The sequence below is a fragment of the Symphalangus syndactylus genome, chromosome 19 (assembly GCF_028878055.3).
Source record: "Symphalangus syndactylus isolate Jambi chromosome 19, NHGRI_mSymSyn1-v2.1_pri, whole genome shotgun sequence".
Classification (NCBI taxonomy): domain Eukaryota; kingdom Metazoa; phylum Chordata; class Mammalia; order Primates; family Hylobatidae; genus Symphalangus; species Symphalangus syndactylus.
In genome coordinates this window covers 9,701,626-9,845,493 of record NC_072434.2, presented here as the reverse complement: position 1 = coordinate 9,845,493, position 143,868 = coordinate 9,701,626, and the positions used below count along the sequence as shown (strand labels likewise).

The 143,868-nt window shown below is 44.9% G+C and overlaps 3 protein-coding genes across 19 annotated transcripts in view; 2 read left to right on the top strand and 1 right to left on the bottom strand.

Annotated features, from left to right (window-relative positions):
• The window catches only part of CDCP2 (CUB domain containing protein 2), a 56,352-nt gene extending 22,230 nt beyond the window's left edge, over window positions 1-34,122 (top strand). For 2 of the 10 annotated variants that reach the window (XM_063613138.1, XM_063613141.1), the window contains exons 2-9: window positions 12,243-12,319; window positions 12,415-12,500; window positions 12,616-12,752; window positions 21,781-22,128; window positions 25,469-25,804; window positions 26,790-27,143; window positions 30,064-30,242; window positions 33,510-34,122. In XM_063613138.1, the coding sequence (XP_063469208.1) occupies window positions 12,674-12,752; window positions 21,781-22,128; window positions 25,469-25,804; window positions 26,790-27,143; window positions 30,064-30,242; window positions 33,510-33,836 (1,623 nt within the window). In that variant the 5' untranslated portion in view covers window positions 12,243-12,319; window positions 12,415-12,500; window positions 12,616-12,673 and the 3' untranslated portion in view covers window positions 33,837-34,122. Of the gene's footprint in view, window positions 939-11,232; window positions 11,419-12,242; window positions 12,320-12,414; window positions 12,501-12,579; window positions 12,753-21,780; window positions 22,129-25,468; window positions 25,805-26,789; window positions 28,180-30,063; window positions 30,243-30,505 lie in introns of those variants that run through there. The other 8 variants (XM_063613137.1, XM_063613140.1, XM_063613143.1 and 5 more) reach the window with 8 other exon arrangements.
• A 23,088-nt stretch (window positions 34,123-57,210) lies between these two features.
• On the bottom strand, window positions 57,211-113,303 carry TCEANC2 (transcription elongation factor A N-terminal and central domain containing 2). Of its 3 annotated transcripts, none has more exons than XM_063613210.1 (5): window positions 112,786-112,963; window positions 112,019-112,162; window positions 97,628-97,769; window positions 77,157-77,350; window positions 57,211-58,790 (listed from the first exon to the last, which is right to left on the bottom strand). In XM_063613210.1, exons 2-5 carry the CDS (start codon window positions 112,118-112,120, stop codon window positions 58,695-58,697), a joined length of 534 nt encoding a protein of 177 aa, XP_063469280.1. In that variant the 5' UTR covers window positions 112,121-112,162; window positions 112,786-112,963; the 3' UTR covers window positions 57,211-58,694. The 3 variants fall into 3 exon arrangements, with proteins under 3 accessions (XP_063469280.1, XP_063469281.1, XP_055091295.1); XM_063613211.1 differs by having other exon boundaries at window positions 57,229-57,753; XM_055235320.2 differs by lacking the exon at window positions 57,211-58,790 and adding an exon at window positions 68,646-69,653 and having other exon boundaries at window positions 112,786-113,303.
• On the top strand, window positions 113,118-134,853 carry TMEM59 (transmembrane protein 59). 6 transcript variants are annotated; one of them, XM_055235314.2, is made up of 9 exons: window positions 113,274-113,529; window positions 117,822-117,854; window positions 119,125-119,230; window positions 120,704-120,798; window positions 122,971-123,123; window positions 124,671-124,752; window positions 125,636-125,717; window positions 129,809-129,917; window positions 134,224-134,853. In XM_055235314.2, exons 1-9 carry the CDS (start codon window positions 113,341-113,343, stop codon window positions 134,377-134,379), a joined length of 1,005 nt encoding a protein of 334 aa, XP_055091289.1. In that variant the 5' UTR covers window positions 113,274-113,340; the 3' UTR covers window positions 134,380-134,853. The 6 variants fall into 6 exon arrangements, with proteins under 6 accessions (XP_055091292.1, XP_055091293.1, XP_055091289.1 ...); XM_055235313.2 differs by having other exon boundaries at window positions 113,341-113,529; window positions 125,633-125,717; XM_055235317.2 differs by lacking the exon at window positions 117,822-117,854 and having other exon boundaries at window positions 113,118-113,529.
• The last annotated feature ends 9,015 nt before the right edge of the window (window positions 134,854-143,868 follow it).

Below are 143,868 nucleotides of genomic sequence, written 5' to 3'. Positions count from 1 at the left end.
CTCATGGAGAACCTCTGCTAGGGCAGTGTGGAAGGGAAATGTGGGGTTGGAGCCCCCACCGAGTCCTTACTGGGGTACTGCCTAGTGGAAGTGTGAGAAGAGAAGAGCTACTGTCCTCCAGACCCAGAATGGTAGATCCACCGACGGCTTGCGTCGTGCACCTGGACAAGCCGCAGACACAACAACACACAACGCCAGCTCTTGAAAGCAGCCAGGAAGGAGTCTGTACCCTGCAAAGCCACAGGGGCAGAGCTGCCCCAGACCATGGGAACCCACCTCTTGCATTAGTGTGACCTGGATGTGAGACCTGGAGTCAAAGGAGATCATTTTGGAGCTTTAAAATGTGTCTGCCCTGCTGGATTTCAGACTTCCATGGGCCCTGTAATGCCCTTTTTTTTTTTTTTTTTTTTTGGCATTTTCTCCCATTTGGAACACCTGTATTTACCCAATGCCTGTACCCTTGTTGTATCTAGGAAGTAACTAGCTTGCTTTTGATTTTACAGGCTCATAGGCAGAAGGGACTTGCCTTGTCTTAGATGAGACTTTGGACTGTGGACTTTTGGGTTAATGCTGAAATGAGTTAAGACTTTGAGGGACTATTGGGAAGGCATGATTGGTTTTGAAACGTGAGGTTATGAGATTTGGAGGCCAGGGGCAGAATGATATGGTTTGGCTGTGTCCCATTCAAATTTCAACTTGAATTATATCTCCCAGAATTCTCACATGTTGTGGGAGGGACTCAGGGGGAGGTAATTGAATCATGGGGGCCATTCTTTCAAACCATGCTGTTCTCCTGAAGTGAATAAGTCTCACGAGATCTGATGGGTTTATTAGGAGTTTCCGCTTTTGCTTCTTCCTCATTTGTTTTGCCGCCACTGTGTAAGAAGTACCTTTTGCCTCCTGCCATGATTCTGAGGCTTCCCCAGCCATGTGGAACTGTAAGTCCAATTAAACCTCTTTTTTTGGCTGGATGCGTTGGCTCACGCCTGTAATCCCAGCACTTTGGGAGGCCAAGGTGGGTGGACCACCTGAGGTTAGGAGTTTGAGACCAGCCTGGCCAACATGGCAAAAACCCCTCTGTACTAAAAAAATACAAAAATTAGCCGGCTTTGTGTAATCCCAGCTACCCAGGAGGCTGAGGCAGGAGAATCACTGGAACCCGGGAGGCAGAGGCTGCAGTGAGCCAAGATCGTGCCACTGCACTCCAGCCTGGGCAACAGAGCAAGACTCAGTCTCATAAATAAATAAATAAATAAATAACACCTCTTTTTCTTCCCAGTCTTTGGTATGTCTTTATCAGCAGCATGAGAACAGACTAATACAGGGGAGCTGGGGTCTTTGGCAAGGAGCAAACCTTCCTGCCCAGTTCAGTGATCCCTGGCCCTCTGGATAAATGGATCTTTTCCTCCAGGGAATCTCCAGAATATCTCTACTGGCTCTGTCCAGCCAACTCTGAAGCCTGTCCAAGTTCCCCTATGGTAATGCCACAAAGCCCAGCACCAGCTTGCCTTACTCTGGGTTCCTCCAGGGAAGAATGCCTCGCCCCTGCCCCCTCACATTTCCCACCTCGCCTTGAAGAGCTGCTTACAACTTGCAGTGCCTGCTTCCTCCCCTCCCTTCATTCCTCAACTCACTGCAGCCTGGCGTCCACTCCCCATCTCTACCCCACGTGCTCCCGATAAGGTCCCTGCTTTCCAGAGCTCATTTCTCAGCAGCATTTGAGGCAATGGTCAATTCCTTCCTTTCTGGGCTGCAGTTTCCTCAATGGGATAGTAATTCCTACCTAGTTGATTGTTCTGGGGACTAAATAAGTCATTCATGCAGGTATTCAGCAAACACTCCCGAACACCTGCTTCTATGCAGGTTTTCTGCTGAGTTCCTGAGGACCCTGACTCGAGGTGTCCACTGTCTCTGGGGGGCTGCAGATGCTGTCAGAACAAATGTGAAAGGTCTGGTGCTCGGCCTGCTACCCAGTAGACACTCAGTGCGTGTGGGCTTCTGTCTTTTCTTTCTGTTCTCTCTGGGCCTCAGTTTCCACAGCCAGCAAAGGAGATAGGAAGAGGAGGTTGGACTTGCTCTCTAGAGTCCCCTCCAGCTTTGCTAGTCCAAAGCTTAGGCACACCCTTCTCTCTGAGCCCTTCCCTCTCATTCTGAGCTCCCTGGTGAGCCTGTGAACAGCAGGAGGCCCAGGGGCCTGGGTGTGGCAGCTTCTGTGTCTGGGCTTTCCAAGCTCCAGCTTGGCTGGCCCTCTTTCCTGATGGAGGACCTGCTGAGGGAGCCCTGCTCCCCTGACCGGGATGACCAGCAGCCTGAGGGGAAACACAGGTGGACAGGTTGAAGGCGGGAGAAACCCAGGGCTCTTAAAGAAGGAGCCTCTATGGGGGTCTTGCCCCCAGCTGCCTGCCTCTTCAGACAGCTACAGCCCACGGCCCTCATCTGCACCCCAGCTCAGACCTCTTCCTCTCCACCAATGAGGTTCCCATGTGTGCAATTAGCACTGTGGTAAGAACACAGGCTTTGGAACTGGTCAGACATAGGTTCAAATCTCAGCTCTGCCATTGAGCCCCTGTGTGATTTTGGGTAAATCACTTAATTTCTGTGAACTGCAGTTTCTTTCTATTTTTTTTCTTGAGATGGAGTCTCTCTCTGTTCCCCACGCTGGAGTGCAGTGGTGCCATCTTGGTTCACTGCAACCTCCGTCTCCCAGGTTCAAGCAATTCTCCCTGCCTCAGCCTCCCAAGTAGCTGGGATTATAGGCGCCCACCACCATGCCCGGCTAATTTTTGTATTTTTAGTAGAGATGGGGTTTCACCATGTTAGCCAGGCTGGTCTTGAACTCCTGACCTCAAGTGAACTGCCCGCCTCAGCCTCCCAAAGTGCTGGGATTACAGGTGTGAGCCACTGTGCCTGGGGCCAGAACTGCAGTTTCCACATTTGTAAACTGTGGATGTTTTCATTCCTTCTCTCAACAGGTATCTGTTGAGCACTTAATCTGTGCCACATGCTGAAACACAGCAGTGAACAAAATGCAGTTCTCTGCCCTCCCAGTGTTTAAGCTGGTAGGGAAGTCAGTGAACCAGGGGTGTCAAGCAGGGTGATACTGCCCCTGGGGAGTGTTTGGAAATAGTGAGGGATGCTAACGCCTGCCCACACAGCTATGGGGATTAAATGGGATAATGTGCAAAAGTATCACGCATTGAGCCTGGCACATAGTAGGTACTCGATAGATGCTGCTTGAATAAATAAAATGAATAAAAGCCATTCTCTCTGAGCCCTCGTCACCAAATAGTGAAATGGAGCTGGTAATTCTTACCTTGCAAAGGTGTTATACGGATCTTAATTTAAATGAATGAATGTTTAAATAGAGCTTCCCACATGGCCGTGTGCTCTTCTTCCAAACCCTACACTTTTACCTCATTGTTCCCATTTACAGATGAGGAAACTGAGATATAGAGGGGAGGTTAAGAAACTTGCCCAAGGTCACCTAGTTTGGATATGGCTGGATATGAGTGTGCCTGGCAAACAGTAGGAGTTCAATATTTGCTTTATTGTGGAGCAGGGAGGTGTTAGGCTTGGTATCCAGGGCAAGGCAGGGCACTGTGGAAGGCTCCTGTGCTGAGCTGTTCTTAGTCCCTAGAGCTGGTTGTGAATGAGTAGCCGAGGGGAGTTAGGGAGGGGTGGAGTGTGGTGGGAAGGATGAGAAGGGGTGAGGATGGGAAGGCCCACAGGGGAAAAGGCAGCAGCAAAACATTCCAGCCAACGCCCTGGAGGTTGGGGTCCTGGGACAGCCATTCCAGCAGGGAAGGGCACAGGGCAGCTCTCTTCTGTAACCGTGAACTTCCTCCACGTACCTTGGCTTGCTGAAGGCCCTAAGTTGGCCAAAGACGCAAGACTAATTGGTGGTCAAAGGAGTGGGAGGAGAGAATGGACCAGCAGGAGGCTTCCTGTGTGTATCTCCCCACCCTGCTGCCTCCTGGCCCTGCCGATCCTCTTTCAGGACCCTCTTCCATCAGACTCCCCTGGCAGCCCCACCTGGTGGCTCAGAGGACCAGCATTGCAGCTGGACAGTCCTGGATTTGAATCCTGGTTCTGCCACTTAGAGGATGTGAGGTCCTGGGCAGTTACTTCACCCCAGCGTCTTCATCTGTGCAATGGGCAGTGGTGGTCTCTATTCAGAGAGCCGTGATGAGGATTAAATGCCCTCTGCAAAGTGCTTAGTGAATCCCCCAGCCCCATCCACGGCCCCTCTGGTCATTGCTCAGGTTGCTGTGGTGGCACTCATCCACTTGTGAACACGCGGACACCTAGTGGAGCACAGTGCTTTACAGCTCACAAAGCCCTTTTGCCTTCTGGATCTTGCATCAGTCCTCATGGCAGCCCAGCGAGGTACTTTACACATGGGAAACTGAGGCCCACAAGGGTAAGTGAGTGAGTTGCCCCAGGTTGTGCAGCAAGTCAGGTGTGGAACTAGAATCCAAACCCTTGCTGCTTCCACAAAACCACGGGCAGGAACAGTGGCCAGTGCTGCCAGGAACGCTCACATCTCACAGTGCTATGAGGGGCAGGCGGATCCCACGAGGGGCCGTTCTTTGCCTGACTCCCAGCACTCACCCTGCCCCAGCTTTGGAAGCAGCCCCTTCACATCGCTGGGCCTCAGGTCCCTCATCTGTGATGTGGGGACAGTACTCTCTCCTGCGGGTTTGGGAGGCTCAGCGAGACAGGGTGTGGGAGGGCCCGGAGCTAGGGATGGGGGTCAAAATGGCAGCAATTCTGGCCCTCTCCTTACTTTCTTCCCGCTGGCCCAGGAGCTGGAGGCTGTTAAGGTCACGTCCTTGTCTGAGGGCTCTTGGGAAATCTTGTCTTTGGCCCATCTGGACTTCCAGGACGTCATTCCTGGCATGTGATTGTCACATTCCAGCCTTTGGAAACAGGAACTGAGCAGAGAGACTGAGAGAGAAATTGAGAGACTCAGAGAGAGGGGAAGGCGGGGGACACAGCATCCTCATCCTCCTCTTGGCACAGTCGCATCCCTAGGGCAGGGTGTGAGGAGCCAGCATGACCCCATGGGCTGCATCCACCAGCAGCCTTGGCTCGGTCGGGGTCGCTGCCCACCTCCCTTGCTGTCAGCTTTCCACCTTTCTGTGTGATCCTTCACCCCTCTCTCTCCTGTATTCCTGCCCTGTTTCTCCTTCCCCTCCTCCATCATGTAGGGACCCCCACCCCACTCATACACACACCCACTTCTACTGTGCTGACTCCATGGCTGTCTACCAGGCTCTGACAGAGGCGGTCTGGAGGTAACAGGCACCTCAGGAGCAGAGAGTGAGGACTGTTTCCGGAGGGCCCTGCCTCCTGGCCTCTGCATAGGGCCCCTACTCATCGAAAACTGCCCCCAAGTCCCCAGGGCCCTTGTTAAGGGAGAGATGTGGCTCCTGGGGCCCAGCCAGGAATCCCCAGGGGTGGAGTAGCCTTCCTGCTCCTGCCCTCTGCCACACCCCCAGATCAGCCCAGACCTCTGTGGACAAGGAGGTGTTAGGCAGCACCTTGCTATCCCCTGGGCACCACCCCTGGACCCAGGAACCAGTGACAGGATACAGATATGAAGACAAAACATGCTTAGAGAGAGCCCCAGCTATGGAGGTGCACCCTTGGAGACCTCCACAGACATGCACAGAGGTATGCAGATGTGTACCCCAGAGCTGTGTGACCATCTATACTCACAGCTCCACACACTCGGGTACAGATCTATACACCAGCAGAAGCTGTGTACCCATGGAATAGATGTGCACTTATACAGATAGACATGTCCATATGAAGAGACACACACATAGTTCTTGTGATACTCACACACACAGCTGTGACATTTGCATTTAGACATGGACATTCACTCAGAAATCTTTGTATATATCCAGAGGGAGAAATAGACACATGTATGTCTGGGTACATGCAGATCTAGTTATATATCCCTAGATGTATAGAGAGACGTGTATATACTGAGACAGTACTGTGTGATCCAGGCGTGTGCACAGAGATGGATATGTGTACAAGGAAGCAGGTGTGAATGCAATGATGGGTGCACTGGCGCAAAGCATATTCTTTTTTTTTTTTTTTTTTTTTGAGATGGAGTCTCACTCTGTCACCCAGGCTGGAGTGCAATGGCACGATGATCTTGGGTCACTGCAACCTCCACCACCTGGGTTCAAGCGATTTTCCTGCCTCAGCCTCCCAAGTAGCTAGGATTACAGGTGCTCACCACCATGCCCAGCTAATTTTTGTATTTTTAATAGAGACAGGGTTTTGCCATGTTGGCCAGGCTGGTCTCGAACTCCTGACCTCAGGTGATCTGTCCGCCTCGGCCTCCCAAAGTGCTGGGATTACAGGCGTGAGCCACCACACCCGGCCACACAAGGCGTATTCGCAAGCAGAGGACAGTCACCCACAGAAAGACTACTATACTTAGTGCCCAATGCATAGATACTAAGATGGGATCACGTACCCAAGGAAACAGCAAGACCAGATGATGAACATTTATTTCTTCATTCCACTGTTAAGGTCATTTGGGGAGTTCCAGTTATTCGCGCTTTTGGGAAAAAACCTTTTAGTTAATTTTTAAGTCATCAGGAGGGAAACACCAAACACCTAAACATAATGTCGTCTACACAAATGTTTCCTATTTATAGAGGCATCAGAGTAAACTAAAATAAAACTTCCCTTCCGCACATGGCTTTTGCTTTGGTTTGTTTTGGACTCTTTCAGTTCTGCATTTTTTGCTCCTTCCCTCCTGGCCCTCTAAGTGGCATGAGGTCAAGTCCTGGTTCTCAAAGTGTGGTCTAAGGAACCTTGGGGGTCCCTGAAACATGAATTTTCTGGCATACACCCAGAGATGGGTGCACATATGTGCACAGTGCCAGAAATGGGCACACACAGCATCAGCCCCCTGCCCCTGGACAGCATCCATCCCAGGACCACACTCACAACCTCCTGGAGGGCCCTGGGCCTACTAGCTTCAGGGTGCTGCAGAGCCAGCCATAGAGAGAAGGGGTCATCATATGCCAAGAGACCCCCTGGAAGTTTGAGGGTGGGTCCTCAGTGCTCAGCCATGGGAGTCAGCACAGCAGGGCACTGGCAGGCACCCAGGCACCCATATTGACTCATCTTGTGGGTGGCTCAGGCACTCCCTAATGCCCCTGGCAGGCAGGCAGCCTTTGTTCCCTCTCTACCACCTCCCCTGGGGACCAGGAGAGAAGTCACAGCCAGGCTGCTGATTGGAGGGAGGGGCAGCCAGGCAGCAGGAAGCCCCACCCAGAGGTGACTTCAAGGAGAGATGGGTTCAAAAGAAAAAATACAAGACCTGAGGTCTTCAATGAGGTCAGTGCATTCTGAACTTATTATACGATGTGCTGGCACAGGTCTCCACCTTCCCCATGTGCTGGCCCCTTCAATCCTTATCATGCCTTGCAGGTAGACACCACTCTCCTCATTTCACCGACGACGAATCAGGGGCCTAGAGAGACCAAGTAACTTTACTTGTCCAAGGCCACACAGCTAGTAACTGCCAGAGTTGTGATTTGTACTGACGTGGTCTGGGTTCTGGGTGCTCGTGCTGAACTGCTCTACCAGGCCACTCGGCCACTCCATCCAGCAGGTGCTATAGTCTGAATGGCTGCCCCAAAACTCATGAAATCCCAAACCCCATGGCTGTGGTATTAGGCAGCAGGGCCTTTGGGGAGGTGATGGGATTAGCAACCTTATAAAATAGGCCCACGGGAGCTTGTTCACCCCTTCCACCATGTGAGGACATGGCAAGAAGCCATCTGTGAGCCGGGAAATTGACCCTCACCAGACAGAATCTGCTGGCACCTTGATCTTGGATTTCCCAGCCTCCAGAACTGGGAGAAGTAAATGTCTGTTGATGATAAGCCACCTGGTCTATAGCATTTTGTTATGGCAGCCCACATGGACTCAGCAGGGTTAAAAGCAGATTTTGAACACATATGAACATGGGTTCACATTGACAAAGACACTTCCTAGCGGTGCATCCTTGAGTAGTTCAATCCACGGATGGCTGCTGAGCACTTAGGATGTGCTAGCGAGGCAGTGGAGACGGACGTAAGGGAGAGGATGCGCTCTGGACCAAGCTCTGTGCAGAGCACTGGAATGAAAGCCCAGAAGGCCGAGGATATCCTCGGAAAAACCATCCAGCTGGGGTGCAGGTGTCCCCTCTGTGCTAGAGGTGCACCCAGCGAAGAGGAACTCTCCCAGCTTGGGGTGGCGTCAAGATAACCCCTTGGAGGAGGTGACAACTGTTTTAAAGGTTCAGAGTCCACCAAGGGCCAGTGGGGCAGAAAGCAGGGCAATGCAGGCTCAGGGCACAGCACATGCAGAGAAGTGAGAGAGATGTCGGGGGCTGGGGTGTGGAGCTCGAGAGGTGGAGAAAGTCTGAGACGTGTTGGGGAGGTGACCTGAAGGGGTATGAATGCCAAAAAGAAGACTTTGGATTTTAGCCTAAGCCAAAGAATGACATGATCAGATTAGCATTTTATTTTATTTTATTTTATTTATTTTATTTATTTTTTTGAGACAGAGTCTCACTCTGTTTCTCAGGCTGGAGTGCAGTGGCGTGATCTTGGCTCACTGCAACCTCTGACTCCCAGGTTCAAGTGATTCTCCTGCCTCAGCCTCCCGAGTAGCTGGGATTACAGGTGCCCGCCATCATGCCCAACTAATTTTTGTATTTTTAGTAGAGACAGGGTTTCACCATGTTGGCCAGGCTGGTCTTGAACTCCTGACCTCAAGTGATCCACCCTCCTCAGCCTCCCAAAGTGCTGGGATTACAGGTGTGAGCCACCATGCCTGGCTCAGATCTTTCTTTTAGAAAGATCATAGGATGGGACAGGGCAGCAAGTAGTAGAATGTGGTTTTAGGGTGGGCAGGGAGCAGGCAGAAGCAGAGACACCCAGGCCAGTGAGGAGGCTGCTGAAATCATGCAGGAGAGATGGCGAACTGGGGTAGTTATGGCTTCAGATGCCATTTCAGAGGCAGAAGTGGTGACTAAGCTCAAGTGTGACCAATGGGTGTGGGAGTGAGGGGAAAGGAAGTTGGGGCAGGCTCCTACACTGCTGGCTTTATGGGTTGGTTGCACCATTATCTAAAATATGAACCATCAGAGGAGAAGCACATTTGGTGTTGGCCACAGTGACTAGTTTAGTTTGGGTGGGAGCTGTTGATTTTGAGGGACCCAGGGGCCACTATGGCAGTTACCATGGTTGCGGTGTCATTGAAAAGTCTGCTGAGGGTGCCCAGAACAGAAATGGTTGTTTCAGGGAGTGGGACAAATATTTCAGAGGTGGGATGATTCTGGAGGTGATATGGTTTGGCTCTGTGTTCCCACCCAAATCTTCTATAGAATTGTAACCCCCACGTGTTGAAGGAGGGGCCTGGTGGCAGGTGATTGGATTATTGGGATGGATTTCTCCGTGTTGTTCTCGTGATAGTGAGTGAGTTCTCATGAGATCGAATGGTTTAAAAGTGTGTGGTGCCTCCCCCCTTGCTCTCTCTTTCCTGCTCCATCATGGTAAGACATACTTGCTTCCCCTTCCCCTTCCGCCATGATTGTAGGTTTCCTGGGGCCTCCCAGTCATGCTTCCTGTTAAGCCTGTGGAACTGTGAGTCCATGAAACCTTTTTTCTTCATAACCCCAGTCTCAGAGAGTTCTTTGTAGCAGTGTGAGAACAGACTAATATAGGAGTCTATCAAGTGCAGGGTGAGGTCACTGGAATGATGATACTCTCTTTTTCTTTTTTTTCTTTTTCTTTTTTTTTTTTTTTTGAGATGGAGTCTCACTCTGTTGCCAAGCTAGAGTCTAGTGGCTTGATCTCGGCTCACTGCAACCTCCGCCTCCTGGGTTCAAAGTGGGAGTTATTTAATTTAATTTAATTTTATTTTATTTTGTTATTTTATTTTGTTTTGTTTTGTTTTTTGAGACAGAGTCTTGCTCTGTCGCCCAGGCTGGAGTACAATGGCGTGATCTCAGCTCACTGCAACCTCTGCCTCCTGGGTTTAAGCGATTCTCCTGCCTCGGCCTCCCGAGTAGCTGGGACTAGAGGCACGCGCCACCACGCCCGGCTAATTTTTGTATTTTTTGTAGAGACAGGGTTTCACCATGTTGGCCAGGATGGTCTTGATCTCTTGACCTTGTGATCCGCCCGCCTTGGCCTCCCAAAGTGCTGGGATTACAGGCGTGAGCCACCACGCCCAGCCGACAGTCTCTCATTATGGATGGCTCAGTAGGTGCTGTCATGGCCCTGCCCCATCCTGTGGCATTCGCTGTTCCCATCATGCAGACAGCTTCTGCCTGTAGCCCCCTGTACTCTCTGCCTCAGGGATTTGGGGCCATGCACAGCAGGTTGGAAATATCTGGGAGATAAGATCCTCAGAGCAGCTTCCAACTAAGGACACGGGGAGTTGGTGATCAACATTCTACTTCCTCCTCCGGTGAAACAGCGAGAGGCACAGTCTACACTGTGTCCTTAGCCCTGGTTGCCCACAGTGGCAACTTGCTCACTGACATTCTTTGAACTAGTTTTTTCCTCTCCTTGTCCGACTTCCTTACCTGTGCTTCCTGGGATCACCTCCTAAATCCACTACTTGTCCCAGGGTCTTCGTGTGAAGGAACTCAACCCAAAACAGTAGCTCCAGCCCTTTGAGCTTCAGTTTCCTCCCCATCCTTTGGGATTATACCGAATGCTGTGAAAGCTGGGAGGCTGCACCCATGTGTGAGGCACCCAGCGCCGGACCCTGCACCCAGCAGGTACTGGGTTGGCGCCTCTCCCTGCCTTCCTCTCTCATACACACAATAGGTGTTTAAGAAACTCCCATCTGGCCAGGCACGGTGGTTCTTGCCTGTAATCCCAGCACTTCGGGAGGCCTAGGCGAGCAGATCACAAGGTCAGGAGTTCAAGACCAGCCTGGGCAACATGGTGAAACCTCATCTCTACTAAAAATACAAAAATTTGCTGGGTGTGGTGGCAGGTGCCTATAATCCCAGCTACTTGGGAGGCCGAGGCAGGAGAATCGCTTAAACCCAGGAGGCAGAGGTTGCAGTGAGCTGAGATCACGCCATTGTACTCCTTCCTAGGCGACAGAGCAAGACTCTGTCTCAAAAAACAAAACAAAACAAAATAAAATAATAAAATAAAATAAAATAAAATAAAATAACTCCCACTTTCTCAGACTGCCTGGAAAAGCTGAACACTTCTTTCCTGCCAATCAACCTCCACAGGTAAGCCAATACCTCAGGCCTGACCAGTCCTGAGGCTGCCCTGAACACCTTCCACGAGTCTTCCTATGCCTGCAGCAAAGGGCTCCCTGGGGACTTCCTGACAAAAGGATGGGCCAGAGGCACATGCTGTCTGGCAGGTGAGGCTGTCTGGGTTCCTCTGGGATAAATAGACATCTTGAGTGTGTCTATGCACTGAGCCAGGCACTGGCTAAGACTTCTCATTCACTATCATGTTTAATCCTCTCAGCAAACTGCAGGCTACTAATTCTTGCTCCAGTTTCGCAATCCAAGAACCTGGCCTCAGAGTTACAGAGTTGGGTTACTGTCCCGGGCTACCACAGCCAGGAAGAGTGGAGCCAGGATTCAGACCTTAGTCTGCCAGAAGGAGCCCAGGATCCTCACTGGGAGAGCAGGAATGCGCCATGTTCCCTGCTGTCCCCATGCCTGGCACAGGCGCTGCACAGAGAAGGAGCTTAGAAATGCGTGTTGGGCTGAACTGAACCAAATCAGAAGACTCCAGATGAGAAGAAAGAGCCCACTTCCTGTTGGACACAAAGTCCCCGGGGCATTTCTGCAGTGCCAGCTCCTTGTGCAGGGCCTGGCACACAACCATGTTCAAGCAAGGCTTGGGATCAATAAAGGAGCGAGCATTTCATATTCTCGGCCAGAAGTTACATTGGGTCCCAGACCTATTACTGCATTAAGAGTTGCACAATACGATTTTCTAATTCTGTTATTCCTGCTGCATTCTTGCGTGAAAAAGACTTTTCCTTCATCAACTGTCCACAGCAACCTCCTTCCCTCCTCTAAGCTAAATCCGCATGTCTGAAGGAAGTTGTCCTGCGTGTCCCACTAAATATAGGTTCCTTTCAGCTCCCTCAGGGGTGGGGATGGGAAGAACCTGTAGCAAGCACCTACTCTATGCTTTAGCAAGTGCGATCTCCTTTCATTTTCATAACAGCCCCTGGATTGGAGCTGAACAGCCCCACTGGATGGATGAGAAGACCCAGACCAGGGGAGTTAAATGACTTGTCTAAGGTAACCTGGCAAGTTACAGGCTGAACTGGGATTGATCCCAGATCTACCTGGCCCCAAAAGTTATGCCCTTTCTCCACCACCCACTTTCCTTCCAGGCCTGAGTTGCTTCCCTTCCTGATGGTGTGGTCGGTGCAGATCTCAGAACGTGTAAACCTGGTGACACCAGATCCGTCACTTTACAGTGAGTGAAGGAAGTACCTGGGGATCGGCTTACTAATTCTAGGGGCCAGTGAATTATTCATGCCACCATTAACTTGGAGGCCCTTTCCGCCTCACCTCTCTTTCCCTTGCTCCAGACCCTCAGATCCTGGCCTACCTGAGCTCGGCAGACCTGTGGGGGTCCCTGGTGAGGAGATGCTGGCAGAGCGGGGGGCTTGCCTGCTGCTGGCAGTGGCACTGCTGGGCCCAGGGCCCCGGGCCCAAGCCATGGAAGGTAGGCACTCTTGGGACAGACATGAACTGGGAGGGGAAGGAGGTGGGCGGGCAACAGCCAGGGGCTCAAGAAGTTTCTACATGGGAAGCCAGAAAGCAGGAGGTCCTTTTAGGGGACGTGGCTGAGTTGAGAATGTGTTTGTTCCTGAGATGGGGGGAGACAATATTTATTGAGTGCCTGCCGTGTGTTGTATATTTCACATGTAGTTTGCATTTAATCTGCACAACAAACTTCAAGGTGGATGTTAGTCCCCCATTTTCCAGATGAAGAAACTGAGGACTAGAGATATTAAGTAACCTGTCCAAGGCTACATGGTCACCAAGGTTGAAGGGAATGGCTCCAAAAACTGTTAAAGGTTTATTGCTAAAGAGTCTTTTTTTTTTTTTGAGACAGAGTCTTGCTCTGTCGCCCAGGCTGGAGTGCAGTGGCCCTATCTCAGCTCACTGTGACTTCCACCTCCCGGGTTCAAACAATTCTCCTGTCTCAGCCTATCGAGTAGCTGGGATTACAGGCATGTGCCACCACGACCAGCTAATTTTTGTATTTTTAGTAGAGACGGGGTTTCACCATGTTGGTCACGCTGGTCTCGAACTCCTGACCTCAGATGATCCACCTGCCTCGGCCTCCCAAGGTGCTGGGATTACAGGCATGAGCCACCACACCCAGCCTATTGCTGAAGCATCTTTATTCTCCTCCTCAGACCCTGCTGTCCATCCCACTGCCAAGCAAGTGAAACCAAAGTTCCTTCTTACGGCATTCAGTGCCCTCTGAGTGTGGGCTCCAACTTCCATATCGTATTGAGCCTCAGTTTCCTGCATCCCTTGGGCATCCCATGCTCTGGCAGGGGAATCACAACCCCTTCTGCTTCACCCTCAGGGATCTTAAGCCCTGCTGTCCCCTCTGTCTGGAAAGTCTTTTTTCCCTTTTTCCACCTGAGAACATCTGGCTCACCCTTCAAGCTCAGATCAAATACCACTCCCTCCATCGGCCTTCCACATCCTCTATCAACCTCACATGCGCCTTCACTGGGGCTCCTGGAACCCTCTGCCTGCACTGTGGTCCCCAGTGGCTTTGTGCTGCTCTGGCCTTCCAAGCGTTGTTTACCTGTCTGTGAAGCCGGGGTGATATCATTTCACCCTTCTGCAAGGCTCACGTGGGGCTCGGAGGAATTGTACCTTTCCAGTCACCCAGTCACTGGCAGAGATGGGATGGGCACCCAAGCGTCTCAACCCATGCCTGGGTGGTGGGAGGAGGTAGCTTTTCATATTTTCTGGCCACTGGGGCTTAAGGGGCCTTGGGGTAACCCTGGGCATCAGTGTGCCTGGCTGGGCCCTAGTGGACAAGGCCTCTGCTTATGCTGATGACTGGAGCCACCTGGGCTGTAGGAATTCCACTCTGATGCTCTGGTGCCTTTCCCTGCCCTGTGGGTAGGGCTGGGAGAAGGACAATAACAGGCATTGGGCAGAATATCTATTTGTCCTTTTGCCATAAAGGCATGAATTAGATGCCATTCCTGCCCTGTCCCACCCCAAGAGCCAGGCAGAGAGCCGATAATGTCCATCTGTGCGGCCCTCACACAGCCTTTGGCTCATCAGCGCTCACAGTCGCCCAGCAAGGGAGACACCACTATCCCCATTTCACGGCTCACAGAGGCTAAGTGCACGTGCGTCTGAGCCTTTGTCTACGCCATTCCCTCCCTGCAAATCTTCCCCAACTGATGAAACCTTCTCATTCTTCCTAGACAAACTCAAATATCACCCCCTGTGGGAATCTTGCCCCTTCTTGATACTGCTGGCCCCAGCAACATCAGCTTTCCTCTCCCCGGACCCCAGAGCCCCTTTGTGGCCACAGTGCAATCACGCTGTATGTTTTGTCTCATTTGCCTGACTCCCCCTGCCCCACTCCGTGGTGAGCTTCCCACGGAGGGGCCCATTTTGAATCATCACAGGTCTGGTACGGGGCACATGTTTAGCGAGTGTGTCTTCTCTTATACGGATTTAGTTAAGTGTATTCTTCAGGATGCTTTTGGTTGCAAGTAACAGAAACTCAACCTGGATGAGTTTAAGCAAAAACAAGAATACATTGGCTCTGTAACCAGGGAGGCAGGTGGTAGCCGAGCTGGGCTCTGGGATGCCACAACCAGAGCCTCTGGGCTCCAGGGCCACTTCCACTTTTCACGTGGCTCTTCCAGTTCACAGAGGGGATTTTTCCTTAAGCCCTGAGCATAAATAATGATAATTTTTTTTTTTTTGAAATGGAGTCTCACTCTGTCTCACCCAGGCTGGAGTGCAGTGGCGCAATCTCGGCTCAGTGCAGCCTCTGCCTCCTGGGTTCAAGCGATTCTCCTGCCTCAGCGTCCTGAGTAGCTGGTATTACAGACTCCCGCCAACATGCCTGGCCAATTTTTGTATTTTTAGTAGAGACGGGGTTTCACCATATTGGCTGGGCTGGTCTCAAACTCCTGACCTCTGGTGATCCACCCACCTTGGCCTCCCAAAGTGCTGGGATTACAAGCCTGAACCACCACGCCTGGCCATTAATAATTTTTTAAAAAATTTAAAAGAGTCAAATACCGACCAAATGCAATGTATGGACCTTGTTCCACCCCCACGGCTCCCCCTCCCAGTCAAGGGACCAGAAAGGAAAGAACCCCTATCCGGGCATTCTGAGCAGAACTCCAGCCTAGCCTGGCAAATCCAGAATGTGGGAAGTTCTATAAGATAAATGACGCTGGGGCTTCAACAACAAATGATAAAGGGGGGAAGGAGGCACAACTGTTGTATTAAAAGAGTCAAGGCCGGGTGCCATGGCTCACACCTGTAATCCCAGCACTTTGGGAGGCTGAGGCAGAAGGATCACTTGACGCCAGGAGTTTGAGACCAGCCTGAGCAACATGGTGAGACCCTGTCTCTAAAAAAAATAATAATTTTATAAAAAATATAAAAGTCAAATATCAAACAAATGCAATGTATGGACCTTGTTTGGATTCTGATTTGAACAAATGAATTGTAAATATATATATATATAATATTATATTTATTATATATAATATATAATATATTATATTTATTATATATAATATATAATATATTATATTTATCATATATAATATATTATATTTATTATATGATATATTATATATTTATTATATATAATAAATTTATATATTTATTATATATAATATTTATTATATATAATAAATATTATATATTTATTATATATAATATATATTATATATTTATATTTATTATATATAATATATAATATATATTATATTTATTATATATAATATGTATTATATATGATATATTATATTTTATATATAATATGTATTATATATAATATATTATATTTTATATATAATATATATTGTATATAATATATTGTATTTATTATATATAATATATATTATATATAATATATTATATATAATATATATTATATATAATATATTATATATAATATATATTATATATAATATATTATATTTATTATATATATATATTTGGTCAATATTTGGGGAAAACTGAACATGAATTGAGTTAGCACATAAATTAAGGAATGAAGCCGGGAGTGGTGGAGTGCTCCTGTGGTCCCAGCTTCTCAAGAGGCTAAGGCAGGAGGACCACTTGAGCCCAGGAGTTCCAGGCTGCAGTGAGCGATGACCACAGCCTGTACTCCAGCCTGGGTGACAGAGAGAGACCTTGTCTCTAAAAACATTTTTTTAAATTAAAGACTTATTATACCATGATAAAGGTATTGAGGTTATATACAGTTTTATGTGTTTCTCTGTTAGAGATATATTCTGACATATTTATGGGTGAAATAATATGGCATCTGAGATAGGCTTTAGATTTCTCCACACCTCCCAGAATGGGGCTGGGGTGGGATAGAAGAAACAAGAAAGGCAGAACATTGATAATTATTGAAGGTGATTGATGGGGACATAGGGATTCATTGTATGATTTTCTGTGCTTTGGGTGTGTTTGAAATTTTTCATAATTAAAAGTCAACAAAATAGCCAGCACATCCCTGGTCACCTTCTCAGCAAGGCCTTCCCTAACACCTGATTTACACCTGAAACCCTCTCCCCAGCCCATGCTCCTTCTCTCCCTTTAGTGCTGTATGCTTCTCCATAGAATTCGTCACAATCTAACATACTATTTATTTTACTTATTGATTTGGTTCAGTGTCCTGCTCTCTATGAGAGCAAGGATTTCTGTCCCTCTCCTTGCTGTATTGCAAGCACTTGGAGCAGTACCTGGCACAAAGCTGGTGCTCAGTGTATATTTGCTGAATGAATGAGTGAGTGAATGATCTTATATAATCCTCACAACAGCCCCATGAACTAGGCAGGGCAGGTGCTACTGACTCATTTTACAGATGAGAAAACTGAGCCCGGGAAAGAGAAGTTACTTGTTGTAGTGAACATCTATTGCTTTGGGTCTGCCCAATACCACTTCCTTCGCCTCTGGCAACAATAGCCCCCTTTTTAGACACTGCTCCCCTCGTTGCCTCCACGTGGTAACCCTCCCTCCTCTTCCTTGCCCCAGGGGTGGATGCCTGACTCCAGCTGGGGAGTCCTGGGGCTCCCACTACCACCACACTGACTGGCCGCAGGGGGGGCGTGTGCTCCAGGCTAGGCTGGAGTTCTGCTCAGAATGCCCGGATAGGGGTTCTTTCCTTTCTGGTCCCTTGACTGGGAGGGGGAGCCGTGGGGGTGGAACAAGGTCCATACATTGCATTTGGTCGGTATTTGACTCTTTTAAATTTTTTAAAAAATTATTAATGGCCAGGCGTGGTGGTTCAGGCTTGTAATCCCAGCACTTTGGGAGGCCAAGGTGGGTGGATCACCAGAGGTCAGGAGTTTGAGACCAGCCCAGCCAATATGGTGAAACCCCGTCTCTACTAAAAATACAAAAATTGGCCAGGCATGTTGGCGGGAGTCTGTAATACCAGCTACTCAGGACGCTGAGGCAGGAGAATCGCTTGAACCCAGGAGGCAGAGGCTGCACTGAGCCGAGATTGCGCCACTGCACTCCAGCCTGGGTGAGACAGAGTGAGACTCCATTTCAAAAAAAAAAAAAATTATTATTATTTATGCTCAGGGCTTAAGGAAAAATCCCCTCTGTGAACTGGAAGAGCCACGTGTCCTCATGGAATTACTTAAAATGTTCCTCTAGCTTCCGTATTTACTCTAACTGTAGACAGATCCAGAGACTTCCTGAGATTCATATTTCTTCATTTTTTTTTTCAAGAAGACATTTACTGGCCCGTGTTCCACTTGACACTTATCTACATCAGTGGGTTCAGGGTTTGTTAGCTTGGTCTATTTGTTACAAAGTTCTCCAAATTAACTTTTTCAGTTTTGTTTTTTTTTTTTTTCACTGTCAAATAGTCAGCTGAAGTGAATATTTGTTTTTTTTAGAGGTTGGAGTCTTGCTATGCCTAAGCTGGTCTTGAAATACTGGGTTCAAGTGATCCTCCTGCCTCAGCCTCCCAAAGTGCTGAGGACACCCGGCTATATATTTTTAATTATAAAAATTTTTATTTGCCTGGCTTATTTGACCAGTAAAAAAAAATTCAAACATTTAGCAAAGTTGAAAGAATTTTACAGGGAGCCTGTATACCCAGTCATCTGTTTTACTTCTCATCAACCTTTTACTCAATGATTAGAACAGAGTTTGATAATGTTGTCTGGAACCATTATTTCATTAAGGCTTGCAAAATATAATTTCCTTGTTGAAATTTTTTTTTTAATTTTGAGACAGAGTCTTTCTCTGTTACTCAGGCTGGAGTGCAGTTGTTCCACCATGGCTCACTGCAGCCTTGACCTCCCAGGCTCAAGTAATCCTCCTGCCTCAGCCTGCCAAGTAGCTGGGACCACCAACATGCACCACCATGCCTGGCTAATTTTTAAAATTTTTTTGTAGAGATGGGGGTCTTACTATGTTGCCTAGGCTGGTCTCAAACTCCTGGACTCAAGTGATCCTCCTGCCTTGCCCTCCCAAATTGCTGGAATTACAGGTTTAAGCCATCATGGCCAGCCAAAATTATGTTTTCCTAGTGTTGTTATTCTTTCTGAAGTCTTCTATAAATAAGTTTTCCTGGCCGGGTGCAGTGGCTCACGTGTGTAATCCCAGCACTTTGAGAGGCCCAGGCGGGTGGATCACCTGAGGTCAGGAATTCGAGACCAGCCTGGCCAATATAGTGAAACCCTGTCTCTACTAAAAATACAAAAATTAGCTGGGCATGGTGGCGGGCACCTGTAATCTAGCTACTCGGGAGGCTGAGGCAGGAGAATTGCTGGAACCCGGGAGATGGAGGTTGCAGTGAGCCGAGATTGCACCATTGCACTCCAGCCTGGGCCAATAACAGCGAGACTCAGTCTCAAAAAATAAATAAATAAAAATAAATAAGTTTTCCCTCACCATCTATTTAGTTGTCCAGAAATATAGTCCATATAGGAAAGGCCAAGTAGATGTTAAATTTCTATTATCAATTTCCTAAAAAAAATTGATACATGAGTTAGTGCCTAGCAACCTCTAAAATAAACCAATGAGTTTCATTTTAATTTCTTTTGAGTTGCATTGTGAATTCTTGTTTTTATATACGTGATATGTTTCAATCCACTGCAAGCATCACTCTCTTTTGATGCTCGAATTGTACCTTCTTTAGCCAGTGGAAGCCACTTCAAGTAGGTTTCTGTGTCTTTTCTTTTTTTTTTTTTGAAATGGAGTCTTGCTCTGTCACCCAGGCTGGAGTGCAGTGGCACAATCTCAGCTCACTACAACCTCTACCTGCCAGGTTCAAGGGATTCACATGTCTCAGCCTCTTGAGAAGCTGGGATTACAGGCATGTGCCACCACACCCAGCTAATTTTTGTATTTTTAGTAGAGACAGGTTTCTCCATGTTGCCCAGGCTGGTCTCGAACTGGTGAGCTCAAGCGATCTGATCCGCCCACCTCAACCTCCCAAAGTGCTGGGATTACAGGCATGAGCCACTGTGCCTGGCCAGGTTTCTGTGTCTTTTGACACAATCTCAGCAGTCTTTGATAGCTTCTTTGCTGTTTGGCATAGCAAGATAACCAAGTATATTTTGTGTATTTCCTGTATTAAACCTGGTACCAGACATTGCTCTAAATAGCGTTGTTCATCTTAGTTGAACATAGGAATCCTAATAGAAATCCTAGAGGTGTAAAATGCTACTGGATTCTAGGCCTTCTTGGTAAACAGAACTAGGAAATAAATTTTTAAAAAATAAAAATAAATCAAGTTCACACTGATACTTTCAATTCAAATTAAGGATCACAAGAGTTTTACTTATTATTTTAAATTTATATCTATCAGGCTGGGCACGGTGGCTCATGCCTTATAATCCCAGCACTTTGGGAGGCCAAGCAGGTGGATAACTTGAGGTCAGGAGTTCAAGACCAGCCTGCCCAACATGGTGAAACTCTGTCCCTACTAAAAATATAAAAATTAGCTGGGCATGGTGGCGGGCACCTGTGATGCCAGCTACTTGGGAGGCTGAGGCATGAGAATCGCTTGAACCTGGAAGGCAGAGGTTGCAGTGAGCTGAGCTCATGCCACTGCACTCCAGCCTGGGCTACAGAGCCAGACTCCATCTAAAAAAAAAAAAAAAAAAATTATACCTACCACTCTTACACTGAAAATATTGGTTTCTATTGACATTAACTTACTTATTTGCTCTATTCTAATATATAATCGTTGCAAAATGATATTTAATATTATTACTAATAGTAAGTTTACTGAATATAGTTTAAAATGTTGTTGTGGTTCATTTTGTCCTTGAGATATATCCCACTAGGACTGTGTGGTCAAAATACTGTCTTTCAACATCATTTGAAATCATTTTTCCCCATGTGACTATGCCTCCAAGTTGGTAAGATTCAGGTTATTTGTTTCAGTTTGGGATATTTAGGGGTTACTTAACTTTTGTTTTTTAATCTCTTAACATTATATAAAGTATTTTATGTGCTTACACAGTGAAAATTATGAAACAGGGCACATTTAAGGAGATCCAGCCATCATGCCTGCTTCCTCCCCTCTTTTTACTACTTCCCCTGACAGAGAATTATTCTTATTAGTTTCCTTCCATTGTTTTCTTTTGTTAAACACAAGCAAATCTGCACATATAAAAATGTACTTTTAACATTGTAGTAAACTGTGCACATTTTCACTTGAGGAGGTTATTATTAATTTCAAAATAATGTTTTAATAATTAACTTAAATTCCCTACTGCATAATGTTTTAACTAAAATTCTAGGGCCCTGCCTGACACTTCCTGTCTCCTTTCCTGGCTTGCTTTTTCTCCATAGTTCTCACTGTGTCATAAACTATATATATATTTCTTTTATTTTTTATTTTTTATTTTTTTGAGACAGAGTCTCACTCTGTCGCCCAGGCTGGAGTGCAGCAGCATGATCTCGGCTCACTGCAACCTCTGCCTCCCAGGTGCAAGTGATTCTCCTGCCTCAGCCTCCCGGGTAGCTGGGACTACAGGCATGCACCATCACACCTGGCTAATTTTTGTATTTTTAGTAGAGATGGGATTTCACTATATTGGCCAGGCTGGTCTCGAACTCCTGACCTTGTGATCTGCCTACCTTGGCCTCCCAAAGTGCTGGGATTACAGGCATGAGCCACTGCACCTGGCCCCATAAACTGTATATTTTACCTGCTATGTTTATTGTCTGTCTTCCCTGCCAGAATGTAGGTTCCATGAGGGTAGGGGTTTTGTCTGTTTTGTTTCTGCTGTAACCCCAGCACCTAGAACAATGCCTAGCACTCAAACAGTATTTGTGGAATGAATACCAGCATGCTTGATCAGCATCTGAAGAATAAGTAGATGCATGAGCAAATAAACACACGGCCTTGTGTTCCCTCATCCCATCCCATCCCATCCCATCCCAAGAACCCAGCTTTGTAGCTGGGCCCACTGCCCTTACCACATGTACCCAAGACCCCAGCATGTAGTCTCAGTCATCCTTCTCTCTTGCCCCAGGTGTCAAATGTGGGGGTGTGCTCTCAGCACCTTCTGGAAACTTCTCCAGCCCCAACTTCCCTAGACTGTACCCCTACAACACAGAGTGCAGCTGGCTGATTGTGGTGGCCGAGGGATCCTCGGTGCTGCTCACCTTCCATGCCTTTGACTTGGAGTACCACGACACCTGCAGCTTCGACTTCCTGGAAATCTACAATGGGGCCTCACCAGACAAGGGCAACCTGCTGGGGAGGTTCTGCGGCAAGGTGCCCCCGCCGCCCTTCACCTCCTCCTGGCATGTCATGTCTGTCATCTTCCACTCGGACAAGCATGTGGCCGGCCATGGCTTTTCTGCAGGCTACCAGAAAGGTCAACGGGGGGCCTTAGGGACCCGGTTCAGTGGCTCACACCTGTAATCCTGGTGCTTTGGCAGGCCAAAGTGGAGGATTACTTGAGCCCAGGAGTTCAAGGGGGGATTTGGCAGTGGAGGAGCTGGCCCTGGGGTGGAGGTGGGAAGATAGCAGCAGGGCTCAGGTGAGACCTACAGGGTCTCAGCATCTTGGCACATAGGCTGCTCTGTAACCTGCATGACCCAGCTCTCATGCATAGTTTATAAGGCAAAAGCAGCCTCCTCACCGTTCATGACCGTGCTTGTAATCCTGGTAGCTGGGGTTCCTACCTTCATGGCAATGCTCCCCATGCTGCCTTCCATTTCTCCCGGAGTCCTCAGAGGGTCGCACTGTGCTCAGGAATGAGGCTGTCACGCTCTACTACCCTTGCCATTCTTGTCCTGTGTCATGGCATAAGGCCACAGGAGGGGACACCACTGCTGTTGGGGCCTTCTGCGGCATCCCACCACTTCACAGCTTGGGAATCCTTGCCTGAGTTCCCACACGAGGGTCTGGGTGGAGCTAGTGACTGTTATATCATGTGTCCCTAACCCCTCTCTCCTTCAACCAGGCTTGACACCTGCCTCTCAGTCTAGTGAGGGGAGAGGAGGCCTTGTTCTTCTTGCCTTTCTCTTTGATTCACTCATCCTTGTCCCCAGGTTCTGTGCAAAGGCTCAAATGTCCTGCTTCCTCCCAATGTGAGAACCAAAGGCCTCGTTGATGTTAACTCAAACAGTAGACAGCCACAGAGGCTACTGGTTCCCAGGGTCCACCAACAGCAATCCTGGGGGACTCAGATGGGACCCCAGTCACTGCTGCATTTGGAAGGATAGAACTGTAGAATGCCACAACACAAGAACCATAGGCTGATCTAATCATAGTTTTGGAATTTTAGACCCTTAGATTTGTAGAAATGTTAGGATATCAAAGTCATAATACCATCAGCCACATTTCCTAACATTTTTAAAAACAGGAATACCTTTATGTCAAATGGAACCTTAATTTAATCCCCCATTTAAAAAAAAAAAGATAAAGGCAATAAAAAATAAAGGCAATGTTTTAGTGGTATGCATTTATTCTGTAAGTTCTTTTTGTTTGTTTGTTTGCTTTTTTGTTTTGAGATGGAGTTTTGCTCTGTCACCCAGGCTGAAGTGCAGTGGCACAATCTTGGCTCACTGCAACCTCTACCTCTCGGGTTCAAGCCATTCTCCTGCCTCAGCTTCCCGAGTAGCTAGGATTACAGGCATGCGCCACCCACCATGCTTGACTAATTTTTGTATTTTTAGTAGAGACGGGATTTCGCCATGTTGGCCAGGCTGGTCTCAAACTCCTGACCTCAAGTGATCCACCCGCCTTGGCTTCCCAAAGTGCTGGGATTACAGGCGTGAACCACCGTGCCCAGCCTGTAAATTCATATTTTAACTTTTTTTTTTTTTTTTTTTGAGACAGAGTCTTGCTCTGTTGCCCAGGCTGGAGTGCAGTGGCAGGATCTCAGCTCACTGCAACCTCCGCCTCCCAGGTTCACGCCATTCTCCTGCCTCAGCCTCTCCGAGTAGCTGGGACTACAGGTGCCCGCCACTACACCCGTCTAATTTTTTGTATTTTTACTAGAGACGGGGTTTCACCGTGGTCTCGATCTCCTGACCTCGTGATCCGCCCGCCTCGGCCTCCCAAAGTGCTGGGATTACAAGCGTGAGACACTGCGCCCGGCCTCATATTTTAACTTCTTATAAGCCAATCATTAAAAACACAAGTAAATATTGATGGCCTCCAATGAGTTAAATTTTTAAATGTAGAATATTTAAATTTTAATATCTTGTTAAAGATATTAAAGTCTGTGGGTGCTGTCTTTTCATTACATTAAAAGAGAGCTTGAAACACAGCATAAGAATGAAATTCATACCAGGTGCCAGCAGGTGCTCCAGGGGGCTGCTGGGGAGCCCCAGGGCACAGTTGGGAAGTCTCCGCAAAGGTTAATGTTGGAAGGGATCTCGCAGGCTATCTAACCCTGCCCTCTCATTTCACAAAATCTGAGTCCCTGAGAAGGCCTTCCTAAAGTCACATGGCTGGGCCAGCACTGGGAAAAGACGCCAAGTCCTTAGACGCCCCATCCAGAGCCCTGGTCACACAGCCGTGCCATAGGGCGAGATGCTAGAGTCTCAGGAAACACATCCCACATATGCCCTCCCTGCTGGTGACCTCCAGCAAGTCACGGCATTCACCCACACTTGCCTTGTGGTTATACTGGCCAAGCTGGCTTCCTGAGAGTTTCCGGCAGCATATTTTCAGACTCTGCTCAAATCTGAGCCCAGTGGATCAAGCTGGTTCAGTCTTATGATTTCTAATGTTCCAATGAGTCTCAGAGAGGCTGGGTTACTTCCCCAGAGTCACACAGCTAATAAAAGGCAGAGATGGGAGACTACTTGTCTGCAGATGTCAAAGCAAGCTCTACTTCAGCAGGTCCTCTCTCTAAGTCTTGGTGTCCTTATCTGTTAGGGAGGTTTGATCACATTTCTGAGCTCAGGCACCTCAGCCTCTGTGCCCCACTGGCCTTGTAGGAGTGGACAGTGAAGGTCACAAGGGTCAAATGCACAGGATCCATAGTTAGTCTTCCTGGGTTCAAATCCCACTTTCCCAGTTACCAGGTGGGTGACCTGCTCTCAGGGCCCTGACCACGTTCCCTGGGCCCTGCCACTTTAATGTGCTTCTGCCACCCTCCACAGTTCTTTGTTGGAGGGCTTTTTTCTGAAGTCTCGGTAGGTCACTCCCAGCCCACAGCAGCCCTCCGCCTGCACTCTGGGGAGTTGGCATATAAATGCCACAGCTCCCTCGCTCCTAGATTGACAGAACTCTGAAGTATGTGCTTTACCCCGTCCCCAGAGCTCCCCCCGAGGTCAGCAGCTGACTTGAACACACCTTCCCTTCTCTGTCCACTCCCTCCCTCCCCACTTGGGGGCCCCTGGATTTCCCAAGTAAACTCCTTGCACTCAAATCCTTATCTCAAGGTCTGCCCGGGTGAACTCAAACTCAAGTAAGCTACTGAACTTCTTTGCCTCCGTTTTCTTAATTATAAAGTCAGAGAAACTGCAGCACAGTCCTTGTGGGGCTACTCTGAGGATTTGAACAGGCAGCATAGGTGCCAAGTGCTAGGCCTGAGCACGTGCTACACTTGCTACTTGGGTAGCAGGTGCTTGGTGGATGGTAATGAGTCCCTCATGAGATACCTGTGGGGGCAGCATGTTGGAGTGTCTTGTTCCCGAGGGAGGAAATTGGGAGCCACAAGGAGAAAGGTAGGTCAGCTCAAGTGGGCTCCCTTGCAGATGTGTGTGGCGGTGTCCTGACTGGCCTGTCGGGGGTCCTCACCAGCCCTGAGTACCCCAACAACTACCCCAACAGCATGGAGTGCCACTGGGTGATCCGGGCCGCCGGCCCTGCCCGCGTCAAGCTGGTGTTCGTGGACTTCCAGGTGGAGGGCAATGAGGAATGCACCTATGACTATGTGGCTGTGCTTGGGGGGCCTGGCCCCACCCGTGGGCACCACTACTGTGGCAGCACAAGGCCCCCCACCCTCGTGTCTCTGGGCCATGAACTGCAGGTGGTCTTCAAGTCCGACTTCAACATCGGAGGCCGTGGCTTCAAGGCCTACTACTTCTCAGGTAGGAGGGGCTGGAGCTCCACCCTGAATCCTCCTGTGCCTACTGGCCTCCTGTCTCCCCATTACACTTGCAGGGGTCACACCTTTCTGCCCCCTAGCAGTCTTGGGCTTTCTGCACTCTCTCCGCTTGGAATGCTCTAGCATACCCTTGGCTGATGCCAAGACATAAGCATGTCACCTCTGCGAAGACTTCCTGTTTTACCAGAATTAATCCCTTTTTCAACTCCTAAGTTTTTTACACTATGATCTAACATTTGTCACTTCTGTGTGTGGTTTGCATGTCAATCTCCCCTGTCTGACTGAGTCCCTTATGGGCTTATTTTTGCACCTGGCACATAGTAGGTACTCAATATTTGTACAAATGAATGGATGAAGTCATGGAAACTTTACAGTCTAGTTAGAGAGATTATAAGGAAACAGACAGTGAAGCCATTATGATCTGTGCTATCCATCAGTAAGAATTGTGGATGACTTCGTGGAGGAGAGAATTGAGCAGTACCCTGAAGGAGTTAGATGGAAGCAGAAGGGAAGGGCGTTCCAAGCAGGAGGAACAGCATGTGCAAAGGCCTGGAGGGCAGAGTGTTTGGTATGCTCATAGTACATACCAAATGGGGCAGTGAGAAAAGGGGAAAGGCCAGGCATGAACCATATCATCTGTCAAGCCAGGGAGTTCGGAGGTAACTCTGAGGACAGGTATTGTGTATTATTATTGAATTCCTAACAGGGCCTACACCTGTCAAGGGGACTGTCAATTGGAATGCAAGTCCCAGCTTTCAGCTAGTTGCAGTTTAAAACAAGCTTTGGGATCAAGCATCCGAACTTTCAGGTAGTTGGGATCAGTTGTCTGGTTTGCTAGCCATGGTGCCCACAACCTGCCTGGTGGTTTTAGGACCACTGTGGCACCTGCTGCCTAAGCTGTAACTGCAGAGGGTGACTTCTCCTCTCCCCTCACTGTTGCTCCTCCCACCTCCCCATCCCCCACCCAGGAGAATGCCAGGAGGTATACATGGCCGTGCGGGGCAACTTCTCCAGCCCACAGTACCCCAGCTCCTACCCCAACAACATCCGCTGCCACTGGACCATCCGCCTGCCCCCGGGCTACCGGGTCAAGGTGTTCTTCCTGGACCTGGACCTGGAGGAGCCCAACAGCCTGACCAAGACCTGTGACTTTGACCATCTGGCGGCCTTCGATGGGGCCAGCGAGGAGGCACCCCTGCTGGGGAATTGGTGTGGACACCACCTGCCACCACCCGTCACCTCAAGCCACAACCAGCTTCTGCTTCTGCTGCACACAGACCGCAGCACCACCCGCAGAGGCTTCTCTGTGGCCTACATCGGAGGTCAGCTGGGCTGTGGGAGTGGGTCCACTGAGGGGGAAGGGGAGGCTTTGCAGCCTCGGTCTTTGCAGCCTCCTTCCTCCATCCCACCAGTTTGTCCTGCCTCCCCAATGAATGGTCTTCTCCAGCGCCTTCTCCGTTGGCTACACCCTTGCCCATTCTCGGGACCCCCGAGACTGGACGGCACGGCTCCCACCTGTTTCCACTATTGCAGAGCCTCCTTCCCCAGCTCCTAACTTCATGAGTCCTCACCCCTCCCCATCTGGTTCCTTCCCCCTGGGCCCCCGGCCCCCCTTGTGTTGTTATTGGTCCCCTGTATACAGGGGAAATAGACAAAATATGGTAATATTGTTGAAGGTAAAAAAAATTGGTCTAACAGTGGGGATGTCTACCAGCCCTGCTTGGATCATTCAGAACTACTCATTGAAAACATGGTGCTTGTTTTTCCTCACTCAACAAGAAGCCTGGAGCTAGGCAGCTGCTGTATTGGTCCAGGGGCTCAACACTGTTCCACGTGTTATCTCTGGGACTCTCTGAGCCTCACAGCTGCAAGATGGCTGCCATAGCTCCAGGCATCACATCCGTGTTCGAGGCTGGAGGGGACAGGGGAAGTGCCAGCTGCAAATGGCTCTTTATCAAGAAAGCAAAAGCATCTCTAGAACCTCTCACAGGACTTTTACAAAATGTCCCATCAGTTTGAACTCAGTCAGATGGCCATGCCTGGCTGCAGAGGAAGCTGGGAAGCTGGTATTTGGCTTTCTCAGCCTCCATATTATTGTTTAGATTTGTCAGCCAAGAGGGTCCACCATTGCTCCCCTCCTCCTACCCTTCCTTGTCTATGGGCCCAGAAATATCTGCACTCTGCACCTATTGTGCCCTCTTCCTGGCCAAGCAAAGCTCCTCGTTGTGCAGGTGCTGAGAGGGGAAAGACTTCATTGTGACCACATGGGCAGTCAGTGGCACAGCCAGGATTAGAACTTACTCTCCTGCCTTCTTCTTGCTTGTTTGAGAGGGGCACAAGGGAGGGGAGTCCAGAGCTAAGCTCAGAGAGACCAGGGTCACGTCCAAATGCTGCCATTTACTGATCACCCAAGAGGGCTTATCTGTAAAAGAGGTTGATGAAGGCCCTAGACAGGTGGTCATGAAGGCCAAATGAAGTAACAAGGTCACAATGCCTGGATCCAAGGACATCTTTCCTTCAGGAAGGTGTCTCAGGCCTGTTCAGCATTCAAAAGATCTTTCCTTACTCCATATGCAAGGGGAGTTGGGGCCAGGGATGGAGGAGATGGTGATCTGCAGCAAGCTTGCGGCAGAGCCGTGAACTTGGGCAGGCCAGCCCCTTCGGGCCTCAGTGGGCTCCACCTGCACGCTGGGGTGGGAGAGCTGTGGCTCTGACAGCACAGCCCTGGAGAGCCCAGCTCCACTGGCTCTGCCTCCGCTAGCTGGCATGGCCCCATGTCTCTGTGGGCCTCAGTTGCTCCACCTGTAAGATGAGGATATTGATGGAAAGATCTTTAAAGTTCCTTTTGCCTCTGATAGTCTTATTTCCAGAACTCTGCCAGGCCCTCTCCTAGCCCTGTGTGATTTAGGACAAGCCCCTTCTGCAGAGAAGGAGAGAAAGTTAGGGGGCTTCTCATCCCAGCTCCTGTTCCAGGGGCTTCAGGGCAGGAGGGCCCACCCCCACTCCACCCCACCTCCCTCCCCCTCAGATCCCTGTGGGGGCCCAGGGGCAGACAGGGGCACTCACACTGGGTGAGGCTCCAGATGTGGCCCAGGCTGCAGGAGGCCTCCCCACTAGGAGGGCAGCCACAGTGCCAGCTGGGGGTGACACACAGTTCATCACCACCGAGATCATCATGGGAGACGGCTGGCCCATAAATCCCCGACTGCCCAGACACCAGAGGCTGAAATATGTCTCAGGCATTGCCCAGAGAGGGGTTGAGAGTTCCAGGCCTCTGCCTGCCAGCTCTCTTGCCTTTTCCTCCCACCAGGCAGCTGCCTTCCTTTCCCCTATCCTCACCCCTGCCCCTGCATGCACGCGCACACACACACACACACACACACACACATGCTCACCCAAAGCAGATACTTTGAGTCATGTGTACACTGTCCTGGCCAGGAGGGCCGCAGGAGCCTGCTGAATAGGGCGAACAGACCATGAACTTTGAAATCCTGTCGACCCGGTTGGCCACTGCAAACAACTTCACCTCTCAGAGCGTCCATTTCCAAACCTGTAAAATGAGTTTAGTCACATCCATCTCCTGGGGTCATTGTAGGGAGGGAAAGTGAGGCTTCCCTCACTACCCTTTTTAAAACTGAAACTCTCCTTCCTCGCTCCTCCCCAATTCCGATTGGCTCTACTCTCCCGCTGTTTCTTCTTTGCTTGATTTTCCTTCAGGGCACTCTGACATGTGGGTGTATTTTACATTTATTGCCCCCTCCCCCATCTAGAATGTAAGCTCCACAAGGCAAGAATTTCAGCTGTGTTTTTTTCCTCCTTTTTGTATTTGTGGTGCTGAGAATAGGACCTGAACATAGTAGGCCATCAATATATTTGTTAAATAATTGAATGAATTGCCTGGCGCATGGCCAAGCGATTAGCAGATGAATTTTATGATTATTAAGAACATTCATTCATTCACTCAGCATTCACTGGGCCTGCCAAGCTCTGTGCTGGGCCCAGAGGACGCTGAGAGAATCAGACTTGCTGCCTTCCCTGAGGAGCTCACAGTCTGATGGAGTTGAACGGAGTAACCCGTCTAAGATATCCCGCACTTGCCCTGTAGGATTCCGTAGGAGCTTTTCTTACTCTGGGCCTCAGTTTCCCCATCCACCACCCTTTGTGGGAGGGTAGGGGGTGTTGGGGAGGTGAGGGTCGGACTGCCTGACCCTAAGGCTTCCAGCTCCTCCCTCCGGTTCCCAGTGGTGCCCATGAACGTGAGCTGCTCCCGCACGGACTTCCAGATCCTGATCTCCACGCAGGCCCTGGCCCCACTGGAGCGGACCAAGGTCTACCTGGGCAGCCGGGGCTGTGCCGCCCAGGAGGTCGGCGGCAACTTCAGGATCCAGGCGCGCTTTGATACCTGCGGCACTGAGTCTCAGGTAGGGGCTGGGGGAGGGGGCAGGCACAAGGGAGGGACTCTGACCCTGCTGAAAGGCACCTCACATTCCTGAAAATTCAGCTTCTCCCGGCTCTGGGGGCCACACAGGCCTGGATGCAGAGCTAAGCCCTTCTTGGCTTCACTTAACCAATTTGCTCAGGGTAAAGGTAGAAAGAACTCCAGTAGGAGAGACAGAGGAGAGGGGGTCCCTCTGGTTCCAAGCTCTCTTCCTCTTCTCTTCCCAAATATCTTTCCTAACCCCAGCTGCTGCTGCCTAACCCCACAGCAACCTGAAGACGCTACCGGTCACTCCTGCTACACGGGCCCTGCTGGCTGAGCTGCCAGCAGTTCTTCTTTGCTGTTCCTCCCCTTTCCTTTCAGTGCTCCCCAAGAACCCTGAAGACCTCACCCCTTTAATATGCAGATCTGTGTGGGAGCCCTGCTTCTCCTACCCATCCCCCACCTGGTGATCCAAATCCATCCCTGGGCTCCACAGCACAAAAGGCCCTTTCGAGGCACAGGATCCCCTCCCTCAAAAGGCTATGAGGCTCACAAGTCCATTTTCCCTACTACCCTTGTATTTTGGAGGCCGTGAACCCAGACTTAGGGCCCTCAGAGAGTCACTGGACAGTGGCTCAAGCACCCTGGATATTTGTATGCTTAGGGACAGGTCAGGAAGTGGGGTATGCAGAAAAGGAACAGTGGCCTCTGTTGGAAGACTCTCCAGCCTTGAAATCCAGGGGCTTTGCAGCAAACCCTCCCCCGCCTCCCAACATTAGCCACATGTATGCCTCTGGCCCCTCCAGGCCACCCTCTGCCTGCCCCAGCCTCCTGGCAGCCACCATCCTTTCGACCTAAGAAGAGGAGGACGGTAGGGGGCCAGTCCTGGCTGCCGAGGTATTCTGCCCTCCCCCTATTCCATGCCCTAAGTCTCCCAGGGGTTTTGTTTGGGACAGAACCACATTCCATAAAGTCATGGAATGATGGAGACAAAGAATCCAAGAAGCAGGGACTCAGGAAATCCTAGAACCAAGCACTCATAGACACTCACTGTCTCATAGTCACAGAACCACCACCAGAACTCAGAACCACAGGACCATGAAATCTTGGGGTCAGTATCTTGGAAACATAAAATCAGAAAACCTTAGATTCATGGATTCTTAGTGTAACCCTTATAAATCCTAAACCCTCAAGGATCAGTCTTTGCATAGAGTTGCTTTAGAAGATACGCAGCTCAAACAGCTGACAGCAATAAAAAGTAATGCCAATCTTCACGTGCATCTCTTTAAAAACATTAGAGACTTGACTCCCTCCACGGCCATCAACACCCCATGTTGTGTGGCTTTTCTTTCTTTGTCAAGTCTGTCACTCATCAAAACCCCCTAAAGCTTCCCCCCACCCCCATTCTCTGATTTTTCCCTCCCTTCCTTATTATATAGATTTACTTTGGCCTTTCACTGGGTCCTCTTCCACTCTCAGGAGTCTTTCTTTCCCCAGTGTCCTAATTCTATATCCCAAAAATCCTGGGCACAAGTTCTCAGATGGGAACAGGAGCTCCTTTGGGGACATGGAATCAGAGCCTTTTGGAAGCCCAAAGTTGGAAGAGACACATAAAGTCACCTAGTCCATAAAACTGATTTGTGACCAGCCTGGTCAACATGATGAAACCTCGTCTCTACTAAAAATACAACAATTAGCTGGGTGTGGTGGTGAACTCCTGTAATCTCAGCTACTCAGGAGGCTGAGGCATGAGAATCGCTTGAACCCAGGAGGCAGAGGTTGCAGTGAGCCAAGATCGTGCCACTACACTCCAGCCTGGGCAACAAGCAAGACTCTGTCTCAAAAAAAAAAAAAAAAGAACTCTCCTGATTTGTGATACCTGTTCAACCCTTCCCCAAAAGGGTCACCCAGTCTCTGGTGCTGGGGACTTCCTACTATTCACGGCTGCTGTGACTCTGCTAGGCAGCTTTGATTTTTAGAAGCGTCCTCTCAGAAGTGCTACTTGCTAGTTGGGGCCAGTTAGGAAACCCTGAAGAAGGCAGTGGCTGCTGCAGATTGGGCGTGGTTGGGAGAGGAGTTCTGCATCACTGCTGACCACGCCAGACCGCGCACCACAACGCTGCCCTCCAGCCTGGGCCTGCAGGCCCATCGTCTCAGGGCCACTCGACTCCTTCATCTGCGGTGGGGAGGGCAGCAGGGTGCCAGGCCTCCACATCTCGTTCCTCGATGGCTCTTCCCGACACTAGGCTGCTGTTCCTGGGGTGGCCAGGGACTCAACACAGGATACCTACTGCAGATATCATCGGGAGAAAAGGCTGCAGGGGGAAACCATACAGCACTGGGGACAAAGCTCCTAAGGTGGAGGCAGGAGACTTGGCTTCTGACCTAGCTCTGGGCAAGTCATTGCCCTTCCAGGCCTCAGTAGTCACATCTGTAAATTTGCCAAGGATGAGGGATTGGAGTCGATGCTTTGAAAAGCCCCCTGTGGTTCTATATTCTTTTGTTTGAGTAAGATGTGATGGCCAAGAGCACAGTTAGGAGTTGGGCAGATCTGAGTGAGAATATGGGCTCTGTCACTTGTATGCTGTGTGACCTCAGGGAAGGGATTTAACCTCGGAGCCTTAGTTTCCTCCTCTGTGACATGGGTTTTTTTTTTTTTTTTTTTTTGAGACGGAGTCTTGCTCTGTCTCCCAGGCTGGAGTGCAGTGGCGCAATCTCGGCTCACTGCAAGCTCCGCCTCCCGGGTTCACGCCATTCTTCTGCCTCAGCCTCCCGAGTAGCTGAGACTACAGGCGCCCACCACCACGCCCAGCTAATTTTTTGTATTTTTAGTAAAGATGGGGTTTCACTGTGTTAGTCAGGATGGTCTCGATCTCCTGACCTCATGATCCACCCGCCTTGGCCTCCCAAAGTGCTGGGATTACAGGCGTGAGCCACCACGCCTGGCCACATGGGGGTTTTAATGGTACCGATAAGAGAACGTTGTTGTGAGAATTAAATAAGATACTTAAAATATAGAGCTTGGACCATGGTAAATGGCCCCAGCACATTAGCCAGAGAAACACTGGCATCAAATCTGATATCGTCCTTCCAGACAGCTTACCCTCACGGTACCCCTTTTACAGATGGGATCACTGAGGCTCAGAGTTAGGACTAGAACACAGGCTCCTCGGGCTCTGCCCCCCCGGTACTGAGACCCCCACATATATAGGGAAACAAGGTCAGCCCAAGCTCCTTCAGGTGTGACGAGTACCCTGTGACCCCACAGAGAAGAAACAACACTTCAGTGATTGTCAGCGTGCTGTACATCGACTTCTCGGCCGCGGGGCGGGAGGACATCCATGAGTACGAGGTCCGCTGTGAGCCGCGGCGCAAGGAGGCTTCTGTCCACCTGCTGTCTGGCTCTCACTGGCTGGGGCCCTATGCTGCCACTGCGGAGCACCTTCAGGAAGCACCACCCAGGGATGAGGCCGAGGCACTGGAGGGCCCAGTGAGCATGGTGGCCCAGGATACCAGTGACATCATCTTCCTGGGCCTTTGCATCCTGGCTGGAATCCTCATGGTTATTGCCATCGTGGTCTTGATGCTGCTTTGAATAGACAGTATAGGGACCTGGCATCTGACATGCCTGGGAGGCAGCTTAGGGACCCATAACAGGGGTGGGATGGGGATTTGCTGACTTGGTGACCATGGGCAGGTCATGTCCCTCTCTGAGCTTCCATTTCCTAGGGACAATCATTCTGCCCTGCTATCTCACAGGACTGGCATGAGGCTCAGAGGCAGGCAGAGATGGCTAAGAGCTTTGTAATCTGTAGCATGCTGTGTATATGTATATTCAATTGCTGTTATTAATTTTAAAGATATTCTGCTGTAGAAAAGAACTCTCCCACGTGTGTTACTTGTCAGTTTGGATAGTTGTGGTCACTGGTGGCAGAGTGTAGATAAAACTGACTCATTCTATAACTTATATGGGTGCTTTACCAACTCAGGGTACAAACAAAGGCACCACTAATTTTCCTTCCTCCCTCCCTCCCTCCTTCCTTTCTTCCTTCCTGCCTTTCTCTCTTTCTTCTCTTTTTTCTTTTCTTTTCTCTTTTATTTTCCTTCGAGACAGAGTCCTGCTCTATTGCCCAGGCTGGAGTGCAATGGCACAATGTTGGCTCACTGCAATCTCTGCCTCCCGGGTTCAAACAATTCTCCTACCTCAGCCTCCCGAGCAGCTGGGATTACAGGCGCCCGCCACCACACCCGGCTAATTTTTGTAGTTTTAGTAGAGATGTGGTTTCACCATGTTGGCCAGGCTGGTCTCGAATTCCTGACCTCAGGTAATCCGCCCGCCTTGACCTCCCAAAGTGCTGGGATTACAGGTGTGAGCCACTGCATCCGGCCTTATTTTTCCAATTAATTGCTCATCTGAGACCTTCATTAGCAGGAAGCTAATGAAGTATCCATTCAGGGGCCTTCACCATCCTGAATTGACCCAGGAACCCTGGGAACTTTGTCTAAAGCAAGCTGGCTCTGCCTCCAAACTCCAGGAATAGAGAAAGGGAGCCGAAATCCCATCCAGTCCCCTCACTTCAGCCCCTGCCACATGGTGTCAGTGTCAAAGGCTGGACCTGCACATCTTGGCAGATGCTTGTCCGTGGAGGTGGCGAAGCCCTGCTGGGTCACAGCCCCATATAAACCGGGGCAGGCCACACACTGTGCTCAGTCATGAGACTGGAGCTGAAGGCTGGTGTCTCCCTTTCATGTTGGAGTTTTTCCTTAAATGTCTGTGATCCTTGACAAAAGCTGATTGAAGTCCCACACTTCTCTGTCCTTGCCCCTGATGCCAAGCTCAGATCACCAGCCCATCTTTGCTCCCCAGAGGAGTTCTCTTTGGAGCCCTCTGTACCCTCTCCTGCCTTTGGACTTCAGTCAGGGCTACTCCAGTCTACTCAGAGCTACTCCAGTCCACTCACATTTTCTAAGTTCATATCACAGGGAGCTGGGGTTGGGTTTCGCACCCTTCCTCATGAGAAGACCTCTGGGATTATTATGCAAATTGATCCATCCTTCTCAGAGCTCTCCTTGACACCAAGAAGTGAAGCAATCTTGTTAATGAAAAATAAACAAAAAGTGCATTTATAATACACCATTTCCCCCCTGCTCATCTTTGTATTTGCATAATGATCACTCCAGAGAGTCCTTTCACAATAGCAGAAATCTCCAGATTGACCATGCTGCCCACTGGCATCAAGTTAAAAAAAACTATGGCCCAATTATGATTCACTCAACAACCCAACAAGCATCCACTGGATTCCAGAGTTTGTGTCTGTTGCTGTGGCAGAGGCTCCAGGCACACAGCAGCACACACGCCAGTTGAGATTCCTGCGTGCGAGGCGTGTGGTGTGGGAGAGCAGAACTGCGGAGGGAGAGGGACAGATGCGTTGGTAACTTGGAAAAAAAATGAGGAAGAGCCGACAAAGTAAGAAATGAATTAAGCAAGGGATGAAGTTGCCTGGACATTAGGAATTAAAATGGGTTCAAGTCCAACTAGAAGAGTTAGAAATGGGTTTAAGCTCTTCTAGTGAATTAGGGACTTTTGTCAGGGTAGGTGTGCCGGCAGGAGAGTCTTGAATCTGCCCTAGGGTGTTGGGAGTAGAGCCCCCTTCTTCTTTCTCTCCTACCCACCTTCTCACTGTCAGTCTTGAGCCAGGTACCTTCAAGCAGTTACCTTCACCAGCCAGGTGCCTTCATCTTCATGAGCCCATTTCCTTCTGTGGCTCAGTTTTCTTTTTTTCTTTTCTTTCCTCCTTTCTTTCCTCCTTTCTTTTCTTTCTTTTTTTCTTTCTTTCTTTCTTTCTTTCTTTCTTTCTTTCTTTCTTTCTTTCTTTCTTTCTTTCTTTCTCCCTCCCTCCCTCCCTCCTTTCCTTCCTTCCCTCCCTCCCTCCCTCCTTTCTTCTTTCTTTATTTCTTTCTTTCTTTCTTTCTTTCTTTCTTTCTTTCTTTCTTTGATGGAGTCTCACTTTATTGCCAGGCTGGAGTACAGTGGCACAATCCCGACTCACTATTACAACCTCTGCCTCCCGGGTTCAAGCGATTCTCCTGTCTCAGCCTCCCGAGTAGCTGGGATTACAGGCGTACATCCGGCTAATTTTTGTATTTTTGGTAGAGATGAGGTTTCGCCATGTTGGCCAGCCTGATCTCGAACTCCTGACCTCAAGTGATTCGCCTGCCTTGGCCTCCCAAAGTGCTGGGATTACAGGCGTGAGTCACCATGCCTGTCCTTGGCCTCAGTTTTCTTATTGGCAAAATGTGACAAACATCATACCTTCAGCACCATCACTGTCCTAGCTACCACCTCCTAAGCACCAACTACGTGGCAGGTGTTCAACATGGCTCCCCCAAGGTCACACAGCAAATCAATGGCAAGGCTGGGCCTAGAACTTGGGTTTCTAAGTCAGAGCTTTTAAGTGGACTCACAGGTCCATGGTAATAATCTCATTTCAGACACTTTGCAAGTTAGCCCTAATTGCCCCCATTTTACAGACGGGGAAAGTGAGGCTCCAGAAGGGTAAGTGCTGTGCCCAAGGTCATATGGCTATGGAATGTTGGAACTTAGTTCTCCCCTGAATTGGGGGCATCGTGCAGCAGGCTGGAGCCTCTTGGGATCTCAGGCCAATGCCCTCAAATGCAAGAGCTGTGTCTGGTTGGGCAAGGATTGAAATAGTAGAGAATGAGAGGATGGTTTTATCTTCACAGATGTGCCCAAATACTGCCATTCCCAGCCCTCCAGGCAGCCAGCATGTTGATTATCTGTGTGAGCTGTGGAAAATGACAGTCTTTATGACAGCACAGTGTCTATTAGAAATGAAAGGGCTGAAATGATACCCATTAGCCAACATGCCCTGGCCCTGGAAGAGTGTCGGGCACGGCGGGCACGGCACAGCTTGCTTGCTCACCTACCAATTTTCTCTTTTCAGAGTGAGGGGCTGTGGAAAGAGCCAGCTTGAACCCCAGCTCCCTCCCCATAGGCTGTGTGACCATGGGACATGCCAACCCTTGAATGGGAGCTTTGAATCCTGCTACCGGCCTGTCCCAGCAAGGCTGATGTCACTGAAGAAAGGTCCCTGGCAAATGGATGCATTGGTCTTGGGAAAACACTCTCTGGGCTGCAGGTCAGGCAGACTTGGGTTCATTTCCAGTTCTTTCCCTGACTCTGTGTGACCTTGGGTAGGTTGCTTAACCTCTCTGAGTCTCGGTTTCCTCATGTGTAGGATGGGGGTAGAAACACCCTCCTCACCAGATTATCATGAGGATTAAGTGAGAGAACATGGAGAGAGCACCCTGTGTGGGGCTTCCCCTGGATGGATCAGGAAGTGGTTGGCTGGTGGGCTCTGGCCTGGGTAAGGGCTTCCCCGAGGAGTCCTCAGATCCCAGAGTTGGGAGAGGTCTAACAAGAAAGCAAGTCCCCACCCCACCCCCCATCCCACCTCCCAAGTCCCCACCCCACCCCCCATCCCACCTCCCAAGCCCCCACCCCACCCCCCATCCCACCTCCCAAGTCCCCACCCCACCCCCATCCCACCTCCCAAGTCCCCACCCCACCCCCATCCCACCTCCCAAGTCCCCACCCCATCCCCTATCCCACCTCCCAAGTCCCCACCCCATCCCCTATCCCACCTCCCAAGTCCCCACCCCACCCCCTATCCCACCTCCCAGCTTCCCTGCTGTTTTCCAACAGACCAAGGCTGTTTCCACCCACAGTCCTCCACATGGAATGTTCTTCCACCACAGCGTCTCCTGACTCGGCCCCTTCGTGTCCCTTTCTACTCACATGACCCCTCGACCACTTACCTAAAATAGCGTCCCCAGCCCGTCCCTGGTACCCCTTTGCTTTGCTTCATTTCCTTCCTAGCAGGTATCACCATCTGAAATGCCATTAGCTATCTGCTTCTGCTTGTCTATGCTTGATTCCCCTCACTGCAAAGCCAGCTTCATGAGGCTATCTTCATCTTGTTCACCCCTGCCACCCAATGAGTATCTGTGGTTGAATGAGCGAATGAATGGATGAATTCAACTTCATTCAAGTCATTCAGTCCTGTGTGTGGGATGACTGTATTGTGGTGCAATCTAAGTCAAGGGCATTTCTCAGGTGCCTTCTCCGTGTCCTCCCGCACAGAGATGCAGACTGGCTCAGGCATGGCCTGCCCCCAGGCCTCAGGAGCTCACTGTCTAATGGGGAGAGATATGCATGAATGCAGCTGTAAGGCACACAGTGCTCGAAGAATCTGTCCATCTATCAGTCAGGGTGGTGGGAACAGGAGATAGTCCACTGAAATTGGGAATTTGAAGAGCATTTAATAAAGATATAACTGACAAAGGTGTGAGCAGGGGGCAGAGAAGCCGCTGGGCATGGTGGCTCACACCTGTAATCCCCGCACTTTGAGAGGCCGAGGCAGGCAGATCACTTGAGGCCAGGAGTTTGAGACCAGCCTGGCCAACATAGCAAAACCCCGTCTCTACCAAAAATACAAAAATTAGCTGGATGTAGTGGCGCACACCTGTAGTCTCAGCTGCTCCAGAGGCTGAAGCAGGGGAATTGCTTGAACCCCGGAGGCAGAGGTTGCAGTGAGCTGAGATCGCGCCACTGCCCTCCAGTCTGGTTGACAAGAGCAAGACTGTCTCAAAAAAAAAAAAAAAAAAAAAAAGAGAGTAGCCACAAGGGAGAGTGGAGAACCTGGGGTGAGTGACAGTGAGGAGCCCTTACCATCCTCAGGTCTGAAGGGTGAGGGGAGGAGACATGTGCTTCCATGGAGGGGCACAGCCAGCCACAGGACCTGGAGACTCACAGAGAAATAAACAAAGTGCTTTTGTGTCAAAGACTTTTGAGAACAAGACAGGGTTAAGATGAATGACTCAATTTGTATAAGTGCTGGAGGAGCACCAAGGGAGGACTCACATCACCAGGAGACTCATCCATCAGGCACAGGGAGGAGGGTGAATGGCATCCCAGGCATAGGGAACAGCATGTGCAAATGCAAAGAGGCATGAAAGAGCCTGTCATGCCTGGGAGCCAGGAAGACGGCTGTAGGGGGGTGCTGGGAGGTGTGTTGGGGGCAACGCTGGAAAGACAGGCTGGGAAGTTACTATTTAAGGCACCAAGATGGCACCGGCTGCTTCTCTTGGAACCACTGTGGAAGCGGTCCCCTGTGTCCTTGGCTTCAGAACAAGGGCACCCACTGGACCAGGAGGGGCAAGTGAATATTCTTTTCTGTTATTGACTCTTCTTCTGGGACACAGCCCACCATGTAGAAAGGCTCTTGATCTGTTGGAACCAGACACACTGTCGGAAAATGTCAGCTTGACACAGTGAGCTGAGCTCTGGATTCCAGTCTGTCTCTGCCACCTTCCACCTGAGTAACTTTGGTCTATCGGCCGAGCAATTCCCCGTGCCTCCTTTGGGACACCCTTCCCCAGTACCCATCACGAGCCAGGACCCAGGCTGGGGTGTTCAGATCCAGGGAGGAATGAGGTACATGGTTTCAGGAGACAGGGTTGGAGTTGTTCCTATCTTGGCCCTGCCACTCAGTGTCTGGAAGCTCAGTCATATTCCAAAACCTCTCTAAGCCTCAGTTTCCTCATCTGTAAATTGAGACTAATAGTAGGAACATTTATTGAGATTTACTCTATACCAGGCATTTTTCTAGATTTGTTTGCATTTATTTTCTCATTTAATTCTCTAAACAGTAACTATTATTATTCCTTCTAAGAAATGGTAGAGGTTCATGACCAGCCTGGTCAACATGGTGAAACCCCATCTCTACTAAAAATACAAAAATTAGCTGGGCATGGTGGCATACAACTGTAGTCCCAGCTACTTGGTAGGCTGAGGCAGGATAATTGCTTGAACCTGGGAGGTGGAAGTTGCAGTGAGCTGAGACTGTGCCGTTGCACTCAACCTTGGGCAACAAAACGAGACTCCGTCTCAAAAAAAAAAAGAAAAGAAAAAAAGAATTGATAGAGGCAAGATAGAAACCCAGAAACCCAGGCAGTATGTTGGCCCATAGAGCTCAAACCTCAACCATTACAGTAGAGCATGTGAGGGAGGTCATGAGAAAACAGGTCACAACCAAACTCACATTTGCAGCTGTAACAAAATACATGTCAAGTATTCACACAGCACACAGAGCACTGTGCGCCTGATGTTCTAAGAATCTATGCGCTTTGCATAAGTTAGTTCACGTAGCCTTTGTAATAACATCGTGAGGTGGGTACTGTTAGGAGCCCCATTTCACAGATGAGGAAACTGAGGCACAGAGAATTTGGATAACTTGCTTAAGGTCACAGCTCATAGCTCCCATTAGGTGAAGGCTAATACCGGGAGCCAAGAATTGTTCTAGACACTTCATATGTGTTAATTGCCCAGGTCTCAGTGCTGGTGGGAGTGAGGCGTGGAGAGTGACCCACAGTAACCATAGCCAGGCCTCAAACTGGTGGTTCCATTTCAGAGTCCCCGCTTCTGCACGTGAACTCTGACTCCTTTTCTGGGTACAGTGACCAGTGCGGAGTACAGGCTCCCTAAGTATTGACCATTAAGATACAGTCCCCCTTGGAGGCTGTAAAATGGGTTCTGGCTCCTGAGGCCCTAGAGAAGCCCCAACAAACTGCTGCCCCACGGCAGGTGCCTTGTCAGAGCTCAGAGCTGCTCCCAGTCAAGTCTTCCAGGAACTCACGGCTGACGGGCCTGCCTGTTGTGCTCATGCAGGCACCAGAAACACAGTGAGCAAGCCAGGCCCTGCTGACCTGGACACTGAGCCTCAGTTCCTCCCAGGGCCACCTGATGGTCCCCTTCAAAGTCCAGGCCTCCTTCCTGGAAAATCAGCAGGGCTCACTGCCCTCTGCTGGCTTCTTCCAAGCCCGTCCAGCCATGGGAGTTGGGCACCTTTGGGAAGGCAGCTCTGGCTTTCTGGCCCCAACTGGGCCTAGACCTCACGGCTACTCAGAGCCTCCCTGGCTGCTGCTCCGCAGAGCGCATTGCAGAGAGCCAAGGACGCCATCTCCTTTGGACTTGCTGGAAGCAATGGAGACACAGTAGCAGTGGGTTCTGGTCACTGAGCCCCCCCGGGCATGCACCCACTGTAACCCTCACAATTCCCCCACTTCACAGGTGAGAAAGCTGGGGCTCAGCAAGCTTAGGGGCTTAGGGAAGACTCTGCCTGCTGTCTTGTGAGGGCGTAAGTGATGGAGCGGAGACCTGAGCTCACTTCCTCCTGGAGGCTCTTCCTGTGAAACCACATGCACTTCCCAGATGGCCCCACCAACCGAAGGACACTCCAGGGGTATTTATTCATGCCTTTGGGTGCCGGGCCCTGAACCCAGGAGCTGTAGGGTAGACAGTGGCAAATATAAGTGGTTTGGGGAGACCTGCCCATAAACCAACAGTGACTCAAAGCAAATGAGTACTGTGGCCAGAACAGAAGCCCCAACACGGCCTGGAAGAGGTGATGCCTGGGCAGGGTCCTGAGAGGTGACACCGAACAGGAGAAAGAGCAGGAAGGGCACTTCAGACCAGGGGCTGGGGGAGGCAGGAGATTAGAGATTTGGGGAGCCTGAGGGGACTCTGAGTTCACCGGGTGGCTGGAGCACAGAGTGGAAAGGAGAGAGCGGAGGCAACGAAGCCAGAGAGGCAGGTGGGGACAGGGCCTGTCTGGGGAGGGACTTCCCACGCAGCAGGGTCAAGGCCTGGGAGATCTTGGGTGGTCACACCAGCTCCTGGTCTCCACTTGATTCCCCCAGGCCTCCCAGGGTAAAAGAGGCTTCCCAAATTATAAATCCTATGGACTCACTTTATAGCTGAAGCCCCCGAGAGAAGGTGATTGGCCTAAGATTCCCCGGAAGAGCCAGACTTGCACCCAGGTCACCTGACTCCAAAGGACATCCTGTCCCTGCAGTGCAATCTCACTGCCCTTTCTCCTTCCAGGGCGTGAGTTTCTGCCTGATCACCGTGGGGGGTGATCAGGGCCCCCAGCCCTCGGGATTCCCCTGGCAACTGTGCTGACCAGGCTCCGCCCACATCACCTGCACGAGGGAGTTTCCCTGCCTTTGAACTCAAACACAAACAAACCCTAAACAGAAACAGCCCCACACCTGAGCTCCAGGTAAACACAGCCGGAACCGGTGGGGTATACACGCTTTTTGGCTCCCATCCAAGAGAGGAAAGGAAGCTGTTCAAATAACAGCTCCCCTGTCCAGGTGCCCAGAGATTTACAGTTTGCGAAGTGCTTTCCCCAGACATTCCGCCCTTTGATCCTCTTATCTGTCCTGAGAAAGAGGTGTTGCCCATTTCGTAGAGGGGAAACTGAGGCCTAAGAGGTAAATTCAAATGCTGAAGGTGACCCAGTAAGTTGATGATGGATCTAGGGTTGGAAACAAGTAGCTCCCAGAGACTGTAGGTGTGGGTCATCTCTGATCCGTGTGGTGGTCAAAGCCAAGAGCCATTTAGTCTGAGTGGGAGGGAGGAAGTACTGTTGAGGCTGAATCTTTTAAAGATGTACGGCAGTGACCAGGCAGAATGCAAGGGAAGGCATTCTGGGCAGAGGACAGAGCACAAGCAAAGGCCTGGAGGTAGGAAGGCAGGTGGTCAGTTCAGGAACAATGAAGGCTCCAGCGGAACTGGTGCCACAGCGAGCGTGGGGATCCGAGAGGTGGCGCGCCTCCTTTTCCAGGGGCCTCTTCCCTGTTCCTGCCTCCTGGCTCCTCTTTCATCATCTGCTCTGCTTCACCATCAGTGTTCAGATCTGTCTCCCCTGTCATCCTGGATGCTCCTGGAGGTCAAGGACCCTGTCCGATTCATTTCTGTGTCCTCTGTCTCCAACACAGGACCAGCCAGGCACAGAGAGGGACTCATCGAATGAATGAAAATGAATGAAGGAATATGTAGTGCAGCTGCATACACAAAATAGTTATTAACACTTTTTTGAACACCAACCGTGTGCCACCAGGCACTCAGCTAACTGCTTTTACTTGTGTCATTGCTTTCATCCCTGTGAGATCTGTTTTTATTCAGTTATTATTATCATCATCATCTCCATCTTTTTTTTTAATTAAGATGAAATCCTACTCTGTTGCCCAGGCTGGAGTGCAGTGGCTCAATCTCAGCTCACTGCAACCTCCGCCTCCCAGATTCAAGCGATTCTCCTGCCTCAGCCTCCCAAGTAGCTGGGATTATAGGTGCCCATCACCATGCCCAGCTAATTTTTGTACTTTATTAGAGATAGGGTTTCACCATGTTGGCCAGGCTGGTCTTGAACTCCTGACCTCAAGTGATCCACCTGCCTTGGCCTCCCAAAGTGCTGGGATTACAGGCATGAGTCACTGCGCCCGGCCATCATCTATCTCCATTTTATAAATGGGGAAATAGAGGCACATTGAGGTAAAGAGCTTGGACAAAGTCACAAGGCCCACAAATGTCACTGGGATTTTTCAACCCAAACCACCAGGCTCCCCTGGTGTACACTCTCGGCCACGTGGAGAGATACCCTCCTGCACATGCTTCCACACAGACCCAGATATGCACGGAAGCAGGAATGCCCAGGCCACAGCCCATGCTCCTGGATACCCACTCCTCCTCTGATTCGGCCACACCTTGGCAGAGTGAAGGAGCTCACAGGGCTGGGTGCCAGGCCAAAGGCTGGGTGGGGTTGGAAGGAGTCAGATGGGCTCTGAGACTGGCTCACCCCTTTCTTCTCTGTGGATGCAGATCTCATCATTTGATAATCCCAGCTCTATCAGGGCTGTGGAAATCCTTTCTTTTCCCCAGGTTCCCCCTGCATACACTACCCTGCCACAAAATAATAATTCCCTGTGTCCTAGAGGAAGCAAAGAGCTCCCATCTGCCGCTGGCATACCGGGGCCTTCATCAGGTTCCTTAGAGACAGAATTCTCTCAGCGAGGTTCATCCTGGTGCCCAAGGTCACCCAGAAGGTCTGCAGAGGAGAGGGATTTCTGACTTAGGTGTGCCGGACCCTCCAGCCCAGTGCATCCCTCACTGCCCAAGTCTCTCGCCAGGATCCCCCAAGCCCTCTTTAAGGTCTGATAGAAGAAACTTCAGCCCCAGGGAGCAGGGGAGGAATCAGAGAGGAGGGGACCTTGACTGTGGTCCCACAGCCAGGATAGAGGGAGCTGGAACCAGGGCCGGGGGTGCCAGTGAGGTGCAAGAGCATATTCCCAGCCAGAACTGAACTTGGGGAAATCCTGCCCGGGCTCTGGCCCCCCTCCCCAGTTCAGTTTCAAGGCAGAAGGAGATGCTGGGAGTGGGGACCCCGCTGGTGTCAGATGTCCAGACCGGACCTGCAGCTCCGAGCAGCCAGAGCTCAAGTGTGTGAGCCGCGTGTCCTCCCCTCTCTGGCAGAGCCCGGGGCTGGCGTTGGACACAGCACCATCTTGTGGGACCGCGAGGAGGGCTCCGTGGCGCCACCGGGAGCTGCCAGCCACCTGGAGAGAAAGAGCGACGAGGAAGGGGGCCTGGGAGACCCGGGAGGCCAAACCACCCACACACCCACAGACGTGACAGCCGAGTGGCGCCGGTTTCCAGGCCGGGAAAAGATCCAAGGTGCTTCCTGGGGCTTTCCTCCTCCATCCCAGAGCAGCCCCTAGTCCCTCCTGTGACCGTTGACTAGGGGAGACAGACAGCAAACAAACCTTAGGGCTGAGGTAAGCGAGGCGTTATCCATTGTTCCGGTTTACCCCAGCTTGCCTGGGACTCGGGGATTCCCGGGGCGTGGGACTCTCAGTTTTCAATGAGAAAAGTCCTGGGCGAACACGGGCTGGTCAGTCCTCCTAGACGAGCAAGTGTGGCAAAGTGGGGACAACGGGAACCTTGCCTGGTCTGGGGTCAGAGAGGGCCCGGTCCCTCATCCCAGCAGGGGTCTTGCTGCTGCAGACTCCCCGCACAGTCCCTGCCTCCCTGTGACCTTTGGTACCATCTCCATGGCATTTGGTGACTCCTGATCTGGTTCTACACCGACATTTCCCACGCTGCAGTCCCCGCACCCACCCGCAGCCACGCCCTGTGCCTCACACGGAATCACTGGCGCTTCCTGAGCCTCTCCCGTAATCCTGTCTTCTAGATGAGCGGTCTCTCCATTCCCAGACTTCTGGGCTGGCCTTGGATTCCTCCCTCTCCCAGGTCTCTCATCCAGCTCTGTCAGCCCACGTACCACCATCTCTCCAGTCCATTCCTTTCTCTCTCGCCCCACTGCCACCACCAGCCCACCCAGCTCCTGCCTCCAGCGATGCCCCAATTTCGTGCAGACCACGGCCAAGCCATGGAGTGTGCTGCACTAAGGGTGAGGGAGGATGTCAGCTTGCGCGTGGTTCCAGGTTCTAGGTCCAAGAATTCTTGCTCTGGCACCTGAGCACACCCTCTCCACCTACCCCGCGTTGCAGGGACTGCGAGGGTGCCATCTGCCTCCCGCAGGGGCTTTTTCTGGACAGGTTGGCCATGGCCACTCCCGCCTCTCTACTCCATTCCCACACCCCAGCAGAGGGACCTTTCTGCTCACGCCGGCCACGGCCCCCCATTGCCTGCAGGGTGAAGCCTCCAGCCTGGCTCACAGGCCCTGCGCGGCCTGGCCCCTTCACTCTTGCAGTGACGCCTCCAGCCACTGCTCTGCCTGCACCCGCCCTGCTGCTGTGCTCTGTGGAGAATGATGATGATGTGTGGTGGTGTATGATGATGGTGTGTTTGTGTGATTGTTATGATGATGCGTGTGGTGACTGTGGGTGGTGGTTGTGATGATGGTGATGGTGTGTGTGGTGATTGTGTGTGTGGTGGCTGTGATTGTGTGTGTGGTGGTTGTGATGGTGTATGTGTGTGGTGGCTGTGACGGTGTGTGTTTTTGAAGCTCATCAGCATTGTAGCATGTATCAGGACTTCATTCCTCTTTCTGGATGAATAATATTCCGTTGTGTGGGTGAGCACTACGAATTGTCCACCCATTCCTCCAACTGATGGACATTTGGGCTGTTCGGGCTTACCTTTGACCTCTCTAGCTATGTCCATGCAATGGCTTGGAGGGCACAAGACTGGATGTGGAAGACGGGCTGGAGAGTGTTTCAGTGATGTGAGCCTAGGTCAGTGGCCGTGGCAAGGACAATGCCGCTGATTTAGAAGGAAGGTGGGCTGGGTGCAATGTCTTGAGCCTGTATTCTCAGCGACTCAGGAGGCTGAGGCAGGAGGATAGCTTGAGGCCAAGAGTTCAAGGCTGCAATGAGCCATGATCGTGCCACTGCACACCAGCCTGGGTGACAGAGCAAGACAGGGTCTCTAAAAATAAAATAAAACTTAAAAGAGAAAGCAGATGGTTGGAATGTGGGGCTGGAGGGAGGAGTGAAAAATGTCTCCCAAGTTTATGGCTTGTGAGTTGTATGAATGGTGGCTCCGCCCTTGAATAGGGGAAGGGGGGAAATTTAAGGAGCAGAACTCCAGTTTGGTTTGGACCTTGCAAGTCTGAGTTGCCTGTGGGCCATGCAGGTGGAATTGTCCCCCAAGTAGTTAGAGGTGTGGATGTGGAGCTTGGGGGAAAGTCGGGGCAGAAGCTAGGCTCTGACAGTCATCAGCATGTAGCTGAGATGATCAGGAGAGGGTGTGTGTTGTGGGGAGAGGAGGACCATTAGAGCGGGACCTCCGAAGATCCCCTTGTCCTTGCACTCTGGAGGGCAGATCCTGATCCTCTTGCTCATCAATGAGTCACTAGACTCAAGCCCAGTGACCGACACAGAAAAATAGCTACTTAAATAATAGCTGGATGAATGGAGAGGAGCCCGCAACAGCCTGAGACCTAGGAGGGTAGTGGCGATGTGGCAGCCGCCAGTCTGGGAAGGGACCCACAGCCTTGATTCATAATCGGGAATGAGGACAGCAATGTGACGCGGGCAAGTGAAGATGGGGCCGAGGAGGAGTTGAGGAGAGGAGTTAAGAGAGTGAGAGTCGTGGCTCCCTGGAGAAGTGTGGCCTTTCTCAAGCAGGAGAGAGGCGAGGAGGAGCTGGAGCACCGCTGATTTAGTGGATGGTGACCCTGGTTTCTGTCTGTTTGGTTTTGTTTGTTGAGGATGGAAAGGCTTTAAGTGCATTTAAATACTGATGGGAAAAGCTAAGGAAGGGGGCGAGAGGTGGACATTGAAGTAGAGCAAGGCCTGTCACAGAGTGGGAGGCAAGGGGCTGAGCACAAGGGGAGGGGCAGGCAGCGACAGGACAGCACAGCCTCTGAGAACACGACAGTGCAGCTCGTGTTCCTGCAGGAGGAGGGTGAGGGAGCTGCTATGAGATGCTTATATTGTTTGTGGCATGGGAGGCAAAGCCATCGGTGAGCATAGGAGGTGAGGGTGCAGTTGGAGGGTTAGGCAAGGGGAGAGCCCCTTAACTGCTCCTGAGGGGCCCAGGAATGAGTGAGCCAACCAGAGTCAGTGGAAGAAGTAAGTGCGGTTGGAGGCTAGGAGGGTGTGATGGTACCAACCCGCTGCCCAAGGAATATTTCTGCGGGTGTCTCAGTGATTCCCTGAGTCACCGGGGCTGACTCACATTTCTGCATCCCCAGTGCCCAGCCTAGACCTGGCACAGACCAAGAAGCATGATGCCAAGTGGGCATGGAGTCAGATTTGTAGAATGGTGCAAAGACATGGTAATCCCAAGAGCCCTTGCAGGAGAGCTTGGAGAGGAGAGAGTGAGCCAAAAGGCCTCCTCTGTGCAGCTGGGCCGTGGTCAGCAGGCCCAGATTTGGCTGAGTGACCTTGGCTAAGTCCTCTCCCCTCTCAGGCATTTCAACTGCCACTCTTGGAGGATCTGTAGGGACTCTACTGCACTCTTCACTAGCTGCATTCCACCCCTCCACCCCCCACCCCACCCCCAGACCTTACCCCAACCCTACTCAACCCTGCCCTTACTTGATGCTGTGACCACGGCTCTCTGCAGAAGAAAGAGCTTTGTTTGACCTTGGGAAACACTGCTAGACGCCCCCGTTTTTCAGTGGCCCTGGGAAGTAGGTGTATGCAGAAGGGATAACTAGAAGCTTCCAGCTGCTCTGCCAGAGTTTCTAGGACTTCAAAATTCGTTTTCTTTTCCTCTCCCCAAGCTGAAATTTGTAATAAGCCCCAGGCACATCAGATGGGAGTGGCGAAGGAAGGCATCTGGGAAGGGCTGAGAGACACTAGGAGCACTGAAGCCCAGGTTGGGCCCTGTGTGCAGATGGTTCAAAGGATGCCTGGGAGAAAGAAGACTTAGGTTCCAGCTCCAGCTTTGCCTTTAGCTCACTGTCTGACCTTGGCCTCAATCCTGAGCATGCCCAGGGTCGGAACTCCCTGGGGACTTTGCTAAAGGTGGGTTGTCGATTGCTGGTCCCAGCCCCAGTGTTTCTGATTTAATAGGTCTAAAGTGGGTCCCAAGAATTTTCATTTTCTAACAAGTGCCCAGCTGATGGAAGGCTGCAGGGAGAGGGAATCCACATTGAGAATCACTGGCCTAGTCACCTTCCTTCTGAGTCTGAAGGGAAGTTCCCCTCTCAACAGGGAGAATCACACTGGCTCTTCCTACCTCTCCCCAAGGGGTGCTGTGAGGCTCAAACTAAAAAGCCAGATGAATTCAGGAACTCCTGAGAGTTGGTTGGGACCTCAAGATCCATCTGCTTTGAACTCCCCATTTGACAGGAGAGGAAACTGAGGACCAGAGATGGCGCAGAATAAGGTCACAGTCCAATTAGAAGGTGGCAGCTGGAACTAGGCCCCAAGTAGCCTTCCTCCTGTGCTCCTCTAGCCTAAAAGAGATTTCAGTGTCTTGTCTTTCAGAGGAAGTGACCCTACATGGCATTTGTAGCAGATACTGAAAGTGTCCTGCCTGTGTTCCTTGATGCTCACCATTTCAGTGCACGCCGACCTGACAGCCTCTAAGGGGCCAGCCCTTGTGACTCTGCCTGAGGACTTTCTCTGGCCTCAGAGCCCACCAGGCCTGGCCTGCATGCATGCAGGAAAGTTGTCAGCAAGCTAATATCCGTTCTGCTGCAGCAAATCCCAGACAATTCCTGGTGGATAGATACCCCATCTCCCTTGCCCCTTGATAGGGATAACTGTAAGGCTTGTTGTACCCTATTATCCAGGAATCCTCAGTGGAATTGAGCCCTGGCTGGTTACAGCAAAAATCAGCTTGATAACACACCCTTTGTTGGCTTCTTTTCCTCCATCTCACCTTCCAACACCTCCTCTGACTCATGTCTCAAATAAACCACTTGTCTCAAATCAATGTTTTAAAGTCTATTTCTGGAGAAACTCAGCCTCAGACAGAATAATAATGGTAACAGCGGTTCATTCAGTGAACACCTACTATGTGCCAGGCGGTGTGTATCTATGACCTCATTCGATCTTCATGACGACTGTTCCAAATGGGTATTATCACCTGCGTGTTACTGTTGAGATTGTTCAGGTTCAGAGAGGAGAGGTGGCCTGACCAAGAACTCTCAACTGGTAAGTTGTAATGCACAAGCAGGGAGGCAGGTAAGTCAAACTCCACTCTGTACTTTGTAGGACTGGGAGTTAAGGAAGCTGGGTTCCCTCTTTGGGGGTTCAGGCCTAGCCCCTGCTGCCCCTGGGCAGTCACGACCAGAGAGAAGGCAGTGTGGGGCACCAGGGTGAGGCGTGGGGCACCAGGGTGAGGCGTGGGGCACCAGGGTGAGGCGTGGGGCACCAGGGTGAGGTGTGGGGCACCAGGGTGAGGCATCTTTGCCCCTGACACTGCCCTCGTTGCAGGCAACATTAACAGCCGGCAGCAGTGGGACTCCTTCCAAAGGCCTCGCTAACTGAGGATATTGATGAGGAAGGAGCCAGAGTTGGAGAGGAAGAACCGGCAAATATGGTGACCACAATTGACAGGCTAGCTTGTGGCTATTCTTGGGGACTCCCAGGAATAACTAGGGGAGATTCTGAGATGGATACGTTTCTGCTTATGTAGAAGTGGAGCTCGGGGTCATCGTCTCTTTTGGCAAAAATGGGACTCCATTTTGTAACCACCCGCCAGCGAAGCCAGGCAATGTTTAAGTTTCATCTAATACATTTCTAATGTGCTTGTGGGGACAGAATAGGGTCTTTGTTTATGGAAGTGCAATATTTTGCTTTTGGTTTAAGTTTCAAAGCATGTTTCCATAGTAAATATTTTTGTTACATAGAAAGAAAACTATTTGAATAATAATGAAGTCATATACTCACGTATGGTAAAATAAGCTCCCTTAATGGCACTCAGGGGCCCACGTTAGACTTCATGCTGGGCCTATTTTCACCGGTGGGAGCTTTGAATGTGTCTTCCTGTGTCTAGCCTCAGTTTCCTTGTGTGTGACAAGCGAGGCAGCTAAATGGTCCCCATGCCCTTGGAGGTCCCAGGTTTGACAGGGCCTGTGGCTCTCCCTCGGGGCCACTTGGCAAATCTAAGCAGGTTCCTGCCCCAGTCTAGCCTAGAAGCAGATCTGTAATTGAGGCTGCAGGGTCACTGTGACAGGCACAGCCCGTAAATCTCAGCTGAGGGAGTAGCCCAGGGAGATAAATTGTGCTGCAGCTGAGTCTTCCCTTGCACTCTGGGAATAGCCTGACTCTGGGGTTAACATGGAGAGAAGGGGAGCTCAGAAAACCATTCCCCATGGATGAGACACGCAGTGGGGTGGGGACACGAGGACCCAGTCCGTGTCTGGTGAGGAAGAAGTGGTTGCAGAATGGTGTTTGCTCTTTAGCGCTCATGAACACAGGTGCGGGATGATTTAAACAAAACAGTGGCTTGGTCAGAATGAACGCATTGTCATGGGATATTTACCTGCCTCTCTTCTCCCCTGGGGACTGAAGCCAGAGACTGCATCTGGGTCAGCTAGGCATGCCCAGCACAGGGACGGGTAGATGGTAGGCATCACCAAATACAAATAATAGAAAATAATAAGAGGTAGCATATATTGAGTGCTTATGCTGTGCCAGGCCCTGTGCTCACTGTTCTATATGTATTATTTATTCTTTGCAACAATCCCAGGGGGGACCTTCATGACACAACTGAGAAAACATGTCCATAGCACAGAGATGTTGATGAACTTATCCAGGATCACTCAGCTAATAAGTGGCTGAGCCAGGCCTTAAAGCCAAGCAGTTTTAGCTCCAAAGCCTAGGGTCTGATCCACTCTGCGAAATGATCAGTACAGTAATGATGGCAACAAGGAAAGTCAGGTCAGGTACCTGTCAAAGGAAGCATAGGAGGGATTAATCAAGGATGGGCAGGAGACCACAGGCAGCCTGGCAGAGGGAACATCAGGTGCAAAGACAAGGGGTTGAGAAGTCATTGCGCGTTTGGGGAATGATGACACAGTTGGAAAGGCAGAGGTGTAGAAAGGGCACTGAGAGATGAATCTGGGGAGGGAGGTGAGGGCCAGATCACTGCAAGCCTCAAGGGCCAAGCTCAGGGGTATGACTTCTAGCCAGAGGGCCAGGGCAGCCACTGCAGGTGTTAAGCAGGGCAGTGATACGGCCAGGTGTGAAGACCACACCACCTCTCACCAGCTCTGTGACCTTGGGCAAGTCACTTCTTTTGGAGCCTCAGTTTCCTGATCTGTCAACTGGGAGTGATTATCACCTGCACATCACTGTTGAGATTGCTCAGGTTCAGAGAGGAGAGGAGCAGGAGTCAAGGAACCTGGGTTCCCTCTTTGGGGGCCCAGCCTCAGCCCCTGCTGCCCCTGGGCAGTCATGACCAGAGAGAAGGCAGTGTGGGACATCAGGATAAGGCATCTTTGGAACCTCCTGCCTCACAGGGCTTGGACAAGGACTAATGAAACAGGATGAAAAGGATTTTGTAAACCGTAAACGATTTTGCAAATGCAGGTTAGTGGGTGGAATGGAAGGAAGTGAGCAGGTAGCAGGTGTGAGGTAAGCCAGCCTATTTCACATAGAGGCTACTAGGTTTATTCCAACTTTCCTTTATTGTTATTAAAAATTTACATTTGCAGCTGGGCACAGTGGCTCACACCTGTAATCCCAGCACTTTGGGAGACCGAGGTGGGTGGATCAGGAGGTCAGGAGTTCAAGACCAGCCTGGTCAAGATGGTGATACCCCGTCTCTACTAAAAATACAAAAATTAGCTGGGTGTGATGGCGGGTGCCTGTAATCCCAGCTACCTGGGGGGGCTGAGGCAGAGAACTGCTTGAACTCGGGAGGCGGAGGTTGCAGTGAGCCAAGATCACGCCACTGCACTCCAGCCTGGGTGACACAGCGAGACTCCGTCTCAAAAAAACAAAAATTACATTACATTTGCAGGGAGTTTTGCTAATTACCATCATTTGGGTTTCATTACCTCACTTGAGGATCTCTAAATCTTTTGATTAGATAGAATGATTCCCATTTCCCAAGTGAAGACATTGAGGCTTGGAGAGGGACAGGATTGCCCCAGCCATGCAGAGGGCAGAGCTGAGGCCTAGCCGGGGTGTTAGAGCTGCAGAGCTGTGCACTGCCTCCTCTGCTTCCCATGACCTTCTTTATACTGAGCAGCTTGTCTGAGCTGACACCTGCGAATGACCAGCCAAGGATGTAGAGGTGCAAGGAGGCAGGAAACAGCAAGAATGATGACTGGTAGGATTCAGGATTGTAATATTTGCAACTTTGACTCTTTGTCAATAATCTAGATGGTCTGTGACAGCTTATAATTTGCCAGTTTGCTGAGGCCCAAATTTGAATTCTTCAAGACCAATGTATGCGGCCAAAGCCTATTTGTGAGCGAGTCCAGCTGGCTGCCCAGCACACACTTCTCAGCTCAACTTTCTGGTTCTCTCCTCTTTGTGGGAGGCAGGGTGACCCTCAACACATGGGCTTCAGTCAGCCCATCTGGGGTGAACTCCCAGCTTTGCCCTGAAGTGGTGTGACCTTGGGAAAGTGACTTCCTGTCTCAGAACCTCAGTTTCCTAATATGTAACTCCAGAATAATAATACCTACCTCAAAGCACTGTCGAGGGTCATTCATGGACTCTCTCTGCAGGATAAAAGGAACTGGTCACAGTGTGGTCTGTGGAAAGGGGAAGAGGGACATGGGAGTGCAGAGGCGGCAGGGAGACTTACTTTTCTCTCTTTGCCTTTTTGTAATCTCTTATTTAAAAAAAATCACATATGCAGAATTCCTTTATTCACATACATTATTGAAATTTCAAACAATGAGATAATGTGTGAAAAACACTGAGCATAGTCTTGGCTCTTAATAAATACTCCATAAATGTTAGCTCTTATTGTTATTATGCACATTATTACACAGTGGTTGTGTTGTTGTTTGAGACAGGGTCTCTGTTGCCCAGGCTGGAGTGTAGTGGCACCATCCTAGCTCACTGCAGCCTCATCCTCCTGGCTCAAGTGACCCTCCCACTTCAGCCTCCCTAGTAGCTGGGACTACAGGTGCACGCCACCATGCCTCGCTATTTTTTTTTGAATTTTTTTGTAGAATTGGGGTTTTGCCATGTTGCCCGGGCTGGTCTTGAACTCTTAAGCTCAAGTGATCTGCCCATCTCGGCCTCCTGAAGTGCTGGGAATACAGGTGTGAGCCAGTGAGCCCGACCCACAGTGATTTTTAAGAACTGTTTCTTTGTGGAAAATGACTCCTTCCAAAAGTTAAATGCTCCTTCATGGAGCGGAAGAGAAAGTGAAGAGATTAAGGGTAGCGATACTTCTTAGCCAGAAAACATGAGTTTCCCTGACTTGATCTTTGACTTGGCTCCTCACTGATCCAGCCAAAGCTGAAGCCAGGGCACTGGGGGAGCATGACAGCCTTGCCAGAGAGGGAGGCCGGCCCACCCGGGAATGCCCATCCAATCGGTCCAGACTGGGATTTGGAGCCTGTCTGTGGCCTCCTGGTTCAGTCACCTTGGGCAAGTCATTTAACCTCTCTGAGCCATCAGCTTTTCATCTGCCAAAAGAGGATGGTGATACTGTCTGCCTTGCAGGGTTGTCGTGAGGGTTCCATGGGAGAGCTGTGTGATGGCTACCATCATCACATCTTCATCTTCATCATCATAAAGTGTTCAGGCTTCACGCGGGGGCAACGGGGCCACTAAAAAGCTTTCTGCCCGGTGTGGGAAGATTGGACTTAGGAGTTGGACAGGCCACTCCAGAGGTCAATGTGGAGAGGGGACTGGCCACTCCGGTTGACCTTCCTGAGTTGTACCCTTAGGCATGAATTGGACTGACGCAGCAGAAGTTTGGCCCAGGATTGTGGCCGAGAAACAAAACCTGAATGTAACTAACACAGCTTTACCTTATCCACTTGCCTGGGATGGTACTTATGCTAATCCTATTCCAAGCAAAAGCAACTCAAACTAATAAAAGCTGCGCCTCCGCTCTGGGGTCCACACCATCTGTCAGTCCACACGCTTGGGATTAGCTTTTCCCATGGAGCCCAGACTGTCCGCTCAGCTGCGTGGACTATCAGAGGCCAGCCTGGAGGCATGGGGAGGGGGGGTGCCATCCACTCATGAGCACATATGCATGGAGCCCCGCTCGGGGCCAAGCCTTGTGCCAAGCACTGGAGGTCCAGTGAAGGAGAGACGGACAAGGTCGCTGCTCCCAGGAAGAGTTCTGGTGAGAGAAGCAAAAAAATTAGCAAGGGAATAAAGAAGCGCATGTGATAACTTCTGATGGTTTTAAGTCCTATGAAGAAAAAAAGCACTGATGTGTCAGAGAGTGACTTGGGGGTGTGGGCCTAATTAGAGAGGGTGGCCAGGGTAGGCCTCTCTGAGGAGGTAAGAACTGAAGGACAAGAAGTCACCTCGGGGCAATCAGGGCATGCTGGGCAGAGGGAAGAGTGCATGCAGATGCCCCAAGGAAGGGGTATAGTCAGGGAGTTTGAGGGACAGAAGACCAGAGAGGCTGGAGCCTGGGGTAGGACACAGATGGAGATGGTGCCAGAGGCCACGACATGGAGGACCTTGTAGGCCACTGTAAGGACTTTTGTTGTATTCTTAGGGTGATCGGAGACATTGGAAGGTTGTGTTGTTTTTTTGTTTTGTTTTTTGTTTTGTTTTTTGAGACAAGATTATGCTCTGTTGCCCAGGCTGGAGTGCAGTGGTGCAATTACGGCTCATTGTAGCCTCAACTTTCCAGGCTCAGGCAATCCTCCCACTTCAGCCTCCCAAGTAGCTGGGACCACAGGTGCATGTCACCACATCTGGCTATTTTTTTTTTTCTTTTGTAAAGAGATAAAGAGATCTCACTATGTTGCCCAGGCTGGTCTCAAACTTCTGGGCTCAAGTGATCCTCCCACCTTGGCTTCCTAAAGTGCTGGGATAACAGGCATGAGCCACCACACCCAGACCCATTGAAGGGTTTTGAGCAGGGGAGTGACATGACCTGCGGTATATTCTAGACATTCACTCTGGCTGCTGAGTGTAGAATTGATTAGAGAAGGGACAAGCGGCTCCCAAGAAGACTGGGTAAGAGGGTCAGGCATAAGGGGATGGAGAGAAGATTAAGGGGTGGGGTCACATCTGGGAGACTAAGGCAAACAGCGCAGAGTACCCAGCACAGTCTCTAGCCTGTACAGGAGTTCACTACCTGGTGGTTGGGGCTTTGATGATTTTGATTCCCCGCTAACACACAGCCTCCCCTATTTGATCCGCTGAAGTCCTGGTCTGGAGGCCCCTGTGGCAATGCTGGATGCTTCTCCCTTGTGAGCTGGCCTCAAGTCATCTCCATGCCATGTGGGCTGCTTATCTCAGAGGTAAACCTGCCACAGGCTATGTGTTTTCTGGCTCTGAAGTAATCCAACCCTTAGTGCTTCTTTGGGAGCCTTGCTCTCTACATCAGGCAGGAGGGGATGGGGCTCTTGCACATATAGAGATTTGCTGACCCAGCACCAACTTCAGAACCATGAAGACCCCTGGCTGAGGGAGGGCTTGGCCTCCTGCCTGGGCTATTATTTACTCATTCAGTGCATGTGTATAGAGCCCCTGATCTGTACCAGACTCTGCTGGGGACACAGAAATAAATCAGACAGTCCCTTCCCTGGAGAAGTTCACATTCAGGTGGAGAGGGAAACAGAAAACAAACACCTGATGTGCTATAGGTGCTCCATATTTGCTGGTTAACAAATAGTTACCTACGTAGTAAGCCCCTGATACATGTAACCATAATTTTACTTAGGAGTTTCCTCACCTCAAAACCTTTAAAGTTCTCCAAGTGAAAATTCCCAGCCCAGCACTCAGGCCACCCACACACTGGCCTCTGCCTCCTTCTCCAGGCTCACTTCAGGCTATTCCTCCCCTGCTGCACTTTGGCTCCATCCACGTCACACTTACTCCTGTTCTTTGACATCCTTCTAGCTTCCACGTTTGCACATACCTTTCCTTGTACCTGGAATGCCATTCACTGTCTGGGAAACTCCTTTAAACCTCTCAAACCCAGCTCACGAGTCAGCATTTCTGCTAAACCTTTCCTGATACCCTCCGGGCCAGGCCCCTCTACAGGCATAGTTCAGTGGTCCCTCCACTGTGCTCCCACAGTCTCCCACTCAGCCCCTAGTATGTCAGATTGCAATAGATGGATGACTTGGCTCCTTATTGGACTGTGAGCCCCTGTCTGGTTCATCTCTGCAGCCTGGGACCTGTCACCGGGCCTGGCATAGAGGAGGGAGGTATTCAGGAAGCATTTTCTTTTTTTTTCTTTTCCTTTTTTCTTGGGGACAGAGTCTTGCTTTGTCACCCAGGCTGGAGTGCAGTGGTGCGATCTCGGCTCACTGCAAGCTCCGCCTCCTGGGTTCACGCCATTCTCCTGCCTCAGCCTCCCGAGTAGCTGGGACTACAGGCGCCCACCACCACGCCCAGCTAATTTTTTTTTGTATTTTTAGTAGAGATGGGGTTTCACTGTGTTAGCCAGGATGGTCTCAATCTCCTGACCTCATGATCCGCCCGCCTTGGCCTCTCAAAGTGCTGAGATTACAGGCGTGAGCCACCGCGCCCAGCTCAGGAAGCATTTTCATTCATGGTCGTGTGTATTAGCTTCTACTAGGGCTGCCATAACAAAGTACCACAGACTGGATGGCTTAAACAACAGATTTATTTTGTCACAGTTCTGGAGACTAGGTGTCCAAGATCAAGGTGTCAGTGGGTTTGGTTTCTTCTGAGGCCTCTCTCCTTGGCTTGTAGATGGCCACATTCTTGCTGTGTCCTCACATGGTCTGTGTGCTGTCTGCATCCTAATCTCTTCTTACAAGGACACCAGTCATACTGGATTAGGGCTCACCCATATGATCTCATGTTACCTTAATTACCTCTGTAAAGGCCCTATCTCCAAATACAGTCACATTCTGGGGTACTGGGGGTGAGGACTTCAACATACGAATTTGAGGATGATGCAGGGTGATAAATGAGGACATTCGTGTGGCTGTACATAGCTAGATGAGAGGCACAAGAATGAGGCCAAAGAAGTCAGCGGGACTGGGAATGCAAGGCCTCAGGTTAGCCTTCAGCCGCTGGAGAAAAAGCTGAGGAATAAAAGGAAAACGTAATCCCACTTAGAAGGGTGAAAGCGCAAGGAAGGCGAACCCTTTGGGGTTGTAATGGGGGATATAAATATTGATTATGTTTACAGGATGTTCTCAAGGGCTATTAGCTCTGAGTTCATTTTCCAACATAAATAAAAGAAGATAACCATTAAGGACTAAGGGTCTATTAATCGGCAACAAAATATGTGGAAACTTACAAACATACAAACACCATCCCCTTCTTCACCTGTGAGACCATTTCACAAACTATTCTCTTACTTAGATGGGGAAATGGAGGTCTGGAGAGTTGAAATAACATGTCTACGATTGAACAGCAATAAGCTAACAATTATCCTACTCAAAGGCAGACATGAAAAGCTGTGGAGGAAAAATCCTTGCCAATCATAAGAGCTTGTTTCTCATACAACGTGGTTTTTGTATGTTTTCTGCAATAAAAAATACATTATATGAATTTATGTTCACTATGAAAAAAATCCGATTACAGCCCAATGCATAAAATAAATATGAGTCTATATTGATATATTAATAAATAATCACAAAAATTAAGTGGCAGAGAAGGGACAAATCTTCCTGAAAGAAGACTTCCAAATTATATAGGTAGATACTCCACTCTCCAGGAGGTGGAGTTTAATCCACCCCCAGCCCCCTAACCTGTGAGTGAAGTTTAGATTTGGTGACTTGCCTCCAAAAAAAAAAATATGGAAAGGGAAAAATGACAACTTCATAGTGGGAAAATGTGGCAAATGCTAACGTAACCAAGAACTCAAGGCTAGCATCACCAGCCAATAGTCCTGTGGAAGCCATGTGCCCCCTGGTGTGAAGTGATGAGACGGGCGCTTCATCTCAGTGGTGTTCTTCCCCAAAACCCTGAAGGGACAGTCTACGAGATGCCTGGCCAGTACTGCTCAAGACTGTCAAGGTCATGGGAAACAAGGGAAGCCTGAGAAACTGTCACAGAACAGAGGAGACAGGATAGACAGGATGACTGAGTGCAGCCTGGGATCCCGGACTGAATCCTGAAACAGAAAGAGGACATCGGTGGGAAGATGAAGTCTGGAGTTTAGTAATAGTAGTATACCAACAGTGGACTTTTAATTTTGACAGATGTACCACACTACTGTAAGACGTTAACAATGGTGGAAACTGGGTGAGGGGCATACATGAACTCTCTGTATTTTTGCCACTTTTTGTGTATCTAAAATCACTCCAAAATAAAAACTTATTTTAAAAAATCAGGCAAGGGGAGTGAGTCCCTCCTGACCAAAAACCCCTCACCCCATCCAAAACGTCTCTCTAAATTGGGTATATATCTGTACACATCTTTTTTTTCTTTTTCTCAATATGTTTCTATGGAAATAGTTTTTTTCCCTTACATAAATAGTTCATAGTGTACATATGGTACTGCAACTTCCTTTTTTCACTTAACAATATGTCTCAGTGATGTTCCCATGTCAGTACTGATAAATTTGCGTGGTCCAACACAGTAGCCACATGAGGCTAGAAGCACTTGAAAACGTAATTAGCCCAAACTGAGATGCACTGTAAGAGTAAAATACACACCACATTTCAGAGGCTTAGTACAAAAAATGCAAAATGTCTCAGTAATTTTTACATTGATTACATGTCAAAGTAATAATATTTGGGGCATATTGGACTCAAAATATATTATTAAAATTAATCTGTTTCCTTTTATATTTTTTATGTGGCTACTGGAAAATTCAAAAATACGTATGTGGTTTGCGTTATATTTCTATTAGACAGTGCTGTTATACAAACCTAAACTCATTCTTTTTATCCACTGCACGGTATTCCAAAATCTGGATGTACAATTTAACCATTTTAGATGTACGATTTAACCATTCTTTTTTAAATGTGCATTTAGACCGTTTCTAAAATTTTGCTGTTACAAACCATGTTGCAATTAAAATCTTTGTACATGCCTCCTTTGCACGTATGTAAAAGTATTTCTCTAGAGCATGTTTTGGCATGCTAAGGCCCATGAACCAAATGCAGCCCACCACGTGTTTTTGTAAATAAAGTTTTATTGGAACACAGCCACATTCACTCATTCACATACTGTCCACAGCTGCTTTTGTATTACAATAGCAGAGCTGAATAGTTGTGACAGAGACCATATGGCTCACAAAGCCTAAAATATTTACTATTTGTTCCTTTAAAAAAGTTTGCTGGCTGGGTGCGGTGACTCATGTCTATAATCCCAGCACTTTGGGAGGCCGAGGAGGGCGGATCACGAGGTCAAGAGATCGAGAGCATCCTGGCCAATATGGTGAAACCCCATCTCTCTAAAAATACAAAAATTAGCTGGGTGTGGTGGCATGGTAGTCCCAGCTACTCGGGAGGCTGAGGCAGGAGAATCGCTTGAATCTGGGAGGCAGAGGTTGCAGTGAGCCAAGATTGCGCCACTGCACTCTAGCCTGGCGATGGAGTGAGACTCCGTCTCAAAAGAAAAAAAAAAGTTTGCTGACCCCTGTTCTAGAGTTGTTACCAAAAACTAGAAGAGCTATGTTACAGGCCCACTTCCTTGGAAAGTAGACTCTGAGATGGAGATTAGCATGCAGGAAGTTTATCAGGGATTGCTCTTGGGGAGGGGGCAGGAAAGGAAGCAGGATTGCGCAGAGAGATAAATTGGGCTCTGATGCTGTATGAAGACCTCAGCCAGTCCCATGGGAGGCTCTTGAAGCTGGGATGGCCCTTCCGAGTTGTCAAGTTGAGGCAGTGGGGCCAGGCCTTCATAACCTTGAACTGACCTGCCTGGGAAAGGGGTATGTCAGTGAGGTAACCCTTCCATTGAAGACAATTCCCAGGGGGCTGACAGCTGACGGCTGCTGGCTGAGGGCACTCCCAGTAGCTGTGGGAAGAGGCCCAGCAAGCATGGTGGTTGGGGGGTCTGGGCAGCACAGGATGGTGTCCACTACAGCCCACACTTGTGCTGCTCAGCTCTACTTTTTGGTTTAAGTTCTGGTGGGCCTCCTTTCCTGGGGGAAACTTAGGAAAGTAAGCTGGACAAACTACAACCTCCATCACTGACTGGTCTTGAGGCCACAACTGATACTCATCATCTCCCTCTTCTACTATCCATTCTAGATCCTCCTTACCCTCAGCCAGCACGTGTTCCAGTCTCCGTCACTTCCACGGAGGCATGATTTAGACCCTCAGCCCTGAGGGGGCTGAGCCTGAAGTCAGCATATCCTGCTCAGGTCACGGTCTGGGCACTTTAATTATTTTATAAATATTGGGCAAGGGGCCGGGCACAGTGGCTCATGCCTGTAATCCGAGCACTTTGGGAAGCTGAGGCAGGTGGACTGCTTGAGGCCAGAAGTTCAAAACTAGTCTGGCCAACATGGCGAAACTCCATCTCTACTAAAAATACAAAAATCAGCTGGGCATGGTGGCACACACCTGTAATCCCAGTTACTCGGGAGGCTGAGGCAGGAGAATAGCTTGAACCTAGGAGGCAGAGGTTGCGGTGAGCCGAGATGGTGCCACTGCACTCCAGCCTGGGTGACAGAGACTCCATCTCAAAAAAAGAAAAAGAAAAAAAAATTGGGCAAAGGAATACCGAGAAGTCTCCACGTGAATCAACTGAGTACCAAAGATGTACCTCCCTACCCTCCATTGCTTAACAGCAGCTGTACCTCCTCCTGATGATCAGGATTAATCATCCCTCAAAGAATGGTGACTCTTCTTCCCTAGTAGGTCTCTTGATATGAGGAGCTCAAGTGCCCAGGTGCAGTCACAGCTAATAGTTCATGGTAATCTCGATGTTTCTTTTAGTGGAAGTGTTCCTCCTTTGTAACTCAAAACCTCTAAACCTGCAGAGCCCAGAACTATGAGAACAGGAGGCACTCCAAGTGGGTCACTAGAAGTGATGGTAAGAGTGAGAGCACTCCTGCTTTCATTTCTTGGTTCCTGAACTCATGTATTCTACCTATTGGAGACAAAGCATCACGTAACGGTCTTTGATTTCAAACACGTGCTGCACCCTGGAGGATGGCAGCTCTTCTCTCAGGGTTTCTGAGCTGGTGCCCCAGCTGTGCCTTCGACACAGTTCCAAGCTGGCAGCTTCAGGATAGCGCAGTAGATGAAAGGACAAGTGGACCCTGTCACCATGTGCCCACTGCTGCACCTCCTTTGCTGCGGAATCATATGGGATCCGGTATGACTATCCCATAATCTATAGGTCCCACAATCTATCCCAGTAGATTAAACATTCTATAAGCCCTTTGAGAGTTATGCTGGATGAACCTCTACAAGCAGTGAAGACAAACTCATATCTGGAATATACATCTATTCCAGCAAAAACGAATCACAGCTCTTTCCAGGGTGGACAGGGTTTAATATAGTCAACTTCCCAAGTGGCTGCTGGTTGTTCTCAAGGGATGGAGCTATACCTTGGTGAGAGTTGGTCTCTGTTATTGGGAGGCCGAACACTCAGCAGCAGCAATAGCTAGATCAATCTTGGTGAGTGGGAGCCACGCCATACCATCTGATATGGTTTGGCTCTGTGTCTCCACGCAAATCTCAACTCGAATTATAGTCCCCACATGTTGAGGGAGGGACATGGTGGGAAGTGATTGGATCATGGAGCTGGTTTCCCCATGCTGTTGTCTTTATAGTGAGTGACTTCTCAAGAGATCCGATGGTTTAAAAGTGTTTGGCAGTTCCCCCTTTGCGCTCTCTCTCTCCCCTGCTGTCTTGTGAAGAAGATGCCTGCTTCCCCTTGCCTTCTGCCATGATTGTAAGTTTCCTGAGGCCTCCACAGCCATGTAGAAATGTGAGTCAATGAAACCTCTTTCCTTCTTAAATTACCCAGTCTCAGGTAGTATCTTTATAGCAGTGTGAAAATGGCTACACCACCATGGTTGCTGTTTATACACCCATTGTGTCAGCTCTGGGGTGGCCTCAGAGACTGGTTGATGTCAACTGTGTGTACATTGTTGTTTAGTGCTTCTCCATGGTATGTGCTCTCTGGTGGGTGTTTACATGGAATACAATGATCTTCACACTTGGTGCCCACTCCTATAGGTCCAACTACATGCCTCCACCACAGGTCTCTTTGTTTCCAATTTTCCAATCTTATTCCTTTCAGACCCCTTACCAACCAGCCAAGCCATTCACCACTGCCCATGAGATCCATGTATAGTCTAAGCTCAGGCTCCTTCTCCTTCCACATACAGTGGATGGCTAGGTGCATGATCCACAAGCTATGCCCACTAGAAGGACTCCCCACTCTGCTGTCTTTCAAGGATGCCAATGTGTGGGGTTGCAGTGCAGCCACGGTCTCTTTTTGTCTTGCTCACACACACTGAGCTGACCTATCTAAGGACAAGGCATGGCTTTTTTTCTCTTCCATCAGCTGGATATAAAGAGCTCCCCAGGCAGCCAAAGGTGTGAAATGAGGGACAGGCAGGTACTGGTGCAAAGGTAGTGGATGACATAGATGTCTCGGCCACCTGCTCACGTAACTATCTTCTGCCCTCTGGCCCTGCTATGCCCAACCCCAGTTGTACTATTTCTATCTTAGGAATTGCTGCTGGCTTTGACTGACCTTATGACTTGGTGGATATGGCAGAATCCAGCTCATGATGAACAGCTTTGGTCACATGGTCAACTTGATGATCCATGGTCTGATGATCTGTCTCTACCAGAACCCTGTAGCATCAAGAGTTGTTTCTTAAGAAGTATACAATTCTTGGCTACAGATGGCATGGCCCTGCTCCAGAACCCCAGGTGTCTACATTGTGATTTTCCTGTAGGGTCTTGTCATAAACTTCACAGGCATCTGTTCCCACCACAGATACCTCAGGTACTTTGGGCTCTGCCAGCTCATCTGTCCCACACCGCATGGCCATTTGTGTTGTAGCCTGGAGCTTCTGCTGAGCCCTTTCCTGCTCTGGGTCCCAATCAAAACTGACAACTTTCTGTGTCATCCAGTACATGGATGGAGCATATTCCTAGGTGTGGGATATGCTGTCTCCAAAACCTAAAGAGGGCTCCTAGGCATTGTGCTTCCTTCTTAATGGTTGGAGTGAGATGCAATAATCGTCTTTTACTTTCAAGAGAATGTCCTTGCCACATCCCAGACCACTGGCCCCTAAAAATCTCACTGCACCCTGCCCATTTGTGTTTTCACAAATGGTCTGGGCAAGGCACAGTGACTCATGCCTGTAATCCCAACACTTTGGGAGGCCAAGGCAGGAGGCTCACTTGAGGCCAGGAGTCCAAGACAAGCCTGGTCAACATGGTGACAACCTGGCTAATAAAAAATCAGCCAGGTATGGTGGCACACATCTATGGTCCCAGACACTTGGGAGGCCTGAGGTAGCAGGCTTGCTTGAACCTGGGAGGTCAAAGCTGCAGTGAGCTGTAATTGCACCACTGTACTGCACCCTGGGCAGAGTGAGACCCTGACCCCCTCCCAAAATAAAAATAAATAGTAAAAGTTGTCTGTTTATTGTCTTCTCCTTCACTAGACTGTAAGCTTCTTGAGGCCAAAGATTATGTCTTCTCTATCCCTGTTACCCTAATACTTGACACGTAAGAACTCAACAAATATGTATTGAAAGAATGATTTTATCAACATTAAAAAACAGCATTTGATTGGATGTCTTGATCTTCTTGGATCTTGAAACCAACCTCCCCAGGTTATGAGTAAGTCCATCCCTGACAGTAACTGTTATCATTTTGGTTGATTTAAAGAAAATACAATGTCATCCAATCAAACCATCTTTCCTTTGATACCAGGGTAGTGTCACCCAACTAACTGAAACTCCCAAAGCTTTGTTTTCTGGATGGACTCCCTTCCCTTGCAATAATGGGTAGTAACAAACTGAGCCTTTGCCCCATCTGGCTGTGATAAACACATTCAAAACACATTACCAGTCTCAGAGTAAGGTTCTGAGGCCTGAGGCTACAGCAAAAGAAAACCAAGGTTGACAGGCACAAGTTTAAGAACCTGATATTCTATAAATGAAAAAGGCCAGCTGCCTGTTCCTTCACCACAGAACACAGTAAATGCATTATCTGGGTCTCCTGCCATTTTTCAAACCTGGGATTCTCTAATAATATCTGTTTGGGCAACTTTAAACTTCATTTGTCAAAAAAAAAACCCCTCTAATTTACTGAATCTCAAGTGTTTCTTTCCTTTGCCTTAAATTGTTGGGTTTCTTTTGAATGTTTAAAATTTTCTTAAAATATCTGTTTTTGTTTTTGTTTTTTTAATCTTTCTAAAACACACATCTGATTAGGTCCCTCACCTCCTCAAAAACTTCTCACGGTATCCCATTATCTGAAGGCCAAAGTCCAAACTCGTTGATAAGGCCTCCAAGGCCTTGGTTACTTTTTTTGCCCAATTTCTCACCACCATTCCTAAGAACCTTATGCTTCAACCACCTCATATTATTTGCCTTTACTAAAACTAGCCATATACCTCACGCTTCTGTGCTTTCACATAGACTGAGCCCTCTGCTAAGAACTTCTGGCTTTGGTTCAAACATGAACTCCTCTGTGAAGATTCTTCCTCTCAGTGGTGTTATTCATTCCTTTCCCCATCTTCTCAATATTTTTATGTCTATAGTTATCACCCAATATGCTATACTCTATTTATTTAGTTATGTGTCTATCTGCCTCACCAGACTCAGAGGAAATTATCTCTCCTTTATTGCTGTGTCCCCAATGCCAGTCTAGTCCTTGGCACACAGAAGATGGGCAATATTTGTTTGTTGAATGAATGAATGAAAATACAGAGACTGAGTCCCTACACAAAGGACCAAGACCTCCAATTTTTATTTATTTATTTTCATTTTATTTTATCTTTGAGACTGAGTCTTGCTCTGTTGCCCAGGCTGGAGTGCAATGGCGCCATCTCAGCTCACTGCAACCTCCGCCTCCTGGGTTCAAGCAATTCTCCTGCCTCAGCTTATTGAGTGCTGGGATTACAGGTGCCTGCCACCACATCTGGCTAATTTTTGTATTTTTAGTACAGGCAAGGTTTCACCATGTTGGTCAGGTTGGTCTCAAACTCCTGACCTCGAGTGATCCACCTGCCTCAGCCTCCCAAAGTGCTGGGATTACAGGCATGAGCTACCACGCCCGACCAGGACCTCCAAATTAACCACTACAAGAAAAGCATCAATAAGCTATTAGAGCAGACACAAATGGTATTTACTTTCCCACATTTCCCCTAGCAACTGAACTTGCTTATAAGACATATTCACACCTTGACTTACAGGTAACTCAGAGGTCTCAGGAACTACTCTCACCCCATTTCGGGGGCAACTTTTTTCTTTTTTTTTTTTTTTTTTGAGACAGAGTCTCACTCTGTTGCCCAGGCTGGAGTGCAGTGGCACGATCTTGGCTTACTGCAGCCTCCGTCTCCCAGGTTCAAGCGATTCTCATGCCTCAGCCTTCCAAGTAGCTGGGAGTACAGGCGCCTGCCACCACATCTGGCTGATTTTTGTATTTTTAGTAGAGACAGGGTTTCACCATGTTGGCCAGGCTGGTTTCGAACTCCTGACCTCAGGTGATCTGCCTGCCTCGACCTCCCAAAGCACTGGGATTATAGGCATGTACCAATGCACCCAGCCTCAACCTTTTCATTTTTAACAGACTGTAGCTCCGAGTTACTTCTCAGTGTGTGGGCAAGATTGGGAGGGATGTCTGCAAGCTTCCTTCCCTTCAGCAAATGCTCAGAATAGCTCCATTAGCGTTCATGGAAATTCTGCACATGCATCAAGGAGAAAACAGCCACAAATAACACAGCCTGCTTTCCAAATCTCCAAAGCACATCTCTGCAATCATTCTACTTTCCAACTATCACCACTGAAGGCTTTCAGCCAGAGAGCAATTTGTTTTCAACTTACTCTGGGTTCCTAAGTTAGCAGAACTCTTTGGTTCTTTAAACATGAAGCTTGCTACTTCCAGTCTCCCTACCCCAGCTTCTCTTCCACATAGCCTATTAACACAAAAGTGATCAGTTCCTGCTTCGAATCAGTCTAACGCCTTCACCTGATGCTCAAGACCCTTCAAACCTGGTCCTGGTCCTTGCCTTCCTCTCCTGCCTCATCTCCAGCTACTCTCCTGCCAGTGTCCTCTACTCCAGCCATACCAATCACCTTCCAGATATCTCCACTTCTGGGTTTTTCCATACTCTGCTTGCTCTGCCAGGCATGCATCTCAACCATCCAATTAATTACTCCTGCCCTTTAATTTTGAAATTTTCATTATATTAACTAACATTCCCCTATCCAAACTCCTGCCCTTTAAGACTGAACACAGGTATCAGCTCCTCCAGGAAGCACTCCCTGATTGAATTAGATGCTTATCCTGTACATCCACAACCAGTCACTCAACTATCCAGTAAATAGTTATGGAGACCTAGCTTGTCCCAGGCTCTGTTCCAGATGCTGGAGATATAGCAGGGAACAGAACAAAGACTCTGCTTTCATGAAGCTTACATTCTGGGAGTGGGGAGATAGACAATAAAGAAATAACTATGTTAAAGAGTAATAAATATTCTAAAGAAAAATAAAGCTAGGTACAGCATTAAAGAACAGTTGGGAGGGAGTGCTATTGTATTTAGGGTAGTCAGCAAAGGCCTTTTTGATAAGGGAAAGAGAGACCTAAAGCAAGTGAGGACAAGAACATGCAGATGTCTGGGGAAAGAGCATTGCAACTGGAATAGCAAATGCAAAGAAGTAATACATTAGAAGTAATGGCAAAAACCACAATTACTTTTGCACCAACCTAATCAAACCACCAGGACTTGGTTGGCTGAGGGTGGGAGATGTGGGGTCTAGGCTGACCCCTTGAGTTCCTAGATGGAGTGTCTGGCTTGCTGGTACTGCCAATGGAGAGAAGACATGTCATATCTGAGATGTCTATGGGGCATCTAGGAAATATCATCTGAAAGTCAGGGGACAGGTCTGGGCTGAAGATACAAACTGGAATGTCATCAGCATGTAAACGATGCTTGAAAACATGAGAGTGGATGAAATCATCCAAGGGAACCATATACAGTCAAATAGACCCGGATTTTGAATCTTAGATCTGTCATTCACTATCTGCGTGACCTTGAGTAAGTTACTATACCTTTCTGAGCCTCACTTTTCTCATGTTTAACTGGGTATTTTCTTTTTGTAAAATGGTTACCACAGTGCTGGGCCCAGGGTAAATGCTCGATTATTATTATTCTAGCTCCAATAGTTACTAGCAGTGAGAAACTGAAGGTGATGTTTCTGCTCAGTGAGCCTCAGGCTCCCACTTGTAACTACTGCTCAGTATACACCTACCCCACAGAATGGATGCTCAGGAAATGGTTGCTAAATAAACAAATAAATCTAAAAAATGAAAACAACAATACCTACTTAATACAATGGGTGAGAGAAGTAAGCGATATTTTTACAAAACTATATAAAGATCCAGGTAAAGGTTAATAAACTGTCTTAGGAAAAGTGCCTAGCATTTAGAAGGTAGGCAATAATGTCAGTCCTGTCCCTTCTCCCCTTGTTTTTGATCCACGTAAATGTTAATAAACTGTCTTAGGAAAAGTGCCCAGCATTTAGAAGTTAGGCAATAACGTTAGTCTCGTCCCTTCTCCCCTTGTTTTTCAACTCATCTTCTTTTTTTTTGGATTTTAAGTCTCTCCCTTTCTACCAGCTCCTTCCTTTCAGATTACAAATGTGTTCCAGTCTCCCCTAATCTAATCCCCACTTCCTTGAGTCTTCTACATTCCTCAAATCCTTGTTCCATCATTTTTAAATTTCACCAACTGTACCCTTTCTCAACCCAAAACACTTTTCAGTGAACAAACTCCACCTTTTGTTTTAGAAAAAAAAATTCCCAGCATATTATTACTTTTAAAAAACAAGTATTATTTACATAATTGTTAAAACAGGCCGGTGTAGAGATATTTCATTTTAACATATATAGGTATGTACTTTTTTCTACTGCAGTAATTCATTTCAAGAGAAATTTCATTATGTATCTTCTACAGAGCCCTAAACTGAGAGCGCCAGCGTATTCAAATAAACCCTGAGGTGTAGGAGGCTTCGGGCCAGTTCCTCATTAGTAGCCTCAGCATGGGGGCTCTGGAGACCAACGCAGAAGGTCTTCCAGGGAGAGCTGAAACGTTCAGATAAGTGAGCTCTGGGAAGAAGGGGTAGTCGGCTGGCTCTGGCAGGCTCACCCCTGGGGTAGAGCAAAGAGAACAGACAGGGGAGTTCTGAGAGGCACCAGAGCTATCTAAACTCAGGGGGATGGAACCGAGTGAGCGGCAGCGGTAATTGAGTTTCAGTTACCTGCAGGGTGGTGAAATAAAGTAGTAACTTCATCTGCCTGACATGGGGGGAAGTTTAGAGGTGTCCTTGGCATACTCACAGTGAAATCCATCACCCTTTCACCACGTTGGGTGATAGCAACCGTATGGCGCTTCCTAGTGACAGCCAGTGTGCGTTCTGTTAGGCAGCACCAGCGCACTCCAGCTAATGAAGCACATTCCTGCAGGCCTGTCTCCTAGGGCTCTCCGAATCCTCTGTCTGCAAAGGAACGGCACCATGGGAAAATCTAGCACAGCCAGCATCAGCCATCACCCAAACTCAAAAGCGTCTTTGAACGGCAGAGACAGGCCCATTTTCCTCTCTGCCTGGCCCAGGGCTGGAACCGTCCTCAGGTCACTTTTTGTGGGTCTGTACAAACGTGCCGACTGGCAGCGAGCCGCTCTTCACCTGAGCCCGGATTTCAGCTCGGTGCTTTAATGTGAAGACCAGGGCTCTCACCGTCCGCCGGTACGGCCCATTAATGAGGCGGGAGCAGAGATGAAACGTTTCCCGCTCAATATTTTCAACCAGTAGGTGATCCATCTAAAAAACAGCAAAATTATCAAATTAGAGCCTTACATTGCATAAGGATTAAAAGCAACAGAGGCTGGAGCACTCTGCTCAGAGGCCTCCATTAATCAACTGAAATTCAAGGACATCTACTTCCTGTCACAAAAGAAACAGGAAGAGCAAATTAATTCCACCCTGGCAATTAAGGAACAAGGCCATGTGCTTTGTGACAGGGACCTCATTCACAACCCCTGCCGGGTGGTAATATTTGCCATTATAACAGGAAACTGGCCTGAACTAAGCAACGGGTACTGGGCCCTGTACCTTACCAACCAGGAAACGAAGACCAAGAATAATAAATCAGTGTAACGGCTCATATATTTTTTTGTTTTGTTTTTAGACTGCCTTTTAACTCCTTACGGCATTTTAGAGACATGGGGTCTAGATCCTAATATGTGTACAGAACAGTTCAAAAATCACTTTTCACATTTAATGCTCATAACTCCTATTATCACATTTTACAGATAAGGAAATAGGTTCAAAGGCAAAGGTTCAAGGTCTTACAATTACTAAGAGACAGAGCTGGGACTGTGACCTGGACCCCTCGACTCCAAAGTTCATGTTTCTTCCCTTTCACCACACTAGTGGCCCCTTCAACATTCCGAGAGAATGGTTGAGATTGGAGAGACGCCTGCAGTTTCCATTAAGCAGAGCAGGTCTAGGGGAGGGACCTGTAGCAATTCTGGGGTGGTCTGGCTCAGGCCCAAGCCATCTTGAGGTCCCAGATCTAATCAAAGCAGGAGAGATCTGGAACTTTGTCTACACGGTCTGAATCCAGGGTAGGTTGGGATGCTGCTCCGAGACCCCCCAGCCCTACCCTCCTTTCCAGGCCCATCTTCAGCTATTCCCCTCCCCAATCCTGACTACAGCCGGCCCTGAGCACTCCACTTTTGGCCGCCCTCACACACCTCTGTGCCTCTGCACCAGCACATGGTCCCTTAGCAAGGCACACGTTTCCCTACGGAAGATACTCCTCTTTGTATGTCAAAGCCGAGGCAAAAACAACCAAACAAAAAGACCCCAGTGCAAAGGACTGAAAGCTCTTCAGGCTGCCACCATGCCCTGAGCTTCCCTTAGTCACTATCATCATATATTATAAATGAAGTGTATACTTTGATTTTACAGATACTGTCTCACTCTGTCACCTGGGCTGGAGTGCAGTGGTGCGATCGAAGCTTACTGCAGGCTCAAACTCATGGGCTCAAGTGATCTTCTGGCCTCAGCCTCTCAAGAGCTAGGATTATTACAGGCATGCACCACCATGCCCAGCTAATTAAAATTAAAAAAAAATTTAGAGATGGGGTCTTGCGATGTTGCCCAGACTGGTCTTGAACTCCTGGCCTCCAGCAATCCTCCCACCTTGGCCTCGCAAAGTGCTGAGATTACAGGCATGAGCCACTGCACCCAGCCAATGATCTATATTTTAAGTTTGTCTCTCCTAGTAGAAAATTCCTTGAAAATAGGAGACAAATTTATCTCTCTCACTTCCTTTTTTACCTTTAACCTTTCTCTCCCTACCTTAGCCACTCATTCAAACATTTATTCAGCACTATGTGCCAGGCTCTGTGCTTGGGCTGAGCAATAAGCAGTGACTAAAGCAGGCTCAGCCCTTGGGCCCCTGGGCAGCTTAGTCCAGTAGGACAGACAGACTGTGAACAGGGGTTGTAAGGATCCTGTGCACCAGGAGAAAGGAGAGGAACCAGCGCTGTGGAGAACACAGCCATGGCAAAGCAACCCAACCCAAGAGGGCAGTACCTGGCTTCAAGAGGAAATGAAGTTTAATCTGAGACCTGGAGCATGAGTAGGATCTGGCTAGGTGAAATAGGTGTTTGCTTTGTGATAAATTCACTGAGCTGTACATGTATGTTTGTTCTTCTGTGCAAAAAGCCAAGTTCAAAAAAAAAAACACACCCCAAATAAAAAGGGGTCACCTGACATTTAATAAAATGTCCTAACATGAGAGACAGATGGACCAAAGTAAGTAGAAAAAACAGACTTGTCAGATATAAGGACCAAGCAAAGAGCAGAACAGGACCGAAAGAGAGAGAGAGAGTGAATATCCAGGCCCAGACATCTGCCTTAGTCTAGCCGACAAAAGGTGCTCACAAAAGTTTGTGGTCCTAATGACAGACAGATTATTTCCAAGGCTTGTGCTGGAGTGAGTGGACTTGGCGTCGTGGTTCTCTAGAACCCAGACTCCAAGTTTTTCCAGGCTTCCTGGGTGGGCACTGAACTAGCCCTCTGAGGCAGGCCTGGTACCAGACTACTTTAGGAAGCTGGAAAGGTGGCTCGCTGGCCATCCAGCATTTGTCCTGCAGCATTTGCCAGAAAGAAAGTTCCTTATCCCGGTGTGAGGCTGGTTAGTCTCCACTGATGGTTAGAGACACACTTAGCAAGAAAGTCTTTTTTTTTTTTTTTGAGGGGAGTGGTTATCAAAGAAGAAGGGTATATGTGTTTGTAAAACAAGTCATGGCCACTCCAGCAAATTATAGTACCTGTATTTTTTTTAAAAAAAAGTACTCTGAGAGTATCTTGGAATTCACATACTTCATTCAGCAAATAGTTAACTGAATTGCTACTCTGGGTCTAGCCTGCTCTTAGAGAGATAGAATAGAAAGGATGTGAACCCTGCCCATCACAAACTCACATCCTAGAAGTGGGTAGGAACCTGGGGGTAGGCAGCATGACAGGTGCTATGCCAGCAGTGTGGTGGTAATAGAAGGCAAGCATCTAACCATTCTCATGCATGCCTCTTGTTAAATGAAGACCAATCAGAATTAAGAAATGGAGAAAAATATGTGACATTAAAATCATAATAGAAACTGATTCATCATGTACCGTATGTATAACAAGTTTGTTGCAAAGTGAAGAATACCTGTCTTGTAAGTGCCTTTGGGTAATCCAAACCCACCCAAGTGGATGAGTCCTTTCCAGTGGGTCCTAATCTGGTGCTTTAGGTGAGCCCTTCTGGGTGGAAGGATGAGAGTTTCACCGAGTCCTTGAGAAAAGGGCTTTTGCTATGAGACAATTTGTATGAATGGGAATGAGGATAGGAACACTGGGAGAAACCTAGGGATTTATTTAGAAATTGATCATTTCTCTGTATCTTCTCTGTATCTCTCATGGGCTGCCTGGTCTCTTTCTCACATGTTTTTGCTCTTCTTCATGGGCCTTACTCACTACCAATTCTAACTGCCTTAGAGGAGAGATCCTCCTATGCTACACATCTTTTCTCTACTCACAACTCTGCTTCCTCACAACTCTTCCAATATCCTTTCTGTTCAACACTTGCACTGTTGTTTTCTTGGTATCTCCTAGTTCACATTTCCCAGAGACAGAGAGTCAGAATCCTTATTTGTTTGTGCCTGTGAGTTAAGTGTGTTATACAGCTGTCTAATTCTGGATGAACTAGCTGGAGGAAGATATAAAACATGACCACCTTGAGCTCCTTCATCAGTGGGAAGTGGTGCCATAACCAATTAGTGATGTCTGCTACATGCGTAAGCTCTCTCAGGGCATGGGAACAGGGTCTTCTTCATGCGTTTACCTTAAGTGCAGAACTTCCCACACTGTCTTCTATCTATTTGTCTATCTTCCTCAGAAGACTATAAGGACTGCTAGAGTCAAAACCATGTTGTATCCATTTCTAAACTGTGCATGCCTAGCTAGCATAGGTTAGTGGCACATAGTAAATGTTCAACCAATATTTGTTAAATGAATGCCCTTCCTTCCCATGTGTAACCCTTCTTTCTTGCTCTTCTAATAACATCATATATATAGCAGATAAAATATGTTTCTATTTTATGTGTATGTTCTAATTAGCAAAATCCTACGCCTCTTACAATGGCAGGCTCCACTGCCATCTCTTCTATGAAACATTTCCAGATTCCCCCATCAGATTTAACTGCTCTGTACTTTGTGTGTTGATACTTGCTAGTACCATTTTTCAGACTGCCTCATATTTTAATTAATCGTTTATAGGTTATCAGCCAGGAGATAGTAAAGCTTTCTTAGGATAGGGAATGAGACTCATTCATGTTTGTCTTCTCCCCCAGCACCGAGTAGATGCTTACTAAACATCTGTTGAATTGAATAGCCACTGGAAGAAAACTTTGTGTGGGTTTTCCAATAGCATGATTGAATTTGTACATATCTACCCACACTTCTTTTTGACCACTTGAATACATTCATGAGAGAGCTGGTCAAAGCCAGGGGTGCAGTCTGAGGCCATTAAACAAAGAAAAAACTAACAGTCCCATATGGGGACGTACCCCTGACCTGGATCTCATTAGCACCATCTGACAACCAACTGAGCCAACCAGCCAGTGTTTCATAACTCTTAATGATACAGGCTCACTTTGAGAATCAGGTTCATTTTTTTAAATGACATAATAGGAAAATGATCACAGGCCGTGAGGTAGGAAAGGAGAGTAGATAATGAGGAAGGGGAAGTAAGAGAATGACACCACAGGGGATGTTCATATGAGGAAAGATCTAAAAGATGGGGAAGAACAAAGAAGATCTGGAAGGGAGAAAGTAAAGGGGAATGGAGCCTGGGTTTCAACGATGGAGTTTTTATTCATCTATTTCACTATTCCAAGAACAAGGAAATAATCCATGAATCTAGAAAGCAAGATCTGTAGGGTAATAAAGAGATGCACCTTTAGGCTGTGCGTTATTATTCTTCATCTATGGCTTTCACTATTAAAGGACATGAGTGAAACAACATGGAAACTTTTTTTTTTCTACAAAAATGTAATGAGAAGATTTGGTATTTGCAATAACACATGCTAGGATCAAATTGTAGAGGCTTTTAAGTCACTGGGCCAATAACTTAAACCCAGTGCTTTACTGCTGCCTGATGAAGTACATTTATGGAGATCTGATGTCTGATTTGAATGCACTCAACATTGGTTACTGTCAAAGACCAGATACTGAATTAGATGGTTCATTGATTTACTCTAATATGGAAACATCTCAGATGACGATAGGTGCTAAGAATTAACCTTATATAAAATGCTTGTATTTATATTCTCTGACATAACAAATTGATAAACATGCTATCAAATGCTATTTATGCAAGGAAAGCAGAGTGATTTTTTTTTTTTTTTTTTTTGGCTAAGGAAGACAGTAAGATGCATACTTTTAATTTTTTAAATTTACTTTTTGGGAACAAAACCATTCAGCTATGCTTAATCGGATATTTTTTTCAATTATGTTGGAAAGCACTAACAAATGTATCACTTTTTTAACTTTGCTTTCTAACACTTGAGTGCTTACCACTTGATGTGCCATTTAAAGGATAATTAATGGATAAACTAAAAGGATAATTATCACGGAGTTTAATATAGTCGGCAAACTGCTCATTAATCCTTACAAGCATAGCTTTGTTATTATCATTTACTTAAAAAGATGCCACAGGGAACTGGTATTTGCCACCACATTAACTACATACTATATACCCACACGGTATGTTTCTGCAATAATTTTGACTTATTTCAAAACTAAACTTTATTTAAAATAAATCTTGTTGGCTAATCGATACTCTGGAAAATCAGACTTACAACTTTCATATTTTGTTGTCTCTTCCAAGAGTTTAATACTCGTATTAAAGCTTCCGTTAGGAAAAGTTAAGTGAACTTCCAGCACAGCAATTCACTGAACTATCAAATAGTCATTAAAAATTACAAACATGAAAAAATACAGATATATAGAAAAGGATATAAAAAATGACACTAACTAAAATTGATCAAGATTCAAGAGAACACAAACGTGAATAATTACGTCAATTTTCTGCAATATTACTTAAATAATCAATAAAAATATGTTATGGAACATTTGGCATATAATTCACTCTATATAAATCTCAGATAATCATAACTTGCCCAACATTTATTTAAAAACCCATAATAATTTACCAAAAAAGGAAATGTGCCAATGTGTTAACAAGATTATGTCTGGGTTACATTTTTTTCCCTTTTATACATTTTTCTCATTTTCTATTAGAAGTTTGTATTTAAAAACCCAAAACTTTATTTATTTTTTTAAGGTTTCAAATGTACTTTATTTCTTCAATAATGCCATATCTTAATGAGTACACAGTGCTTTAACTTGGCATCAATTATGAGCTGTTTTTTAAACAATTCATTATTACACCAGCTGGAATGATTACTGATCTCTCCATTCCTTTGGGGTGACTCTGCCAACAGGGGACAGGTTCCATTCTATTCTGATTTGTGTTGCTACACATGTCCATATAGCAATACAGAAAGTGGCTCCACTAGCTAATGCAGCACTACCATATTTATCACGAAAATCAGGTGTACGTTTCCGGTGGCTCTGCCTTGCCATTGTTTGCTGAATGCTTCAAACTTGGAGACGACTTGGTGCGTTTTTGACCAAGAGGAACGTGGTGAAGGTGAAGACAGAACTGCAGCAATGCAGCTGCTGCTTTGGTGCAAATTCACTTCAGGTCCAAAACTTTATTTTAAAAAAAGTAAGTACTATATCACAAGTCTTTCTTTTGTGGATAAATAATTGAGATAGAAAGGCTAAAATTTTTTTTAGAGACTGTAGTAACAGATCTAGCATTTAAATCAGACTTCTAAATTGTTTCTTTTATTAATATTAAATTGTTCTTTAAGGATACTTTAGCAGAGTTGCTCTGGGATATCCTGGGATACGGAAGAAACATGAATATTATATGTCCTATTTTCCAGAGTATTAATCGGCTTATAAGATTTGTTGTTTGATGACACTGAATATTATTATTAATGAGCAAAAATCCTTCTTCCAGCATGTATACTTCAAACCACTAACATCATCTGAATTGTAAGCCATGAACGTGATAGGGAACATGTCTATCCAATTGATTTTATGCCTTAAAGCTAAAGACATGGCTGTTGACAAAAAATGGGGGATCTGAGTCTTTTCAATAGACAGCTATTTATTTTACCATTGATATTCCATAACACAGTCCATCACAGAATTTTTACTTCAGCAAGAAGGGAAGGAATTTTAAATGGGAGGTAACCAACATTCATTAAATAACTTCTAATCAGCAGGCACTACTATTCTTTTGCATATATGGTTGATTTAACCTTTTTAATACCTTAAGTGGTAGGACTTACAATCCTCATTTTACAGATTAAGAAATCAAGTCTCAGAAAACGTTAAGGTATCTGCCTAAAGTGTCACAACTAGAATGTCAGGGTTTCAACCCAGATCTTGCTAGTTCAAAAGCCTGCCTCCTACAACACTGTCTCCCGGAATGCTTATAAATCCAGAATCCTTAAAGAATAACTGGTTAAAATAAAGCCACCGCATTAAGATTATGAAATCTTAATTAGGAAATTATGAGGTGTTTAACCAAGAGCACTTAGTAATCACATCCAACCAGGACATTACCTTTATTTTTCTTCTTTTAAAAATTAATTATTATGGGTACATAACAGTTGTATATATTTAGGGCATTACCTTTAATTCCAAGGCTTCTGAGAGTAATTTCTGAGCATTTTTCCTGAACGACTCGGTTTTGGGATCACTTCTAACTTCAATAGAAGGTCTATTTGAATGTCTTTCAATGAAAGTTTTCCACTCAGTGTAAACTTCTCTGGCAAGAGAAGCCACTTCTGAATCTGAGTGTTTACACATCTTGTTCACAGTGTGACCTGGAATAGGAAGAGAAAAAACAAAAGAACGGTTGTTACATCTTCTTCTGAAAAGCACAGGACTAGATGGACTGACATGTGGCACTGAGAAAGTCATTCACACACCCAAGGATGTAAAGACTCTTGTGCAAAAGAAACCTGCTTCACAAGGACTAAGATAACAAGGTAATCACCGGGGGAGAACCAGCAGCCTAGCCAATGAATTAAGTCATAAACTAGAAGCAAAATCAATAGATTCTTAAAAAGAACAACAAAGGTAACTTCTTTAACCAAAAATTACTATAAAAGAAAATGAATTAAGCATTCATCTAGTTTTTTGGGGGAAGGGGGTACATACTGTATTTCAAGACAACAAAATAGCCCTAGTTATTATGGGAATATTATTTAGCTAAATGTGAAAAGACTGACAGAATGAGAACATTTTTTTGTAGCCCTGATGAAATAATTCATTCAGAGACAATCATCAGTGGATGAACCCATTCAATGAGTCTGATGGGGAAATTTATCATGGAGGGATGAGCTGTCATCATCTAAACCCACTGTTCAATGTTAGCATCCCTAAGAGTGGGACTATCAGACAGAAGAAACAGAAGAAGTACTTCGCACCCTTAACCTATGAAGTAGTCTTATCCTCTTCCCCAAAAGAAAAAGAACCATAATCCAGTTAGTCATTCAAAGCTAACTTCCAATTCACAGGAAACAGGGGAGACGGAGGAATAAATTAAATTATAGCATGAAGAAACAAGACAAATTCTGAATGTGGGACATTCTGCAGGACAACAGACATGGTTTCTTCCACAGTGATTTTTCTCTTTGTTGTTGTTTTTTGTTTGTTTGTTTGTTTGTTTTTGAAAAGGGGCTAGGGTTAGGGACTGCTGTAGATTAAAAGAGTCTCTTGAGTACAAACTACCAAATGCGACGTGTGATTCAAATCCCAATTGGAACAAACCAACTGTTAAAAGATATTTTGAGATAAACAAGGAATATGAATATGCACTAGATACTAAATTATACCACGGAATAATTGTAAACTTCGTTAAGCACAATAACAATGGCACTGTGGTTACAAGAGAAAATATCCACAGTTTTTAGAGGTGCATACTGAAGTATGTAGAGTTGAAATGACAAAAGGTCTGAGATTCTACTTTAAAATACCTCAGCAACAAAACAAAAGCAAAAAGGGAAAGATGAAGTGGGACAAAATCTTAATAGTTATTGAATCTAGATGAAGGGCATATGGGAGATGGTTATAATATTCTCTTTATTTTTGTGTATGTTTGAGAATTTCATAATAAAAATGGAAAAAAAGGTGAAGGGTCAAAAATTTCAATATGCAAAGTACTTAGATAAAAATAAATACCTAGAAAGGCTAAAGAAGTCAACTGAACACTTAAAACTAAAAGTTTAAAAAATGGAATACAAGATACATATATATTTTTTAATTTTTTATTTTAATGAATTTTTTAATCCTGCTCCATGGGTTGAATATAAGATAGATATATTTTTAAAAACCAATAGCTTTCTTAAGTCAGTAATAGCCAGTCAGAACACAACAGGGGAACAAATCCTGTTTAAACTAGTAAAAACTATAAAGCACTTCGGAAAGCATGGACGAGCATGGGTGTGTGAGCACGCACACGTGCCGTCTGTTTGTGCCCACTTCCTTAATGCTCCGGGATTCCTCCTTCTCCTCCATCCCTAGCCCCACTGCCCTGCCTTAGGGCATGTTGCCTCCAGATGACTATGGAGGCACCCTGATTGACCTCTCCAGCTAAGTTTGGTACCCCTTAATGCCATCTTCCACACTGCAGCTAGGATAGCCTTTATTTATTTTTAGTGTTTTGTTTTTTAGGGACTTTTTTCCTAAAGCATAAATTTGACCATTTTACTCCTCCACTTAAATCCTTTGGTGCTATATCCACTCTTACCTTTTCATAAAAGTCCCTTCACAATCTGCTACCCTCCTACCTACTTTCTATCTTCATTTCCAGCTACTATCCACTGTCATCCAATACTCCAGCTACTTGTAGCTCCTAAAACATTTTATTTTTTATCTCTTTACTTTTGAGCATACATCCCAATGAACATTCTGTCTGCCTGAAATACTCTTACTTCTCTTTTTGTCTGGCCAACTTCCATTTGGTCTTTAAGACTCATTTAAGGGTCCCTTCCTCCAGGAATTATTCCTTAATATCTCTAGTCTTGGTCAGTACCCCTGCTCTCTGCTTCCTTAGCACCTTGTGCTTCTGTTTATCATGATAACTACTAGAGTTAGTTGTAATTATTTGATCAGTTATCTCTTTTGTTCACCAACTTGAGCTCCTTGCAGAAAGAGCTATGCAAGAAATCCCCTAACCTTAGGGGATGCTCATCTTTGTATCTCCAGCAGTGAGCATAGTGGCAGGAGATAGGAATCAGGAGAGCAGGTTGGTTGAATGAGAGACTCATATAAAGAATAACATACATTCCTACTAAAATACATAACAGAAGATTTGAATAAAGGGAAAATATACCTTACTATGAGATGGAAAAATCAGCACAAAAATGCCAATACAGAAAGTAGTTGGCTGGGTGCAGTGGCTCATGCCTATAATCTCAACACTTTGGGGTGCCAAGGTGGGAAGATCACTTGAGCCCAGGAGTTCAAGACCAGCCTGGGCAACATAATGAGACTCTGTCTCTACAAAAAATTAAAAAATTAGCCAGGTGAGGTGGCATATGCCTGTACTCTCGGCTACTTGGCAGGCTGAGATGGGAGGATGGCTTGAACCCAAAAGTTCAAGGCTATAGTGAGCTGTGATCATGCCACTGCACTCCAGCCTGGGCAACAGAGCAAGACCCTGCCTAAGAAAAGAAACAAAAAAGAAATTAGTTTATAAATTTTATGTAATCTCAACCAAAAATCTCAGTGGGCTATTTTTATTAGATTACAACCAAATACTTCTACACAAATATAACTGAGCAAGTGTATAAAATGCTATTTTGAAAAAGAGGAGTTATGACGCACAACTAGCCTCATATCTAAGATCTAAGATATTAGAACATATTATAAAGTAACAAAATTGAAAATGATATGGACCGACACCAAAAAAGAAAATGGATAGGGAATTTTAAAAAATGAAGGTCGGAAACAGACTATAGTACATAAGAATTTAATATATAATGAAAGAGGCATCACTGAACAAAGGGAAGCAGAAAAAAATTTTTATTTGAGAAAATGGTCAAAACATTTAGAAAATTTCTCCAATTATGCCAACCGCATAGCCCAATATTGTTTGATTCCTTTATTCTCCACACATTTATTGAAGGCCTGTTTGCTCTAGATACTATGCTAGGCACTAGGCATGTAGGGCTTAAACAAGAAATTGTCCCTGCTTTAAAGGTTCTATGAAGAGAATCCTGGAGTTGAAAAATAAAACTCTGAAGGGAAGACAGGGTAAAATAATATTGAGTCTTTAACTTCTCCCTCTAACCAATTCTTTATCAAGAATTTGTACCTAGCCTTTCTATGGACCTGGGAAAGGAGTACATCAATACCCATCACAAGGAGGAAGAGGAGGAGGAATGCAGAGCACTCATTAGAAATGTCTAAAGGTGCTTCCTAGCTAGCGATGCTTAGGAAAGTGCATTCCAATACACATCACTTGAAAGCACAAACCACCCCTGGATACTTTCCTTTTCTAGGTGGAGTTCTCCTTATCCCTGAGATTATTCATTCGGCAAGCAAGATTTTATGCTCTTGGTCACTGTAGTAGATGCTAAAAATAAAATGATAAATAAGATAGTACAGGATATCTGACCTAGATCCAGAGCATTTAAACACTTTTTTTTTAGATGGAGTTTTGCTCTGTCACCCAGGCTGGAGTGCAGTGGCCACCACGCCTGGCTAATTTTTGTATTTTTAATAGAGACGGGGTTTTGCCCTGTTGGCCAGGCTGGTCTCGAACTCCTGACCTCAGGTGGTCCACCCGCCTTGGCCTCCCAAAGTACTGGGATTACAGGTGTGAGCCACCGAGCCCGGCCCATTTAAACACTTTTACCGGGCATTTACCTTATGCCTGGTGCTGAGGATACAGAGACGAGGAGAACACAGCCCTGGGAATTTAGCCTACATTTTACCTGCCAAAGTATACAAAGAAGACACATGTACAGAAATAGTCATTCCAGTATTGTTTGTGATAGTGAAAAGCTAGGAACAACCTACAAGCTCATCATTAAGGGTCCTGTTTGTTAAATAAATTATAGTCCATTTAAACAATAACTACTTTGCAGCCATTAAAAAATAAAATAGGCTGGGTGCAGCAGCTCGCGTCTGTAACCCCAGCACTTTGGGAGGCTGAGGTGGGTGGAACCCTGGAGGCCAGGAGTTTGAGACCAGCCTGGCCAACATGGCGAAACCCTGTCTCTACTAAAAATACAAAAATTAGCTGGGCAAGGTGGTGAATGCCTATAATTCCAGCTACTCAGGAGGCTGAGGCATGAGAATCGCTTGAACCTCGGAGGCAGAGGTTGCAGTGAGCCAAGATCACAACACTGCACTCCAGCCTGGGTGACAGAGCACGACTGTCTCAAAAAAAAAAAACCCAACAAAACACTAAACTAAAATAGCTCTACATGTAGTAACTGGAAAAATGATCACTTTTCTTAGTTAAGTGAAAAAAGCAGGTCTCGGGGCACACATAGTGTGAGTCAATGTTTATTTTTAAAACTACGTATGTGTATACATATAAACAACATTTTTGTTTATATGCAAAGAAAAAAGCCTTAAAGATTTACAATAAAATTATTAATCGTGGTCTCTTCTGAGTAGTGGGACTGTGTGTATCCATGCAGTTCAGCTCACAATCTGGTGGGCTGGCTCAACATGTCAACAAACCTAACAGCCTGGGCTGTGTTATAGTAGGGCAATATTCAGGTTTCTTCAGAATAGAGATCCTTCCCTTCATAAGAGTCTCATCTTAACCTTTTCTCTCTCCAAGAAAGGCACTGCTGACCCAGCTTTATGTATGAGAAATAATGCAGAAGTCCCTCAAACAGAGAGTCCTTTGACTTGGTCGAATCCAGCAGTCCTTCTCCATCCTGACATTACTTGGCCTCTCTGTGGCATCTGACACTGGCTTTCTTCCTGAGATATTCTCTTGCGCTGCTTTTGGAGACACCACCTGTTACTCGGTCTCTTCTTCCTTCTCTATCTCCTCTGCTGGCTGCTAATGCTTTGCCCAATTTTTAATTATCTGTGAACCCTAGCTAGGGCATTGTCCTTGGACTCTTTTCTTTCTCCACTTGCCTTCCCTGAGTAATCTTGCCCACTCCTGTGGTCCAGCTACTTGCAGGCAGATGACTCCCAACTATGTGTCCCTAGCCAAAGGTTCCCACTGAGCACGAGACCAAATATCCAGTCCCCTACTGGACATCTCCACCTGGTTATTCTGCAAACACCTCTAACTCAACATTTTTTGTCACAGAATGGCACCACCACCCACCCACCATTTTAGGATCCACTGTCTCTTTCAACCTTATGTTCATTCAGCCACTCCAAGTCATATAGATCTACTTCCTTAATTCTCCCTCTATCTTTTACTCTTCCTCCTCACCTGTTCTCCACTCTTACTGCCCTGATTCAGGTTCTCATCACTTCTCCACAGGTCTACTGCATTACTTCACTAACCAATCTCTGTCTCCAGTCCGGCCCTCTCCAATTCATCCTGTCTACTGAAGGCAAAATGACCTTTTCAAACATAATTTGATCATATCATACCCTTAATAAAAATCCTCCGATGGCTCTCCATTGCTCTCAAATTAATTTCTAACATAGCATTAAAGCTCTGGATGACCTGGAATCTCTTTGGCCTCACCTGTCACCATGTTGCCCTCCTTCCTCCCTCCCCTCACTTTCACCCCTCCCACTCTTTTACCTCTGTGCACTACCTTCTAGCCAGAGAGCAGCTTGCATGTCCCTGTTTGGGGTCATGCTGGCTGGCCTGCTCCTACTTCTGTGCCTTAGCTCATACCATTCCCTCTGCCTAGAATATTTAAATGTCCATCTTATCCTCAAAACTGTAAACGTGTTGAGGGCAGAATCTGTACCTTACTCCAAGTTCTATTCCCAGCCCCCAGCATAGTGCCTAGCACAGAAGAGACAATCCATAAATGTTTGCTGAATTGAATCAGTTAAATAAAAAACATTTACATTTGACTTTCAAATTGGTTTTGTGCTGACATTTGAATATGGATAGAGGTGATTAGGAAAATCACACAACTGCAAACAAAATAATGAAACTATACTGTGAAGAAATGAATCCAAAGGTGCTGAGAAAATGAAAAGTTTCTAATTCTTATCCACTGCTGATTATTTTTCCTGCTTATCACTCTAGGCTTTGTATGAATTATCTCATTTAATTTTTATAACAACGACTTAAATATCGTTATTATATCTCTTTTTACAAATGAGAAACCCAAACTCAGTAAGGCACCTTGCCCAAGGTCTCACAGCTAATAAGTGTGGAAGCTAGGATTAGAACACAAGCAGCCTGACTCCACCTCCAGAGCCTGCACACTTAACTCCTAATACATTATACTTCTCTGTTATTAGGGACTGGCACACAGGAAGTATTCGATAAGGCTCCATTGAGATACTGTTATTCACATTCTTGGTATTCCAAAATCAGAAGAGCACAGGCCCTGAGAGGTGGCCAAAGGACAGAAAGCTTCAACTCACAGGTCCGGACAGTGGAGTCACTGCTTTTGGCCTGCAGGGGGCAGTACATCCCTCAGATACTCCCACAAGAGCCACGCCCAGACTGGTCAGGAGTCTTCTGCCAACACCTGCCAAACCAGCCCAGGAAGGGTAGGTAGGGCTGTAAAGGAGCCCAGTGGGGGATGTGACTTGTCAGCAAGAGGGAAGAATTTCCAAAGACGACTAACAGCAAAAAGGCAATTCAGTCTGGGGCAAGAAAGAGGAGTCTGGGAAACCCTCTACTAGACAAAAACAGAGCAGAATCATACATTTCAGATCACAAAGGGAATTTCATGATAACATTAATAATGACAGGCTGGGCATGGTGGCATGCCTGTAATCCCAGCACTTTGTGGGGGCCAAGGCAGGAGGATCGCTGGAGTGCAGAAGTTTGAGATCAGCCTGGGCAACATAGTGAGACCCTATCTCTAGAAAAAATTTAAAAAAATAAATAAAAGAATTGACTGGGTGTCGTGGCACATGCCTACAGTCCCAGCTACCTGGGAGGCTGAGGCAAGAGGACTGTGTGTGCCCAGGAGTTCGAGGCTGCAGTGAGCTATGATCACGCCATTGCACTCAGCCTGGGTGATAGAGTAAGACCCTGTCTCTAAAAAAATTATAAAACAATCATAATAACAGCTATTGTGCTAACCACTTTACATATATTAATTCATTAATCCTCAGAACAACCCTATGAAATAGGTGCTATAGTTCCCCATTTTACAGGTAAAGATACCTGAGGTACTGAGAGGTGAGGTAACTTGCGAAAAACAACAAGAAGCCAGACCAGGTTTCATATATAAGCAGTCTGGCTCCAGAGCCCACACTTTAACCCTCTACTATTCCCTCTGGTGATCAGATAGTCCTACATCCTCCTGATTCAGATGAAAAAGATGAGGCTCCATGACCTTTCCCCAAGGTCACAAGTTGGCCAGTAGCTACATCAAGGAAGTTAATGATCTGCAAAAAGTCATTATTTGCTCCATGAAGTTAATGTTTTAAAGTCAGCAGTGCCACTGGCTGGTCTTATGACCCAGGTCAAGTTCCCTGGGTTTAAGGTTAGGGGATTTCTGCATCCCAGCACACTGTTAAGACAAATTCTCTGTAGGAAGCAGTCTTTTGCTCATTTACCAAACATTACCAAATACTCAGAGGCATTGGGATAGAATGCTGAGCAAGACAAGACCCAGAAAATCCAGACTAATCTGTATTCAAGGAGCTCTAGGAAAGTCAGGGGACAACACCTAAACAAACATGCACACAAAAAGGTGTTATACGGGTCCTAAGATAGCATTGAAGGGGGAACCCTAAGGAGGGCCAAAAGGGCAGAGGAGTCAATTCAGCTGGTAAAGGGGTCAGGGAACACCATGAAAGAGGCAGTGCTTATCCTGGTCTTAATAATAACTCAGCCAGGCGCAGTGGCTCACGCCTGTAATCTCAGCACTTATTAGGAGGCTGAGGTGGGGAGATCACATGAGGCCAGGAGTTCGAGAACAGCCTGGTCAACATGGTGAAACCCCATCTCTATTAAAAATACAAAAATTAGGTGGGCATGGTGGTGCACGCCTGTAATCCCAGCTACTTGGGAGGCTGAGGCACAAAAATCGCCTGAACCCGGGAATCGGAGGTTTCAGTGTGCCAAGATCGCACCACCAGACTCCAGGCTGTCTGACAGAGTGAGACTGTCTCAAAAAAAAGAAAGAAAGAAAATTGGGCCGGGCGCGGTGGCTCAAGCCTGTAATCCCAGCACTTTGGGAGGCCGAGGTGGGCGGATCACGAGGTCAGGAGATCGAGACCATCCTGGCTAACACGGTGAAACCCCGTCTCTACTAAAAATACAAAAAATTAGCCGGGCGTGTTGGCGGGCGCCTGTAGTCCCAGCTACTTGGGAGGCTGAGGCAGGAGAATGGCATGAACCCGGGAGGCGGAGCTTGCAGTGAGCCGAGATCGCACCACAGCACTCCAGCCTGGGCGACAGAGCGAGACTCCGTCTCAAAAAAAAAAAAAAAGAAAAAAGACAATTGGAGACGGCTGGTAATGAGCATCTCTCCATAGTCCCTGCATCGCCTCACTCAGGGGCCTTCTTGCAGAGCCCTGAGAATGAAAAGCATCACACTCAGACAATGCTAATTTAGTTGGTGACTAAACTCCCAGTTCAAAGGCAACAAGGGCTGGATGCGCTGGCGCTTCTGTCAGATTTTTTGAAGGGCTTTTGCAAAACAACAATAATGATGATAATGATAACTCAAGGAGACAGGAATAACACAAGAAGTAGAGTGAACAAGAGCACAGAAGCCTGAAACGCAGAGCATAATGTGAGAGTATGGGAGACACAACAGTGGTCCCCAATAATGACTATGCCCTAATCCTCAGAACCTGTGACTATGTCACCTTACATGGCAAAAGAGACTATGGATGTGATTAAGGTTAAGTACCCTGGGATGAAGAAACTGGCCTGGCTTTTCCAAGTGGGCCCAATCTAGTCACATGAGTCCTTAAAAGTGAAGAAGAGGCAGAAAGATGGGTCAGAGATGAGATGTGAGAAGAATTCAACCTACCATTGCAAGTTCTGAAGATGGAGGAAGGAGATCACAAGCCAAGGAATGCAGATGACCTCTAGAAACTAGAAAAGGCAACTAGTCTAGGAAACGGATTGTCCCCTAGAGTCTCCAGAAAGGAATGCAGTCCTACCATCATTTTGATTTTAGCCTTTTATTCATTTTTAGGTTTCAGGAGATGGCATAACATGGTACAAGAACATTTTAGCTTTGTCATTTATTATTTGGTTGTCTAACCTGGGGCAAGTTACTTTAAACTCTCCAAGCCTCAGTTTTTCCATTTGTAAAATGGAAAAAAATTACACTTACTTTCCAGAGCTGTTATATAGCTCAAACAAGGTCATAGATGTGAAAGTACTTTGTAAGAAGAGGGGTTTTGTTGTTGTTGTTAAACAGTCATAAACAAAAACACAGCATCTCTGAAATCAGATATGATTGACAAAACTTTCCCCAGAATATTCATATATATAGTATTGCAAAAATGGAGCATGCCTGCTCACCAGGTTAAGAGTGCAAGGCCTAACTCCACTGCCTGATCAGCTATTTACTCAATACCCCATGCTCTTTGGTTTCCTTGATAATAAAGGTCTCCACTCATAGAGGCCTTATCACTGCCAGCTCCAAAGGCTTTTTGCTAGTTGGCCCTCAACTTCCCAGACCACTTGAGGACACTCATTTCCCCTGCCTCTAAGAAGAGTCTTTGGCCTGCATGTCCATGTACTGCCCTCGCTCTCTTCCTGTCTAACCACACTTCCTTAGTCTCTTTATCTGGCTCCTCTTCTTCCTCCCACTTCCCCAGCATAGATTTTCTCCCAGGTTCAGTCCTTCAGCCCCTTCATCTTTCCTTTTACTTAGAGAATTCATCTACTAAGGTGATTGCAAGCAAACACTTCCTGGCAGATGACTTCCAAATAAGTATTTCTAGGCTAAATTTTGCATCTGAGCTTGAATCCCGCATCTCCAACCTCCTGCTGGACATTTCCACTTAATAGGTTTATGTAAGAACAAAACTCTAGGGACATTGACTCAAATGGAAATACTGAGAGAAAACTCCCATTTGAAGTATACAAGAAAAGGCACTAAATTCTGATTTAAAAGAGTTAAATTCAAGCAGATGGTAGAACCCATAGAGACAGTCCAATAAAATAAAGGGACATATGGCTGGGGTCCAGGGCACAATGGCATCCTGCTAACCAGGAAGGAACACTGCCCCAGAGACCTGGGTTCTCATTACATCTCTGGTGCTAACTCACTAGGTGGCCCTGGATAAGTCACTTCATCTCTCTGGGTCTCAGTTTCCCTGTTTATAAACTGAAGTAGGTAAATGGATTTAAAAGGGTTATGACACTGACATTTACAGAGCTCATAGAAATATATAAGAAAAATTGTAAGATCTCAGCAGTAAATGTACAAAGAACATGAACAGACAGTTTACAAAAAAAAAAAGATAAAGTGTCAAAAAAAATGCATGGAAAACAATTCATTCTATGCAGCACATGAAAACAAGATGCTATTTTTACCTCTCAAATTTGTAAGATTTAAGAAAATGGTAGGAATGTAAATTGGAACAACCTTTCTAAAAATCTAAGATTCAAAAATGGATCAGGACACGAGATGCATATCCAAGAGGTATCTGAATTAAGGCCTCAGTTAAGCTGGAGACATGGACAAGCTCTCCGGCTAAATGCTCTAAAGAAGCAGCAAAAGACTAAGGGCTGAGCTTTGTGGAAAAGCACCCTGTTAGGGGAGAGAGGACGAGGACTGAAGAAACACAGAAAGGAAAGAAACAAGGACACAGAAGGCGAGGAGAGCCACAGAGAAAACGTGTTCAACTTTGTCATTTTCACTCATTTGAAGACTATGTTCCCGAGCTCCTGCTGTATGCCACTAATGCTTGAAATACACTGGTAAATAAAGTGTAACTTCTGCTGGCACAGAGTTACCGCCTAGCAAATAAAAAAAAAAAGAAGTAAATAATTAAATAGGTGATTACAAACTGAGATAAGGGCTATGATACAGAACTGGCAACCAGTTCAGTGTCATTTATGTCAACAGAAAGGGAGCATCAATGGTCTCAGATTCATAGTCTGGGAAGATGAGAACTGAGACAAGACCACTGGATTTGGATAGAATGAAATTACTTGTGTCCTGAGAGAATAGTGGTTGTGGGAGAAGCCAGCTTGGAATGCTTTTCCCAAAGGATTGGGCAGGCCAGAAATGGGAGTTTCGAGTAGCCAACATTTTTAAAGGAATCTGGCTATAAAAAGAAGAGAAATAAGGTGTTTGGAAAAGGTGGCAAAGACAATTAAAGGGGAAGATTTGTGCTTGTCTGAAAGCAGAAAGGGCGAGCCAGTGGAAAGGATAAGGGTGGCAACATAGTGAGAGGTATCATCGGGGCATCCCCATTTTCCCTCACCTCTATGGTCAATCCTTGCTAAATCCAGCCCGTTCTCCCTGATAAGGTTTCTCTAAGGAGCTATTTCATTTCTCCATTCTCTCAGTCCTCCAAGCCTTCATCATGTCTCACCTTAATATTTACAGCCATACCTCATCCTCATGGCTCACTTCCTCACCTCCTTCAAGTTTCTGCTCAAATGTCATCTGTCAATGAGGCCTACTCCAGCCCACACCATCCACATTCCCCAGCCCCCTTAACTTGCTTGACTTTTTCTCTTGCACAGTACTTATCATCTCCTAACATAACTACACAATTTGTTTATTGTGTTTCTTCTTTATTGCCTGTCTCCTCACTAGAATGTAAGCTTCACAAGGATAGGGATTTTTGTCTTGTTTTGATCACATGTATCCAGAACACTGCCTGGCACATGAATGAATATCTGAATGACCTCCTATCTGAGCTCCTGATTTCTACCTGTTCTTTCTCTATTAACACCCTTTTCCTATGCATTTTTCTCTTGGTCACCAGAAACGCTCATCATGTCATCCTACAGTTACCATTAAATGGTTCCAGTAACAGCTGTTTCTAAAGCTCATAGGTTGCTAATAAGATACCCACCTTCACTGAAGTGCTATTCACAATAGCAAAGACATGGATCAATTGAAATGCCCATCAATGACAGACTGGATAAAGAAAATGTGGCACAGATACACCATGGAATACTATGTAGGCATAAAAAAGCACAAGATCATGTCCTTTGTGGGAATATGGATGGAGTTGAAGGCCATTATCCTTAGCAAACTAACACAGGAACAGAAAACCAAATACTGCATGTTTCACTTATAAGTGGGAGCTAAATAATGAGAACTCATGAACACAAAAAAGGGAACAGACACTGAGGCGCTGAGGTCTACTTGAGGGTGGAGGGTGGGAGAAGGGTAATGAGCAGAAAACACAACTATTGGGTACTAGGTTTAATACCTGGGCAACAAAATAATATGTACAACAAGCCCCCATGACACAGGGAGTTTACCTATATAACCTTCACATGTACCCCCAAAACCTAAAATAAAAGTGAAAAATCAAACTAACGAAAAAATACTCATAAAATAAAACAAGTTTCTTCTTCTTTTTTTTTTGGAGACAAGTTCTTGCTCTGTTGCCCAAGCTGGAGTGCGGTGGCATGATCTCGGCTCATTGCAACCTCTGCCTCCTGGGTTCTCCTGCCTCAGCTTCCCAGGTTCTCCTGCCTCAGCCTCCCGAGTAGCTAGGACTACAGGCACACACCACCACACCCAGCTGATTTTTATATTTTTAGTAGAGACAAGGTTTCACCATGTTGGCCAGGCTGGTCCCAGACTCCTGACCTCAAGTGATTCACTTGCCTCCGCCTCCCAAAGTGCTGGGATTAGAGGCGTGAGGCACCGCGCCTGGCCAAACAGGCTTCTTTATTGTAGGATTTCATCTAGCCTATTAAAGGACAAAGTATACTGAAAACCTCTAAGGGAGAGGAAATAGTAATGTGAACCAAGCTTTATTTGAACCCAGGACACTTTCTTCAAATAACATCTCACTGGACCAGAGTTCTAAGAAATCCACACTTGAAAACAATGGCATCTGGGAAAAGTCCATACCCTAATGGCTAGCTTTTAAGTTTCTTTTTTTTTTTTTTTTAATTTTTTTTGCACACAAAAACAATAAACATTTTCTAAAAATACATACAAACAAAAAGATGCGTATCAAACATATTAGGAAGGTTGCACATGGGAAGACGGGGAATAGAAATGGGGAGTGGGAATTAAAATAAATGAGAGAGGGACTTTATATGGATCAGTGATAATAACTCAATCCTCTATTTGACGAAGAAGGAGAAGGAAGAGGAAGAAAAAGAAAGTGGGATAAAGGATCAGAAAGGGAGGAAAATAGAAAAAATTAGAGTAAGTTTCTTTATAATCAGGCCCAATCGCTATCCACCCTTGCCCATTCTAGCCATGTATATTACATTCTAGCATGTTGTTTTCAGGATTTTCAAGCCTCCATTCCTTTACTCACGTCTCTGCCTGCAATGAGCCAGATCTCATTTTGACCTAGCAAAATCCCACCTCTTCTATAAAAACCCTTCTTCACTTGCCTAAGCAGAAGTATTCACCGTCTCCCCTGTATTCCCACAGACCTTTGTACATCCCTTGATTTTAGCATTTTCACGTCAATCATTATTATACACCTGAATGCCTATTTCTCCAGAGAATGTGGGCGCCTTACAAACATGAACCATGCATTATTCTGTAGCACCCAGCATAAGGCATAGGACAAGGAAGGTGCTCAGTATGTGTTGAATGAATGAATGAATATAGATTCTATAAAACACAGATCAAATGATGATCCAAGGCTCTTGCTAATCCTCATCTTGGTAATCAATCTTAACAATTTAAGGGGCTCACTCTGTTATTATTCTCCTACACTAACTTCTCTCACTCTACAGAATCTTTGCCATTAGCATTCAACATGTTAGGATCCTTTTCCATCTTAAAAAACAGAACTTTCTTCAATCCCACATTCCCTTTCTGATATTGTCACCTCTCTTTTCTTTCAATACCAAACTTCTTGAAAGAGTTGTCTATTTTGTTTCATTTTCATACATCTTCTTCACTCCTCAAGCTTCTGCCCCTAACCTTACTTTTGAAATGGTCCTAAGCAAGATCATTAATGACTTCATTTTGCAAAATCCAATGTGCAATTTTTAGATGTAGCTTATTTGGCCCTTTGACAAGAATGGACAAAGCTAACCAATCTCCTCCTAGAAACACTCTTTCCTTTGCATTCCATGACAGCATTCTTTTGTTTTCTTTCTGCTTCTCTGGTCGTACCTTCTCAGTTTCCTCTATAAGTCCTTAAATACTGGTGTGCTTCTGGATTTTAGACTCAGCTCTTGGGTCTTCTTAACTTATATACTCATCCTAGGCAAGCTTATCTACTATTTTATTTTTTTTTTTTGAGACGGAGTTTCACTCTGTTGCCCAGGCTGGAGTGCAGGGGCATGATCTCGGCTCACTGCAAGCTCCGCCCCCCAGGTTCACGCCATTCTCCTGCCTCAGCCTCCTGAGTAGCTAGGACTACAGGCGTCCGCCACCACGCCCAGCTAATTTTTTGTAGTTTTAGTAGAGACGAGGTTTCACTGTGTTAGTCAGGATGGTCTTGATCTCCTGACCTCGTGATCCACCCGCCTCGGCCTCCCAAAGTGCTGGGATTACAGGCATGAGCCACTGCGCCCGGCAGCTTATCTACTATTATCACACCATTTCCCAGCTCTGTGCTGATAATGACTCCCCAGTATATAGTTACAATCTTTCCTTAGCTTCACTCTTGTATTTCTAGCATTCTGTTGGACACTTCTTTTGGGATGTTCCACAGAATAAGTCTAAAATGGAACTTATTATTCCCTCCACCTCCAAACCTGCTGTTCCCTATCTTAATGAGTGGTACTGCCAACCACCTACTTGCCCATATCAGAAACCTAGCCCTCAGCCTTCACTGCTTCATCTTCATTCCCAACATCCAATCAATCTACAAATCCTTTGGATTTATTACACATATGTCTCTTGATTCCAACTACAATTTCTTCATCCCCATGATTAACAGTCCATCCAGGCCACTCTCATTTCTTATGCAGATGTTTTAGTAGCTTCCTAACTGAGCTTCCAGCCTCTAGGTTTGTTTTGTCCAACACTTTTCCCACATGGCAACCAGATAGATATTTCTAAACTGAATATGTCATTCCTCCATTCAAAACTCTTCAATAATAATCCTACGATCTTTAAGATAAAGAGCAAACTCTCAAGCTTTATGGTGGACTAAAGCTACTCTTTCACTGCAGTATTACTAGATCCTGGATAAAAGCCACCTAACCCCAACAAAAAAGTTAGCAGAGGCTAGAAGGGTGCACTCAGGGAAGGGTGGGATTATCCTAAGGGCTGATATCAATAGCAATGCTGCTGAACTACTTAGCTTTGGGCCAGTAGCGAGGAGGGGAGCTGGGACTCTCATACTGAGGTAAGATCCTTAAGAGGTGTGCTAAAGTATTCCAGGTCAGAGATGGACTCTGATTATTGGCAGAAACAAGAGAAGTTAATCCCCTTTGGAGGGAAGCTTCTCAATTTAGCCCCACAGAATTCCTACAGATAGAAATACAGGCTGGGCACAGTAGCTCATGCCTCTCATATCAGCATTTTGGGAGGCCAAGGCAGGAGGATCACTTGGTTACAGGAGTTCAAGACCAGCCTGGGCAACACAGCGAGACCCCTTCTCTATAAAACATTAAAAAAATGATCCAGGCATGGTGGCATCTACCTGTAGTCCCAGCTACTCGGAAGGCTGAGGCAGGAGGATCCCTTGAACCCAGGAGTTCAAGGCTGCAGTGAGCTGTGATTGCGCCACTGCACTCCGGCTTGGGAGACAGAGTGAGAACCTGTCTCAAAAAAAAATAAATAAAGTTAAAAGAAAAATAGAAATACAATAATGAGTTTGCAATTAAAAATCAACAAGCACATGGGAAGGCAAGTACCATCAGTCAGCAGAAACAATAAATAACAGATTTAAATCCCCAAGAACCAAAAATATTAGAATAGTCAGATGAATACAGAAGAGCCAGATATTAAATGTTTAAGAAATAAAAGGCAAAATCACAAGAATGCACCAAAAAAAATTTATAAAAAACATTTTGGGGCTGGGCGCAGTGGCTCACACCTGTAATCCCAGCACTTTGGGAGGCCGAGGCCGATGGCTCACGCCTGTAATCCCAGCACTTTGGGAGCCTGAGGCAGGCAGATCACGAGGTCAAGAGATCAAGACCATCCTGACCAACATGGTGAAACCCTGTCTCTACTAAAAATACAAAAATTAGCTGGGTGTGGTGGCACATGCCTATAGTCCCAGCTACTCGGGAGGCTGAGGCAGGAGAATCGCTTGAACCCAGGAGGCAGAGGTTGCAGTGAGCTGAGATCGCGCCACTGCACTCCAGCCTGGGCGACAGAGCAAGACTCTGTCTCAAAAAGAAAAAAAAAATTTGGGGGGGGGGGATAAAGCAAATTTGTAAAAATGAAAAACAGTTTTTGAAATAAAGAACTTAACAAATGGGCTAAATAGCAGATTAGAGTCAGCTGAAGAGAGAATGAGTGACTTGGAAGATACGTATCTGAAGACATTACCCCACAATGCTGAGTCAGACAAGGAGATAAAAAATAGATAAACTAAAGGGTATGAAGAATAGAAGACCTAACATGCTTCCAATTATAGAATCTCAGAAGGAGGGAACAGAAATAATGAAAGAGAGTAAGTTTTGAAGAAATAATGGTTGTTGCCAGGCATAGTGGCTCACGCATGTAATCCCAGCACTTTGGGAGGCTGAGGTGAGAAGACTGCTTGAGCCCAGGAGTTTGAGACCACCCTGGGCAACTTAGCGAGACCCTATCTCTACAAAAAATACAAACATTAGCTGGATGTGGTGGTGCATACCTGCAGTCCTAGCTACTTGGGGGGCTAAGGCAGGGAGATCACTTGAGCCTGAGAGGTCAAGGCTGCGGTGAGCTGTGATTGTGCCACTGCACTCCAGCCTGGGTGACACAGAAAGACCCGGTCTCAAAAAAATTAAAAAAAAAAATAAAGATAATGGCTGTAAATTTTCAAAATGAACATGAATTTGCAGGTCCAGGAAGTATCATGTATCTAAGATAAATAAAAAGAAATACAGGCTATGGTAGCCAGTCTACAAGTTAGGCTTCAATGATTATCACCTCCTGGTATTCATACCCTTAAGTTGCCTTCCAAACTGTATCACGGTTGGTCTGTGTGACCAATAGCATATGACAAAACTGATGATATATCACTTCTGAGATTAGGTTATAAAAGACTGTGGCTTCCATCTTGGTTGTTCTCTTGTTTTCTTGTTCTTTCCTGGATCACTTGTTCTGGGGAAAGTCAGCTGCCATGTCATGAGCAGCTCCAAGGAGAGGCCCACATGATGAGAAACTGAGGCCTCCTGCCAGCAATCCTGTGAGTCATTTTGGAAGCAGATCCCTAAGCCCTGGTCAAGCCTTCAGATGACTGCAACCCTAGCCAGCAGCTTGACTGCAACCTCATAAGAGACCCTGTGCCAGAACCACCCAGATAAGCTGCTCCTGGATTCTCAACTTAAAAAAATTGTGTGAAAAAAATAAATATTGTCTTCAGTAGCTAAATTTTAGAGTAATTTTTACACAGTGATAGATAACTAATACATATGCCAAGACCAAACAGTTCTGAATGGCTTACAAAGAACCTTCTCCATCTGGTCCAGAATGTCTCTCCAGCCTCATTTCTTGCCACGCTCTCTCAAGCGCATTACATTTCTAACACGCCAAACTACTTTTAGTTTCTGGAATGCACCATGTTCTCTCCCACCTCCACCTTCTATACAGCTCACGTGATGTACCCCGGCCTGACACATTCTTCAATACCTTCTGCCCTACTCCTAACACATATAGTCATTTTGCTAACTTCTCCCCATCATCAGAGCACTCATCACATTGTATGATGAAGTCTTGTTAAACTGTGTTTCTATTAGACTTAAGGCTCCAAAAAGGCAGGACAATATCTGTCTCCTTCATTATTATGCCTATATAGTTCCCAACACAGGAAAGGTACTCAGTAAATATTTGTCCCTTATAACCCACAGGATAGGAAAAGGCAGGAAGACTAAAGGTTGAAGAAATGTAAACACTCTCAGGCAATGATCCTAATGAAATCTTCAGCATAGCAGCTGACGTAACTATAAAGAAACCAAGAAACTCCTATATTCCATACGACCTCAGATTTAGGGGAGGCTTGGGATAGAGTCAAAACTCAAAGTTAGATGGTTTCCAGTTCCTCCTAAGTCAAGCCCTGTTGTGGTTTCATTATAATCCTTGAATTGAAATCTCCAAACATCAGAAATACCCATTCTTGAAAGCATACTCACAATTATACTCAAACACCAAATAGAAATTATTTTTTAAATTATAATCTTATAATCTTAAAATCTTCAGATCCAGCCTATTATGTTGATATTTAAGTTATGATCATATATAGTATTTGTGGAATGTGCTTAACTATATACATATACATATGTACACATATACATGTCATAAACTAGTAATCACTAGTACCCTCTACTGGTGGAAATACTTTATCTGCTCATGTGAATGGTCTTATTGCCCCCTAGTGATTATAACCTATAAAGACAAAATCAAGCAGCAGATGGGAGAATCTCCTTGGCTACAATGATAGGGTTTTATATTCTTAAAGCATCTGATTTTCTCAGATTCTGGTTTATATTACAGGGGTACAACTCTAAGACTCTTGGGGGGCCCTCTGGGGATTTTGCACAGCTCTTCCCAGCTGTTAGTGCCAGTTCTGAAGCTGCTCTCTCTCCTGCTTCTCATGAACAAGAGGTCAAGGGGAGACAGACCAAGGCAATGGCTGCACTAGTGAGGGCAAGAACAGCAGCTGTGAATGACTGTCCTGGACTCCCTGGGGAGCTGGGAGCAGCTTGAGTAACACATGTTGGCCCTCCCTTACGTATTATTCACAGTTGTGTACTGTACTAAAATGGCAATTCAACATGGTCCCTGACTTACCTTTTAAATATCTCCAATGCTATAATATCAAGATGTAACTGAAATGTCACCTCTTCTATGAAGCCTTTTCTGAAGTCCCCAGTATATACCTTGTTTAGATTAGAATAGTACTCAGAACACTGTTTACACGTTTTTATTTATAACCTACAATATTTCACTGTTCCCATTTGTCTATATGCTCGTCTCCTCTACAAAACTAAGTTTCTTTCCTTTTTTTTTTTTTTCTGAGACAGAGTCCGAGTCACCCAGGCTGGAGTGAAGCGGCACGATCTTGGCTCACTGCAACCACTGCCTCCCAGGTTCAAGCAATTCTCATGCCTCAGCCTCCTGAGTAGCTAAGATTACAGGCACGGACCACCATGTCTGGCTAATTTTTGTATTTTTAGTAGAGACAGGGTTTTGCCATGTTGTCCAGGCTCCTGACAACTCCTCGAACTCCTGACCTCAAGTGATCTGCTCGCCTTGGCCTCCCCAAGTGTTGGGATTACAGGCATGAGCCACCACACCCAGCCGAAATCCTAAGTTTCTTGAGGTCACAAATCATGTCTTATCCATTTCTGCATACCCAGCACCTAACACACTCAAAATGTTATCCATGTGTTATTGCCAGTTTCTAGTCCATGAAGTAAGTACATAAATTAAATGTAAGCATTCAGAAACTTTCATAGTAATTTGACAAGAGTAATTCTACATCTGTTGAATCTAATTTTAAAAACTGGGGCTGTATTTTGTATATTTCATTTTTCTGATAATTTTTTTAATATATTACCAAGGTATTGGCCTGCAACCAACAGATAATTTTTTAAACAACAGTCCTTTACCAGAGAGCTGAAAGCATTGATAAGGCAGATAACTTCATGTTTGAAGGAGAGAGGAAGGAAAGAAGGGAGACAAAATAGAAGCTTTCTTAAAAAATAAAATTAAGAAGGAATATACCTATCCTTGTTGATTTTAACACTTCCCTGGAGGGTATTTTCTTCTTTAATTCTTGTAAGGCTTCAACAAGATTCTCTTTTGTTTGATCAGGAAGCTCCAGCATAGTTTTCCATCTTTTTATGTCTTCTACAACCACAACTCTCTGGGAAAAAGAAAAGTCATTTGGAAAATGGAACATTTTCATTAGAAAGACATCTGCCTTCACCTGAGCTAATGGGGCTCCTATTGACATATGAATTATTGATTATGACCTGAACCAAAGTACAGTGCATCTGATGGCCCCAAATGATGGGTAATTGCTTAAAAGCAGGTACGGCTTAGTGCAAATCAGGAAGAGAGGTGCATCTATTAGGAAAAGTGCAAGTTTTAATTTTACCATCTCAGACACCGCTGGGCACTTAGCAGTGAGAGGCAGTAAGGATGAGAAGAGAAAAACAATGCTGAGGTGAATCAACTCTATAGCTCACTTAAGAGTATCTTAATTCATAGGCAAGAACAGCGAGCAGGGAAGTCATAGACATGTTTATGTCAACAATCAAAAGCACACTTCAGTAGTTCCCCACTTCCTAGAGGATAAAACTCAAAACTCTCTCTTGTTCAAATAATTTTTTAAAACTTCAAACACATAGAAAGGTACAGAGAGTAACCCACTATTTATAATGGAAAAAATGAACACTTTGCCATTTCACATAAAATAATAAAACATTATAAAGTTTAAGTACCTTTGTACCCTGCATCAACTCATTCCTCTCCTTCCCTTCCTAGAAGAAACTATGTACCATCTTAAAGTTGATATGCATCTTTCCATTAAGTATAAAAAATTAACAGCTAAAGAATCTGGGTAAAGGAGATGGGAAAGTTCCTCATACTGTGTTGCAAACTTTTCTATAGTGTTGAAATTATTCCACTAATAATTTTTTAAAAAGTAAAGTGGGAGACTTTAATTTGCTTTTACAACTACATACAAAAAAATCTCATCTTGGATTATTATTATCTGAGGGAGGCGGGCACAGTGGGGAATTGAAGGGCATTCTGGGATTCTGGTAATATTGTTTTTTGATCTGGATGCTGGTGTGTTTATTGTGAAAATTCCTCATGTACACTTACAATTTGTGCAGTTTTCTATATGCATTTTCTGTAAGATAGTTTGATAAAAGCAACAAAAAAAAAGTCTTATCTCTCTCCCTTGGCTGGTGTCTGCTTCCAGCCTAGAAGCCTATGGTGGGAGAAGGGTGTTTGATTTCCCTCTCACTCCAACTTTGCTTCTCTTCCTCTCCAATCTGCTTGTTTGGTTTGGTTTCTGACCCTTTCAGGTTCAAAGCCAGGAAAAGGAAAAGAGGAAAGGGGAAGGAAAAGCCTTACTTTAACAGAGTGATACTATGCTAATCAGGCTTTAGTACTACCTGGACTTGGCAGATGTTGAAAGCTGACTTTCTTTTTCTCGTATAGGTTACTTTTGCAGTTCCTTGGAAAGCTCCCACTGTTGAGCTCTCACCCGCAGTTCCCATACTGTGGGCACTGTCTCCTTCTGCCAGTCATCCACAAGTCCTCCCGATTCCCCAGTTTTTGGCAACCCACCTCCCACAGGCTCTCCCTGTAGGGATCCCAGTGTCCTTCCAAGTATCTTTGTGGACCTATCAATTTTCATTCAACTCCAGGCCAGCCAGTATTTTCTCCCACACTTGCCCACAACTTTGTCCTAAAGAATTCGGCGGGTAACAGCCCTCCCAATGTACCCACTTCTCCTTTTGACATCAGTCAGCCACTCTCTGTCTTTAGACTTTCCCAGGCATAGGCTGATCTCTGTCCACCAACCCCAGGAACTAAACTCAAGTTCTCCAGGTGAAAAAATATCGTGGCACTCTTGCTTCATCCAAAGGAATTCTCTCCCCCCTCTTCCTTTAACTTCAACCTACTTTATGGCTTATGGTGGGTGATGGGTTCAGGATCCCAAAACTGGTCTTCAGGTATTGCCTTCTGTATAGATGGTCTAGAATCTCATTGGGAAATATCATTTGATACCTACTGCTTTGTTCTCGGTCTTTAGGGGCATTAGTAAAAACTGAGACAGTCTTTTTCTATGATCTGTTACAATATAAAATGGTATTAGTGTTAAACTGTATGAAAAATAAATCAATAAAGCTAAGGGGAAATTTTGAATAGCAAGAAAGTGCAAATATCATGCCTTTTTCACCAATGTATTTTATTGATTTATCCAAACTGAAACATGTAATCCCGGTTGGTTGATCCATGTTAATAGTACTGGATAGTATTCCATTATTTTTATACACAAATGTCTTAGAATTTTAAAACTATTCCCCTATTAGGTAGCTTCTTTCCCCATATTTTACATGTTACAATCATTGTTTCAATGAACTCCTGTCTACGACAGTTTTTTGTATATTGTCTTCATCTCTTTACTTTCAACTTCTCTGGGTCATTACACTTTACATAGCCTGTGGCTGCTTTATTTTGCTCCCTGCCTCCTATTCCAATCTGAGAATCTCTATATTTTAATAGGCATGTTTAATCCATTTATATTTATTATGATTACTGATATATTTGAACATATTTTCTCTTCTTTTTTCTTCTTTCGTATCTTCTTTTTAAGAGTTTTCTTTAATCTATTTTTTCCGTTTTCTTTTTTTGTTTTTTGTAGATGGGGTCTCACTCTGCTGCGCAGGCTGGGTGCAGTGGTAACAATCATAGCTCACTGTAGCCTTCGACTCCTGGGCTCAAGCAATCTTCCTGCCAGCTTCCTGAGTAGCTGGGAGTACAGGCACATGCCACCACGCCTGGCTAATTTTTGTTGTTGTTGTTGTTGTTGTTTTTGAGACAAAGTCTTGTTCTGTCACCCAGGCTGGAGTGCAATGGCACAATCTTGGCTCACTGCAACCTCTGCCGCCCCTCCCCCAACCTGTTCAAGCAATTCTTCTGCTTCAGCCTCCCGAGTAGCTGGGATTGCAGGCATGCATCAGCACACCTGGCTAATTTTTGTATTTTTTGTAGACATGGGGTCTCACTCTGTTGCCCAGTGCCCAGGCTGGTCTCAAACTCCTGGCGTCAACTGATCCCCTCACCTCAGCCTCTGAAAGCACAGGGATTACAAGTGTGAGCCACTGTGCCTAGCCCCTTTTTTTCCCTCTATGGTTTGGAAGTTATGTATTATATTTCTATCATTTGAGTGTTTACCCTTACAATTTTTTTTTTTTTTTTGAGACAGAGTCATGCTCTGTTGCCCAGGCTGGAGTGCAGTGGTGAGATCACACTGCAGCCTCGACCTCCTGGGCTCAAGTGGTCCTCCCACCTCAGTCTCCCAAGTAGCTGGGACCACAGGTGGGCCACCACACTCCACTGATTTTTAAATTTTTTTGTAGTTGTGGGGTCTCACTATGTTGCCCAGGCTGGTCTCGAACTCCTGGGCTCAAGTGATCCTTCTGCCTTGGCCTCCCCAAGTGCTGGGATTACAGGTGTGAGCCACCATGCTCAACCTACCCTTACAATGTTTAAGATGTATACTGACAGAAATTGATACCAGTATTCTCCTTACAAGCCTCTACTTCAGAAACCCCAATTCCATGGCTTCTCTGCCTATCCCTTATGTACTTTTTTCTTTCATATTTCTGTCTCTTCATTTCTGTATGATACATCCTAAGTGACTTCTTCAGAAATCCTAAGTATTTCTCTTTTTAGCTATGGCTTGCCTATGTTTAACCTGTTTGATGTGTTTCTGCTTCAATAATGATATTTTTTCATTGGACAAGTTCTGTTTTTCTTCTTCTCCAAACTTACCTGTTCTCTTTTCATACTATTCTGTTCTTATCTTATGGTTTCCATTCCTTTATCTCTGTGAACATGAGGTCTGGAGGCAGGGAACCTAAGGCTGATTCGCGCTGACTTCCTAGAACTAAATCAAAACAAAAACTCCAGCCAGGCACAGTGGCTCACACCTGTAATCCCAGCACTATGGGAGGCCAAAGCAGGCGGATCACTTGAGGTCAGGAGTTTGAGACCAGCCTGGCCGACATGGCAAAACCCCATCTCTACTAAAATTACCTGGGCATGGTGGCACATGTCTGTCATCCCAGCTACTTGGGAGGCTGAGGCACAAGAATCATTTGAACCTGGGAGGGTGCAGTGAGCCGAGATCGCACCACTGCAATCCAGCCTAGGTGACATAGCGAGACTCTGTCTCAAAAAAAAAAAAAAAAAAAAAAAAGGAAAAATGCACAACCAACCAAACTAGTCGCTTGCCTAGTCTTTATTTGCATAGGGGTGTAATTTTGTAACTTCATTTCAGCCTCTGATTGGTCCCCTCCTGGAACCAATCAGACATTTGCATAGGGTGTAACTTTGTAACTTCACTTCAGCCTCTGATTAGTCACCTTCCACAACCAATCATACTGGTTGCAGGCCACTATTTCATTTACTTAGGGTGTAAGCCAAGTAACCAACGGGAAGCCTCTAGAGGGTATTCAAACTATTCAAACCCCAGAAAATTCTGTAACCTGCACTCTTGAGCCTGCTTGAGCCAGCTCACATTCTATGGAGTGTACTTACTTCAATAAATCTATGCTTTCGTTTCTCCATTTGTTGCTTTATGCATTCTGTCCAATTCTTTGTTCAAAACGCCAAGAACCTGGACACCCTCCACCAATAACAAACATTTTAAACATATTTAAGGTCTCTTTGAGATTGTTTTCTTATCTCTACTTCTTGGGGTAGAAATTCTATTACTTACATCTGTCTGCTCATTCTCTCCCTTGGTAATTTATTTTCTTATAGACTTTGTAATCTCTGACCATTAGTTTATCCTTACAGGGGATTGTGTTCTATGAAAGTAGTCTGCATTCTAGGATATGAAGTGTCTTAATAGATAAATCTCACATTTGCCTTTGCCAAGATTTGAATTTTCTCAGTTCTAGGCCAGTTTTTATATTAATTTTTTTCAGTTTTGCAAATAGAGTGAATTTAACAACAGCTAGCCTTCTGGATTGGCAGGTTTCACATCTGTGGATTCAACCAACCATAGGTCAAAAGTATTTTTTAAAAAATACATGGCTGCATCTGTATTGAACGCATAGAGACTTTTTTCCTTGTCACTATTCCATGAACAATACAGTATAAAAACTACTCACAAAGCATTTACATTGTATTAGGTATTACAGATTGAGTATCCCTTATCCAAAACGCTTGGGGCCAGAAATGTTTGGGATTTGGGATTTTTCAATATCTGCATTATACATACTGGTTGAGCATCCCTAATCCAAAAATTCAAAGTCCAAAATGTTCTTATGAGCATTTCCTTTGGGCACCATGTTGGCACTCAAAAGTGTTGGATTTTGCGACATTCTGATTTCGGATTAGGATGCTCAACCTGTAGAGTAATCTAGAAATGATTTAGACTGTACAAGAGGATCTATATAGAGTATAGGCAAACAGCACACCATTCTATACAACAGCCATGAGCATTCGTGGATTTTGGCACCTGTGGGCGGGGGGAGGTCCTGGCACCAATCCCTTACAGATACTGAGAGATGACTGTACACATATTCATGCATGGTAATAAGAGTGTGGTTCTAATTTATTATTATTGTCAACTCTTTTTCCATCTAAGACCCTGAGAAGGTAACAATCTGCTTCCCTGGACCAGTGGATGGAATTTTTCTAGCTCATTTCTCACAAACATATGGTAGTCCTGTTTTGGCTTCCAGCTTCACATAGATCAATTCTAGCTCCCCACATCACATTAGCCCGAGGTCTTATCTCCCATCCATACTGGCCTTAAAATCCCAGCCCCTAAGCATTATATCTGGATTCAATGTTCCCTGGAACTATTTAGCTTCAGCTCCCATTTACAGCTCTGATTTTGCTTTCCTCTCTCTTCCTGGCACCTAAGGATTTCCCTTTTTTGCTTTCAAGCTCAGCTCTGTATTGGAGACTTTTAATCCAGCATTTCTGCATGGCTGGAATCAGGTTAAGCGTTCTGCATCAGATAATTTCAACATATGGAACTAAAGAAGTCCAAACTCTTTAGCATGGCATAAAAGGCCTTCCATGACTTGGCTCCTGACATTCTTTTCAGTCTCATCATTTGCTCCAGATACACCAAACTATTTACAGCTTCCTTTTGAATTTCATACTCTTTGCCTGGGATGTTCTTTCTTTGCCTCATTTACCTGATAAATACTTACTCATTTTTTAAGACTCTCTTCAAGCGTCACGTCTTCTATGAAGCCTTTCTTGCCTCTCCTCTACCACATTTTACCATACTCCACTTTGCGTCCCTCTGCAACTTGTATAGACTCCTATTATTGCATCTATGCTTTCTGCAAATACCATCAACACGGCTGTCTTTCCCTTAAGGGCTGGAACCATTTCTCATTTATCTCACTATCCCCAGTGCACAGTAGGTGTAACTGAACAAAACTATTTCTACCTTCAAGGACTAAATACAGTACAGTTTTCAGATATGAAATTTTAGGTCAGGAATAGGAAAAACATCAGTCTATTCAAGAGCAAAAGAATTCCATATATATCAAGAAATGTCTCAATCTCTAAGTATGGGCCAGAAAATAGATCGCTCAAATTATTTGGAGGAACAACAGAAATGGACACAAAATATCAATAAGGACACTACAATGAGGAGTAGAATAGTTATTGCCAGAAAGAAGATGTGCTTTCCAATATACCATCTGGTTTTACAGTTGTGGATTGCTGAAATGTCAGGTTTGACAAAACCAATTAGGGAAAATGATTCATTCATAAGCAGTTACGTGGGCACCATTCCACTGGTGGGGGCAGGAGGCAACATATTGGCTAGTTGATCCTACAAAGGAAGGAAAGGTTTATAGAACATTCTGAAGTGATGAACCTAAAAAAATGAGTATACTCTAGGACCTTTTAATTTTAAAAAATCTCTTATTGCAACCAACAGAAGAAATCACTTCCTCTTAAGGGAGTAAAAAGAGATTAACCAAATTAACCTTTACCACTTAAATGGACATTACATGAGCTCTACTGAGAATCACTTTTATAGAATGTGGTACACCTAGGGCAAAATTACTTGTAATATATACTGATAACAGAAGTACAATGGTCCTAATATTCCAAGATTTTTATACTTCTTCAGTTTGGCATTCAGAAACTTCCACTTTTTTTTTTTTTCCAGCTCACCCTATCTATAGGGGACAGACTATGAACTCAGATTGTCTAGTTCAAATCCCAACTTTGCCACTAATGGCTACATGACTTCAAGCAAGCTACTTAATCTCTCCGTGTCTTAGTTTTTCACCTGTAAAATATAAATGATAAAAGCGTACATTTCACAAAGCTATTAGTAAGATTTAAAGAGTTAATATATGTAAAGCATTAGTTAGCACAATGCCTGGACCATAAAAATGGACTCAATAAATGTTAGTAGTAATCCTTATTACTACTATCATCCTCCTCCTCCTCAGCTTTGGTTTTACTATACAAGCCCCTCCTTTTTCATACATGAAAAGAGGAAACTATCGGTTTTTACTACATGCCAGGCACAATGGTTAGCCCTTTCAATACGAATTTATTTATTTCGCTCTCATAATAATCATGCAGATGGGGTACTGTTATTTCTGATGTTACTGATGAGGAAACTGAGGCTTAAACATTTAGTAGGTTCTTGGCATTAAAACATAATGCTCACGTTTGGAAGTCACCTGGCAGAAAGTGGACCTAGCTGACTCTAACATTCACATTTAACTCAATTTCTTTTTAATTTGCCATTGTGAACACACCAAGCATCATGCATACGTAGAGGAAACAGAAGAGCACATACCACTCATTGAATGGTTATATGTCACTACTTCCCTAGAGTATATCAGACCTAGTCAAATCCTCCCATCCCTTTATGGTGCCCTGCCACATAGCCTTCTTTGGGCACTAAAACAGGGACTAAGCTCTCTCTTCTCTTACCTCTTTTTTTTTTTTGTTTGAGACAGAGTCTTGCTCTGTCACCCAGGCTGGAGTGCAGTGGCGTGATCTCGGCTCACTGCAACCTCTGCCTCCCGGGTCCAAGTGATTCTCCTTCCCCAGCCTCCTGTAATCACGAGTAGCTGGGATTACAGGCGTCCGCCATCACACCTGGCTAATTTTTGTATTTTTAGTAGAGACGAGGTTTCACCATGTTGGCCAGGCTGGTCTCAAACTCCTGACCTCAGGTGATCTGCCCACCTCAGCCTCCCAAAATGCCAAGATTACAGGTGTGAGCCACCGCGCCAGGCCTCTTCTCTTACCTCTTAACCCTTATTGTCTATATAATATTTTATTTTATTTTATTTTCGAGACAGGGTCTTGCTCTGTTGCCCAGGCTGCAGTACAGTGGTATGATCATAGCTCACTACAGCCTCAACCTCCTGTGCTCAAGCAATCCTCCCACCTCAGCCTCCCTAGTAGCTAGGACCATAGGCGCATGTCACCACGCCCGGCTAATTTTTTTTTTTTTTTTGAGACGGAGTCTCGCTCTGTCGCCCAGGCTGGAGCACAGTGGTGCAATCTCAGCTCACTAAAACCTCCGCCTCCCAGGTTCAAGCAATTCTTCTGCTTCAGCCTCCCAAGCAGCTGGGACTACAGGCACGCGTGACCATGCCCAGCTAATTTTTTATTTTTAGTAGAGACAGGGTTTCACCATATTGGCCAGGCTGTTCTCAAACTCCTGACCTCATGATCCACCCGCCTCGGCCTCCCAAAGTGCTGAGATTACAGGTGTGAGCCACTGCGCCTGGCTGCTAATTTTTTTTTGGTAAAGATGAGGCCTCACCATGTAGCCTCATCATGTAGTTTGGTCTCAAACTCCTGGGCTCAAGTGGTCCTCCTGTCTTGGCCTTCTAAGTGATGGGATTATAGGCATGAGCCACCACACCTGGCTTCATTATTTATTAACTTCTTATAATTTGATCCCTTTTCAGGAAGTTTCATGAGGGTTTGTATTTTGATCTTAAATTTCTCTCATGTTCTCTATAGTACTTAGCATTGTGCTGGGCATAGGCTGTTTCACAATATTTGTTGAATACTTTACTATCAAAACCCTACAACAGCATGCCAGAATACAGATGATTACTGTTTATTCAATACATTTTACCTACAGTGTAGCAGGCACTGTGTTAGGTCTTGGAGCAGAATCAGAACATAGTAAGATATTACAGTCCCGGGTCTCAGGAATTCATAGTGGATTGGAGAAAGCTACAGGTAATCAGATAATTACGATACAGTAAGGTAAGTGCTATGACAGATATTTGAACCAACTGTTGAGAGTACTAATGAGGGAAGGATTAACTCCCTTATAGAACCCAGAAAGCATTTCAACATTCATTTATTTGACAAATATTTATTGACCACTTAATATGTGTCAGGCACTGTGCTACATCCAAGGGCAGAGAGGTAAATAAAATACTCAAGATCCTGGCAGAGTGTGGTGGCTTTCACCTATAATCCCAGAACTTTGGGAGGCCAAGGCAGGTGGATCACTTGAGGTCAAGAGTTCAAGGCCAGGGTGACCAAATGGTGAAACTCCATCTCTACTAGAAACACAAAAATTAGTCGGGCGTGGTGGCAGGCGCCTGTAATCCCAGCTACTCGGGAGGCTGAGGAAGGAGAATCGCTTGAACCCAGGAGGCAGAGGCTGCAGTAAGCTGAGATCATGCCACTGCACTCTAGCCTGGGCAATAGAGCGAGACTCTGACTTGAAAAACAAAACAAAACAAAACAAAAACAAAACAAAACAACATAAGGTCCTGTACTCATGGAGCTTATAATCTAGGATTTATAGGCAAAGTAGTTCTTGAGTGGGTTGACAAATGGGTAGAAATTGACTCTGTAAAAAGAAACAGAAGGGCTTTCAAGGAAAAGGGACCAGCATCAAGTTCAAGGAAGCCCTGAAGGCATGGAAGGGAAGAGCTTATATAAAGAACAGCAAGAGGCTGGGCACGGTGGCTCACGCCTGTAATCCTAGCACTTTGGGAGGCCGAGGCAGGAGGATCACAAGGTCAGGAGTTCAAGACCAGCCTGGCCAAAATAGTGAAACCCCATCTCTACTAAAAATACAAAAATTAGCTGGGCACAGTGGCGTGTGCCTGTAGTCTTAGCTACTTGGGAGGCTGAGGCAGGAGAATCGCTTGAACCCAGGAGGTGGAGGTTGCAGTGAGCCAAGATCTTGCCACTGCACTCCAGCTTGGGCAACAGAGTAAGACTTTGTGTCAAAAAAACAAACAAACAAACAAACAAAGAACAGCAAGAAATAAGGTGTGGCTGGAATGCATACATATAAAGGAGGGGCTACAAGGGATGAGATGATAAGCGCACTGGGGTAGAACAGGTCTTACGTGCCATGCCAAGCCTTTTATTTTACTTCATTTGGTCATTCAGAAAAACGTACTGCAGCCTACTATAGGCCAAGTCCTGTGCCAGGAACCAGTGACACAAAATCAATGAGACATAGTCTTTCGAGAAGCTCAGAGTATAGCGGGGCACAGGCATGTAAAGAAACAACCATGATATTGCACAAATAAGTGCAATGATACAGACATGTTTAATATACAGGGATGGCTCAGAGAAGGGAGTGATTAGATTGGCTCTGCGTCTCAGGGGCAAAAGGGTGGTCAGGAAGGGCCCAATAGTAGAGGATTTGAACTAGGTCATGGGAGATGAATAGGATTTTATAAAGTAATGATAATAACAATAATAGCAAAGACTTACACAGTACTTAGTATGGGCCAGACTCTGTACCAAACACTTTACATATGTTGACTCACTGAAATTTCGTAATATCTTATAAAACAGGTATTATTAATCCCCATTTTATAGATTAAGACGGACACAGAGAGGCTAAATAACTTGACCAAGGTCACAAAGGTAGTAAGTGGCAGAGCTGGGATTTTAGTAAGGCAGTCTGGCTCCAGAGTCTATGTTCTTAATTATTGCATTATATTGCCTCCAAGACGATAGTAAGGGAATTCCAGGCAAACAGGACAGTATATGCAAAGGCACAGAGGAAGGAAAGAGCACAACATCTTTGGGGAATTGTGAATGGTTGACATTGGATGAGGCATAAATAAAAAGACTAGCAGGGGATGAGGCAGGCAGGTGCCAGGTCATAGAAGGCCTTGGGTGTCATGTAAAAAACTGATCTTTATTGATGGGTAATGAGAAATTATTGAAGGATTAGGCAGGAAAGTGACCTGAGTAGATTTTCTTTCCTGTTTTAGACATATTTCTCTGGCGTAAGAGTGGAAGGGAGGTGAATGGGGGATGTAAAAGGCAGGGAGACAAGTTAACAGACCATAGCACTGCTCTAGATGAGAAGTATGATTCTGAACTTAAAGTGGAAGACAATCAAGTGGGTACGGGCAAGAAGGATTTTTAAGAAGTAAAACTAAAAATTGGGGCCAGGCGTAGTGGCTCATGCCTGTAATCCCAGCACTTTGGGAGGCCAAGGAGGGCAGATAGCTTGAGCCCAGAAGTTCAAGATCAGCCTGGGCAAGACCATTGTACATGATGAAACTGCCCTCTATGTACTATGATGAAATCCTGTCTCTACAAAGAAAAAAAAAAAAAAAAATTAGCCAGGTGTGGTGGCATGTGCCTATAGTCCCAGCTATGATGTGATCATAGTCCCATGATCACATCACTGCACTCCAGCCAGGGTGACAGAGCAAGACCCTAAAAAACAACAACAACAATAACAAAGAAAAAAGAAAATGAGAAAAAAGAGTTAAGGATGGTTCCTAGATTTCTAGTCCCAGTTACTTGGTATATGGATATACATTAATACAGGAGAACAAGGAACAGGTTTGGAAGAAAAGCGAATGCATTTAAGGGGAATGTTATTAATATGCCTGTCGTTTTATTCTTTTTTTTTTTTTTTAAATGGTGTCTCACTTTGTCACCCAGGTTGCAGTGCAGTAGTACCATCCTGGCTCACTGCAACGTCCACCTCCCAGGCTCAAGCAATCCTCCCATCTCAGCCTCCCAAGTAGCTGGGACTACAGGCGTGCCCCACCATACCCAGATAATTTTTGTATTTTTTGTAGAGATGGGGTTTTGCCAAGCTGCCCAGGCTGGTCTCGAACTCATGGGCTCAGGTGATCCACCTGCCTCAGCCTCCCAATGTGCTAGGATTACAGGCATGAGCCACTGAGCCCAGCCTGTTGTTTTATTCTTATTCCATAATTTTCACATCATTTATTTTCATCATCACACATAGTGATTTTCAACTAGGGCATGAGCAGGAACCCAGAGGGGAGAGGGGTAGGAGGAGGTATATTAGCATATGGGTGTTTGGACCAGGTGCCGTGGTTCACACCTGTAATCCCAGCACTTTGGGAGGCCGAGGTGGGTGGATCATGAGGTCAGGAGTTCGAGACCAGCCTGGCCAACAAAGTGAAACTCCGCTCTACTAAACATACAAAAAATTAGCCGGGTGTGGTGGCGGGCACCTGTAATCCCCGCCACTCTGGAGGCTGAGGCAGGAGACTCGCATGAACCAGGGAGGCAGAGGTTGTAGTGAGCCAAGATCCCACCATTGCCCTCCAGCCCGGGCAACAGTGCAAAACTCCGTCTCAGAAAAAAAAAAAAAGAAAAGAAAAGAATATGGGTGTTTGTAGGTGTAGGTGAGTGTATGTGTAGTTCAACTATTCCTTCCCACCTTTTTCCTGGAGAGAGTCTGACACGATCCCTCATTGAGAATCACTGCTATGTACAATTATCCAGGAATATTCTGACAAGGTAGAGACAGTTGAAAACCTTGAATGTGTTCTACGCAGTCACAGAACTGCAAGACTAGGACAGACTTTAAACATCATCTAGAGTTCGGTAGGACTCAATCAAGTGCTGTCTGGAAATATGAGAAGGCATTTTCAGTTATCAGAATGGGAGGTGTAATTGGCATTAAGTGCCTGAGAGCCAGGGATACTAAGTATCCTGTAAACCACCAGCAGCTCCAAATAATGAAGAATTATCTTGCCCCATACAACAATAGCACCCCTTGAAGAAACACTGATATAGTTCAATCTCCACGTTTTATAGATGAGGAAACTGAGGTCTTAGAGAAGGGACTGACTTACTACTAAAGATCATCCAGTTACCAGTAGGGCCTGTTTATACTCTCCTTCACTGCTTTCCAATATGGGTCTCGTAAGCCTGTGGGACATCCAGAAAAGGAGTCCAGCTGAGTATATGTCAAGTACTCAGAATGCTGCCTTGCTCTTACAGTCCTTTGCACATTTTCTCTAGCCCCAGATCCTCCTCCCACCTTCTGAAACCTAGGCTGGAGGTGCAGGTTTGGCAGTTTTAGCACAGAAAGCCTAAAGAATGGATAATGTCATCCTGGCCAAATACATAAAATGTGACAGAACTCTGAGGAGCACAAACACTAGGAATCTAGTGGAGGAAGAAGAATTGATAAAAGAAAATGAAAAAGTCAGAAATTTAAAAGGCAAGGTTCAGGATGACAAACAGGACTAAGTACAAGTTGTTTTGTTTTGTTTTAGTAAAATAATAATTACTTTAGCATTTATTGGGTAACTATGTTGATTGATTCATTGTATCTACTCTTTGCATCTTGCTTGCAGAGATCAGACTGAGTTCAAGGTAGCAAGAGTTCATTAAAACAGCCTCTTTCCAGCTGGGCACAGTGGCTCACGCCTGTAATCTCAGCACTTTGGGAGACTGAGGCAGGTGGATCATTTTGAGGTCAGGAGTTCGAGACCAGCCTGGCCAACATGGTGAAACCCTATCTCTACTAAAAATAAAAATTAGCCAGGCATCTGTAATCCCAGCTACCTGGGAGGCTGAGGCAGGAGGATCATATGAAGCCGGGAGGTGGAGGTTGCAGTGAGCCAAGAGCGTGCCACTGTACTCCGGTCTAGGTGACAGAGTGAGACCCTGTCTGAAAAACAAAAACAACAACAACCACAACAAAAAACAGCCTCTTTCCCAGTCTCAGCTGAAGCTGTAAAGCCATTTGATACAGTTGTGGGCAGTAAGATGTGAGAGAACAGCATCAAAGCCCACCCCTTAATGAGTTTGTACAGGGTAGGTATATAGAATCATATTTGGTACTTTAACATTCCTAACAGACTACATTTTGCAAAAGAATAACAACCAAGGGGACTTGTCCTGCGAGCTAGCACACATGGTGTAAACCAGAGTAATTACAAGGGTGTAGCAGAGGTGTGCAGAAATTTATAAATGTAAGTCTGTACAGCTATGGGGGAAACAAAGGAGGAGTGGTCAGGTACACTTTCGGGGAGGAGGCATAACAAGAAATAATTCATAGGTCTTTCCACAACAGAACCTCTGGCACCACCTTGCTATCAGTCCTTTGCACATTTCCTCTAGTCCCAGATCCCCTCTCACCTTCAGAGATTCAATCGTGGCCTGCTTGTAAACCTTTCCTCCAGAATCTTTCTTCTGAGGGCTATTCTGGATTCTAGGCGTTCGAATGACGAATTTATCCATTGTTAGGGGACTCCGACCACCTTGACGTGCTTGCAGCGTGTTCTGGTCAAGAAAGAGGGCAGATTCTAAAACCTCACTAAAGACTGCCGTGATATTTGCTCCCCGAAGTAACAAAACTGAGTTCTCTGGAAGCATTCATGAATTATGGGGACTCAAGTGGAATTGACAGGAAGTAAGATTTCCTCTTTAAAAGAAAGATCTTCCGAAGAATTGAAACTGTAATCAATCATTAGTCTACGTCCTGAGTTAGGAGGTTCCTAGCTTCCAGAAGTGCACGCTCTAGGGGGGATTCCAATATTGGGGGGATTGGCCCAATACTGGAATCCCCCCTACAGCGTGCACCTAAGCCCTCTTCCAAATAAGATTGGGCTGTGACAGGGTTAGGATTACACTAGGCTCAGTGACGCCCTCTTAACAACCACCTCACCACAGCCATAATCCCAAGGGTTGCCCTGGTAATCAGCAACCGACAACCACCTCCAGAACTCAGCAGAGGGTCTCACAATACGCAGCCATCCCCTGGAACAAACTGCTTGGTGGTCAGAGGACCCTACCCACGGCTGTAATCTCTGGATCCCCGAACAAGGAGAAACCCCATCCTCCTCGTTCTCACCACTCAGGAGCCCGGGTAGGGGCACCCAACAACGGTCTGACGTGAGACCCACCAGGAAAAGCAGCCCTGGCAGCTGCTGTTGGAGCCCTCCAGACTGCAACCTCGTAGGCTCCCAAGCCCACTGGTCTATGTTGAAACTAAACGGACGCTTCCTCCCAGGGCGGTAGTTCCTCTGAAGAAACTCCGCCGGCCCTCGCGCCTCTGGGCCACAGCGAACCACATTCCCCAGAATGTACCGCGAAGAAATGCGGGCGGAAGGCGCGCCGAAGGAGGCTGTAGTTTTTCGAGACCAACTTTCCCGACAGCACCGTGCGCTTCCCGCCTACGGAGAACTATATGCCCCAGCCTGCGCCGCGAAGGGAAGAAGTCAGGCGGCCCAGCTTCGCGCTAATGCTCGCGATGGTTGAATTCCCCTCCTCACGCCAGCCTAGGAGAAGTTGGTAGTCCCAGAGGTGGCAGTTTCAGGCGGGTCAGGGCGGAGCTGAAGTGACGGCGGAGGCGGAAGCAACGGTTGGTGGGGCAGGGAAGGGGGCTGGTCCCAGAAGGAGGAGGAAACCCTTCCAAGAAAACAGCAACCAGCTGAGCTGCTGTGACAGAGGGGAACAAGATGGCGGCGCCGAAGGGGAGCCTCTGGGTGAGGACCCAACTGGGGCTCCCGCCACTGCTGCTGCTGACCATGGCCTTGGCCGGAGGTTCGGGGACCGCTTCGGCTGAAGCATTTGACTCGGTCTTGGGTGATACGGCGTCTTGCCACCGGGCCTGTCAGTTGACCTACCCCTTGCACACCTACCCTAAGGTAGGGCCCGTCCGGAGCGGGCTGCGACCCTTCCCTTGCAGCCCATTTCTCGGCTCCCCACACCTATGTCAGCTCTGGCAACCTGGCTGTTAAATCGGCCCTTCAACCGCTGTCTCCCATCTGTAGCTCCTGTTTTCCTCCCTAATCCTGCCTGCACCCCATTCCTGCTGTCATTACCGGAAGTTTGTCCTGCGCTACCCTCTGATAGGCTGGGGGACACAAAGATGAGAAAGACGCGATCCCTTTCCTCTGGGAGCTTGCCGGGCTGCAGGGGAGTCGAGCACTCGGAGGAGGGTAGAGGAGGATACGGATGATTAATGCGGGGTCCTCCCCTTAAGGAGCGTAAGGGGGGGGGGTTGTAGAAAGGGAGGCGCAGATACGCGAGTCCACAAATGATTGATTCATAACCCTTGTTTACTAAGTGCCTCTCGGGTCCAGGAGCGCAGTCTTCGGGGAGTCAGACAAGTAGACGATTCCACTGTCGTATAAAAAGCGTCACGAAGGCAGCTCAGGGAGTAGCGAGACGCCCAGGAATGCTGTCTGCCTATGTTGAGTTACTGTGTCCAATACGCTTCCAAGAGAGACTGGGTTAGAGAAGAGGCAATGAGGTGTCTGCCTACCAGAAACTGACCACTCAGTGCAGAAAACGGGGAATTCGTGGAGTGGGTAAAGAAATGAGACTGTGGACAGGAGGGGGTTCGCAGCTTACGGAGAGGAATGGCCCTCCTCTTTATGCTTCCCCCCTTTCTTTTAATTACATACCTAACCCTCGTCACGTTGGTTTTTCAGCCTAAGAACTCTGTTTACTCAACATTCTAAATTGCTTGATGATTCCCACCACACCTTTCCCATGTATGATTTGAGTATATGCCCTCCCCCACGTTGTTTTATGAGAGCTTTTGTTGATGTTGCTGGTGGTTTCCTCTTCGTTTTTCCTTCGTCTCCTCTATGCTATTTGCTTAACCATTATGGCTGGACCTCCTTGCTCTCTAAAACTGGAGTGGCTACGGAGACAGTTCCAGTGAAGCTTAGGATGTTCCATATTAGCGAGTGCTTTCAGGTCTTTGAAATGAGAAGTTCTAAGTGCCGGCACTTCTCAGATTTTGTTACGGCTGGATTTTAAACTGAATGGAGATTATCAATTTTCAAAAAAAGTGTGGGAGAGGGGACTCTACTAAATTTTTCCAGAGATTTATGTAACAATCGAGAAAGAAGTGAGAAATTTTAACCTCAGACTTAAATCAACGAATACTGCTTCAAACCACGTTATTTTTCTTCACCTCTTGTAAACTTCTCATCATTAAGAGGATTGTATGAAGAAGCTCATTAATATTGATTTGGCCTGGAATTGGGCTGAGACTTACTTTCTATTGTTCTAGGGTTTGTTTCCTTTTTTGAGATTTTCTTGGCAATTTTGTAGTATAAACCAGAATGTTGGGAGAATAATCAAATAATTTGAAATGATACCTTCCTGGAACTTGTAGGTACTTTAATAATGTCTACTATTTTCTAACAATTGGTGTTATATCTATAAACTATTTTTACTTATTTATTAAAGCTTTTCTCACAAAGAACTCCAAATCATCTGGCTCCCTATAGGTCCTGGACTTGAAATTTATATAGACTCCACTGTTAGCCAGAGTGATGGGAGATTTATCATACCATTATCCCTAATTCTCAAAACAACCCTGTAAAGTAGGGTTTTAAAATTAAGGAAATTGAGACTTGCCTAAGGTCACATACCCAAGAAATAGTGGAGTAGGAATTCAGCTTAAAACTGGCTACACTGTGCTGCCTCCTATTAATAAACTTGCATTGAACATATTCGGCCGGGTGTGATGGCTCACGCCTGTAATCCCAGCACTTTGGGAGGCCGAGGTGGGTGGATCACCTCAGCTCGGGAGATTGAGACCAGCCTGGACAACATGGCAAGACCCTGTCTCTGGAAAAAAAAAAAAAATGCAAAACTAGCCAGGCATGGAGACGAGCACCTGTAGTCCCAGCTACTCGGTGAGAGGCTTGCTTGAGCCTGGGAGGTGCAGGTCGCAGTGAGCCGAAATGTCGCCAGTGCACTCCAGTCTGAGAGTGAGACCCTGTCTCAAAAAAAAAAAAAAAAAAAAAAAAGGCCGGGCGCGGTGACTCACTCCTGTAATCCCAGCACTTTGGGAAGCCGAGGCAGGTGGATCACCTCAGGTCAGGAGTTCAAGACCAGCCTGGCCAACATGGTGAAACCCTGTCTCTACTAAAAATACAAAAAAAAATTAGCCAGGCGTGGTGGCGGGTGCCTGTAATCCCAGCTACTCAGGTGGCTGAGGCAGGAGAAGCGCCTGAACCCAGGAGGCAGAGGTTTCAGTGAGCCGGCGCCACTGCACTCCAGCCTGGGCAACAAGAGGGAAACTCTGCATCAAAAAAAAAAAGAAAGAAAGAAACATATTTAATTATGTCACTGATTTCTATTGGCTCTCCTCTGTGCTTTGTGCTCCAGGAAAAAGCATTGCGTGTTGTAAGAAATTAGGTGAATTTTCAAACTCACATAGAGTTTGAAAAACGAGACAGAAATCTCGTTTTAGGCTGGGCGCGGTGGCTCATGCCTGTAATTCCAGCAGTTTGGGAGGCCGAGGCGAGTGGATCATGGGTGGTCAGGAGTTCAAGATCAGCCTGACCAAACATGGTGAAACCCCATCTCTACTAAAAATACAAAAATTAGCTGAGCATGGCGCATGCTTGTAATCCCAGCTACTCAGGAGGCTGAGTCAGGAGAACCGCTGGAACCCGGGCGGTAGAGGTTGCAGTGAGCCAAGATTGCCACTGCACCCCAGCCTGGGGGACAGAGCCAGACTGCATCTCAAAAAAAAAAAAGAAATCTCATTTTAATGACACTTTTTGAGAACTAATTATTTGTTGCAAGAAAATAGAATACCTGTTTGTAAGTAGTTATTTTTAAATTATTCTATGTTTTATCTACAGAAGTGCAATTGCATAATTTATCTCGGTTGAAAAAACAAGAGACATAAATCATGTTAATAAAAAAGCTAATTAGCTGGTCATTTTTTAATGGAGTGTGGTCTCTAGAACCATACAAACCTGGTTTTGTTCCCAGCTCCTTGATTACTGTTTGTCCTTGCTGATCACTTAACTTCTATTTATTTATTTTTTAATTTAATTGAAACAGGGTCTTGCTGTGTTGCCCAGGCTGGTCTCAAACTCCTGGGCTGAATGGATCCTTATGTCTTGACCTCTCAAAGTGTTGGGATTACATGCATGAGCCACGGTGCCTGGCCTAAATAGTACCATTGAGGGACCTTCTAATTATGAATTTAGCTAGTATTTCATATAGTGGCAGCACCATTTATTGTGTCCTAAATCAGAGGAGATACATGTTATATAAGCTTGCCAGTCATTTGGGATACATAGGGCATGAAATATTTACTTGAAATCATTATTTTTGTATATGTAACATGAAATACTTAGAATAAAGATATGATTCTTGATAGCTACCAGTTGAGTGCCTGCTCCATACCAGATGTTTCATAATTTGTTAAGTCTTAACACAGTGCCTGGCACATTGTGGATGTTCATTAAATATGTCTGTCTATTAGATAGTACTACATAATGGTAATGCTATTGTAGATATAAACATATAATTCTCCTAATAGTGAAGATTGACACTCTGCAATTATACAGGCAGTAGAAAATAAATGAATAGTAAGTAGGATTGATGTAAGAGTATTGTCCTTATTTTACAACTGAGGAATTAGATTAAGTAACTTGCCAAAGGTTGTACAGAATTAAGTGGCAAGTCTGAGCTTCAAACCAGGGCTGATTCCTGAAACCTAGACTCTTTTCACCATGCCATATGGTTTTCTGAAATTGGTACTGGATGGCTTATTAAAGGAAAGCATATCTGAGAATGAAATGGCATGTGGTATAGCTCATACTAATGAGCTTATGCTTCCTCTGTGCAATATAAGGAAATATGTGGTGCTCCAAAGACATAAAATAATTCTTTGTTTTACAAAGCCTGCAAAAGCTACTCAGATATGAAATTTATCTTAATTGTTAAAATTATTTCAATTTCATCTTAACAATAAATGCAGCTGGAACTGAGGTCCAAAAGTGTGCTACCTTCAAAGTTGTATGATAAAGTATATTTAATATTAGACTGCAGCCATTTCTTCTTGATGGATTGTTGCTGCTGCATAAATTTTACTAATCCTTTTGCTGGAAAGAAATACATACCTTGTATTCCATTGGTTGCTAACTGGTATATGCACATGCTGTTTCCTTATTAGGTGTCTGCCAGTTTGTACACAGTGGATCACACAGTAAGTTGAGGGGGCTCCCCTATATGCAATAGCTTTTTAAAAATACTTTTATTTTATCAAAGAAAAACTGCGGAAGACATTAGTCTTATTAAGCAGTTAATATTTTACAGTAATGAAGAACTAGATGTCCATCCTATCTTAAGCTTTCACACATATACATTGATGCCTGTAATTGTTTCCTATTTTAAAAATCTATTAACACTATTACCATTTATTAAGCACCTTCTACATCCTAGGCACTGTACTGGAAATAGCTTCCAAATTATTGAGGAATTTGGAGATAATGGCTGTTCTCTCCTTTTTTGATGAGAAAGCTGAGATTCTTAGACAGGTAAAATAACTTATGCACTCACCCAAAAGGTTTGATCTAGGTCTGGCTGATCGCAGTGTCCTTTCCCATACACCACACTGTTGCTCCCGTGTTTTCATTTAATGTAAGCCCAGTTTTAAAAAATCCCTTCATATAAACATTTTTATAGATGTATACCTTACTTTATCAGGCCCTCGTGTCACTATTCGCCATGTGAAGCTAGTCTGATACTTTTCCTGATAAGCCTGGTGATTCATATAAACATGGATGTGACAGAAGTATGCCATTGGTCCTAGGGTACTTGCTTACTCCTATCGCTGTTAAAGTTCTAGTTATATCACCGTTGTGTTTTTTGTTGTTGTTTTTTAAGCAACAGGGTCCCACTTTGTACCCCAAGCTGGAGTGCAGTGGTGTGATTATAGCTCACTGTACCCTCAAACTCCTGGGCTCAAACCTCACACCTCAGCCTACTGAGTACTAGGACAACAAGTGCGCACCACTATACCCAGTTATTTTTGTGTGTGTGTTTGTTTTGGTGCAGACAGGGTCTCGCTGTATTGTCCAGGCTGGCCTCAAACTGTTGGCCTCAAGCAGTCCTCCCGCCTCAGCTTCCCAAAGCCCTGGGATTACAGGTGTGAGCCACTGCATCTGGCCTGTCACTATTAGTTTTATTTTTAATTTTTTCCCCCCACAGATTGTAACCAAAGAAAATGGAAAAAGGGTGGTGGTTTTACCTACTAGGCTTTTTTCTTGGTATCGCTTTTAAAATAAGGAACTAAAGCCTCTATATGGCAAAGGTCTTGAGTATCACCTGGCTCCTATCATTTTTTTCTTTCAGTTATGAAACTTATTAGACAATTTGTAATAAACTTTACTAACTGCTTTCTTCCTAACCTGTTTTCCCATGAGGAAAAAAAAATACTATTTTTTGGTAACCCTTCCTGTTCTTGAACTCCCTAGGAAGAGGAGTTGTACGCATGTCAGAGAGGTTGCAGGCTGTTTTCAATTTGTCAGTTTGTGGATGATGGAATTGACTTAAATCGAACTAAATTGGAATGTGAATCTGGTAAGATGCTATGCTAACGACATCAGCTGTATGTAACATTGTTTTCTTTGTGATAAGCTTTTGAAGTATTTTCCTTAGGAAATGGCAAACACACTGTTGAAACTAGTCATCTAACATATTGTAATTATTATGGATCTGAGAGTTTTAGTAGCTGCTGCTAGAAATTTCATGGGCTTTAAATTTCATTTGTTTGTTGAGACAGTGTTTATTTTCTGCTATGAATAGGACACCTTTGTTTAACCAAGCATTCTGTCGGACAAATGCAGTATAATTACCCTACTCACAATTCATTACTACCTTTTCACAGATAGTATAATTTTCCTAAACCTTTCAATCATAAGTTCATTGACTTATCTCCAAGTTTTTTACTGAATCAGGCCTTTGACTCAGTATTTAATTACGTATTCTTCATTGGTCAGGCCATTAAAATAAGTAGCCAGAGGCTTTGTCATCTGTTAAACCACTTTTCTTTCTGCTGAAAGCAATATGTTTAATAAAAGGAACCTGTAATCAGGACACAATTGACGTTTAACTTTTTAAATAACTATAATGGAATGTTCTCCATTCATTACAGTGTTTATTAGTGTAGAAGGAGGCACCTTTTCCCCTATCACTATGCCATGGCTCACATACAGTCTTCTTTGATATCGTAACCGTATTTTTGTGGCCCAGTCTCCTAACTGATCATCTTTATATATGCATAATGCTGTCCAGTTTATTATCTAGCACTTCTGAGAAGTGTATTACAAATGCATTACTGAGTTGGGAAAAAATAAAATTAGTATAGTGGTAAAATGTTATATCACAAGAAGGAAATGGAATTAATGAACTAAATGCGAGTATATCTGGTAGAGACCCATTTCAACATTAGAATTATCTGCTGTAGAACATTTTCTAGTTCAATTTTCTTAGACTTTCAGATGTTAGGCTGATTGTTTTATTTTTCTTTTGCCATGTGCATACCCTTCTTAACTGAGTGATCTGGTTCTTAACAATAATACCTTATATTTGTATAAATCATTAAAATATATTATTTCATTCAACCCTATGCAATAGGTTGTGGTATTTCTGTTTTAGACATATAGAAATCAAGAGTCAGAGGTTAAACTGCTCAGCCCAGGTCACACACAGCAACAAATGATGGAACTAAACCTTTTTGAGTGGCATCTTCAGGATGCCAATCCAGTGCATTTTCCACCACACAAGGATCCTCTTACATGAATGTCATCATGTGGCCAGAGGCTGGGTGTATAATTAATAGATTTGTATCTAAAACATTTGACTTGTAGGAGGGAGACAATATGGAGTTCTGTTAAAGATACATTTCCTACTACTATATTACCAAATTTGGAAATTCACATTGATGAAATCTTTCTTAATTATAAGAATTTTTTAAATAAAATGCCAAATCCTTTTCTTTCCTCTTTCCCTTTCTCTTTTATTTCTTGTAATTTAACTATTTTTCTCTTACAGCATGTACAGAAGCATATTCCCAATCTGATGAGCAATATGCTTGCCATCTTGGTTGCCAGAATCAGCTGCCATTCGCTGAACTGAGACAAGAACAAGTACGAAACAATACTGCCTTTCAAACTAGCCTGCTTAGATGGCACTGACTTGTATTGCTTGAAGTGTTTATCACCCACTTAATCCTATTTTAGTGTTATGTTTTATATTTGGCTTTCAGCAAACAAAATTAGTTTGCAAATAGAAAAGTCAGTTGAATAATTGCTTTTGTATAATGCTTTACTATTAAAAGTTATGCTTACGTTCATAATCTTATTTTGTTTCTTCTCACATTCCAGTGAAGATATTATCCTCATTTTACATATGAAAAAACCAAGGCTCAGAGGAATTATTTCAGAGTTCTTTTTCTCCATCCCAACTCCCATTGGACAGTTGCCTTTGCCTTAACTCAGATAATCATTTCTTGTCTGTATTTTTAAATTAACTTCCAAACTGTTTTTCTAATTTAACCCTTTCTAACTCCATCCTTTACTGTGTCCAGATTTTTTTTCTAAATTTCATCATGCCATTCTCCTGTCTTATATAATCAGTAGCTCCCAATTACATACAGATTTAAGTCCAAACTGTTTATCACAACCTACTCCTGATTACTTCTCCAATGCCATCTCTTAAAACTCCTGACAAGGGAATTTCATACTCTGTTCTCCAGACATACTGGGAAAAGTTTCTTAATTTTATTAATTTTTGCACAGGAAATAGTCACATGTACAAACTCAAAAGATAAAAAGAGTATACATATAGTGAAAAGTCTCCCACCCCTGTCTCTTAGCCACTCAGTTTTCCCTCATGAATGTAGCCACAGTTACTAATGCACAGATATGTTACGCATATACAAGCATGTACACATATATTTTGTAAATACAAGTATACATAAAGAGCTTCTACTAATTTTTTTCCACTACATAATATTCTGTGTAGATATATTATAATTTATTTAGGCAGTCCCTTATTTGTGAGCATGTAGGTTGTTCCTAATCTTTTTCTTTTGCAAATGATACCTATTTTGCACATTTGTGAGTATACCTGTAGAATAAAATCATAGGGCTAGAATTGCTAAGTTAAGAGGTATATGCATTTTTTATTTTTATGTTTTTTAGAGATGGGGATCTCACTATATTACCTAGGCTGGCCTCAAGCTTCTGGGCTCAAGTGCTACCATAGATACCACTGCACTCCAGCCTGGGTGACAGAGCGAGACACTGTCTCAAAAAAAAAAAAAAAAAAAAAAAAAATGAAAAAAGAAACAAAGCAGAACCAAAGCTATCCCTAGAGTTTAGTAAATGGCATCCCACACTTGTGCTTTAGAGAGGCCCAGTGCTGCTAAAGAAGGCAAGAAGTCAGAATTGGAGGAAAGGTGATATCATTTGTCAAAATCCTTTTTTTTTTTTTTTTTTTTTTGAGACAAGAGTCTCGCTCTGTCTCCAGGCTGGAGTGCAGTGGCGTGATCTTGGCTCACGGCAACCTCCGCCTCCCCGGTTTAAGGGATTCTCCTGCCTCAGCCTCCTGAGTAGCTGGCACTACAGGCGTGCGCCACCACGCCTAGCTAATTTTTGTATTTTCAGTAGAGATCGGGTTTCACCATGTTGCCCAGGATGGTCTCCATCTCTTGACCTCATGATCCACCTGCCTCAGCCTCCCAAAGTGCTGGGATTACCGGTGTGAGCCACCGCACTGGGCCATTAAAATCTTATCAGTAGCTTACTACATAAACTCAGCCCATAAATACTCCCTTCACCCTGCCGTGTTGTCAGATGTCTACCATTTTATGTATATATTCTTCTGATTGATTTTTTCCGTCCTCTTTTCCATTGATGTTCATTATAGCATGATTTATTCTTGATGAAAGCATTAAAGATGAGAATGATATGATTTGTCCCTTCCCGTTCTACCCTTAAGGCCTTGCTGGTCCTTATTTAATTACATCGTAAGAGTCTTCTTATTTTTGGACTTAATTCAAAAGCCTGTTATTCTGATAGAGGTGACAGGTAGCTAGTAAGTGTGTTTGGTGGCAAGTTAAAGTAGCCTTGGTTTTTAAGCTTTACCATAATTTGCATAGATAACTACGAGTTTACTCTAGTGCTATTGATTATGGTAAACGTATTTAATTGTTTGTATCCTGTCTCAATAAGGATTTGAGTAATCTTGATTACGTTGTTCTCTTGAATATACATATATAAAAATAATATATTTCTCATTATTTATTTTATTTTTAGCTTATGTCCCTGATGCCAAAAATGCACCTACTCTTTCCTCTAACTCTGGTGAGGTCATTCTGGAGTGACATGATGGACTCCGCACAGAGCTTCATAACCTCTTCATGGACTTTTTATCTTCAAGCCGATGATGGAAAAATTGTTATATTCCAGGTGACAGCTGAGCTTCATGGATTCATCTAAATACCAACAACAGTAAATGTATATGTCTTAAATGAGTGTTTCAGCATAGAACCATACTCAGTCACTTACAAATATTTATCATCAAATAATAATTACTTATTTGGCCCTACATTAAAATATTGGACATCAATTTGATTACCCTTCCTTTTGCCCATTAGAAGCCTAATCTAAAGGCCATTAGTTTTTATGTAACTAGAACTCTTGAGTCTTTTAAATTTTATGGTGGTTAAATTGATAAAATGAAATTTTTAAATATAAGAGATAATAATTAATATACTTCGAACATAAATAGTGGCCATATATGATTACATGTGGATATCAGATAAAAGCAGTATGACATAATTTTTAGTTTTTTACAGTGCTTTTACTCATGACTTTTATAAGAGAACTTGTTGAAGAAGTATTTTGCCTAGAGAAGTAATGTCATCATTTACCATGTGATAATAACTGTTATTCCCTGGAGGTTATATTGTACTAGATATATTATCTTGCATCTTCAAACAACTTTATGAGGTTGTATTATTCCTGTTTTATTGATGAGGAAGGTGAGAGTAACTTGTTGCAGTTGCAGGGCCAATAAGTAACAGAATTAAGCTTCAAACCCAAGGCACTTTAGCACCAAGGCTCGTATACTACCCTACCATGCTTTTAATTCAGTAGTTGAATTCCTCAAATTTACCAGTCAACAGAGTTTATGTTGTGGCACTGTCTTCCTCTCAGGTAATAAAGTAAACCTTTTAAGTACTGTAGCTAAGTAAGTGGCTTAATGAATGGCTGGTATGTGATTTTTAGCACTACCCTGAACCTTGGGTCCCCTCTACTTAATTTGGTAATAAGTAAAACACAGGAATTTTCTCTTTAAATTCATGAACAAGTTCTGTGTCCTAAAGCTACTTACATCAAGGCATAAGTTGACTCTCAGAGTGAAGCCCTCATTCATTCCTCATTAGATAGGAGATTAGCTCTGTGTCTCTCTAAAGTCTGTGTGACTTCGAGCATAACTGGGATGGAGAAACCCCCATTCTAGAGGATCAGAACTATACAGAAGATGTAAAAAGTATGGAGTGTTTGGCTGTAATTTATGGATTCCTCATACTTAGGGAAGAATAGAATGTTTCATATGAGAAGAAATAGAGATAATGTGTATTTAGCCAAAAGTTTTGGCAGTCTGATAAATTACTCCTGATCAACTAGAATTAGAACTCATTTCTGCAAGATATAGTATTTAATGTAGTATGTCATGATTTGTCCCTCTCTCCCTTAAAAAAAAAAAAAAAGTTGTTAGGAAGTTAAACGGACAAAAATCTGCCAGAAATCTGTTCCTTTGCAAGGCACTGGCTCTGATGTTTAGGAAGTGCAATTAAAATATATTGTGGTTAATGTGTTTTATTTTTTATACAGTATTTCTGTTACTTTTTCTCAATTTAAATGTTTAAAGAGATGATGTGTTTTAGAACTTGTTACTGAAAAAAGCTAAAGAAGTACAAATGACTTAATTGCTTTCATTATTATTTTAGTCTAAGCCAGAAATCCAGTATGCACCACATTTGGAGCAGGAGCCTACAAATTTGAGAGAATCATCTCTAAGCAAAATGTCCTGTAAGTTTTATTTTAAGTAGCTTAGATAAAAACATTAGCAGTCAAATCTGGTTGTAGTAGAGTTGGTCATGTTTGTTTTTACACTGATGGAACATAAACAGATAATTTCTAAAACAGTGGTTCTCAAATTTTCATGTGTATTAGAGTTTGGAGAGCCTGTTCGAACATAGATTGCTGGGCCCTGCCTCCAGAGTTTCTAATTTACTAGGTCTGGGAGAAGATCTGAGAATTTGTGTTTCTCACAAGTTCCAGATTTTGCTGATGCTGCTGGCCTGGGGGCCACACTTTGAAAATCACTATTCTAAAAACATTTAGTTTGCTTAAAAGGATGTTTTTTGAGCATGAACTAATCAAATATTCTGGTATTTCCCAATAAATTGATCAAATAATGAAAAATGCCAAAAGTGTGAGTCCCCATTCTATTTTTATTTCCATGTTAGAAGTGAATTTTTACTCATAAGAACATAAAACATCAAGCTAAAGCAGAGGTCACCTTGTGAAATTTCCTCATACCTTATTTTAGATACTGATTTAATTAGCCTTCTAATTATTTTGGTGGGTGGGAGTGGGTAGATAATGATAGCACATAACATAAGACCGTCTTCAACTGTAATTAGATTAGAATAAACCAAATCCAAGCTCACATGTAATTAAGCAGAAAGCATCAATAAGAATTTGAAAATAAAACAGGAAACTCATAATGTGATAGAATATTCATTTGATTTTGATGTGCTAGAGAAACTCGTACACATTATAAAATGTATCAGATGACACAAACAAAAACAATTGGATATCTGTAAAGTGTGTATATCTAGAAGTAGTCATGTGAGACTAGCTTTTGGGATATAGGATATAATAAACTCATACCTTACTATTTCAGCAGATCTGCAAATGAGAAATTCACAAGCGCACAGGAATTTTCTTGAAGATGGAGAAAGTGATGGCTTTTTAAGATGCCTTTCTCTGTATGTATTCCTCTTTATTATGTGTATAACATAAAATCTGGCTTGTATCAGAGAGATACATTACTTTTTATTATTTTAAAATTAGCACCTCAAAAGTAAACCTTTTTACTTGTTCCTTTCCAAAGTTGTACATTAGATATTTTAGTTTGTTTAAAAGGTTGTAGGCGTACTACTTGAATAAAACCCAGGCAGGTAGTTTTTTTCACAGTACAAGAGCATTCTTCTTGTTAGAATCTCTTGATTTATGTTGAATGTGCTCCTCCACACATTTAAATTAAGCTTTAATTTAACATATGTCTGAGGCCAGGCACGGTGGCTCATGCCTGTAATCCCAGCACTTTAGGAGGCCAAGGTGGGTGAATCACCTGAGGTCAGGAGTTCAAGACCAGCCTGGCCAACATGGTGAAACCCCATCTCTACTGAAAATACAAAAATTAGCCGGGCGTGGTGGTGCATGCTTGTAATCCCAGCTACTCAGGAGGATGAGGCAGGAGAATCGCTTGAACCTGGAAGGCAGAGGTTGCAGTGAGCTGAGATCGCGCCACAGCACTCCAGCCTAGGTAACAGAGCGAGACTGTCTCAAAAAATAAAATAAAATTAAATTAAATTAAAATAAAATAATAAAATAGTATGTTTGAATGGTTTAGGGATCAGATTTTTGTTTTTGTTTTTATCTGCATGGCCAGATTTGAGGCTAGAAGAGCTGGATAAAGACTCTAGATTAAGAAGGGCTTTGTATTCTATACTAAGGAGTATCAGCTCTGTGCCAAGAGTTTTTAAGGGTAATGGTAAAGTGGGAAAGTGAGAGTAGTGGGTACCATATGTCCTCCTAGGAAAATATATCAAGCCTTATGAGGGTGAGAGGCAGGTTTTATCAAAGTGTGCATGTTTCCTCTTCTCCAAGGAGTTCAGATATGATCCCTCCCCCACATTTTACTCCTCCCCACCCCCCACAAAAAAAGGAAAAAGAGAAAGATAGTGGGCCATGTCACTTATTGACTATTACCTACTCTGTGTCAGATACCAGGTCAAGCATTTCAGTGAGTGGTAAACAAGTTACTGCTTTATAGTGTGTTCATTCTAATGGACTGTTCTGTCTCAAGTATAAAACTGCAGTAGTCCAAGTCACATGCCCCCCATAATTTCACATGCCCCCCATAATTTCACATGCTCCCCATAATTTCTTACAGAAACAGCTTCTTGAGAGGTCTTATCATATATCATTACAGTTATGTGGACCTTACAAATTAATACTTTTTACTAAGCAAAATGTTTAAAGACTATGTGAGTAAACAAGGATTAAACTTTAAATTTCATCCTTCTTTCATTTCTAAACCTGGTTTTGAGCTTGTCCAAAAAAGGGCAGTTTTTCTCTTTCCAGTATTTAGGATGTTTGTTGCAGTTTGATAGTTCTGTGAAACCTAAATAATTATTTAATCTTAAGTTACAGTTCTCAGTACTGTACTACCTGGCATATTATTGGTGATTTATTGACCTTTAACATTTTCTTATTATATTCTATGTTGTTTTTTTAAATCTAACACTTTAAAAGTAATTTTGTGAAACAACTAACTTTATAATGTGTTTATAGAAATGTATTTCTTAGAAGTTTTTGTGCCCAAATGTAAATTATAATAGGATCCTACATTTGGATAAAAATTACTCTTTTGGCCGAGTGTGGTGGCTCATGCGTGTAATCCCAGCACTTCGGAAGACCAAGGTGGGAGGATCACTTGAGCCCAGAAGTTCAAGATCAGCTTGGGTAACATAGTGAGACCCCATCCATCTCTACAAAAAATAAAAAAATTAGCTGGACATGGTGGCACACACCTGTAGTCCCAGCTGTCAAGAGGCTGAGGTGGGAGAATCACTTGAACCCAGGAGGTCAAGGCTGCAGTGAGCTGTGATCTTGCCACTGCACTGCCCGAGTGATACAGCAAGACTGTCTCAAATTTTATTATTTTTTCAAGTGTTCTTTTTTTAAATGCTTTTTCCCCTTCAGTGATCCCATTGGACTTTTAGAACAATACCCTGTGATAAGTAGGTGGTGATTTAGAGAGGTGAATTGACTCCTCGCAAGGTTATACAGTCACTATGTTAGAATTCAAACCTAATTTTTCTAATTGTACATCTTCTGCTCATCTTATTCTGCTGTAGCTGTTTACTTCCTAAAGTGTCGTGATTTTTCCATGATTAGATACAGAATCACTCAGCCAGTTATTGGAATCTGGTCGTAGCTGTTAAAGAGACACCCTTGTCTCCAGAATGGAAATTGAGGTCACTCTTTCTTCACTTGCATTTCTTTTTGAGGAGCCAGGCACTGTGCTAGGGAGTTGAGACCTAGTAAAATGTCAAGAGTTCTCAGATCTAAACAGACATGGACAATAATGATTGCTGTACACACACACAGTCCTACACATGTCTCATACACAGCATAAAAGGACTGTATTTAAGTCTACTGGAGGTTTCCAGGGGAGGATTGACAGGTGAGATAGAAGTATCTTAAGTGATGAGTAGAAATTTTTGCTAGTTGTAGCAGAAGATTTACTTAAAAAATTTTTTTCAGATATATTGGCCTCCTGCTCAATGTGTATAGGGTACATTACTATATATGGAGGATTAGGAGAGTCAGAAATTTGACTAAACTGGGAAAACAGGAATAGAGAGAAGCAGGAACATAAGTGTCAAGAAGAGGCTTCTATGTGAAGGATGGATTAGAGGACCAGGTTGGAGAACTTTGGTAAATCAGGGAAGAAATTATGAGTCCTGGATTAGGGCAGTACACAAGAACTGGAGATAATGGAGATAGTTGAAAATCTGTAGGATCTAGTCATTGTTTTGTTGTGGAGATTGAAGGGATGAGCCCCAGTTTTCTGGCCTAGGGAGTTGCTACTGGAATCTAGATATCAAATATATCCTCATTTTGTGGTAAATTCCTTAGTACTCAGGCTACTTAGGGCTGGAACATGGAGAGGAAAGTGGGTATTTTTTCATTAAAAACATATTTTACTCTATTATCTTTCTAAATTGGATACTTAAAGAATCATATGGGAGTTCCCTGCTTTTAGATACAATACATTCTCCAAAGTCCACCTCTTCTGCTGACAGACAAACAATGATTGTGCTTACTGCATGTTCAAGTCGTGGCAAACTATCAAGTGAGTGGTTCGGGTGGTGAGTATAGATCTCTTACTAGGCAGTGTTGGATGAGCAGAGGTGTGAAAATTAGGGACTATCTGTATTACACAGTTTGTCAGAGTTAGACTTTTAATTATTTAAAAATGGCTTGACTTTTTCCTATTCTTTGAATCTTAATAGGTCAATTATGAAAAAAACTCCAGGTGGGAGAATGGCTTGTGCCCATGAGTTCAAGGCCATCCTGGGCAATATAGTGAGAGCTTGTCTCTATAAAAATTCAAAATAAATAAAAATAAATAAAAAATCTCTAATTGCTGATTCTCATAACTGGCCTTCTATCTTAACATATTTTAATTATAAGGAAAATATAACTATCTCTTTACTGAGATATGCTGTAATGGTTACAGAATGCCTTATAATAGCTGTGCTCTTTTAAATTGAAGTATAAGTAAATTATGGCAAATTGAATATGTAAAGTATTCTAGGGAAACTGACTTCTGGAAGCCTGTTGTGAATTATTTTATAAAACAAATGATCATTTTAAATTTACCTATTCTATACCTTAACTTTTTGGTATATTGGTTTTCTTAAAGCAAGTATCATAATAACTTGCAAAATAATATATGACATTTGTACAACAGTGTACAATTTACGGAACACTCTCACTTGCCTTATATATTTAGCAGAAAGTCAAGTATATCTGATTTTATTATTATTACAAAAGTGATATAGCCATGTTACAGAAACATTAGAAGTGGAGGAAAAAGACTTTATGCCAACCTAATGTAATAGCTATTAGTATACTATTTCCTTCTATGTTTTTTAATAGTTTCAAAGATAACCAACAAAGTTTTAATTGTACTGTTGAGCTAAGTACATAAGGTTGACTAATTAAGAATTTCCTGTTTTTTATAAAATTTTAATATAACTAATTGTTTATTTTTTTTTTCCAGTAACTCTGGGTGGATTTTAACTACAACTCTTGTCCTTTCGGTGATGGTATTGCTTTGGATTTGTTGTGCAACTGTTGCTACAGCTGTGGAGCAGTATGTTCCCTCTGAGGTAAATTTAATTCTAACCCTTAGACCATTTGAAGACTGAGCCCTGTGATATATCATTTTAAACACCTTATTTGTTTAGCTGGAAAAACAAGGCCTCTCTACTAATAGAAAGAGAGAAGGTGTGGTGGTTTTAATGTGGTAGAGGTTGGCACACATAAAAATTACAGGTTTGCAGTGCAAGAATTGTTGTTCCCAGCTTTCTGTGATGCTGACTACCGTGGTGACATATATGTTGACTGGCTTGAGTAAAGTGTCTCTTTCTGACTCTCTAAGACTGAAAAGACCTGTTGACATCAGTTTCTAGGGAATATATGGGAAAGAAGACTTTTTTTTTTTTTTTTTTTGAGGCAGAGTCTCATCTGTCGCCCAGGCTAGAGTGCAGTGGCCAGGATCTTGGCTCACTGCAACCTCTGCTTCCTAGGTTCAAATGATTCCTCCTCAGCCTCCCAAGTAGCTGGGACTACAGGCACGTGCCACCATGCCCAGCTAATTTTCGTATTTTCAGTAGAAATGGAGTTTCACCATATTGACCAGGCTGGTCTGCAACTCCTGATCTCAAGTGACCTGCCCACCAAAGTGTTGGGATTACAGGCATGAGCCACCATACCCAGCCGGAGAGAAGACTTGTAGAACCACTTAATATTGTGGTAATAAATTAATTACCACAATATTAAGGAGCAGTGCTGCTTTAGAAGCAGCAAGGCTTGGCCAGGTGTGGTGCTCATGCCTCTAATCCCAGCACTTTGGGAAGCCTAGGCAGGAGGATCACTTGAGCTCAAGAATTTGAGACCAGCCTGGGCAACATGATGAGATCCTGTCTCTACGAAAAATTATAAAAATTATCTGGGCATGGTGACGCGTGCCCGTGATCCCAGCTACTCAGGAGGCTGAGGTGGGAGGATCACTTGAGCCCAGGAGGTTGAGGCTGCAGTGAGCCAAGATTGTGCCACTGTACTCCAGCCTGGTGACAGAATAAGACCCTGAGTCTCAAAAGAAAAGAAAAGAAAAGAAAAGAAAAATGCTAGAGTGTTTGATTTTGAGTTGTTAACATATTCTGGTGTCTAACCCCACAAGAGATGGAAGACATTGTGACTTCCTTGGTAATTAAAATTTAACTGGCCCAAAAAATATAACTGTTAAGGTAAAGGATTTTTGTTTGGGGGAAAGGCTGTAATTTGATTATTCAACTTAGCTTTCAAGAACAGCAAAGTATTTATATAACTAAATATAGAATAATAATGGCTGTCAACATCTAATCCAACTGAAATAAGCTTTAGTTTTCTTATGCCTCCAAAGTACCATAGAAAAAGAGAGAAAAGACAGAGATTAGAATCTAATAATAAGCCATTGACATGTGCCTAACATGGTGCTTGAACAACTGTCTTATCCTAATAGACTATAAAGATGTTTAAATATATGATTTGCACATGAAAAATGATTAAGATAATATTACACTTAATATTTTTATTAAGGTGATATAATTGATGTAGGTACCTAGAAACTGGGACAGGATAATGTTGATAACTAACATGTATATAGTCTTTAAAATTTACAAAGTATTTTCATGTGTCTTCATATTCTTCCCATCTAACTGAAATGTTGTGTCCTTTAACCAACATCTCCTCAGTCTCCTTCCTCCCTTCAGTGGCTTCTTTCATGTTGATGTATAAAATCAAACAGTTCCTGGTTGCTGCTTCAAGATCTTTAAATGTTGTTAGGTAGAGTTGTTGTGAACATTTTTCTTTCACAGTGCCCCAGGGCCAATGGTCACATGTGAATTCTGAGTTTTAAGGAGGCCTGCTATATCAGATCCATGTCCAACCCATCAACCACTGAACTTTTTTTTTTTTAGACTGGGTCTCGCTCTGTCGCTGAGGCTGGAGTGCAATGGCACGATCTCAGCTCACTGCAATCTCCACCTCTTGGGTTCAAGCGATTCTCGTGTCTCAGCCTGCCGAGTAGCTGGGACTACAAGCGCACACCACAACACCCAGCTTATTTTTGTATTTTTAGTAGAGATGGGGTTTCACCATGTTGGCCAGGTTGGTCTCGAACTCCTGACCTCAAGTGATTCACCTGCCTTGGCCTCCCAAAGTGCTGGGATTACAGGCGTTGAGCCACTGCGCCTGGCCTGAACTTGTCTTAAAGCTACTCTCTTACTGGAAAAGCTTAAGGTACTGGGGCACCTCCTTGCAGGGTAGTTGTTCCCCTGAGGCAACAGTCCAGTAGAACACATCTGAAACATGTGTGAGTAAGCAACTATCGTGACAATCACTTTTAGAACATTTTCATCAGCCCAGGAAGAAAATCTATACTCTTAGTAATTGCTCCCCATTTTCTCCCAAGCAGCAGCAGCTGCACCACCCCCACCTCCATCTCACCCTCCAGCCCTAGATAGCCAATATGTAGTCTCTTGTGACTGGCCTCTTTGACTAAGCATATTTTCAAGGTTCATCATGTTAGAGCATGTATCACTTTATCACTTTTTTTTTTTTTTTTGAGATGGCGTCTCGCTCTGTCACCCAGGCTAGAGTGCAGTGGTGCGATCTCGGCTTACTGCAAACCTCTGCCTCTTGGGTTCAAGCAATTCTCCTTCCTCGGCCTCCCTAGTAGCTGGGACTACAGGCACACACCACCACGCCCAGCTAATTTTTGTATTTTTAGTAGAGATGGGGTTTCACCATGTTGGCCAGACTGGTCTGGAACTCCTGACCTCAGGTGATCCGCCTTCCTCAACCTCCCAAAGTGCTGGGATTACAGGCTTGAGCCACCACACCCAGCCAGGATAGCATGTATCACTTTTGATAAACTCTTGAAGGTGCTCTTTATTCAGCGTCTTTTAAAAACACCTTTCCAGTATCGGGTACTTCTGTGTAGTTCTTGCTTTATAATCTAGTCAGTTGTCCTGCCAGTGATATCAGCACTTCAGTTTCTAACTTTTGGATACAGGGATTTGTTGCCGTATGAGTAGATTAACAACAGAATCTATACCATTTCTTTTTTTCTTTTTTTTTTGAAACAGAGTCTCACTCTGTCCCCCAGGCTGGAGGGCAGTGGCGCGATCTCAGCCCACTGCAATCTCTGCCTCCCGGGCTCAAGTGATTCTCGTGCCTCAACCTCCTGAGTAGCTGGAATTGCAGGCATGTACCACCATGCCTGGCTAATTTTTTGTATTTTTGGTGGAGACCGGGTTTCACCATGTTGGCCAGGCTGGTCTTGAGCTCCTGACCTGAAGTGATCCGCCCGCCTCAGCCTCCCAAAGTGCTGGGATTACAGGCATGAGCCACCGCACCCGGCCCATGCCATTTCTTAGTGGAGACTTTTCACTTTGCTTTTCTGCCTTTAAGAGATACATATGGACAGGTGTGGTGGCTCACACATGTATCCCAACACTTTGGGAGGCCAAGGTAGGAGGATCACTTGAGGCCAGGAGTCTGAGACCAGCCTAGGCAACATAGCAAGACCCCATCATTTAAAAAAAGAAAGAAAGAAAAAAGAAAAGTTAGCTGGGCATGGTGGTGCATGCCTATAGTCTTAGCTACTCAGGAGGCTGAGGCAGGAGAATCACTTGAGCCCAGGAGTTCAAGGCCTAGTAGTGAGCTATGATCACACCACTGCACTCCAGCCTGGGTAACAGAGCAAGACCCTGTCTCTTTAAAAAAAAAAAAAAAAAAAAAAAAAAAAAAAAAAGAGACATTCATACATATATCTAAGTCTACCTACTCTCAAAAGATGTTAGATATTACTATTATTCTCCAGTGAGTTTTATGACATTGGCAGTGATTCTGTTTTATGCTTTCATTCTTTTAGTATCTTCTTGTATATGGTAGTAACAATTAAGGAACTTTATATATTTACGAAGACTCTTCTATCAGTGTGAGAGCATTTCATGCATATTCTTTGTTCTCGCAGCCTTTTCAAATAGCATCTATCATTTTCCATACATGTTAAGCTAAAACATTTAGGAGCAGAAAAACTTGCACCAAATTATTTTACCACTTGGTAGGAGAGCTAAGATGTTGAAGGACTTGATCACTTAAGGCATCCGTAGCTGTTTTTCTTGATACCCAATTGTTATACTCCTGAGGATTTTTAACTTGAGACTTGGAACAGCTTTCTTTGGCCATCCATTGGGAGCTGAATCACATATCTACAACACTTTGAGAAAAAGCATTCTTCTTTCTTAAAGTTGTTTATAGAATTTTTTTTTTTACCAACTATTTATAAATTAAATTGTTATTTAAAGACTAACTTGGAGAGGTTCCTAATTATCCAGACTACTAATGTACATTGGTTTTCTTTTGCAGAAGCTGAGTATCTATGGTGACTTGGAGTTTATGAATGAACAAAAGCTAAACAGATACCCAGCTTCTTCTCTTGTGGTTGTTAGATCTAAAACTGAAGATCATGAAGAGGCAGGGCCTCTACCTACAAAAGTGAATCTTGCTCATTCTGAAATTTAAGCATTTTTCTTTTAAAAGAAAAGTGTAATAGACATCTAAAATTCCACTCATCATAGAGCTTTTAAAATGGTTTCATTGGATATAGGCCTTAAGAATCACTATAAAATGCAAATAAAGTTACTCAAATCTGTGAAGACTGTATTTGCTATAACTTTATTGGTATTATTTTTGTGGTAATTTAAGAGGTGGATGTTTGGGATTGTATTATTATTTTACTAATATCTGTAGCTTTGTTTTTTGCTTTGGTTATTGTTTTTTTCCCTTTTCTTAGCTATGAGCTGATCATTGTTCCTTCTCACCTCCTGCCATGATACTGTCGGTTACCTTAGTTAACAAGCTGAATATTTAGTAGAATATGATGCTTCTGCTCAGGAATGGCCCACAAATCTGTAATCTGAAATTTAGCAGGAAATGACCTTTAATGACACTACATTTTCAGGAACTGAAATCATTAAAATTTTATTTGAATAATTATGTGCTGAAATTTGAGTATCTGATTTTTCTAGACCTTCCCTCCTACTCCTGCCCAACCTAGATAAGAATTATGAAATGTTCTGTGTCTATTGCTATTGCTTTATAATGTGATGGTCAGGGACCATTTTGATGCAAAACTGATCTTTCAGCAGTACATTTGATGTTATTTTGCACAGGCTATAGGTTTTTGTTTGATGAGTATTTCCAAAGAACTATTTTTCTCTGTTAGATAGCATATCAAGTATAAGGTAAACATATTTTCAGAGAAAACTTCATTTTAACACTAAGAATTAGACTCTTGTGATGCAGAATTAAGTATAAATTTTACTTGGCAAAAACTAGTTTTATTTTTACCTGCAATAATACAGAGCTTAATATTAGAATGATATCAGGTCATAATAATAATACACCAGAATCTTTTGAGATGGAGTTTTGCTCTTGTTGCTGAGGCTGGAATGCAATGGCATGATCTTGGCTCACTACAACCTCCACCTTTGAGGTTCAAGCGATTCCCCTGCCTCAGCCTCCTGAGTAGTTGGGATTACAGGCATGCGCCACCACACCTGGCTAATTTTGTATTTTTAGTAGAGATGGGGTTTCACCAGGTTGGCCAGGCTGGTCTTGAACTCCTGACCTCAGGTGATCCACCCACCTATGCCTTCCAAAGTGCTGGGATTACAGGCGTGAGCGACTGCGCCCAGCCTACACCAGAATTTTAATATGATTCACTGTTATTGTACCATAAAATATTAAAAACTTTGTAAACCAATACTTTCCTCAGTCACAGGGGCATTGCTGACAACTGCATCAGTGCTGTTTGACTAAAGAGTAAGTCACTCCTCCCATGGCCTAGTCTTTAGCCTTCCTGAGTCCAAATGAAAAGCAGTTAACAGCTAATCAAGGAAGACTTTGGTCACAAAGTGTAGGTTTTTATTTTTAGTTTGTCTAAATTTGGATGATAGAAAGTTGTGAACACATCCAGATGGGAAAGAAAGGAGGAATTAGCTGTCATTGTCAAGCAGTCATTGTTTCTTATTTTTGTTAGAAAACATGGGATAAAACACGGGGACTCAGCCAGGCACAGTGGCTCACGCCTGTAATCCCAGCACTTTGGGAGGCCAAGGCAGGAGGATCACTTGAGGTCAGGAGTTCGAGACCAACCTGGGCAACACAGCAAGACCCTCTCTGTACAAAAAAATACAAACAAACATGGGGACTATATAAAATATGGGGAGTGGATAGGAGTTACCATTAAAAAAAAAAATAAAAAGCCCTGTTGTTTTGTCTCCCATCATTAGTGCATACTTAGTTTCCTTAATCAGGCACAGGTTTAATTGTAATGCATCCAATGAAGCAAACGGAGGAACACAAAATGCTGCTGTCTCACAGGAATCAGAGAGCCCACTGTTAGAAAAGACCCTCCCTTATAAAAACAAAACAAAGAATTATCTAGATCACTTGGGGCCAGGAGTTCAAGACTATCCTGGGCAATATAATGAGACTCCCATCTCTTTAAAGAAAAAAAAAAAAGGAGCAACTGTACAGTTGTCCTATATTCTTCCACCTTCCCTTGGTTTCATTTCTCTTCGCTTCCTGAATGAGAAGTGCCTGAGATACCTTCATTTCTCTTGAAAGTATTGATCCAAGTTTAGACAAATATCTCCCCTCTTATTGAGAGAATTCCTTATATGTGAAAATACTAAGACATTCCTGATATTTAGTAGGCACTCAAATATTTGTCTCCTCTTTTTTAGCATAATTAAGCCAGACTGATGTTTGCATTTGAGTATCATCAGCACAAGTAGCCATTTTGATCTCTCTCTCCTTAACTACTTGTTCTACACTAGAGTCTAGGGTTGGGGTACGTACAGTGTTAAAGATTGATGAGATAATGGGAAATTTAGTCTTCTGTTTGGGAAGCTGGATTGTAGTGTTGATTTTCTAACTCCTTGTGGTAATTAAATTCTGAAGCACAGAATCTACTTTTGAGAAGAAAGATTTTACTTTTGAAAAAAAATCCCCAAAATATATACAGCATAAAAATGTTTCCAATCTTGAAAATCCCAACCGAAGCAACAAAACTGAGCTTCCAAGCCCCTTCTCCCTAAAGTAACAGTTTTGCCCTTCTTGGATGTGCCTAACTTTACTTAGCTCCTTGTTTCCATAAAACAGTCATAATCGTATTTCCTACCACACACAAAGCATCTTGAGAATCTGGTCTTGGTCCTAGGCAAATTCTCAAGACCCTTGGGTCTCTGGTTCAAACCTCCCAGACTTCTAAGGTCCTTCTTGGCTCAGGTCCCTCATCTAAGAGACATGCTAATTCAGGCAATTACAAAAGCAGTACTAATCACCATAATGAATGATCTGGGCCTAGATTCCAAGTTTTTTCACAAAACTTCACGGGCACCTTTCATTTATGATATGTTTTGTAGTAAATCAGAAATTACTAGATGATCTGGTCAATCTTATCTCAGAAATCCCTGTGGTGCCTCATGAGGCAATCTGAGCTGCCGATCAGCACACAACCCTGCACTGTCTGAACTTATCTTCCAGCCAAAGGCAAACAATTTACCCTTTGTTATCAGTCTGTCTGGATTTGTCTTAGATAAATGAGCCATTTTTGTTATGAATTTTTTAAAGATATAAAGTAGTTCCATTATAATTTCTGTGGACTCAAATATCAAGTCCACATGTAGGGAATCATTGACAGAGATTTCCAGTTACTGTCACTTCCACCACACCAAGGCAGTAATTTTGCTCAGCTCTGCCTTTACAGATCCACAATTTAACCATTCAACAACCACCTGAGATCCTGAGTGGCAGGCCCTATGCTAAATGCTAGGACCGCAGTAAGACCCAGTGCCTGACTCCAGTTGCTCAGACTCTGAAGGAGACTATTATTAATGTGATAAGTGCTATGACCAGATAAGCACAGAGCACATAGGAGGAGCTGTGTGCATTATGGGAGCACATAGGAGAACTTCTGGGAGAAAGTGATAGCCAAGCTTAAACTGGAGAAAAAAGGGAACGCCAAACACAATATATAGAGAGCAGTGTACCAAACAGTGGGGTCACTGTGCTCAAAGACCTAGAGGCCAGAGGGTGGGGCACTGCAGATTGTTGAGTAGGCCGAGATAGAGCATACAAAAGCATAACAAAAGATGGGGCTAGGCAGACCAGATGATAAACCTGCACTTTAAACCTGCACTTGATCCTGAGCACAGTAGAGAGCCACTGAAAGATTTTAAGCAAGAGAGTTCCATACAGTGCTGGAATGATTCACTCGGACAGCAATGTGCAAGAAAGATCAGAGAGGGCAAGTCCAGAGGCCAACAATAATCTTAGCCTCAGAGTTCTTTTTTTAATACCCGAGAACACTATTTCCTTTCATTTTACTTATATTTTTAAACTTCTCTCTGTAACGCTCTGTCTGCTCCCCCACATTGTTGTCTGGATGGTAGACCTAGGACTGGTCTCTGAGTCCTGGTCACAGCCTGGCAACAGAATGTTGCCAAGCAAACTGGGAAGGCTGCCCCATGGATCCCTGGTGTCTTACCACCGTCCTCTAATTCTACGTTTGCCAGCCAGTCTCTAGGAACCCAGCGTGCTCTTGCGCCCCTCCCACCAGGTTTCCGGTTGCTAAGCGTGTCATGTTTGCATTTGGGTACCATCTGCATGAGTGACTGTTTTAATCACTCTTCCCTTGACTACTTGTTCTACACTAGAGTCTAGGGTGGGGGTGTGTACAATGGTAAAGACAGGGATAGCAGGAAATTTAGTCTTCTGTTTGGGAAGCTGGATTGTAGTGTGGATTTTCTAACTCCTTGTGGTAATTAAATTCTGGAGCAGTTTTTAGACCTTTTCTGAAATCTGTTACTGTTGAAGTCAGCTTCGTATATCATATTTTTCACTTTTTTTTTTTTTGAGACGGAGTCTCACACTGTTACCCAGGCTGGAGTGCACTGGTACAATCTTGACTCACTGCAGCCTCCACAGCTCCCAGGTTCAAGCGATTCTCATGCCTCAGCCTCCTGAGTAGCTGGTACTACAGGCGCGTGCCACCATGTTAGGCTAATTTTTGTATTTCTAGTAAAGATGCGGTTTCGCCATGTTGCCCAGGCTGGTCTCGAACTCCTGGCCTCAGGTAATCCGCCCACCTCAGCCTCCCAAAGTGTTGGGATTGCAGGCGTGAGCCACCGCACCCACCCTATTTCACTATTAAGTACTCTCTTCCTGTGATATTAATGACTTGTTTCAAACTTTTTTGTGCCATTGAACTTTTTGGTGATCCAGTGAAGCCTGTGGACCCCCTCTCATAGTAATGTTTTCAAATGCATAAAACTAAATATAAAGGATTGCAAAGGAAACTGAGCATTTTAAAATAAAGTTATTTTCAAAGTTTTGTGATCCAGTAACATAGATACTTTATTAACACAAAATAAGATTGCATGGTGGTTCTAAAATTACTATAATTTCAAATGCATATTTTGAAATATCTAACAACTGTAATATATCTAAATGTCTCATTTCTATTGGTGACAAAGTCACAGGTACTCTGATCCTACTGTGGACTGTTTCCTATATTCGTCATTGAAGGAAATGTTATATTTTGGTTAGAAGTTGGTGAAAAGAAAGATTTAAAATTTTTCCCATCCAAGTTCACCAGACCCCTGGTTTAGAGGTTGTCTTAATTTTACTTTTGTCATTTTAAGAGTAAATTATTTTGTTTTCTTGTTCAATTCTAAATTATTTGGGCTTATTTTACTGCCTCTTGTGTGCTTTTTTTATGCTTGAATGGTTTTTGCAGTGTTAGAACAGTAATAATTGAAGACTTGGGTGGAAAAAAATCAGCACCTGATTGAAAATGAAAGGTTTCAACAAAAGCTCTTGATAATGTTACCTGCAGGTGTACCATCATGCCACCACTATTGGAGCTACAAATCTGTTAATTTATTTATGCTTAAGTATGTAAACTTTAATAGAACTTGGATCATCTGCATTAAAAAAAATGCTATCTTGTAAAAGTGTCTACTTAGGTAATTCACAATGGGGTTTATTTGTTGATTCCCCATGACATTTGCAAAGCCCTTTGTAGTACTCTCACCTATCACCTTAAGTGGATTCTTATAACATCCATCTAGTGGATTAAAGACTTAAATATAAAACGCAAAACTACAAAAACCCTGGAAGACAACCTTCAGAATGGGAGTAAATATTTGCAAACTATGCATCTGACAAAGGTCTAATATCTAGCATCTATAAGGAACTAAATTTACAAGAAAAAACAACCCCATTAAAAAGTGGGCAATGGACATGAACAGACACTTCTCAAAAGAATATATACATGCTGCCAACAAGCATATGAATGAAAGCTCAACATCACTGATCATTAGAGAAATGCAAATCAAAACCACAGGCTGGGCACAGTGGCTCATGCCTGTAATCCCAGCACTTTGGAAGGCCGAGGCGGGAGGATCACGAGGTTGGGAGATCGAGACCATGGCCAACATGCTGAAACTCCATCTCTACTAAAATACAAAAAAAAAGAAAAGAAAAATTAGCCAGACGTGGTGACGCGTGCCTCTAGTCCCAGCTACTCAGGATGCTAAGGCAGGGGAATTGCTTGAACCAGGGAGGCAGAGGTTGCAGTGAGCTGAGATCATGCCACTGCACTCCAACCTGGCGAGAGAGCAAGACTGTCTCAAAAACAAAACAAACAAAAAAAACACAATGAGTTACCATCTCACACCAGTCAGAATGACTATTATTAAAAGGTCAAAAAAAAAAAAAACAGATGCTGGTGAGGTTGTGGAGAAAAAGGAACACTTATGCACTATTGGTGGGAGTGTAAATTAGTTCAACCATTGTTGAAGACAGTGTGGAAGATAACGATTGTGGAAGACAGTGTCTTCCTTGAAGACCTAAAATGGTAAAGTCAGAGACACCATTCAACCCAGCCATCCCATTACTGGGTATATACCCAAAGGAATATAAATCATTCTATTATAAAGACACATGCATACATATGTTCATTGCAGCACTATTCAGAATAGCAAAGACGTGGAATCAATCCAAATGCCCATCAGTGATAGACTGGAAAAAGAAAATGTGGTACATATACACCATGGAATACTATGCAGCCATAAAAAGAACCAGATCATGCCCTTTGCAGGGACATGGATGGAGCTGGAGGCCATTATCCTTAGCAAACTAACAGAAACAGAAAACCAAACACCACATGTTCTCACTTATAAGTGAGAGCTAAATGATGAACATATGGACTCATAGAGGGGAGCAACACACACTGGGGCCAATTGTAGGTGGAGGGTGGGAGGAGGGAGAGGATCAAAAAAATAACTAATGGATACTTGGCTTAATACCTGGTGATGAAATAATCGGTACAACAAACCCCCATGACACACGTTTACCTATGTAACAAACGTGCACATCCTGCACATGTATCCCTGCACTTAAAAGTAAAAAAAAAAAAAAAAAATCCATCTTTGAAAACAGAATGGGGTTTAACATGTATATTGTACAATTGAGTAAACAGAGAGGAGAGGCAGACAGCCAGGATCCCAGAGTTGTGGGAGGGATAGGGAAGGAGTGATCTATGCTGAAGCAGAGACTGGGCCTCAACAATAGGCAGGTCTAGAAGCAGATCACTCAGGTCCTAGGTCAATCTCCGTAATTGGAAACAGACCAAGGCATCCAGAAACAATATTCCACCCTTAAAGGGTGCAGAGCACTTTCACATATGTGCACTCACTTCATTCCAGCCACCACTCTGAATTAAATATTCTTATCCCCATTTTTCAAATGAGGAAACTGAGACTGAGAGAGTCTGCAGCTTGCCACCTTAAATTAGATAGGTCTCAACTTGGCAGAGTCAGGATGAAAACCCAGGTCTGTGTGACTCAAGCTGGGGTTTGCTGGCCTCGTGTCCAGTGACTCTCCCTTAGCCACAGCCAGGCTAAGATGGAGACCCAGAGCATAAAGAATATAGGTAAAGGCAAAGGCAAAGAAGGCTTCTGGCAAGAACGATGGATTTAGAAAGGTAGAAGGAGCCAGCAGAAGTCATCGTAAGAAGTGACAAGCCACAGACTGGGAGAGATATTTACAACCCATATAACAAATGATTCAAATCCATCATAAAGAAATTCAGAAATCAATAAGGAAAAGACAAACCACCCATAGAAAAATGGGCAACAGATATGAAAAGGCAATTCACGAGGGAGGAAATCCACTTGTATATTTTAAAAGGAGCTGCATAACGACATAGGGTAGGGCGGTGCTTTTCCAAAGTGATGTGCTTTCGAATCTCCTGGGCATTTTGTCAATATGGAGATTCTGGTGTGGTAGGTCTGGGGAGCCCTGGGAATCTGCATCTCTAACCAGCTCCCAGGTGATGTGGGTGCTGCTGATCCACTGGCCACACTTCTGAGTGGTGAGGATAAGAGTGAATTCAGCCAGCCAGGTCTGAATTCTGGCTCTGCCACTTTGTGGGTATGAACCATGGGCAAGTAACTTCATGTCTCTGTGCCTCGGTTTTCTCATGTGTAAAATGGAAATAATAATAGTCCCCATCTCCTATGGAGGATGAAATGAGTGAATATACATAAAGCATATAGTATAGTATGTGACAAAAGTAAAGAACTTCATAAATGTTAGCAATTGGTAGTAGCAGTAGGACTAACTAGAGAAGTGAAAGTTAAAGCACATACCATTCCACACCTACCAGACTGGCAGGTGTCAGGAAGTCTGGCAATTTCAAGAGCTGGTGAGACTGGGGAGACAGAAGCTCTCACATACTGCTGATGGAAGTGCAATGTCACTCCCTTTGCAGAGCAGCTTGACAAGATCTGGAGAAATTGAAGATGCTTCTACAATATGATTCTAGGGGTGTGTGTGTGTGTGTGTGTGTGTGTGTATAAACAGCAGGAGAGATATGTACACTAACTAGATGTGTCTGTGAGTGTGTGTGTAAAGAACAATAGAGATATGTACACTAAGATGATATTTATGTCAATGTTTTTAAAAAGCGATAAAGGCAGCGCTACGTATTTTTCATACATATTTACCCATATGTTAAAAATATACAAACCAGTTACCAAAGAATACATGCCATACTCAGGAAACTGATCAACTCTGGAAAGGGAGGAGAAGAAATACAACTGGGGGAAAAACAGAGGCCCTCAATTGTGCTGTACTTAACAGAAAAAAATCTGAAGCAAAACTGACTACATGTTAACACTTGTTAACTCGGATTCGTGATTATTTGTTACATTATTCTTCCTACCTTTCCGTATTTTCTTTTCTTTTTTTTTTTTTTTTTTTTTTTTTGAGACGGAATCTCACTCTGTCGCCCAGGCTAGAGTGCAGTGGCGTGATTTCAGTTCCCGGGTTCACGCCATTCTCCTGCCTCAGCCTCTCAAGTAACTGGGACTACAGGCGCCCGCCAGCATGCCTGGCTAATTTTTTTGTATTTTTTTTAGTGCAGACGGGGTTTCACCGTGTTAGCCAGGATGGTCTCGATCTCCTGACCTTGTGATCCACCTGCCTCGGCCTTCCAAAGTGCTGGGATTACAGGCGTGAGCCACCGCGCCCAGCCACCTTTCCGTATTTTTCTTAAGGTTTTGAAACATTTTTCTGGGGGGCTGGCAGGGAGAAGGATGTTGGAGCAGGTGAAGAGAGTGGGTTTGACATGGTGTTGGATGAGGAGGGAGGACAGAGAGGTCCACCCAGTGGGGTAGGGTCTCCTGTCCTCCCCTTTCTTCAGGAACAAGGGGAAAGAAGTTTAGAGAGGGAGATGGGAAAGTTGAAGCTCAGAGAGGTTAAGTGACCCAGCCAAGATCACTCAGCTAGTGGTGAGACCATTTGGACTATCAGCTCCAAACTTGTGCTCTTGCTAGAAGTTTACCCAGCCCTGGCCCAGGAGTCCCAGTCAAGGCCAAGGGTCCAGCAGGGTGGAGGTGGAGGTTGTTTACTACAGCCCAAGCCATTAATCTTCAT

Excerpts from the sequence above, each read along its gene's own strand:
- TCEANC2 (XM_055235320.2), bottom strand. The coding sequence starts at position 112,120 with ATGGATAAATTCGTCATTCGAACGCCTAGAATCCAGAATAGCCCTCAG. Across the intron at positions 97,770-112,018 it reads CCACGATTGAATCTCTGAAG|AGAGTTGTGGTTGTAGAAGA; the intron begins GTGAGAGGGGAT and ends TCTTTTTCCCAG. Across the intron at positions 69,654-77,156 it reads CAGAAGCCTTGGAATTAAAG|ATGGATCACCTACTGGTTGA; the intron begins GTAATGCCCTAA and ends GCTGTTTTTTAG.
- TMEM59 (XM_055235313.2), top strand. The coding sequence starts at position 113,341 with ATGGCGGCGCCGAAGGGGAGCCTCTGGGTGAGGACCCAACTGGGGCTC. Across the intron at positions 113,530-117,821 it reads CCTTGCACACCTACCCTAAG|GTGTCTGCCAGTTTGTACAC; the intron begins GTAGGGCCCGTC and ends TTTCCTTATTAG. Across the intron at positions 123,124-124,670 it reads GAAAAATTGTTATATTCCAG|TCTAAGCCAGAAATCCAGTA; the intron begins GTGACAGCTGAG and ends TTATTATTTTAG.